General features: G+C 42.6%; 11 protein-coding genes and 1 long non-coding RNA gene across 24 annotated transcripts in view; 4 read left to right on the forward strand and 8 right to left on the reverse strand.

Moving 5' to 3' along the window:
* The first annotated feature begins 311 nt into the window (after positions 1–311).
* rictora (RPTOR independent companion of MTOR, complex 2 a) lies at positions 312–22,826 on the forward strand. 4 transcript variants are annotated; one of them, XM_020052489.3, is made up of 39 exons: positions 312–540; positions 666–713; positions 2,981–3,078; positions 5,058–5,122; positions 5,349–5,480; positions 6,480–6,543; positions 7,183–7,309; positions 7,400–7,569; positions 8,943–9,010; positions 9,103–9,170; positions 9,387–9,469; positions 9,574–9,661; positions 9,776–9,866; positions 10,132–10,198; positions 10,319–10,399; positions 10,552–10,652; positions 10,745–10,910; positions 11,044–11,145; positions 11,261–11,307; positions 11,399–11,534; positions 11,685–11,884; positions 12,133–12,259; positions 12,351–12,515; positions 12,620–12,696; positions 12,788–12,866; positions 13,089–13,198; positions 13,614–13,701; positions 13,808–13,900; positions 14,169–14,275; positions 14,677–14,906; positions 15,329–16,400; positions 16,638–16,805; positions 17,104–17,172; positions 17,721–17,980; positions 18,691–18,909; positions 19,444–19,590; positions 19,795–19,918; positions 19,995–20,133; positions 21,005–22,826. In XM_020052489.3, the coding sequence occupies exons 1-39, from the start codon at positions 492–494 to the stop codon at positions 21,083–21,085; spliced, it is 5,406 nt and encodes a 1,801-aa protein (XP_019908048.2). In that variant the 5' UTR covers positions 312–491; the 3' UTR covers positions 21,086–22,826. The 4 variants fall into 4 exon arrangements, with proteins under 4 accessions (XP_019908048.2, XP_010875023.2, XP_010875024.2 ...); XM_010876721.5 differs by lacking the exons at positions 16,638–16,805; positions 17,104–17,172 and having other exon boundaries at positions 317–540; positions 17,718–17,980; XM_010876722.5 differs by lacking the exons at positions 16,638–16,805; positions 17,104–17,172 and having other exon boundaries at positions 317–540.
* A 74-nt stretch (positions 22,827–22,900) lies between these two features.
* card9 (caspase recruitment domain family, member 9) lies at positions 22,901–30,171 on the reverse strand. Its single transcript, XM_010876724.4, has 11 exons — positions 29,942–30,171; positions 29,685–29,822; positions 29,186–29,511; positions 26,852–27,031; positions 26,174–26,326; positions 25,541–25,666; positions 24,722–24,910; positions 24,408–24,453; positions 24,150–24,256; positions 23,962–24,035; positions 22,901–23,279 (listed from the first exon to the last, which is right to left on the reverse strand). Exons 1-11 carry the CDS (start codon positions 30,138–30,140, stop codon positions 23,177–23,179), a joined length of 1,641 nt encoding a protein of 546 aa, XP_010875026.1. The 5' UTR covers positions 30,141–30,171; the 3' UTR covers positions 22,901–23,176.
* Positions 30,172–31,021: 850 nt separating this feature from the next.
* Positions 31,022–45,462, reverse strand: snapc4 (small nuclear RNA activating complex, polypeptide 4). 3 transcript variants are annotated; one of them, XM_029124654.1, is made up of 25 exons: positions 45,374–45,462; positions 44,657–44,791; positions 44,368–44,408; positions 44,211–44,289; positions 44,032–44,063; positions 43,577–43,717; positions 43,338–43,463; positions 43,170–43,248; positions 42,959–43,040; positions 42,658–42,759; positions 40,511–40,583; positions 40,257–40,421; positions 39,940–40,090; positions 39,296–39,402; positions 39,101–39,195; positions 38,887–38,978; positions 38,078–38,163; positions 37,559–38,002; positions 37,053–37,142; positions 36,561–36,738; positions 36,354–36,424; positions 36,023–36,079; positions 35,880–35,913; positions 31,663–33,215; positions 31,022–31,554 (listed from the first exon to the last, which is right to left on the reverse strand). In XM_029124654.1, the coding sequence occupies exons 2-25, from the start codon at positions 44,775–44,777 to the stop codon at positions 31,432–31,434; spliced, it is 4,122 nt and encodes a 1,373-aa protein (XP_028980487.1). In that variant the 5' UTR covers positions 44,778–44,791; positions 45,374–45,462; the 3' UTR covers positions 31,022–31,431. The 3 variants fall into 3 exon arrangements, with proteins under 3 accessions (XP_028980487.1, XP_034152352.1, XP_028980486.1); XM_034296461.1 differs by lacking the exon at positions 45,374–45,462 and adding an exon at positions 45,165–45,271; XM_029124653.2 differs by lacking the exon at positions 45,374–45,462 and adding an exon at positions 45,092–45,271.
* A 2,130-nt stretch (positions 45,463–47,592) lies between these two features.
* On the reverse strand, positions 47,593–51,096 carry entr1 (endosome associated trafficking regulator 1). Its single transcript, XM_010876729.4, has 8 exons — positions 50,739–51,096; positions 49,650–49,771; positions 49,043–49,468; positions 48,866–48,939; positions 48,576–48,687; positions 48,335–48,397; positions 48,107–48,246; positions 47,593–47,890 (listed from the first exon to the last, which is right to left on the reverse strand). The coding sequence occupies exons 1-8, from the start codon at positions 50,782–50,784 to the stop codon at positions 47,800–47,802; spliced, it is 1,074 nt and encodes a 357-aa protein (XP_010875031.1). The 5' UTR covers positions 50,785–51,096; the 3' UTR covers positions 47,593–47,799.
* A 1,652-nt stretch (positions 51,097–52,748) lies between these two features.
* chek2 (checkpoint kinase 2) lies at positions 52,749–66,789 on the forward strand. Its single transcript, XM_010876731.5, has 14 exons — positions 52,749–53,096; positions 54,495–54,760; positions 62,525–62,649; positions 62,745–62,877; positions 63,060–63,150; positions 63,286–63,385; positions 63,466–63,519; positions 63,666–63,730; positions 63,892–63,991; positions 64,189–64,275; positions 64,445–64,608; positions 65,517–65,635; positions 65,792–65,877; positions 66,034–66,789. The coding sequence occupies exons 2-14, from the start codon at positions 54,517–54,519 to the stop codon at positions 66,169–66,171; spliced, it is 1,506 nt and encodes a 501-aa protein (XP_010875033.2). The 5' UTR covers positions 52,749–53,096; positions 54,495–54,516; the 3' UTR covers positions 66,172–66,789.
* LOC109616540 lies at positions 54,774–56,765 on the forward strand. Its single transcript, XR_002197732.2, has 2 exons — positions 54,774–55,608; positions 55,968–56,765. It is a non-coding gene; the product is annotated as an uncharacterized LOC109616540 (long non-coding RNA).
* On the reverse strand, positions 65,631–68,837 carry gstt2 (glutathione S-transferase theta 2). The gene is made up of 5 exons (XM_010876730.4): positions 68,677–68,837; positions 68,132–68,219; positions 67,891–68,041; positions 67,345–67,521; positions 65,631–67,128 (listed from the first exon to the last, which is right to left on the reverse strand). Exons 1-5 carry the CDS (start codon positions 68,798–68,800, stop codon positions 66,982–66,984), a joined length of 687 nt encoding a protein of 228 aa, XP_010875032.1. The 5' UTR covers positions 68,801–68,837; the 3' UTR covers positions 65,631–66,981.
* Positions 68,838–74,787: 5,950 nt separating this feature from the next.
* slc2a11b (solute carrier family 2 member 11b) lies at positions 74,788–81,913 on the reverse strand. 2 transcript variants are annotated; one of them, XM_020052292.2, is made up of 12 exons: positions 81,723–81,913; positions 80,674–80,772; positions 79,785–79,945; positions 79,539–79,663; positions 79,310–79,439; positions 79,048–79,196; positions 78,038–78,225; positions 77,677–77,787; positions 77,241–77,342; positions 76,897–76,972; positions 76,606–76,733; positions 74,788–76,468 (listed from the first exon to the last, which is right to left on the reverse strand). In XM_020052292.2, the coding sequence occupies exons 1-12, from the start codon at positions 81,771–81,773 to the stop codon at positions 76,271–76,273; spliced, it is 1,518 nt and encodes a 505-aa protein (XP_019907851.2). In that variant the 5' UTR covers positions 81,774–81,913; the 3' UTR covers positions 74,788–76,270. The 2 variants fall into 2 exon arrangements, with proteins under 2 accessions (XP_019907851.2, XP_010875034.2); XM_010876732.4 differs by lacking the exon at positions 81,723–81,913 and adding an exon at positions 81,250–81,702.
* A 1,608-nt stretch (positions 81,914–83,521) lies between these two features.
* si:dkey-98f17.5 (uncharacterized protein LOC569123 homolog) lies at positions 83,522–96,804 on the forward strand. Its single transcript, XM_010876733.4, has 12 exons — positions 83,522–83,766; positions 84,586–84,697; positions 85,723–85,816; positions 86,752–86,806; positions 92,223–92,363; positions 92,569–92,729; positions 93,247–93,345; positions 94,156–94,301; positions 94,663–94,834; positions 94,919–95,031; positions 95,328–95,415; positions 95,543–96,804. Exons 1-12 carry the CDS (start codon positions 83,652–83,654, stop codon positions 95,594–95,596), a joined length of 1,350 nt encoding a protein of 449 aa, XP_010875035.1. The 5' UTR covers positions 83,522–83,651; the 3' UTR covers positions 95,597–96,804.
* Positions 96,805–99,898: 3,094 nt separating this feature from the next.
* Positions 99,899–126,545, reverse strand: LOC105014427 (apoptosis inducing factor mitochondria associated 3). Of its 7 annotated transcripts, none has more exons than XM_020052970.3 (22): positions 126,172–126,545; positions 119,229–119,275; positions 118,900–119,116; positions 114,165–114,375; positions 113,874–113,983; positions 113,629–113,738; positions 112,862–112,906; positions 112,678–112,774; positions 110,446–110,558; positions 109,979–110,065; positions 109,642–109,733; positions 109,376–109,506; positions 109,068–109,183; positions 105,416–105,487; positions 104,834–104,897; positions 104,614–104,690; positions 104,216–104,333; positions 104,026–104,124; positions 103,363–103,438; positions 101,962–102,066; positions 101,660–101,680; positions 99,899–101,421 (listed from the first exon to the last, which is right to left on the reverse strand). In XM_020052970.3, exons 3-22 carry the CDS (start codon positions 118,928–118,930, stop codon positions 101,379–101,381), a joined length of 1,818 nt encoding a protein of 605 aa, XP_019908529.1. In that variant the 5' UTR covers positions 118,931–119,116; positions 119,229–119,275; positions 126,172–126,545; the 3' UTR covers positions 99,899–101,378. The 7 variants fall into 7 exon arrangements, with proteins under 7 accessions (XP_019908529.1, XP_019908527.1, XP_019908528.1 ...); XM_020052968.3 differs by having other exon boundaries at positions 119,205–119,275; XM_020052969.3 differs by lacking the exon at positions 126,172–126,545 and adding an exon at positions 124,798–125,070 and having other exon boundaries at positions 119,205–119,275.
* A 3,969-nt stretch (positions 126,546–130,514) lies between these two features.
* Positions 130,515–131,892, reverse strand: si:dkey-98f17.3 (uncharacterized protein LOC793143 homolog). Its single transcript, XM_010876735.3, has one exon. It carries the CDS (start codon positions 131,305–131,307, stop codon positions 130,645–130,647), a length of 663 nt encoding a protein of 220 aa, XP_010875037.1. The 5' UTR covers positions 131,308–131,892; the 3' UTR covers positions 130,515–130,644.
* A 2,213-nt stretch (positions 131,893–134,105) lies between these two features.
* Positions 134,106–140,236, reverse strand: part of lztr1 (leucine-zipper-like transcription regulator 1) — a 9,972-nt gene continuing 3,841 nt past the window's right edge. Inside the window, exons 10-20 of the mRNA XM_010876736.5 lie at positions 140,108–140,152; positions 139,757–139,867; positions 139,467–139,559; positions 139,141–139,236; positions 138,473–138,671; positions 138,215–138,384; positions 137,841–138,124; positions 137,491–137,640; positions 137,008–137,113; positions 136,491–136,571; positions 134,106–135,987 (exon numbers count right to left, since the gene is read on the reverse strand). Coding sequence (XP_010875038.1) covers positions 135,871–135,987; positions 136,491–136,571; positions 137,008–137,113; positions 137,491–137,640; positions 137,841–138,124; positions 138,215–138,384; positions 138,473–138,671; positions 139,141–139,236; positions 139,467–139,559; positions 139,757–139,867; positions 140,108–140,152 — 1,452 coding nt within the window. The 3' untranslated portion in view covers positions 134,106–135,870. The remainder of the gene's footprint in view (positions 135,988–136,490; positions 136,572–137,007; positions 137,114–137,490; positions 137,641–137,840; positions 138,125–138,214; positions 138,385–138,472; positions 138,672–139,140; positions 139,237–139,466; positions 139,560–139,756; positions 139,868–140,107; positions 140,153–140,236) is intronic.

Consider the following 140,236-nt stretch of genomic DNA (forward strand, 5'->3'; position numbering starts at 1 on the left):
ACAAATTATGATGAGGACAGATGTGAAAAGCAGGCCAGCTAAGCGCTTGGCTAACAGCAGCGGATAAGGCAATTAATGTTGTGTTTTTGTCTTAAATAATAAATCAATGTGAACAAAAATATAATTCATTAATTTGTATTTTTCACACATTAAAATGTACAAAAATAATGATATACCCATTGCATATATAATATATTAATCTTCATCTGGAAGTTCCACCAGGGTTTGGGTTCAGCTTTCAGTGTATTTAAGTCCTACAAACGCTCCAGGCATTACCACATTTGTGTGTAAATATCAAGTCTGTGCAGCTGAGCGGCGGTGGTAATGTTGACTGTTGTCGCTAGAGTGCCAGGGCTGAATTTATGTCTTAGCCCCGCCCTGGGTGGTTGTCTCCAGCCGCGTACGGTCTGGCCTGTGCTCGCACCACAAACGGTCCGCGTTGTCTCGCGAGGTTTCACGAAGTTTCCGGTGTTGTGTATGTTCCTGGAAACATGGCGGTCAGCATCCGCGGCCGTCCGATCCGAAGTCTTAGGATGCGAGGTAAGCTTCAAATACTTGCCCCTACATAATATTTATAAACTTTGAATAGTAAATTACTATTTTCTCTACTTTCTGATGACTTCGATGTGCTGCCTTACAATGCCCCCGTGCTCTCTTTTTGACAGGTCGGAATGACAGCGGGGAAGAGAACGTACCGCTCGATCTGACCAGAGGTAAGCAGAACTGGTTCACAAACGGAATGAAAGCGCTTGTTGTAAAAATGAATGTTAGCTTTACTTTAAAGCAATTTGTGTTGATTAATTGACTGCAACATTGCTTATAATACGTTCTCCTGATTATACTAATGGGTTATTTAATTATTTGATAAACAGCTTGCCGAATTTCAAGGAACACCAAAGAGGCGTAACGCGTTAGCTAACGTCAGCAGCTATCCGAGTCAAGATGACGCTTCTGTGTTGTTTTGATTAGTGGGCTAGCTAGCTAGTAGCCTACTAGCTATAGCTATACACCGTAGCTTTGTGTTGTTATAAGTGTGACTAAGATGACTCTTACTTACGTAGTTAGCTACCGATGTAAGCTTATAACTAGTTACTTATAAGATGTGTGTCTCTCAATGGCTTCAAATACAATTCTATAGACTTATGTTTATACTACTAGCTAGAGATGCAAAATCCTCTCATATACGATGCATAAATGAATCGTTTATGCATACAACAGAGTTTAGCACATGCAGCCCTACAAAGCCTAAGGCAAACTACAAATCTTGTCAGAAATCAGTAGTACATTACCTGATTTCATGTAGTGTTGTTCCCTGACACAACAACAAGCCCGCTGATCTGAATCTAACACCGTGACATTCCATTGTAGTGATGGTTTATCACTCGCTTGATCCAGTACATCCAGTACTGTCCCAGATACCGCCTCCCCCAGGCTAATGTCACGAGTGTCTGTGAACAATTGTAAACAGACCAATATGCATTTATCAATCATGTTATGGTAAACAACTGCATTCAAGTTTTCCTGGGCAATTTATGACTGAGCTCCTTCCTCACAGAGGGAGTGCATGTAAAAATCTACCCAGAAATCCCAGTCCTTAACAGCGTTTCCTATCTAAGTGACCCATGAAGTAGCCTAAAGCAGCAGTCAATCTAAAAATGGTCACCAGTGAAATATAAAGATTGAATTATCTACAGAAAAACACAAATGTTTGCTCTGTCATTTGGAGGTGTGTTCTTTTTAAGAAATCAATTTTAATTAAGTAATATGGTATTTGCTTGTGTGTTCAGGGCTCCAGACTAACATTTTCCCCTGGTGCCATATTTGTAGACCAAGATAAATTCAGAAATGTTATTAGATTTAATGTTTAGATTGGTGTTCTTTGCATCTGTTATTAAGATACAATGGCATTGGTATAAAGGTCTCGGTTTTTGTTAAGAACGCAATCTAGGCGAGACCTAATAGAACAATTGTAGAGACAAGATTATTATTGGGTTGTTTTAACTAGTATGATATTACATTTTTGTAAATGTTTTGTGCTTTGGCATTCTAGATTTTAACATCGCCTGCATGAAATAGTGATGGGTCCAACTCTTTTTAGGTACTCATATCTTTGAATCATTCAGTGGAAAGAAAATAATCTTTTGAATAATTATTCAAGTCAGTAAACTTTGGACCTACTGCCAGCGAACGATAAACTGAAAACTCAAGTGATGATTCTACTTTATAATAGGAGGCTATTGACATGTTTTACACTGGTCAACATGAGGTTTAAACAAAGCACACTGCATTTCTAAAACGAATGATTTGTAGACTTACTGCACATTAATAACAAGGTCATTGACAGGTTTTCCCTGTGTTATGATCCGTTCGTGTCACATTGGCTCCAGGAGTGATGTCTGTTAGAATGCAGCCGGGAATCGTTTGCCCACCGACCTAATTCACACGTCAACCGGAGGCTTGTCGGGAGGAGGGCTGAGTGACTCAGACAGCTGCCACACGCACAACTTGTGAAGTAGACATGAGTAAAGAGTTGGACAGGAATGATTCCCCTTGTTGCTGGGCCAAATCATTAAACCAAAAAAAAGAGTGTTTTTGAAGGATGAACTTTTGCGACCAATTAAAATGGAAATGCCATGAAAACTGGTCTCCAATGTTTGTTTTAGCCTAATCAATCGCAGCATGGCTCAACCTGTGTGAAGTCAAATAGCCGTACGTTCTCACTCTGTTAATCGTCGTTTACCGCCCCGGTCTGTCTGTGATTAAATAGAATTTAGAAATGAGATAGTTAAATGTGTCCATGTGCGTACATCATTTAGACATTCTGCGGTGGTTGGGTGAACGGAACACACATGCCTTATATTTACAACAGGGTACATTGGTTTGACTGGCTTAAACAATCCTTATTAAATTCAGTATTCCTCGAATCTCAACAGGCTTTGTGATGTTTTCGATTGTACTGTAACTCCCTTCTCTTTCACAGAACCCTCTGACAACTTGCGTGAAATTCTTCAGAATGTCACCAAACCGCACGGTGTCAGCAACATGCGAAAACTGGGCCACCTGAACAATTTCGTAAAGGTATTACTGGTTTATGTAATCATGGTAACGGCGACTGACCCTATGACCTGTGTGATTTAGCCCTGTGCAGTGCCCTGAACTGACCTGGTTGCCGCGTCTGTCTTCACATCCACACACCTCTGTGTGCAGCCGCTGACCGCTCCTTTGCCCTCTGGCCAGTAGGTGGGAGCTAGTAGGTGGGATGAGCTAGCTGGGTTTGGCTTTGTGGTGCCGACAGTGGGGTCGGGTGGGGTGGACACCCGTTCCACATGTCACTGTCGTAATCTCAAGAGCATCAGCAGAACCTGAGATTTCCTGCTTCCACTTGGTGGTGTTGGTGTTGGTGGTGTTTTGAAATTAGCGGGTGTGGTCTCTGTTTTTCAATGTTAACTTTCTCCAATGACATGCCTAATATTCAGATGGCCACATCACTGTAATGCCCACTTTCACCAGGCTGATGGAAAACGTGGTTAAATTGTATGATGACTTTATGAAAGGTGTCGAAGAGAAAGGTTATATTCTGCCCTGATGGTTTGGTAACATTATTGTACAATCTTAGACTAGGTCTGTCCTTTCCAAATGCTCTTCTGGAGCACAGATGGTTTCACAATAAAAAATGTTGTCCCTGAATTGGACAAACTTTATCAGTTAGTCAAGACCTTGTGATGGTTGAGTTACTGAGTCAGGGATAAGAGTGTTAAATTACTTGTGTGCCAGTTCAGCACTGTAATGTGCTGCTTTCCCAGAGACGGACGTTGAGAAACCCTGGATTAAAGAGATGTGTAGCAAAAGCTACAGTTGGTCTGACCTGTTGTAAATAGCAAAAACTGAGACATAACTCTGTGTGTGTACACCTGAATCTGTTTACCACTGGATCTCTGCATGTACACCTGACTCTGTTTACCACTGGATCTCTGCATGTACACCTGACTCTGTTTACCACTGGATCTCTGCATGTACACCTGACTCTGTTTACCACTGGATCTCTGCATGTACACCTGACTCTGTTTACCACTGGATCTCTGCATGTACACCTGACTCTGTTTACCACTGGATCTCTGCATGTACACCTGACTCTGTTTACCACTGGATCTCTGCATGTACACCTGACTCTGTTTACCACTGGATCTCTGCATGTACACCTGACTCTGTTTACCACTGGATCTCTGCATGTACACCTGACTCTGTTTACCACTGGATCTCTGCATGTACACCTGACTCTGTTTACCACTGGATCTCTGCATGTACACCTGACTCTGTTTACCACTGGATCTCTGCATGTACACCTGACTCTGTTTACCACTGGATCTCTGCATGTACACCTGACTCTGTTTACCACTGGATCTCTGCATGTACACCTGACTCTGTTTGTTTACCACTGGATCTCTGCATGTACACCTGACTCTGTTTGTTTACCACTGCAGTGAAGATGAGAGTGAGTGGTGTCAATGCTTGTGTCTCCTTTTAAGGATTCCAGGGCTTTGACCTAATTCCCCCGATCAAGTGTCACTTGCCTTGCTAACCCTTCACACCCCCTCCTGCTTGTTGGTTTCTTCTGCTGCCCAGAACAGGCGCTTAAGATGTGAGAAAGGTGGTTTTGTCTCTTTGGCCATCTTGTGTACCACGTGTCTCCAGTGGTGAGAGCGTGGTGCTTAATACCAGGGCTCGGTGATGTATCGTTGAATACCTAATTTCTTTGCTAGGAGAGACTTCTTCCCTTCCCACCTCCTTTGTAGGCCATGTTTGTGCAGCCACTTTTTGACCGTTGACACATGGACTTGAGCAGGGATTGTGTCTGTAGACCTCTTGATGTTACCCTGGGGTCCTTAAAGACTTGTATGAGCGTCTTTCGTCAGGTTGAATTTGGAAGGACTACCTGTCCTATGTCGATTGCCAGTGGTCTGGACTTTTTCTCGTAGTTGATTGGTTGGATATTGCATTGTTTGGAATTTGGTCTGGTGCTATAGGTGCTATTAAGTCTGGTCCTCTGTCTCTTTCAGCTACTAATCAGCATTGGCCACTGCGAGGAGAAGTTTGGGTTTACATATGAAGAAATTATCATCTGGTAAGTTGGCCCTTGCTGGTGTGACCTTGAACACTTTAAATGGCCTTTAGCTACATTTTTATCCAAAAGCTTCCATAATTCTTTTTTTTTTTTAAAGCACTAACTAGAAGTGAATGGTAATTGTAGTCATTATCTTTGGGTGAATCTGCGCGTGTACAGTCTTTGTTAGAATATTGCCATTGCCATGTAGTGTCAGTCTCAGCTGTGGTTCTGTGTCCCTCCCCAGCCTGCGGTTAGCCCTGCTGAACGAGGCCAAGGAGGTACGCGCTGCGGGCCTAAGGGCTCTGAGGTACCTCATCAGAGATAGCAGTGTGCTGCAGAAGGTCCTCAGGCTGCAGGTGGACTACTTGATATCCAGGTGAGAGCTCTGTCACCTCACCAACCTGCCATAGGCCAACACTGGGGCCGTACCTTTAGTTGTAATGGTTGATGTAGAAATGGTTCTCACAGCCCGCTTGTTAAGGGCCTCTGACCGGAGGACCACTGGGGAGGCTCCTGAAAAATGATCTAGCCCCAAATGATGGTCATACCCGTAGCAGGCACTCATACCCGTAGCAGGCGCTCATACCCGTAGCAGGCGCTCATACCCGTAGCAGGCGCTCATACCCGTAGCAGGCGCTCATACCCGTAGCAGGCGCTCATACCCGTAGCAGGCGCTCATACCCGTAGCAGCTGTGTACAGTCATGATGAAATGGATCCGTGAAAAAACCTGCGCGTCAGTGGATCCTCAGACCACCGCAGACAACAGTGGGTGCTGACTGCTATTGGACGATATCACCTGAGTCATGGCCTTGTACGAGGCCCTATGTCTACGTAAGGTCTAAATTATAATCCTCTTTTGCCCGTCAACTGAATGTTTCTGAGTTACCAAGTTCCAGTATTGACTTGAATCTGTTTTAAAATCTATGACAAGACTTGAAAGTTAATTGCTGTTTAACCGTGATCCCCAACAACTCCAGAGAGCCTGAATGGAAAGAATATAACACAATCCACGTGTGCAAATCTTTTAGAGACTTACCTAAGGAGACTCACAAATGTAAACTCTGCCAAATGTGTTTCTAACATATACTGACTCAGAGAGGTGAATATGTGTCTAATCAGTGTATATATATATATATAATTTCATTTTTTTGTTTATACTGTATTTAACCAAGGTTAGGACTTTACTTCCATTTTGACATTATGAAGGTAATTGGCTAAATAAAATAAAGACATTTTTAAAGTGGGTGAAAACTTCTGTAATCTGCTGTTTATAACATGCCGTGATCTCAGACCCCTGTGAGTTGTGATCTGGTCCTTAATCTCATACCCTTGTGTTTTGTGTTGTGATCTGATACCCCCATGTGTTGTGATCAGGTGCATTGACATTCAGCAGAGCAATGAGGGAGAGAGGACTCAGGCCCTTCGACTGGTCAGAAAGGTAAGAGAGCCTGCTGTCTTCATATGACATTTCTTCTTTAATTATGGTAACTATATTGTCATTATTACATAGTAAATACCTATTACCTTTCCACTGCATCTTTACTTCTTGGGTGTTCGGCTGCCTGGTAGTTGTATGTTAATTGCCAACCCATTCTAGTAGTGTAGGTCAAGAATAGGCTATTATTTCATCATCTGGGGTGACATGAGCACGTGTAAAGTTTGCAGATCTCTGCTGTTCGCTGCCAAAGTTAACACACACACACACTTCAATTAACAATGAAAACGTATACAAGGAATACTGTGGCTGCCCAAATACCCCAAACATTTTTCAACCAGGATTTCTTTTTAACCCTATTTGAATGCACCGCTGAGGTCATTCTACACTGGCTTAGATGTCTAATCTGACAGAAGGCCAAAGCTGGTTGAAACGTAGCGACATGGCAGTAGCCCACAGCCCAGGTTGTTTTGCCTCTTCCAGCTCGTGGCCTGTGTCCTGTCCGGTGAGTGGGGCTTAGCCGGAACGCTGTACTCAGTGGATAATATCCCACCACCTGGAAAAGGCACACAAACTGCAAACCAAGTGCTATAACCTGTGTTGTGTGTGTGTGTGTGTGTGTGTGTGTCTCCATCCCTGAAGATGATCACGGTGAATGCCCTGCTGTTTCCCAGCTCTGTCACCAACTCTCTGATCGCCGTGGGAACAGACGGGCTGCAGGAGCGGGACCGCATGGTGCGCGCCGCCATCGCCATCGTCTGTGAACTTGGTGGGTGGAGCCCCCGCTTGCCTCACTGAGGGGTTTGGGAGTTCCGACACGCGGTGTTGAGTCACTCTGTCTCTGTGTCTCCGCGTGCAGCGCTGAAGAACCCGGAGGTCGTGGCCCGGAGAGGCGGCCTCAGCACCATCCTAAAGAGCGTCATCGACTGCCAGCTGAGCCGCATCAACGAGGCCCTGATCACCACCGTCCTCCACCTGCTCAACCATCCGCACACCCGGCAGTACGTGCGCAACGACGTGGAGCTGGAGGTAGGCACGGTCACCGCCAAGACGCACGGCCTGGTCTGCCCCAATCACCGGGGTTTGGTCAGACTTCTGGTTCAAGTTTCAGTATCAGGTTTAAAACGTTTATTCGTCAAAATGCACCGAACGACACAGCGTCATTTTGCACAATGGAATTCATGTGACGTGGCACCCGACGAATATGTGGTGAGATAATCTATACCGCAAAAATACAGCAATAATTTACATAAACTAGCAGCAGTTTAAAGAGAGTTCCATAAACTAGCAGCAGTTTAAAGAGAGTTCCATAAACTAGCAGCAGTTTAAAGAGAGTTCCATAAACTAGCAGCAGTTTAAAGAGAGTGCCATAAACTAGCAGCAATCTGGGAAGTAATATTGAACATTATAGATATGGCAGGTTTGGCAGTAATATGCATAGCAATGTAAACCAGCCGCAATTTGGTAGAATTATTGAATATTATAGATGCATATGAGTGTAATACGCTTATGAATGGTGACTTAGCATGCTACAACTACATAATGAGAATTAATTAAAAATAAAGCTACAGTATGTGTAGTAGTATTGAATATTATAGGAATGGCAATAATATATCTGGTTCTGAGACACACACAGTCACAATACATGGGCATTCTTTCCTCATTTCCAGGATATGTGAAAATAATTGGTCATTTAGATATCGTATTATGTTTCTATGGGGCACTGCCTTTTTACTTGTAGTTCCCCCGTTCAGTCCCAGTGGGCAGGCAGAGGTCAGGGTGGTGTGGACTGAAGAGCTCAAGGCTGAGAGCTATACCAACCCCGGGCGGTCTCTCTCCCAGGGAGATCAGAGTCATACGTATCATCAGCCCTGGGTGGTCTCTCTCTCCAACACATCCTGTCTGTGTCACCTCCTTCATTCCTGCTGTACCGCAACAATTGGCTGAATACAGATCAGAAATGTGATTCATTAGCATCACACTTTCGGAAATGCTTTGTTGTTTGTAACATTTCAGAATGGCATTATTTTACAGTGTTCCCATGTATGATATGATTACATGATTTGCCCTTAAATGATGTAAATGACAACATGGCAAGGTTTATGTTTTTTAAATAGTGCTTTTAAAAGTCCTTTTTTATATTTGTCATTTAGCAGATGTTCTTATCCAGAGCCACTAACAGTTTATTGATCTGAAGGTATCTAATAGAGACACCATTCACTCAGTTTATTGATCTGAAGGTATCTAATAGAGACACCATTCTGTCTTGGTAGTTAACATGTTTTCCACTGACTGGCTTTCCACAAAGTCAGTGTTCTTAACAGTCAGTGTTTGTAGAAAGTCCAGGTTGTTTCTAGTTGTCAGTGTGTTTATGAACTTGTGTGTTCTGTTCTGTCTTTCAGCAAATCCTGGCACCTTTCACAGACTTCCACTACCGACACAATGCAGACACAGCAGAGAGTCAACTCAAGTAAGTGTGGGTGTGTGTGTGTGTGGGTGGGTGTGTGTGTGGGTGTGTTGAGTGACATGTGTTTATGTCAGTTATATTGTTTGTGTGTCCAGGGAGGACCGCGAGGCCCGTTTCCTGTCCAGTCGGATGGCTATAGTAGCTGCCTTCCGTTCCTGGTCTGGTGAGCCTCTTCCAGCTGTTTGTTTAGTTTGGCCCGGCTGGTGCATCACGGCTCATTGTGATTTCAAACATATTGCTAGTATTTGTTTAATGCCACAGGATTTAAATGGGTGCGTAAACATCCCTGAGTATATTCACTTTTGCAGCTAGTGTCACGTCATTTGTTCTGTGTGTCTGTCATGTCATTTAATGGTCCACTGTCTCCATGGCAATCCAGGGATTATTAACCTCTGTCGGACCGGGAACTCTGGCATCCAGTCCCTGATTGGTCTGCTGTGTATACCAAATATGGAAGTTAGGGTGAGTACTGGCATATGAGAAGCCACTCACGCTCCACGTCAATCAAGTCACATTTAAGCGTCTGTTTCTTTGCGTTTCTGACCTCTTCTCCATGCCCCCTGCAGAAAGGCTTGATGGAGGTGTTTTATGAGATCTTCAGGTTACCTCTCCCCATTGTTACCCAGGACTTTGCCGAAGCGCTGCTAAGTGTGGGTGAGTGGTATTGACAGGCCTCCTTTCTTCATCTAATGCCATTTCCGTGTACGTTTCTCAGCCGTTCACGTACCGAGAACAGCGGGGTTGAATTGTGTCGTTTGTCCCCCGTAGACCCCAGCAGATGCCAGGACAGCTGGCGACTGTCTGACGGCTTTGTGGCAGCGGAGGCCAAAGTCATCCTTCCTCATAGAGCCAGGTCCAGGTAACACATGATTAACCCACATCCATACTCCCAGTTTGAACCCGGCGCTGCCTCTGGTACCCATGTACTGCTGCAGCATGGGCTCCAATCCGCCGTGCTGATCTTTCAGCAGAAACGTTCTTCTCTGCCTTTCCACACTTGTCCTGTCCAATAAAATACGACGCACCCTGTTAAACTGTGAATGGGGACCTGTAAGAACCAACACCCGGGTCCTTGCTGTGTGTTCTGGGGCTGACCTGGATGTCCGTCCTCCTGTGCATTTCAGACCTGACCTGATGGAGAACTACCTGGCCTTGGTGCTGTCGGCCTTCATCTCCAGTGGCCTGCTAGAGGTATGACACACACCCGGCCCAGAAATGTGGACGCAATTTCAGTCAGCATAAATGTCCTTTCTGTCTCTCCTTTCGTCCTCCTCTTCCTTATCCTCCTCGTCTTCCTCGTCTCTCCTCTAGGGTCTAGTGGAGGTGGTGACCAGCAGCGAGGACCAGGTATCGGTCCGAGCCATCATCCTTCTGGGAGAACTGCTGCACATGGTAATCCACAGGGTTTCTAGTGTTTCTCCGTCCTGTCTGGTTTTGCTGTGGATCAGTCGGAAGACACCAATCTAATAAGAGTTACATTTCCAGGGCTGTGAATAAACTGATTGTTTGGATGTTTGCTTCTCTGTTCACTTGTTTTTCTGTAGGCCAACACCATCCTCCCTCACTCCCACAGTCATCATCTACACTGTCTGCCCTCCCTCATCAACATGGCTGCCTCTTTTGACATCCCCCAGGAGAAACGGCTGTGAGTACAAACACACACACACACACACCAACATAATCACTGCACTCTATAAAAATGTCAAAGGGAGTGAATAAATCTTTGTGTATTTGTAGACGGGCGAGTGCAGCAGTCAACCACTTAAAGCGTTTCCATGACAAGAAGAAGCAAGGACCCAAACCCCATAGCCTATATCTGGACCACATCGTCCGCCAGTCTGCGTCCAGCCACCACCGGAGGGAGACACACACACGCTTACACAGAGACATCTACGCTATCAAGGTATGATGCGCGCGCGCACACACACACACACACACACACACACCCTTTGTCATCAAGGTTTTGGTTTGTTTTTCGCCTTTAGCCCCCAAATCCCTCCGAAGCAACGTTGATTTAATGTGTGTGTGTGTTGTAGGACACAGAGGAAGCCCTGATGTTAAACCTGCGAGACAGTCAGATCCTCAACCACAAACAGAACCTGGACTGGAACTGGCTCCTCATCGCCACCATACTGAAGGTCAGCCACAGGTCCCCTGGAACACTGTCAAAGACTGTTTGGATGTGGACATTGAGGTCAGTTGGTTGGTCCGATCGGCACATCATTCAGGTGTTTGGTGTTTTCTCTTTCCCAGTGGCCCAACGTGAACCTCAGGAACAACAAAGACGAACAGATGCACAAGTAAGACCCGCCCCCGTCACTACAACTGACATGCTGAGCTGGACTGGTCTAAGGTGTCCCCCTTCTAACTGTCTGTCTGTGTGTGGACTAGGTTTGTGCGGAGGCTGCTGTACTTCTATAAACCCAGCAGTAAGCTGTACGCAGCATTGGAGTTGGACCATCCTAAAGCCAGACAGCTCACTGTGGTGGGATGCCAGTTCATCCAGTTCCTCATTGAGTCTGATGAGGTAAGGAAAGGAACGTGTGACAGTGAACGTATGTGTGGGACCTGGTTTTTGTTGTTGTTGTTGGTTTCACCGCAAAGGCAGGTTAAATCTTCCTGAGGTTTTTGTCACTGTTAATGTGGTGGGTGTTCTGTCCCCTCCCCCGCACACCAGGATGGCCAGGCGTACCTGGAGGAGCTGGTGAAAGACATGGTCGCCTGGCTGTCCTCAACCTCTGGTCTGAAGCCTGACCACTGTCTCCAGAGCAACGGACTGCTGACCACACTAAGCCAGCACTACTTCCTGTTCCTGGGGACCCTCTCAGCTAATCCGAATGCAGTTAAGCTGCTGGAGAAGTGCAGCCTCTTTCAGTGGTCAGTTCCACCTGCAGATTTCTTATTTAAACGTCAGCCTGGACTTAAACAGGATGAAAACGATCATTTGTTGGAATAACAGCAGTTTAGTTGTCTAGAAGAGTCAAATGAACAGGCTGAGTGCCTCTGTTAGCACTAATGTGACGCAGGTTCCTCCTGAATGTCTAGGTTCTGTGGAATAGTGTCAGGTTAAAAATAGCCCTGAATAATAATAATAATAAAGTTCTCCATTTGTGTTCCCTCTTCAGTTTGCTGAACCTGAGCTCTGTGAAGAACCAGGACGCAGTGTTGAAGCTGGCCGTGTCTACTCTGGACTACAGCAGAGATGGACTGGCCAGAGTCATCCTGTCAAAGATCCTCACTGCTTCCACTGATGTAAGGCAGTGGTTAAATGGATGGATAAGGTTCAACGTTGTGACGGATGATTGCTGAAACAGTCTTTTCCTCCCTGTGTGTCCATCCACAGGTATGCAGGTTGTATGCCACCAAGCATCTGCGTGTGTTGCTGAGGGCAGGGGTGGAGTTCTTCAGTAACTGGGGGATGGAGCTGCTGGTCACCCAGCTGCACGACCACAGCAAAGCTGTCTCCATGGAAGCCCTGGACATTCTGGACGAGGCCTGTGAGGACAAGGTGAGCCCAGGGCTGACGGAGGGAGGGGCCAGGGGCTGGCGGAGGGGAGAGCTGCTCTGGGACTCTCTTACTAACCACTTCCTGATGTCTGTTATGATCCCCAGGCTAATCTCCATGCTCTGATCCAGCTCAAACCAGCTCTGTCCCACCTGGGAGACAAGGGTCTTCTGCTGCTCCTCAGGTCAGTACACACTCAAACCAAACCGAATGCACTGAAATGCCAGTGTGCTGTGAGCTTGTGTTGTCCTCTAAACCCGTTGTCCTTTGTGCAGATTCCTGTCTATTCCAAAGGGCTTCTCTTACCTCAATGAAAGAGGCTACGTCAGCAAACAGTTGGAGAGATGGCAGAAGGTCTGAAGTCTCTTCCATTTATTTACCTTTAGCTGCTTATTTTGCATCAGCTAGTATTGGTTCATACAAAACACAGTGCAAAGGAATCACTCGCAGATAGGAAAAATGCAGCAACATAAAGTAATCAAAATCACATGGATATTTTACTTAAGTGTTTAAAACTCCCAATATACATATTACAGTGTAAATGTAATCCACTAAGGCAGTTTTCTCTGGTGACAGGAGTACAACCTGAAGTATGTAGACCTGATAGAGGAGCTGCTAAATGAGGCGTTAACTACCTACCGCAAACCTGTGGACGGAGACAACTACGTCAGACGCAGCAACCAAAGGTGAGACTGGATTCTTCAATAAGATGGACTGTGAGTGGACCCCAGCACTGGTCCCGTGAGTGGACCCCAGCACTGGTCCCGTGAGTGGACCCCAGCACTGGTCCCGTGAGTGGACCCCAGCACTGGTCCCGTGAGTGGACCCCAGCACTGGTCCCGTGAGTGGACCCCAGCACTGGTCCCGTGAGTGGACCCCAGCACTGGTCCCGTGAGTGGACCCCAGCTCAAACTCATGGATTTAGGGATGGATTTTAGGGATCATTGCCTTGACTTAAGTGGATGCTGGTGCTGTGAAGTCTACCTTCTCGCTCTCCGCAGCAAATAATCCATCTGATGGCATCATGAAAATGAAAAAGTTTTTTCCCCTCACAGTAGCTGAAAATAAGTACATTATCTTCATGTGTTATCTCGTTTGTAGGTTACAAAGACCAAATGTTTATCTTCCTGTGCACTTGTATGGCCAGCTGGTCCACGATAAGACAGGCTGCCACCTACTGGAGGCTCAGGTGAATGACTAAAGATATTTTCCTTCAGCCGTCCAGGTGTCTGTCTTTATTGTGAAAGATGTGTTTTTCAGTTTCTTACTGACTGTCTCATGCTCTCTCCCCACAGAGTGTGGTTCCTGACCTCAGCTACACGGTTCGCTCCCCGATGCTGGACAGCTGGGAGGGCATCAAACAGCTGAAGGCTGCTCTCTGGGCACTGGTCAGTCGCTCTCTGAACTCCTCAGATAACGCAGTGTTGTGGAAGTCACAGTACACGCACATGGCTGTTTCATAATGTGTTGGTATCGGCGATGTGCTCACTGATACCAAGCTGCGGTACCAAAGGAACTGTTCTGAGTAGCGGATACAGTCGGGGTCAGCTGACGTCATTCCCCCTGGTGGTGGTCTTAGTTTTGACTCTGGTCACTAGGGTCTGCTGTTGTTTAACTGTGTCAGTTTGTGTACGGTGAATGTGTGTCCGTCTCCAGGGTAACATTGGCTCATCAAACTGGGGTCTGAACCTGCTTCAAGAGGAGAACGTCATCCCGGACATCCTGGCCTTGGCTCAACACTGTGAGGTCCTGTCCATACGGGGGTAAGGGGACACCCCCATATTCACCCACACTACACACGTACTGAGAGGACGTCATACCTCTGTGTCTGGCGATACCACCTCCATACTGACCACTGACACAGAGCGGTACCTCGCTAACTGCTTCGCCGTGATGTCACTGTGACAGGCCTGCCACTTCCAAAGGCCACTGTGGCGGTCAAAACAACACCAGGTGTGTCCCAGGCAACATCCCCTTTCTAGTGGATGAGTTTCTAGTGGATGAGTTTCTAGTCAGAGTAATTGTCTCCCCCTCAGTGGCTGTCAGGTCGACAAGTTGGTCATATCAACAGATGTACAGGTCCTGGTAAGAACAGCCAACACACACACACTGGTTACTTGCTAGCGTTATCCTGACCATCTTATTTGGGTTCTCTGTCCTCCAGAACGTGTGTGTATGTGATCGGCGTGATGGCCAAGACACGGCAGGGCTGTGAGGTGTTGAAGCAGTACGGCTGGGACGCCGTCAGACACAGTCGCCGGACGCTCTGGCCCGTCACACCAGAGGAGGTGGAAACCCAGATGACGTCTGAACTTTCCTCCGTACCGAGCACACTCAGTCTCAACTCCGAGTCCACCAGCTCCCGGCACAATAGCGAGAGCGAGTCCCAGCCTAGTGAGTTAACCTTGACACCTCACTACTACCGCAAAGTTTCCCAAAATACCCCGGTTTTCCTTAATTTACCGGTTGGAAGAATTAAGGGAAGTAGAGAATAAGGAAAAAACCAGTGGATTTGAGGAAACCATTTTTGCTTCTCAAGTGCTCAGCAGTTTACCAGGGAGGGCAGGAATTATCTCTAGTGCTCAGCAGTCTACCAGGGAAGGCATGGATTATCTCTAGTGCTCAGCAGTCTACCAAGGAAGGCAGGGATTATATGATACGCGTCCTCAGGAGCACTTTGTTACTTTATCCTTGTAATACTCCTGCTGGATGTAGCATCTGTAGATGTTCTGAGGCAGGGAATTATTAGTGTGTTTGTGTGTGCCTGTCATGTATGTTATGTGATATGATAACCTCATGTTTTTCTGCGTCCTCAGACATGTACATCATGGATGATGACAGGTGTGAGATTTCAGACCAGTCGGACGACGCCTCCGTCCACCTGCGTTCTAAACCCGCCAAGGACCGCAGCCCGTTCACCATTCTGGCCTCCACTCGCTTCGTACGCAACCGCTTCCTCAACTCCCTGACCCTTCCCAACAAGAAACAGCGCTCCACCAGTGACCCCAAAGCCCTGGGCAGCAGCCGCACGCCCACCGAGCCCAAACCGGGGGGTCAGAGCCGGACCCGGACGTTGACCGAGCCCACCATGCACTGCTCGTCGCAGGGCGACGTGTTCATGCCCGTCTTCAACGGGAGAGGCACGGCCAAGAGCCCCACGGTCAGCCTGGAGACCTCCTTTGTGGGGAACAGGGACTCGGTGGGGGGGTCTGAGGAGCTCCTGGGAGAGACCGGGCTAGGCCAGGCTGGTGGAGGAGGGTCTGGTTTGGGCCTGGGTCCCGCAGAGCCCCCCTCCAGAGAGCAGAGTAGCCGGGAACGTCTAGCAGGCGGGGACGGCGGTTCTTCTTCCTCCGGCGGGGGTGGAGGGGGGGGCACCCAGTTTAAAAGCCGCAGCCAGAGCTTCAACACGGACACCACCACCAGCGGCATCAGCTCCATGAGCTCCAGCCCCTCCCGTGAGACCGCGGGGAACCCCGAGCAGCCCGAGCCCGACTCCTCGGACTGCGTCAGCCTCAACACGGTGGTCTCGGCCAAGACGGTCAAAACCACGTGCTCGCTCAGCCCGGCCCAGGACAACCACCTGCCCCTCTCCAAGTCCAGCTCCGTCTTCCTGGTCCCGCCCGGCTCCTCGCACACTCTCCCCCGCAGGGCCCAGAGCCTCAAGTCTCCCTCGGTGCCGACCATTAAGAGCCTGGCGGACTGCAGCTTGGTGTACACCAGCCCGCGCGACGCGCTAGGCTACGCTACGCTGCGGAGGCTGCAGCAGCAGAGGATACACCCCTCTCTGTCTCACAGCGAGGCGTTAGCGTCACCCGCCAAAGACGTGCTCTTCACTGACACCATCACCATGAAGACCGGAAGTCTTGACTCCAGGCTAATGCCGCGCAGGTAACTCAAGACACACCCGCAACCAATCGCTGTCTCTCTCTCTCAATACACAAACGTGTCTGCAAGGTTATCCCCCCACCCCCCCCACCGGCTCCTGGCTGTTATCTGTCGAGCCGTTTCCCATCGTCTGGTCTGTCTGGTCGATTCCATCTCCCACTGCTGTCTAATCATTCTCCAGTGTCCATTTGATTGGCTGTGTGTGCTATGAGGTCATTGACCCGTGTGTGTTGTGCCCAGCTCTGCCTGGGCTCCTGAAGGCTTCTTCCCCACGGCCCAGTCTTGGTCACAGGACCAGGAGAGGAAGACTGAGGTGGACTATCTTCGATTGTCTGCTAAGAGGGTCAGCTGTCCAGGCACCAGCCTTTCTGTCACTCAGCGCAGGCTGTCCAGAGCCTGTGTTTCTCGGTGGGTGGACCGTCCAGTAGTGTCCCCTGCCTACAACCCCTTTAAATACCGGGGTTGAATAGTGCTGTTTGGTCAGGTTGACCTAGAGAGTGTTAGATGTAGACTAGCAGTAGTGTGGTGTGCTGAGGTAATCTCTCTCTTGCTCTCTGCCTCTCTGCCTCTGTCGGTAAAGAGCAGTAACTGTGTGTGTGTGTGTGTGTGTGTGTCTGTGTGTGCGCGCTAGTTCAGAGCAGTGTGTCCATGCACATCTGCTGGTTCAGAGCAGTAACTGTGTGTGTGTCTGCTGGCGGTCTGTCAGGTTGTCTGCTAAGAGGGTCAGCTGTCCAGCTATCCAGCCACTCTGCAGGATGTCCATCTCTTTGCCTTGGTGGGTGGACCGACCTAACCCCTTCCCCCATAGAAACTCATAGTTTCACTTCTAGAGTAGTTTTACTCCTTTTCTAGAGTAGTTTTACTCCTGTTACAAAGTAACTGCTTGCGCTACCCAGTTCTATAGATGCTACTGTAGACTTGGTGCATGTAAGATCCCATACATTTACTGTTCTTTTGTGCAGTTCTTTTTTTTATTTATTTTTATTCATATTTTTCATGACCTTTACTTCGGCCTGTCTGTCTTCCACATGTCTTTCTGCCACTTTCCTCCCCCTCCTGTCTCACCCCTCTAAAGGCGACATGTATCTTAGTGGTTCGTGGATCTGATTGTTAACTGAACAGTTGTTTGATCAAATCCCTAAACCAGCTGATGCCCCTGAGCAACAAAAACAAAAAGTCCAATGTGGCAGCGCCCTTCCCTGCAACTTTCAGATCTCGAGGGGTTGACATGGAAGTTACATTTCAGTTGTACCTTCTGTTCTACTGACAAGGAGAATAATGTAATCCTTGAGTTTGTCTCCTCTCTTTCCCTCCACCCAGCAGGTTTCTCAAGGCCTTGAGCTTTGCGTCTCTGGACAAGGAGGAGCTGCTGAGCCCCATCAACCAGAGCACTCTGCATCGCTGCTCATCAGTGCGCTCCATGGTGTCCAGCGCCACGTACGGATGTAATGATGACTACGTGGGACTGGCACTGCCCATGGACATCAACGACATGTTCCACATCCGAGATGCGCCCTACTTCCAACAGAGCACCAGCCCGCTCGCCGATGACAAGTGCACATTCTACTTTGGGGACTCCGACAGTAAGGAAGGACGGAGAGACAGAGGGCTGGATGGTGGTGAAGGGTAGAGACGGACAGAAGGCTGGATGGTGGTGAAGGGTAGAGACGGACAGAGGGCTGGATGGTGGTGAAGGGTAGAGACGGACAGAGGGCTGGATGGTGGTGAAGGGTAGAGACGGACAGAGGGCTGGATGGTGGTGAAGGGTAGAGATGGACAGAGGTGATAGTTTAATGTGAAGGGTAGAGACAGACAGGGGGCTAGATTGTGGTGAAGGGTAGAGATGGGCAGAGGGCTGGATGGTGGTGAAGGGTAGAGATGGGCAGAGGGCTGGATGGTGGTGAAGGGTAGAGATGGGCAGAGGGCTGGATGGTGGTAAAGGGTAGAGATGGGCAGAGGGCTGGATGGTGGTAAAGGGTAGAGATGGGCAGAGGGCTGGATGGTGGTAAAGGGTAGAGATGGGCAGAGGGCTGGATGGTGGTAAAGGGTAGAGATGGGCAGAGGGCTGGATGGTGGTAAAGGGTAGGGATGGGCAAAGGGCTGGAGGGTGGTGAAGGGTAGAGATGGCCAGAGGTGATAGTTTAATGTGAAGGGTAGAGACGGACAGGGGGCTGGATGGTGGTGAAGGGTAGAGACGGACAGAGGGCTGGATGGTGGTGATAGTTTAATGAGAAGGGTAGAGATGACACGACTCCAGTTCACTAGGTGTATGTGTGTTCTCTGTGTTGTGTAGGTGATGGTGGTTGTCCATACCCTCCTATCCCACTGCTGAAGCAGCAGTTCAGTATCTCTGAGCTGATGGCCAACAGAGAGAACAACCAGAACCACCCGGTGGGTCCCCAGGAGACGGGCCTCCAGGAACACACTGACCACAACTGTCTGTACTGCGTAGGAGCTACTGTACTGGGACACCACACACAGCCTCAGATCAACAACACACACACGCGCACTGGTGAGAACTCCCAAACACATGCAGTATTCTGAGAACATTATATGTAGGGGTGCCACAGCAAGCTTAGCCCATGCTACGTATTGCAGTTTCGGTGCGAGCCTTAGATGTGCCAGCATGTTTCAGGTGTTAGCATCTTCGTAGGCTACTTCCGTTAAGTAGCGGCGACGTATAGTTATAGTTTTATCAACAGCTTCTGTCCATCAGCGTTGTGGTCTACTGAAGAGCCAAAATGCTGCCAGAACGAAGCTGGATGATTCTACAATGTTAGTTTATCAATACCATCGGTCGCCATTGTAGAACTAGCTGTTCCTCCTCGAGTTTGGCTCACAGAACGACTGCTGGAAAAGCGCCAACAATGAATATTATTTTGATTACGATGTGTGCAAATGTTGTCATTTAAACAGCCTAATGTTCTTTTTCCGAGGCATTCAAGACAGCGTTGCTATTTCAATTTATTATTTTTATATATATATGTATTTATTCGGGTTCATGTGCAAACCCTAAAGAGGAATTTTGTCATCCCTCTTCTCACAGACTACATAGACTTTCCCTGGTCCAGTCAGACCAGCCATCGTCTGGAGATAATGCCTCAGTCCAAGTTCTCCGGAGTCTCTGGCTGCAGCGACGCTACTGTATCCCAGGAATCTGTCTGCAGCACCCCCACTCCGGATATTGTGCTGGGTACGTCCAACACACACAGCCTATATGCACTGTAAAAAAGTCCTCGTTAGATATGTGTGCGCGCATGTGAGAGATTCTGATTGGATAAAGTCCCTGCTGAAAAGCTTAGAACGTTTGAATTCAGAACGTTATGATTCTGGTGAAGAGGTTTGACTGCTCCGGCTGTGCTTGCCAGCTCTCTGACCGTCTGTTCTGTGGGTCAAGGTGGCAAGGCGCTGTCTGAAGACGGGCCGGCCTGTCGGGTCCTGCTGAGGAAGGAGGTCCTGAGACTTGTCATCAACCTCAGCTCTTCCGTGGGAACCAAGGGCCACGAGACGGGGCTACTGACGTAAGATGCGTTCGGAACAACCTCTCTCTGCGTGGAATGATGCCTGCCTGGACTAACCCGCTCCCTCTGTCCCTAGGATAAAAGAGAAGTTCCCCTATGCATTCGATGACATCTGTTTGTACTCTGAGGTGTCTCACCTGCTGGCCCACTCAATGTTCCGCCTGCCTTCCCGACGATTCATACAGGAACTCTTCCAGGATGTACACTTCATACCGGTAAGGTCCTCTTTGACCTCCCCACTCCTAGCCCCTCCCTTCAGGGTCGTCCTGTATACCTCTAACGTTGGGTCGCTGTAGGGTCCTAACACCACCGGTACGATTATGCCTCGTTTCCACTGGGTGTCAAACACTGGTGTTTTACCCCAAAGTCCAGATTATGCTCTGTTTCCGTTGAAAAGGACCGGTGCCAGTCGGGCAGTAGGCCGTGGTCGAGTAGCCCGGCTCTCTTTTGGTGCCAAGCCGCGGACTTTAGGACTTAGAGAGTGGAGTTTGTGGGTTGAGACAACGCTGCATTTTGTGCAATTCAAGCAGTGACGTGTTTCATTTGCTTAGTCTTAGGCTTCTCGTGACGGGTTTAATCCGATCTAACAAACAGATCCCTGTCAAAATAAAGGAAATAAAGCTACAGTACAGGGAAGCAAAGACTCATAACGGCAAGAGTTGGAACGACCGAAGGTGATACGATGCCATTGACTCAATAGAAGTACAGAGCAGTGAGACTCCATATAATAAACAAACTGAGCATGCCATTGTTTTTATTTTACTACCAGAACAATGTTGCCTTTTATTTTTCATAAGCCAAATCACGTTGATAGTTTACGCTTCTCTCCCCACCTGAGCGCCCCTTTAAGTCACTACGTCTAGACAACATGAGTATAATCACCGGTGTAGCCCGGGTACCGGAGTAAAGCCCGAGTAGAAATGAGGCATTAGATGGTTCTGTTGTAGGAGTTCCACCGTTCTGTGGTTAAGATGAGGAGGATCAGTACGCGGTACCGTATGTTGATTGTCAGAGGGGACACACACTCCTTTGCCCTTCTACTTCATTATCCATAATTACAACATGTAACCTCTGACCTCTCTTCAGATGTACGAAGAAGCAGAAGCGATCCTGTCGAAGCCTCCGAAGCCTGTCAGGGTGAATATAGACCCTCCTGCAGAGTCCTGATGGGCCTTGTTCTTGTCTCTCCCCGCTGTTTAGACAAACTGCATTGCCCCCCCCCCCCGACCCATCAGCCCTCACATTATGTTTTAGACAGTGACAGAATGAGAAACTGGAGGGATGGAGACAATGACAGAGCTTAGGACAGAGGGAGCATGAATGAGAGGATGTTAAAAATAGAGTAAAGGGGTATTCTCCCTCAAGTCGCTTCAGAAAGATGTCTGTGAACAAATGAAACATGACACGCCTAGTCCTGTTTCGGCCTGTGGCCGACAGGGGGAGCGGTTTTACCAAATATGTTTTTGCCAACGCACAAGCCTGAGTGAGGGACAGCAAAGTGGACTGACTCATCACGGACCTGAACACGAGCTGGATGAATAACGACGGAGACTTCAAACTTTTGCATTTGATGCATGCAGATTATGAAATGACAAGGGCGCGTTCATTCCATCGCAGTTAGTGCTGGACCCCTCTTCTCTGTATGGAAACACTACAGAAGGTTCTGGTAGCTTCCCTCAGTCTCGCCCTCCGTGGACGTTAGGGATGGCTGTGCTGTGATCCGACAACTGTATCACATCCAACCGCTTCTGATCAAAAGACTCATTCTGATTTAAACAAGTTTATTTTATTGTTTTCATTTATTTCTACAGAGCCCGTCTGACAATCAAACATCAGTAGTGTTGTTGTTCTTATTTAACGGTCACTCTCTTCTACAATCTGGACCCAGTGAACGTATTTGCTGTGGCTTGCTGTCCGTCAACCCCGACTGTAGTCTTCTGTCTGTGCATCTCTGGCCCTGGCCGGAAGGACCCTGACAATGGAAACGGCCAGGCTGTCTTTTTGGAGCTTTTCAAATACTGCCATGAAATACACTGGTACATACTGTGCACTGCTGTTGTGTCTGTCGTACCTGTTAAGAGAAGGGGCCACAGCGCCTCTTTCCAAACCCTACCTCTGTGCTTCGCTCTCACTGCATGTGCTGACGGCATGGCAAAGTCGTACTATCACATAATCATCGTCACTTTGTTTCTGGAAATAGATCGTTTAGTTTCATTGTCTTAAATCATAATAGGTTGTGGTCACTTGTTTGCAAACTGGGAAAAAGTAGTTGTCCCTAAATTTCACAATGCAATATCGCTGTCTATGATTGGCTGAGGCCAGGGTGATAATGTATGGATTGGCGTGAGGTTTCCATGGGAACAGGTTACTGTTTCTACTGGTTAAGTTTTGCTATTTTGCTGCTACACAAGTGGAATCATAGTGATGATTTATAAATCGACTGAGTGATGTCAGATCTATTTATTATATATCTGTACCATAGCAGAGTGTGAGTGAGAGAAGAGAAGAAAAATAAGTTATTTATATTTTTTCCTTGAGACTGTATTATAATTTAAATTTTTGTTTTGTTGTTGCCTAAATCGTGGTTTTCCTTGTATAATGTGTACAGTGTGTTTTGGGGTATTGTTGACCTAAAAAAAAAAAAAAATCCTTACAAAGGGATAAATTGTTAATAAAAAAACAAAAATCATTAACTGCCCAAACAGAGTTCTTTCTTTCTTGTTTCTAACAGCCCAGGGGCCTGAACACCTATATAGGAGACACATCAGGTGTAATTATCAGATAACAGATTCTTGCTACAAACCTAGATGGTTCACTCAATTGCTGTTTATGTATGTACATCATTTAGGGGATCATGTTACCATCTACATTTCTATAACCCAAAATATTGTTTTTACAGCTGTTGAAAACTGGTTAAAAGTTAAAAGTCATTGGTGGAACATCTTTCATACAAAATGGTTTTCAATGAAGATATACAACTGATTCATTATGCAATCACTATTGAAAATATTGCCATTTTATTAGAATAATATGAGTGTATTAAACAAGTTATTGGTTATTTCAATAATCATGAATTAAATAATTTATACCGTAAGTAAACTACACTTTGTGCGAAGGTCCGTACCATGACACCCAACCCACGGGCCGTCTCTGGGCCACCTCTTTGGGCCGGTTTGAAATGTTTTCAAATTGGTCAAGTGAAATCTCCACACACCTGGGGCACTGAGCCGGGCAAAACGCACCGACCACATCTCTCAGTCACATTCCATCCGTGTCAGTGTTGTCACTCCCACTGCTGTTGTCCAGGTTACATGGTGTGCTTTCCTTGCATGTGGTCTTTGACCTCTTAAGGGCACATTTCCTGTTGTAGAACAATTTAATCATTATGAACTTAGAAACAAGTCATCCAATCAGTGCCATTTCTAACACATAACAAAGCATAGCAAAATACAGGACAAATGTCCTGACATGGAGTTCCCTAAAAGACACATGCCAACCTTTGATAGTAGAAGTTACACTTCAATCTGGCCTGAGATATTACCCACTGAAACTTTGTCACTGGTCGTCTATAGGTTTTCATGAACTTGTAGTCTCCTCCTGCTCTAGACACAGTAGCTACAATCCCCCCAACCTAAACCATCTTGGACTAGCTAATACAAATGTGGTTTTGTTCCGTAATGGAAGAGGAAACATCAATTATTATTTCAGTATACTCTTGCAAACATCAGAGGCAGCATTCTGCACAGAGCCCCTTTAGATACATTAAATCAGTGTAGTAGTTTGTTCACTAATGATGCCATAATTTAATATCAGGTTTTGGATGTATATCTGAAAACATTCAATGACAAGATTATGCAAAATTTGAGAGAACTGTAGAAGGTGACCTTGTGACTAAATTGGGTAGAACTATCAGTGACTTTATTCTAATATTTCTAACCCATAGCAAGGCATAGGAAGGTTACGCATTTGGAGACAATTATATGGATACTGCATTTAACAAAACTGTCCTGACGTGGAATTCTATAAAAGACAGACTTGCCAACCTTTGGTAGTAGAAGTTACACCTCGATCTGGGCTTGCTGCTGCCTTGAAACTCATCCTCCGATAGAACTCTTTCCTGTCACAAGGAGTAAAGCAAAACAGAAAACATAGTAACCACCAATTTTAAGTGGCCCCTGGATCAGACAGTCGTGAGGACTCCTTGAGAGGTGTAACAACTACAGCTACTTACCGATGAGACATTGTCCTCTCTGGACACCCCTGGACACAACGAGTTTTCTTGCACAGCAACGCACACATCCTCCCCCGACGTCTGACTTTGCAGTTCCGCACTACTCCCTGTGGTAAAGATTTGCTTTTAAATGAGGCTAACAGCAAAATAAATTGTCAGATTAGCTTATGATTATCATTACTGTGAGAAGTATGACTTTTCCCATTGTTGTGTGGTTTCTGGGTAATCATTATTTGCCACTGTTCATAGAATTCTTGCCTTTGATTAATTTATCAATGCAGTCCTCTTCGCTGGTCTGGCTTTTCTGTGGCAGAAAACACACAAAACCGAACACTCAAACCAGCGGGTTACAGAGACAGGAAATTCATTGTAAAAAGGTCAAGGGGTTAAAACCTCCCGGCTGGCCTGGGAACGCCTCGGTGTCCCCCCGGAAGAGCTGGAGGAAGTGTCTGGGGAGAGGGAAGTCTGGGCATCTCTGCTCAGACTGCTGCCCCCGCGACCCGGCCCCGGATAAGCGGAAGATGATGGATGGATGGGTTAAAACAGATAAAAATGGTGGAACTCATTCTCACATAGTTTGGGGAACAGGTGTTTCTGCGAAGCCTGGCCTGTAGAGCCATAACTTCTCCCTCAGTCCGGAACAACTGGACCTGCAGCTCGTCACAGCGCTCACCCAGCTCCCGGATCTGTTTCCGGTATTGGTCCTTCTCCTGGAGGCTCCGGGAGTTCTCCTGATGGTACTCTTCTCGAGAGGCAATGGCCTACCACAACAAGAATGGACAGACAAAACAGAAACGTCGCTTTTCTTTGCTGTAGTCGTTTACAGAAACGGCAGCTGTGCCAATGAGCCCCTGACCACAAGCCACACCAATATTGTGTGGTTTTTGGGGTAAAACAAATATAAGCAGCATGGGTCAAACTGGTACTGTACTACTGGCATAAATACATGAAAAATTATAAAAATAAATCAGCACAAAATGTTTTAAGTTAATGTTCATTAAATTGTTCAGAGTGCTTGAGTTGTTCCCCATTTAAACTTTGCCGGTCCAGCTAGCAGTTTGCATTACTCCTCATACTCCCTTTAGACACTTGCAGTTTTATACCCCACACGCTAACCCTAGCCCTAGCCCTGGACTAGATATTACTAGGCTAGTTTCATTCGGTAAGAGAAGTGGGTCAAGTCGTGTAAATTTTTTGTAAATATTACAAGTACGATTCTACACAGAGCCCCTTTAAATCTAATGTTCGCCCAGGTGTTAATGTCATCAGGGTCACATTTTCACTTTGTCATGAATAAAAGTTATTTGAGGATACACTGACAGGGGAAGTTAGGAACTGGCAACAAGATAGTAAACTCCTGGTCAAACAGTCCCAGTTTCACCTATGCTCACCTTGTCTCTCTCCCTGATAATCTCGTCCATTTGTTTAAGGATTTCCTCCATTCGCTCACGATACATTTTGGCATCTTTCTTCAATGTCGTGCACTTCAACTCAAGAACATCCTTCGCCTCAAAGTACTGAAAGAAGAAATCAATTCTCTATATTAAAATGGGAAGAACCGATTTTGCAACATAATGGAGATACACAGCTTGCGCAATTCACCCTCACACCGATGGCTGTTCCAATAATAAGGAACAAGCTTGGACAGAAAAGCACACAATTTGTGTTGTTGAATGACTTGTTTATTCTACACCTGTGTTGAAAGAGCAGTTGTATTTGTAGCAATGTGACATTTTAATTTTGTTGTGTACTATTTCATTTCCATTCAAGTACCAACACTTTAGCAAAATTTAGGAAACAATCCATTCTAAGTTATTGTCCGTCCTCTCTATTTACTGAACAGGACAGAATTTGGTGGAGAGTTAATTAAACAGAGAGGACGAAGGAGTTAGCTTAATCAAGTGATAAAAAGCAGTTGAGGTCTGACTGCCGAGAGATTTTACACGCAGTACGTTTGCATTTGATAAGTGTTCACAACTACACGTCTTGTCTATAACTGATCCTAGGCAGGTCCTGGTGTCTACCTGGTTACACCGTGCCTCAGCATCGTGCAGATCTCTGCGTAAACTGTAAGTCATGTTGACCAGCTCCTGATACTGAGGGTTTGACAGCGGTTTGTTGCTCTCCCGGGTCATATCACTCGGCTTCGTCTGATCCAGGGGGCCTAGAGAGGAAACCTGCCGGAACATAGAAATCACTGTAATCCTCGTCACATTGCTCTGAATATATTCCTTTTTTTTCACGTAATTGTGCCAAAAAGCCTGGGAGAAAAATGTTTTGTTTATGTTGTCTTTTCAGCACAGTTCTGGAAAGCTGTAATGAATGCTTAAAGTAGACTGGCATCATACAACTCTGCTCAGTCAACATGACTTGATCCATAAGTTACAAAATGGCCCAATGTTTCCTCTAAACAAAGACATGTACATTATTTGAATAAACACATTGTCTGTTATTTCAATGTGACCCATTCATGTCACTGCATAGTCAAACATTTGTTAAGAAAGGCTCACTGAAACTGAACGAGATCAACCCATACAAGAATAAAACATGTTAAAAAATTAATTGATGGGGGGGGACATTATAGGCAACATGTGAAATGTGACACATTTGCCAAACAAACTATTTTTCATGCATTCTGAAACGTGTGACATCATTTTGAAATGTATTCTGAATACATGCATTTTCATTTTCCAAAAACGTACCTGATCGGGGGTCTCCATCTCCTGGATGCGAGCTCTGAGCAGATCGTTTTCTCTCTGTAACTTCCAGATCATGTCCTGACTAGGTCTCTGCTCAATGGCATTCTTCAGGTTCACTGTTCGCTTGCGCTGGATCTTTGAGTCACTCTCTGCATTCATCAGGCTGTGCTTCAGTTTCTCGATCTGATGAGAGATGAGGATTCCATTAAAACTCTTCCTGTTGTTGCGATTCACTGTGCTGTTCTATGAAACATGTCTCACCATCTCCGACTACAAAGGTTTCTCTACATGAACTAATTGTGAATGCATTTGACATATGAATTCTCTGCCGAAGACTAGGACATATAGGAAGTAGGATATCATCTAACAGCGCCTCTCAGTAAGATTAATAGTAGACAATCTACATACCTTCCCTGTACAGCTGGGTTTAGCTCTTAGTTGTCAAGGCTAGTCCATAGTAAACACAGGCACTGGTGCACAGCTATGGCTTCCACAAGCTCCTCTGATAGGCAACTCTTTATCAAATCAAATAATCAGCGCACTTGGATAAAAAAAAAATCTATTTACTGCAAGTGGCTCTGATCCTAATACATTAAAATCCAGGAAAAAAAAAATCAATCATCTCAGATATGAGAACATTCTCTGTAGTGACAAAGCCGAAGTTCTCACGCCAACTCCGGATGTCAGCACCCCTGTCAGCACTGCCCTAATTCCCTGTAGGGTTATCCCTCAGAGAGGCCACCTTTGCTCGCGTAGTGGTGAGTGAGGAATGGAAACCGTTGCTTAGTCTGGACCCTGCTGAGGATTTAGAGGTGACCGTCCATTCATCTCAACATCTCTAGGCCCTAAACAAAATAAAAATCTGCAGTTCTGCAGCTGTTTTAATCGATTTGGCTAAAGCCTTTGACTCTGTTTCCATTACATCCTCATTAAAATGTTCAATTCTTGGGCCAATGCTGTTCTCTTTGTATTTTACTGACATCGCGCTTGTTACCTGTAACTCCCTCATCCACCACTGTGTCGATGACATGTTTCTGTATAGAACTGGCCCCTATGTTCTCCATCCTAAAACACAGCATAACATCCAGCATGCCTTCTTTGATCTTCATCTACTCCTTAATACCACCAAATACTGTATACACACATGAATTTGAAGTTAAATACAGAGTTGGTTTGTAGTTCCACAAGGCATCTTTAACCCAAACTGCCAAGTAAACAGAACTAATTATTGTCTTGCCAATCCTCGACTATGGTGACAGCCTATATGCTTGCTACTGAAATGTACCTAAAAAGAAATTGATGTCACTCACCACAACACCATTTGCTTTGTCGTCAGGACACCATTCATCACTGTGACCTAAAGACTTCAGTTAATTGGCCCTCGCCACATACGTAATGCCAGACTGGTACCGATTTAATTAAAAATGCCTTCTAGGTAAATGCCCCCCCTCTATCTTTGCCTCGCTCACTCCTCGACAACTTCAATTCCAATAGTAACATGCACTCCAGTAGATATCTCAGTCTGGTCTGAAACCTTCATGTCCTTTGGTCAACATCAATTTCAGTTTTCAGCCGCCAGTCACCAGAACGAATTGCAAAATAACCTTAAACGCTTTCATCACGCTTTCATCACGCTTTCATCACACAAACCAAACCAGCTGAACCCCTCTGTATGTGTCTCGCTGTATTTGGTGGCATTTGATGGCCATTGTATATAGTCTTCTTTGTAGTGTTTATTTAAATTAAATCTTTTAAGATTATTCCTATGTTTCTGTGTGTTGTCATCTTGCAGTTAGATGTTAGTCCTGCACCAGGAGAGGAGCGTTGAGTTGCTTCCTGTTGTCCTCTCCTGGCGCGAGGCCTTGGTACTGTCTGGGAGCGACCACGGCACTGGGTACCCCCTCCCTTACCCACTGGAGCCTGGCAGTCAGGCAGCCAAAAACCATCCTTCCATCCCCGTGGCCCCTGGACAATGACGGGCTGACAGGGGCCAGACATCTACTCATCCTGCCCACATTGCAGGTCACATATAAAAGGCTTGTGCAATCAATGGAACGGGAAGCAGCAATTGGCAGTCTGTCCTGCCCACATCCGGACATATTGGTTTGGTTGGTGAGACACGTAGACAGTCCTTCTATTCTAATCACCAACACAGTACCTCATTGTGGTATCAGCTTTCAGTTATCTATTGTACATTCGATGGTTTCAGTTATGTCTCCCTTCAATCTGTCTTCACAAACATCTCCATCTGTGAGTGTGTGTGTGTGTGTGTGTGTCTGCACAATTACAGCTGGCTGAGCTAGTTTGAGTTTTTCCCAGAACGTCGCCCCCCCTCACCTCCAGTTGCAGGTCTCGGTTGGCCATAAGGGCGCTGTTCTTGTCTTCACTCAGCTTGGTCACACTGTGCATCAGGCTGTAGTTCTCGTCCTTCAGGTGTCGCGCCTCCTCACAGAGCCGGTCCCTCTCCTCTCTCATGTGCTGCACGCGCTCCTGCTGCTTCTTCAGCTCCCTCTCCCGGACCTGCTGCTGCCGGACGGCTCCCTCCTGCGCAGCTGCGGCCGCAGCCACCTCCTGCCTGCGCCGGCGTTCCTCCTGCAGGGCCTTCTGGAGGCGTGTGACCTCACTCATCAAGAACTGAGTCAGTCCTGACTCCCCCGCTGTGTCTGGGATTTCAGAGGGAGGACAGAATGTGGCGTTAGGTCCAAATCCATTGTCATAGACATCAGCACGTTAGAAGGACCCAAGCAGAAACATTCGTCACCCGTAACTATCAAAATAACACATGAAAGCTTGGACAATGACAATGCCTACAGAAATACGGTCGATGGCTACTCACCAACCAGAATAGAGAAGACCCTGGCAGGTTCTTTGCCAGTGATTTTGCGATACAACTGAGGATAGTCCAGCTCCAGGCTCTCAAGGAAGGCCACATAGCCTTTCAGTCCAGTTCTCTGAAGAATATCCAATAGTGCACCTGTGAAGAAATGGACAGGGACGGGTATTCCGTTGAATCACAGCCACGCCACTGTCACACTTCGAAGAGATTAGTCGATCGCTTGGCTGCTGGCTTAATTATAGAGGACAGTGCCTTACCTACTTTGCGTCGGCGGACGACCAGACTAGGGTCATTGAATATCAGCTCCTCGTCCTCACTGCTGATCACCTTGCACTGGCGCAGGTACGGCGTGATCTGCGATGGTTCGATGGTCTTTATCAGCAACATCCTGTATTCTTCCAACTGAACCCAGCACTCCTCATCCTCCAAATCGGACACATTCTGACTGTCGGTCATGATTATCAGAGTCCAGTAGCGTCTTCTCTAAGGGCTGATCGGCTGGGAGTGAACTCTAGATTGTGGCTTCAAAAGTGGAACTGGTTTTGAAGCGGAACTGGTGTTTTATGACGAAATATTTAAGTTCCTATTTGTTGGATTCATTTCAGTTTTTCTATTTCCTACATATCACAAGGGCAACGCTATACAAAACATTGTGCTGAAATAAATATAACCAATGACGTTTCTAGTGACGCTGTAATAATGACCTAACTATGAAATGATTTCCAATGTACTAATCCAACACACAGTAACAGTGATTGGTGGTGGTCCTCACAGTTGTTATTCATGCTTTAGTGTAATGACTAAAGCGATGACTCAATTTATATATCTTCTTTGTAAATAATACGTTTTGCATCACAGGAAGAATATTTGCCAACAAGATTTAGGAACATACACAACTCATTTTGATAATATTCTTAACTAGAGTTCTATGTTTTTCCAGAAATCCTGTTTGGAGAACATTTCCTTTTTCTGAAAACCTTCAACCAGAATTACCTGGATTTCTAGAAGTGCTTGTGGATTTTGGGAGAGTTTCAATACTCATGACAGAGCAGAATCCTGTTTTAAGTCTAACAAATCATAGTTTTCAAATATGTTATTGATCACATAGTGGCAGTATATAGTTCAAACGATTGCAGAAGTGTTGAACAAAAGATAAGAACAAAGAAAAACAAAGAACCCTAATCAGATAAGGTCACACTCACTTCTTCCTCAAAATTCCTAAAACCCAACTGATTCATAAATGTCATTAATGTTCTCAGGAGAAATTGCATTATATGGTTGAAGCTATAATATTTTGCATCCCCCCCCCCAAAAAAAAGAACTTGTACAAAAGCACAAACAAGCTTGCTCCTTTAATGAAACTACAAATTACACCATGTAAATGTCACATTAATTTACCTTTAGGTGGCCTGCAAAAAAACCTGACTAACGTGCTGTGCAGATACACCCAAAACAAATGTATTTTTATGAACAAGTAGAATGATTTATAACGTAAATGAGTACAGGTGAACATAAGACTGTACAATGTAAAAACAATTAAATACAATTATGAACAAAACAAAAACATACCAACTACTTGAACTGCTTTATTCCTCTGTGCTCCAGTATAATGTATTATTAGGGAATGCCATAGAATACAGCTGTTTACAGTTCCAACAACACTGTTTTCAAAGACAATGGCATTACAATAAAACTGGCTAGGTATTTTAAAGGTCTCACAGAAATCTGTCGACCTGTAAGCCACACCTCAATCCAAAACAATAACATTTTCCTCTGTGTCCGTGTTGAGGTGGTGGCACTTATTCCTGGTTTTGATTCCGGAGAAGGCAGCGGCCGGAGCTCCCATTCCGTCAGTGATAAGCAGAGGGGCCTGAGAAAAGGACAGAACAACTCAGCATCTCAGTGAAGGAAGACAGCCGGGCAGCGTAACAAGGCAGGTTAACAAGCATATGAAGTAGGGGTTTAAGACTGAACTCACCAGTGCTGTTGGCTGATCATGCACAGTATCCTGCTGCTCTGAATGGTTACTGAGAGGTTCCTCCTCCACATCACTGGAGTCCAGGGACGCAGACTCTTTGACTGTATCAATGGTAGCCAGAAGAGCAGGCATGGTGAAACAAGACAAGAAGCGAGCCTTGAGGAGCAGGTAGCCCGGATTTTGACTGAAGCGCTTCGCCACAATGCTCCGCACCACCGCAATCTGCTCCTCCTCTTCCAGATTCTCCTTCTCCTCTGGGGACAGAACCAGCTTAGCACTAACTGCCAACACTGTCTTACATTTCAGGAGACCCGATAGGGTAGTCAGGTTACTGACAAAGGGGGGTAGGTAGGGCAGAGTGACTTTCAAACCCGGAAGTGAAACTCCATTACTGCCACTCGACCACTTCCTAACTTGGGCCGGGTCCTCCATGAACATAAGATGGGGATCGAACTGAATCGCCTCGGGTTTTCTGCAGGGTTTTGGGGCATGCGTAGCAGCGTTAAGCGGCACGATTCTGAGGGCACGGTGAGGGACGGAAGCTGAGAGGGAACCTGGAGGGACTTTGAGAACTACAGCCTGTGAAGGGCCAGTCTGTGGTTGGAGTGGATCCGACATGGCTGTGTTCATGGGCACAGAGAGAACATTGACCCGGGGACCATTGGCTGCCACAGTCCGCATGCCTGGGTTAGTCATTCTCAAACTGTTCAGTGGGCCGTTCATTCTCGGAGCAGCGCCGTTAATGAAGGAAGTGCCGGTTAAAGACGGTGGAGCGTTCAGTGTTAAAGAACCTTGCTGGTTCATGATAATAGGCTGCGCATAAACGGCTGTTGGTACATTCTGAGGTGCCATCTGGACACTAATGCCACTGATTGACACAAGTCCATTGGGGGTCAGGACCCAGGCGTTCTGTGTAGTGGACAGAACCCTGTTAGAAGGCTGGCTCATCAGGGTCACTTTGGGAGGACTCTGCATACGAGCTCTCTTGCATTTGGGCGACTCTTTCACTGCCTTTTTTGTAGCAGGATCATTGGCCTCCTTCAGAGCCTGGGTGTTGTCCGTAGGTAGGCGATTACGTTTCTTTGTTAGGGTAGAGGGTACAGGCTGGCCGGGCGTGGAGGGTACAGGCTGGCCGGGCGTGGAGGGTACAGGCTGGCCGGGCGTGGAGGGTACAGGCTGGCCGGGCGTGGAGGGTACAGGCTGGCCGGGCGTGGAGGGTACAGGCAGGCCGGGCGTGGAGGGTACAGGCAGGCCGGGCGTGGAGGGTACAGGCAGGCCGGGCGTGGAGGGTACAGGCAGGCCGGGCGTGGAGGGTACAGGCTGGCTGGGTGTAGAAATGTGTTTTTGTTTGGAAGTTGGAGTGGAGGGAACCACAGGATGTGGGGTGGACAGTACTACAGGCTGTGCCACGACCAATGTCTGAGGGATCATCACAAGTTGACTGTTCGGTTGGCGGAAGCCGTGCTGCCGCCTGATCTCCTGCTCCTTTTCCTTCTGGCGCAGTATACCGGCAACCGTTTTGAGGTTATATTGTTGCTTTTGTTTATTCAAAGCTAGAATAAATAAATGTCATATGTTAAAATAACATTGGATTTTAAATGAAATACTGATTAAGAGGTTAATGTGCAGAATGTCAGCTTTAATTGAGGGAAATGTTATCCATAAACATAACCCATGTAATAATGACAGCCATTTCTATACACACCCACCATTTTACGGGACTAAAAGTAATTGAAAAAATTAACAGTCTCAAATTAAGCGGTCATATTTAGCACTTGATTGCACATCCTTTGCATGTGAAGATTGCCTGACGTCTGCAAACCATAGACATCTACCGGGGGTCTTCCCTGGTAATGCTCGGCCCGGGCAATACTGACGCAATCTTTAGTTCCTGTTTGTTTCTGGGGGTTTTGACTCATGCTCAAGAATCAGGTTGGGTCATTGACCAGGTCAGTCAAGAACATTCAACTTTTTTGCCCTGAAATAACATCCAGTGACTTTAAGGAATTTGGCAAGATCTGAGCTGGCAAGATATTTCTCCACACTTCAGAATTAATCCTACAGCTCCTATCATCAGCAGTTACATCAATGACATAACACTTCCCTCCACCATATTTCACAGAGGGGTTATTACTACCAGTTCCTTTTTATCTCTGCAATCTCCTCTTGCCTTCACTCTGGTTAAAGATCATATTTGTCTCATCTGTCCACTCTACAAGACCTTTATGGTAGTTAGGTCCAGAAATAATTGGACACTGACACAGGTTTTGTTATTTTGTCTGTTTACCAAAGTACAGCTCTGGAAGAAAATAAGAGACCACTGCACCTTTTTTTTTCCCTTTCCAAAAAAAGTTGAAAAGGAAGGTTTGAGTGAGGAACAGATGAGTTAAAATTAAGAGACCAATGCACCTTTTCAAGAAAAAGGTGTAGTGGTCTCTTCATTTTTTCTGGAGCTGTATTTTCAATTTACAGTTTAATAATGAATATGGGCTTAAAGTGCAGTCTCTCAGCTTTAATTTGATGATATTCACATCCAAATTGGTGGAAGGGTGTAGGAATTACTGCTCTTTAATATGCAGCCCCCTCTTTTACAAGGGACCAACAGAATTGGACAATTGACTCAAAAGCTGTTTCATGGGCAGGTGTGGGCTATTCCTTCGTTACTTCTTCATCAATTAAGAAGGTAAAAGGCCAGTAGTTGATACCAGGTGTGGCATTCGCATTTGGAAGCTGTTGCTGTGAACACACAACATGCGATCAAAGGAGCTCTCAATGCAAGAGAAACAGGCCATCCTAAGGCTGCAAAAAAAATTCAGAGATAGCAGGAACATTAGGAGTGCCCAAATCAACAGTTTGATACATTCTGAGAAAAAAAGATTGCACTGGTAAGCTCTGCCAAACAAAAAGGCCTGGACGTCCACAGAAAACAACAGTGGTGGATGATCGTAGGACCCTTTCCATGGTAAAGAAAAACTCCTTCACAACGTCCAGCCAAGTGAAGAACAATCTCCAATAGGAAGGCATATCATTATCAAAGTCTACCTCAAAGAGAAGACTTCTCCAGAGCAAATACAGAGGGTTCACCACAAGGTACAAACCATTCATAAGCCTCAAGAATAGGAAGGCCAGATTAGACTTCGCCAAAAAAACACCTAAAAAAAGTCAGCCCAGTTCTGGAGCAGCATTCTGTGGACAGATGAAACTAAGATCATCCTGCACCATAATGATGGGAAGAAAAAAGTAGGTAGAAGGCTTAGAAAAGCTCATGATCCAAAGCATACCACATAATCTGTCAAACATGGTCGAGGCAGTGTAATACCATGGGCATGCATAGCTTCCAATGAAACTGCGTCACTAGTGTTATTTGATGATGTGACAGAAGACAGAAGCAGCCGGATGAATTCTGTAGTGTATAGGGATATATTGTCTGCTCAGATTCAGCCAAATTCTGCGACGTTGATTAGACGGCGCTTCACTTTACAGATGGACAATGACCCAAACATACTGCGAAACCAACCCAGGAGTTTAAGGCAAAGAAGTGGAATATTCTGCACTGGCCGAGTCAATCACTTGATGTCAACACGATCAAGCATGCATTTCACTTGCTGAAGACAAAACCTAAGACAGACCCACAAACAAACAAATGAAGACAGCTACAGTAAAGGCCTGGCAAAGCATCACAAAGGTGGAAAACCAGCATTTGGTGATGTCCATGCATTCCAGACTTCATTGCCTGCAAAGGATTCTTGACAAAGTATTAAAAATGAACATTTTATTTATGATTGTGTTAATTTCTCCAATTACATTTAAGCCCCTGAAATAAGGGGACTGTGTACAAAATGGTTGCAATTCCTAATAGTTTCAAATTATATTTTTGTTCAACTCTTTGAATTAAAGTTCAAAGTCTGCACTTGGTTGTTTCATTTCAAATCCATTGTGATGGCGTACAGAGCCAAAATTACAAAAATTGTGTCAGTGTTAAAATTCTTCCAGACATAACTATAGGTCACATTTCATGATAACCTCTCAATCATGGGCAGTTATTTTAAACAGAATTCCCATATAATAAGAGGGTCATAAATTAATGTCTGCCACTGAACAGAATATGAAGATACTTTGCAGAGAACTGATCTGATCTCATTTTGGTGATAGGGTGATTTTAAGGGATGATAAAAGCAATATTCAAAGTAATTCACAAATGCACTGATATACGTTACCCAGTTTTGGTTCCCCATTTTTGCATTCCATTGCCTGAAAAAGATACATTGACACAATAGGCTCTGTTCAAGTTTGTAATAAGTAGCAATTCTGTAAGGTTGTAAAGTATAAGTTTGTTAATGGCATTGTAAATTATACTTACTTGCTCATTACGCATTTTAATGATCTGCTTACAGCCTTCTGCATCTACACGGAGAACCTGTTGAAGACCATAAGAATATAAAATCGGCAGTGCAGAACAGATATGTCATACATTTGGTTTTCGCTGGTATTTCTGATGTTAGCATGTATTGTGTAACCTAGCCAGTCATATGGTCAGATATGCCAATAAAGAAAATGTTTGTAAAACATTTGTCTATCTGAATACAAATACAGACCTAGATATTTGCTTGGACCTAGAGGGCTACTTGTAAAACCAGACTAACATAATTGTGATTATTCAATTAAAACGTATTTGTGAATACATTTCCTACCTGCAGAAATAACAAGAACACAGGAGTATTGGTAAGTCCAACTCTCTCTGCTCTCTCTCGCACCGTGTCAGCTTCAGAAACAAGATAGGGTAGGGTCAAGTCAACAATTCTGGGTTTAGCTCTTCTAACAAAAACAACGACTTACTATGTTGTACTACAGAAGAGAAAAGGTGTGACATGTTGCCCTATGAAATCCTTATGAAGTACCTTCTCTAATCTTTTTCGAAGGCAGTGGTGGGGGAATCAGCACGTTGCCCACCCAGGGAACCACAGCTAACTGAAGGGCATAGTTGAAAGTGGTGTAGTGTTCACTGTTAGCAGAACTGTTATTCTGCCTCGAGGGACTGTGGGGCTTGGCCTGGTCATCACTCACAGGCCCAGTTTTCTGCAGAGAAACACATGACGAGACAGTCAAGGACTCGTCATAGGCTTTAAAAAAAGAAAACATTCTTTATTGACACAGCTCATTGGTTGATTGAGCTAGACACAACATTCAACAAAAACAATTGAAACAATACATTCACTGATGTATTCTAACAACTCAAACATTAGCAATCTTCACTCCATCTAAACCAATAAATTAATAAAAACGTCTGGCTAATCCTCAAGCAGGATTTGAACCCTGGTGTCCAAACGGCAGTGACTTTACTGTGCCATTCAAGGGCCCCCAATTGTTAGTATCTTTCACTGTCATCTTACCTGCTTTGCCGCATTGGTTTTCTTCCACTGGATGAGATTTCTCACTTCTCCGTAGCACACCTTGAGCATGGCCAGGTCACTGTTGTAATCCTTTGAAAGGAACACATACACAAATGCTGCTTTATTTATGCCTAGGGCCAGGAGTTCTGGGAATTTTGCTTCTATTTGTGCCACAAAGCAGGATACATAGGTTAGCCAGAAATCTACAGTATCTTACACATTTTGGAATAATAATCATGTTTCCATACATATAAACAATGTTTAAAAATAGAAATAGTATTTTATTAGTATATATGTAACAACAAGACTGTAGGAAGAAGAGGCTGTGGTCTGGTGTCAGGACCGTGCACCACTAAACTGCTTGTTTCACTGATGCCGTTTGGTGATCCATACGAAAAACTGGCAGTAGAATTACAATAATTGCATTATATTTAGGTTGACAGAGGCATGTCTAGGGCTGCTGTTGGAGATCTGCATAATGTAGTGCAGTAAAGTCATTCTGGTACCTTCTTTGCCAGTATACGTGGGTTTTCTCCAATGATAGTGGCAACAACCTTGCCAAAGCGGTCCAAGATGGTGGAGCGAACTCCCAAGAACTGGCGTGCCGACAGGCTGTCCGTCGCTGCCTGCTCCTGCTCAGCTGGGGACTGGTCCCTGCTAGGTCGTTGAACCATCATGGTCCTCAACTTCCCGGGCCCTTCAAACATCTTGTCTGGCATGGGAATCCACTGCTCCATGTCAGGTTGGTGGTAGTCTTCAATAATGTCGCTCTCCTTATCAGACCCGTGGAGTTCAGGGAGTATCCGATTCTCCTCATTGTCACTGTCCATGAACTCCATGTTGACGTCCTCCTCATCAGAGCTCGAATCCAGTTCGTCTGAGCTCTTCTGCCGACTCGCAGCCTTTTTTGGCATAGGTCTACTCCTCCTGACCCGCCGGGATCGACAGCGCTGTTGACAGAAACCAACATGTTGGTGCTGTGTCACCGTTTGAGTGCAGGAGAAGGCTACGTTGTCAGCACTCACCTTGTACCCGGTCATCTTCCTCCACTGATTAAGGACCTGGCTGTCAATTCTGTTGGGAATCTCAGCAGCTATCTTAGACCATTTATCTATGGATAATCGAAGAGCATTATCGTCACAGTGACATCAGTAAAGCATTTTGTGTTTTGCTCTATACTCAAAGGTTTGAATTAGAAATCAACATGAGGTTAAGACAGGAGAAGATGGAGAAAGTATCTACTGAAAGGGCATCGGCAAACGTGAACCCAGAACACAGGTATTTTTGGCTCATCATTAAGTCTCATCTTCAGCAAATAAAAAAGGCCTATTCAATTAAATATGGAAATTGATGTTACCAGTTAAGAACATTCCACTAGCTGGCCCCTAAAGAACCCTGGATACTTGCAAATGTATGAAGGTGATTCTGATTGTAGTGGCTATGACAGTGTTTGTGGGGTCATTTTCTTGAATTTTAAGCAACCATCATACCACCCCCGCCACATTCACAGATTAGGTGGCATGAGCTCCTTTTCTTTTACAGAAATATTACCTGGCCATCCTATTTCTGAGGCTACCCAGTGTTGTGCGGTTCTGCTAGGTTCTTCTGCAGAGTTTTTTTTTTGCTATGACAGATTGTGTAAAATACATTTATAATACATAATGTCTTATTTAATGTTCAGTATAGAAGTCCAGAATTAAAACTAGACAGGCAAATTATGTTAAAAATCTATACTTCAACCTCCCATCCAAACTTTGGTAGTATATTAAAAGTTCCAATAATAATAATAATAATAGATAGCACTATCTAAGGCGCTTTCTATAACAGTTCCTACATCCATATTTTTCCACCAGTCTTCTGAGCAGTGCCTTTTCCTCCTCGTCAAAAGGCCCCTTCTTCACGTTCCCAATCAGGACATCCAAATACCTACAGAATTAGATGTCGGTCATTGACAGTTGGTTCCAAAAAAATATCTAAAGTTTGAGCTAACTAAAATCAGGGAGCTGGTCAGTGAATGTCGTGAGAGCCTGGTCAGAGTTAGTCCTCACCTGTCCCTACATTGACCGTCATTTCTACTGGGCACTTCCTGACGGATCTTCCACCAGTTCCCCACCCCGTATTTAGCCACTGCTTTAAGTAGCATCTGCAATGATGACAATAAAAAAGAAACTGAGCACTTCTGTCAAATGACTATACATAAGGAGATCTCCCCACGATAATGTCAGAATTCCTCCTGCCCATACCTCATCTTCTTGTTTAGACCAGTAACCTTTCTTGAGGGTGGGGTCTAGAACTTGAGTCCATCGATACATCAGCTGGCATGAATCTCGGCCCTCCATGAAATAGGAAACTGGAGTACAACAGAAACCATGGATTATGGGAGTGAATTTGGACTGAACACTGAACACTGAACACTGCGGTCTACCTAGCCGAATCTTGAAACCTAGCCGAATCTTCGCACACAAAAACGTAACGTGTGTTTAAAACTAGACTATATTAATTTGGATAATAACACGTACTGAACCAAACGCCCTGCACCAAATGCCATGGTACAGATAATGTACCATTACACCTCTACAATCTACAGATGTCTGGTGTTGAACAAGCACTTTGTTGCAATGCAAATCAGTACAGTTCAGCGGTGGAAAATACTGAAGCCTTGCGAAGATAAGGACCTCAGCAGGGATCAACTATAACCAATGCAATCGGTGTGCACCACAATTACAGATTAGGAGTTTACATTGAAGTAATTTTCCACACAATATTTTTCAGAGCACCTTCAGTGTTTCTCCCTATAGGCTCCAGTGGATATCGAACACATAGTCATGGCACCATGCTCTGCCGACGGGGCCAGACCAGACATTTAGAATGGCTGCCAGGGACTTACTCTGAGTGTACGGGATGTAGTTCCCAATACGCATCTTCTCCACCAGCTCTCTAAGGATCTCGTCCTCCTCGCTGTTCCAAGCACTCCTCCTGAAATCAGAGCAGATGTAGCGCTGGTATGTCTGGAGACACATGAAGGCTGTCCTGTTGGTCTGTGTGACAGGGGAGGGGTAACAGTGAATATAACAAAATGGGATGTGTTAGACATTGTGGGAATCACACTAGCAATGTACTGCACATCTCTCTTAGTAACCAAAGTGCACAAATCAGGACGGGATATTTCAACCCATTTCGGATCCCATTAAGGTCAACACCTACCCCAAGTTCATGAGCGATCTGATCCCAGTTTCGGTGCCCATGTTTCTGAGCAACTTTCTTCAACATCTGAATTTCATTTTCTTTCCAACTGGCTTTGTTAATGGAGGGATGCAGGTAGTTTTGCCAGAAGCTTTTTATGTCATCAGCTTCACGAATACCTTCAAACTGCATAAGAATAAGATTATAGCATTATTAGTTTGCCTTTGTATAGGAAAACAAACATGAAAGAGGGCGGTTGACGTTACTAAACCCACATCAATGTTGGAAATCTTTTGCCAGTCGTGGTCGTCACGGCGATCACCCCACAGCTCATTCTCCTTCAGGGCACTGCAAGGTAAAACCAACAACTGGGTGAAATTGAACCTCCTAATGTAAAGTGAGAACATAAACACAAAGCAGACATGTCTGACAAGATAACCGGTCTCAGAATGTAGTTAATAGTACGGGTGTAGCGGTACACGTATCCGCAACGTTCGGTTCAGGATGCTCGGTTAAGTACGCTCAGTTCAGTACGCGTTGTTATCCAAATGAATATAGTCTAGCTTTAACCACATGGGTTACTTTTATTGTGGTCAAAACTAACATTCTAAACTCAGAGTTCCCCCCCGCAGACTGATCTTGGAGCTGTAACTTAGCAACTGAAGTAGCCTACCACATTTAATGAAGCCTTGTAAATAAATATGGTGTACGGCTAGCCAAACGACTAGTCAGAGCTTGAGGAACCTCCCGTATCCCACTGCAGTCAACCTACAGGTAGCCGACTCTTGAAAATACTCGGTCAAACTAGCCATTTGTAAAAATTGTGTGTGCGGCTATACCATAATATTCATGAAAAGACTTGAGAAATTAGCATTTAAATATATAATTAATCTCTATGAAGATGTTAATGCTCCCGCAATTACAATAAAGGACACATTGCAGACAATAATTATTATTACTTAAAGAATCCACTGGATTTCTTTTATGGAAACTCTCCTTTATACGTACACCACATACAGATAATTTTTACGGTAGCATTTTTGAGAAATTCGCATTTAAATATAGTATAGAGTATAATAGTATAGAGCATCTCAATGGAGATGTGGATGCTGACACACTTAAAGCCACATTACAGCCTCAATTCCCATAACTAGTTAACGTATCCACATTAATTATGTTAAGGAAGGTCTCCTTTATATGTACACCACATATAGAGTAACTTACCTATTGCAATTTGGAGAAATTCACAGTGGAATGTATAATGCATCTCTATGGCAACTTGAAAGCAGTTACACTTAAAGATACATTACAGCCTCAATTTCCACAAATCAGTAGCTTTAAGTGTAGCACCATTCAAGACGCCATAGAGAGGTATTATGTATTTAAACATGAATTTTTTTTACAAATGGATAGTTTGACCCAGTATTTTCAAGAGTCGGCTATGTTGACCGCAGTGTTTAACTGCAGTCAACCTAGCCGACTCTTGAAAATACTGGGTCAAACCCGCCGTTTGTAAAAAATGTATACCATAAAAAGCAGTCTGAGTTGCAAGACATATCGGTTGAATATATAGTATCTCAAGATACATTAATGCATTAAACATTTCTGAAAGTACGATGTAGTAAGAACTTGTTTTAGTGTTTATACATCTGATCCGGACTTCTTTTGAGAAGAAATATGAATTTCCTATTGGGGTTTCTATTGCATTAGCCTACTTTTATTTATTACAAACGGCTAGTTTGACCGAGTATTCTCAAGTCGGCTAGGTTGACCGCATTTGTATTTTTCAGGTCTCCCATTTGGAAATATTGTTTCCAGTTAAAGTTGCACTAGGTAGGATTTGTTCAGGAAAACAAACATGTTGTGTAAGTTGATGGGGCCCTCTAAGAGTTGTTTAGCAACACAGACAGTTCAGTGCCAGTGAAATGTTAATTTATCATTTTTGGAGCCTGCCGTTACTTTCCAGACAATTCTGTTCCTGCAATCCTGTTCCAGCCAATTGCCTTTTGCGAGCCAGTCTTTCCTTGGCTAATTTTGTGAACGTGCATTTTACCTGGATGATATATATAGCATAAGTATGCCACAGGGAGCAAAATTATTTCTGAACATTCTCTATCAGGCATAGTTGTAGAACTGTTTCTGACCAGTGAGTAATTGCAAAATGCTGTAATTGTTTTTTACTGAATAAAATCCTACCTAGTGAATACATTAACTAGAGCGGCAATGGGCAAAGTTTATAACTTTGTAATAAATACAAATAAATGTTATGTTTTGCATGTCTTTGACCACTGTAACAAAATGTTATTTAACCGTGACTTAAAATTGTCGGTACATACCGAACCAAGACTTTTGCGTACCATTACACCCCTAGTTAATAGGCTAGATAGCTTTTTATATTGAAAATAGTTATGATGATTATTACCTGATGTTCTCAATTTCTTTCTCTATTTCAGTGATTTGTTTGCGCAGAATTTGCCTTTCCATGTTTTCAGCTTTGGTCATTTTCTGTGTAAGGTATTCCACTCTGAGACAAAAAAAACATGCAGATTTTCAGTACAGTCTACACCAATCTTCCATGTAAAAAAATCCATAGTTCTGAGACACTTTAACATTAAAATTCAACACATTAAAATGTAAAATCTACTTAATAGGATAATGTACAGTTGAATAAAAATATATTATTGCAAGGCATTCTTCAGGGGAAAACAATCACACTTCCTTACTTTGACATCTTGGGCTGTATCATGCGTTTCATGCTGTCTTTGACTACAGCATTTACCAGCAGAGTCTTCTGCCATCCCTCCCCTGAAAAGCAAGGAAAATCACTATTTATAAAGTCACCAAGATAACACAGCACTCTACCACAAGTGTTCGCTAAATTACTAAAATGTTAACGTGAAATGTGAGTCTAACTTATTAAGTTATTAGACTCACATCTTTTCATTTTAACATCATCAAGGCGTCTGATCCTTTTACTCATGATGTCCTTGGCTTCTGGATTAGCAGGTGGGCCCTGTTTGGATTGGACAATCATGGCAAAATTATTAATCAAATCCAAAATCCATGAATCATATTACACTGAATTTTCAAACTCATCCCTACCAGACATGTGACTTTATCTTTAAAATAGGGCTTCAAAAAGTTTCCCAAGAAAAGCTTCAGTGTGGGTTGTCCAGATGTGGTAGCTTGGGGAGTTCCTGTGCTGGAGAGCCGAGTCATAATCTCATTCTGTAGGGCCAGACGGACATAATTACATAACATGGACATGCACAGCTGAGCAAATTTGGACTAATTTAACAGATTCCAGAGATGCAACTGGGCTTTAGTTGTTGGCCTCTTACTTGTTGCTGTCGATTGTCATTTAACAGTCGCTCCAGCTCCTCCAATTTCTCTTTCAACACTTCCTGATAAACCAGGTTCATTTGAAGACAGGTCTCAGTGTTCTGTGGCAGGTCCAGCTCCCCAACACTGTCCTCATCGCTCTACCGGACATGGACAGCAAGCCATGTTGGAGTAACATTACTTAACACACCGTATTATAAATGTGCCAGATGCTGCCAAAATGAAGGTTCCCAAGGAAACATTATGATATACAATGTTATTATCTTAGTAAGAGTAGAGCAGAAGACGAGAGGGGGGGCTAGGGCGGGGGCTAGGCCAGAGCGAAAAATCCAACACATGCTCAGATGTTTGACTTTTCAGTCTGAAATAGAGTTCAGATCCAGAGTCTCTCTGCATAATCATCATGTGATAAGCTCAAAAGAGGAATGTTGGAATAGTAAAGATCAGTACTCACAGATTCTGTTGCACCTCCTTGGTCATCCTCATCTGTTTCAACATATTTTAAGAGGTTACACACGTTGTAGAAATGTATGCTAGCAGATAAACATAAATACATGAAAATATGCAGAACCAGCTGAAAGAATACTAGACAAGGGCAACGGCCACATAACAGATTTTCTGTACTACATATACCTGGGCCAAGAGTGCGCTCCAACTCTTCAATCTCTTTTTGAATCCGTTGCCGCTCTGCCTCCAAGTTCTCTGAAGGACCCTAAAAGAGCAGGTTAACTTCTCAATTCACTTGAAATAAGTAATGATCCCAACACGTTACCATGTCACTAAGTCTTACCAAATGTTCTGGTTGAGACTCATTGTCATCAGATCCATCCTCTGAGAAGAGTGAAAAACCAAAATATAGATTTAGGGACAATGGAAACACAGCCAAGCAATTGTAGTTACTACACTGAAGTATAGGGATAGACCAGGGGGCAATGTCTCTTCTTCATATAAGCCTGCAGTACCAATAATTTATTAATCACCATCACAATTGTATTCCTTGCTACGTTTGATGCAAAATCTTGAGACAACTGTTTCTCTTCAACCTGACAACCCTACCTGAATATTATTCTGATACCCACCAGAAGCACAGCTGTCAGAAGACAGCTCAATCGAGTTGGTTTCGGAACCAAGGGTGCGTTCGAGAGCCAAAATCTGGCGTTCGATTTTCTCCCTCTTTGCAAGAAGGTCACCGGAGGACATACTGAATGATGCACCTTTTAAAAAAAATATGGTAAAAAGTATAACAAACCAGGCTAATGACTGGCTAATAAAACGTTATGTTAATCAGAGCAAAACAGTGTGTACAGTTAACATTTACAGGAAGCTGACAGCTAAGGTGCTGAGGGGGACGGTGCCCTACGTGTGATCAGATATTATTTACAGAAAACAAACAACACTAACTCTAAAATGCTAAAGTTAAATCGCTCCACTTCAGTCAATTAGAATGGTCTAACTTAGTAAGTCATGCAGTCTTGCCCAGGAGGAGCATCTGAAAAATCCCTGACGTTACTGACCAAGTCTGTCATCCAAGTAGAAACGCTAATTTTTACGATATAACTAAACAATAGTAATAAATGGAAAGTTGACTTGCAAATAACTCAATTTAAGTGTCACGCATGCTAACTTGCCGACTGGCTATATCACTTAATATATTTACGCGCTGCGGACCACACGATTAAGCTAGAATATTAGCATATCCCCCAGCATGCAATTCTTAAATACAAGCAGGATATTTTTATTATTATTCGTATACTGGAATGTATTAACTACTTAGATATAGATTTAACGCACTTTACCTTTCAAATCATGTTTCTCTGCTTAAAAGAATCACATTTAGCTTGGAAATCATCAAATACATGAAAAACCCACAATGCAACACCAGAGCCACACGTTGAACATACGGATATGTTTGGACGTCACAGCCATAGAGATGGATAGAGGTTTCAACGGTGTATGCGTACGTGGTTTGAAATATTTTAGCATGAAGTAGTGTGGTTATTTTCATCAACGAAGCAGCTTCTTAGAACCGAGCCAGAAGACTACGTTTCCATAACGAAGAGTTGTAGGATGGTCATTCTTACAAGGCTAACTTTGTTACAAAAATACCAAAGGATAGCCCCATACCAATTGTACAATATGTCAAACATCTCTGATGTCATGGGAGTGCTTTCCTTCCTCTGGTCTTGGCTCAACCACATTATTAACTTTACCCAATAAACTATATAATTAATCAAGACACCAAGCACACACTAAATTCAAAAATAAGTGAACCACTATTAGATAACCTGACTTAAAGCCCAATGAAAATGTGTGGCTTTTTTTCAACAACAAGTTCAATTTTGACCCCTACCGAGTAAAATCCTTCTGTGAACAATTGTATTAGTATATACATTTTTATCTCAGTACCTATTTCCATTCATATTTGGCACACATTAGCACACATTCTCATCCAACACATGTTTATTAATCACAATCTTTAAGTCATATTTTCTCTATTAAATACAGATTTCATAATTTTTCAAATGGCCTTTTAAATTGGTTAAAAACTAAACATTTTATGTACACTGTGTGCACAATTATTAGGCAAGGGAGTATTCTGATCATATTATTATTATTTCTATGCACATTTTCCAAATCCAAGCCATATAAACTTGCTCATTGGATTGAATCATTTTGAGGTGATATGTATTTGTGTAATGAGGGAGGGTGTGGCAACAGTGAATAACACCTTATATCAAGGTGTGCATAATTATTAAGGAGCCTTTTGACCTCAGATAAAATGGGCCAAATAAGAGATTTAACTGACACTGAAAAGTCCTAAATTGTAAAATGCCTTTCAGACAGATGCAACACTCTAGAAATGGCTAAACTATTGAGGCGTGACCACCGGACACTCAAAGGTTTTGTTGCGAATAGTCAACTGGGGTGCAAAAAATGCATGAAGACGCAAAAGAACAGCAAAAGACTTGAGAAGAATTAAACGTGAAGCTACAAGGAACACATTATCCTCCAGTGCCACCATATTCCAGAACTGCAACCTATCTGGAGTGTCCAGAAGTACAAGGTGTCAAGTGCTCAGAGACATGGCCACGGTAAAGAAGGCTGAAAGAAGACCACCTGAATAAGATTCACACGTTGAAGAGTATAGATTGAGCAAAGAAATACCTGAAGACAGATTTTTCAAAGGTTTTAAGGACAGACGAAATCAGAGTGACTCTTGATGGACCAGATGGATGGGCCCGTGGCTGGATCACTAATGGACACAGGGCACCACTTTGAGTCAGGCGCCAGCCAGGTGGAGGAGGGGTACTGGTATGGGCTGCTATCATTAAGGATGAGGTAGTTGGACGTTTTTGGGTTGAAGATGGACTGAAACTCAACTCCCATAACTACTGCCTGTTTCTGGAATTTTACTTTCTTCAAGCAATGGTACAGGAAGAAGTCCTCAGCATTCAAGAAGGCCATGTTCTTAATGCAGGACAATGCTCTATCACATGCATCCAAGTACTCCACTGCTTGGCTAGCAAGCAAGGGCCTCAAAGATGCCCGTATAATGACCTGGCCCCCTTCCTTACCTGACATAGATCCTATTGAGAACTTGTGGACCCTTCTCAAATGTGAGATTTACAGTCAGGGAAGACAATACACCTCTTTGAACAGCATTTGGGAGGCTGTGGTTGCTGCTTCAGCGAAAGTTGATCGTGAACAGACTGCATGGATGGATGGCTCATGGCAGTTATTGAAAAGAAGGGTGGCTATATCAGTGACTGAATATTTTTGAAAGGCCAGAAATGTTATTTAATTTTCATTTTGTGTTACTTATTTGTTGCACTTAGTCTACAAATTGAGAATAAACAAGTGAGTAGGAGAAATTATTTTTGTAATTTAGTTGTCTAATAATTCTGCACACTTGTATTCCCGAGAAAGATCAAAAAACATTTTTCCTTTGTTAAACATTCAGGTTTGAGGTTCAATTATATTTTGGATTGACTGAGAGCTTTGTGTTTTTTCAACAATAAAATAAATCTTGAGGAATACGATTTGCCTAATAACTGTGCACGCAGTGTAGTACAAGTAAAAAAACATATGCAATCTTTGTTCATTTGTCACAAATTATTGCACCCACCACAACGTTACATTCTCTGATTGCTGTGTGAACCACCAACATTGTCTTCTACATTTTGGTGGATCGTCCTAGATCTTTTAACAAACTTAAACTCCATCAGCCTTCATTGTGAATCTCAGATATGTTGTCAATGGACTGCAGAAGTTGAGATGCTAGACAAAGAGTCTCTGCTCCTGTGAGTAATTGCCTATGGACAAAAACAAATGGATAACTTGGTCAGAGCAAATACCACAATGTTTAATCATGAAATCACCTTTTGAAACAAAAAAGTAGTTACAACATTGTGCTCTCTAAATTAATTGTAAAGACTAAGCATATAACAAATCTTGCATGTGCTTTCTTTTGTAAATTAATGAAAACTATTTATTAGTACTTGTATATCGATGACAGTATGAGAACCTACTTGATTGAGGTTTCGGCATTCTGTGCGGCTTTGTTAAGATACTCCGAGGCCACCTGCGCATTATGTTTCATTGTATTCAGGGCAACGGTCTCTCCTGCTCGAAGTCTCTCATTTTCATACCGGTACCCCTCAACCTGACCCTGGAATATAGAGTGAATAACATTCCTCAATGAAATTCCACTAGAGCTCATCATCCAGCGACACCACATACACCATTAAGAGTCAAACCTGTAATTGATGAAGCTCCTGTTTGAGTTTTGATACAATGTGTTCAGCCTTTACTGCTCGTTTCTGTTCCAGGGAAAAAGTCAAAATAATTACGTAATTAACACTTCACGTCACAACACATTAATCACATTAATTAACACAACACAACATATTAATGAAAAATATTTTCCTATCTTAATTTTTTTTTTAAATGTTATAATATTAAACTTCACATGTGTGGTGAACATAACTAGGTGCATACAGTCATTAACTGCAGGTTTTGCTCGACAGAGTGGACCATGGTCTCCAAAGCTTGAGCCTCCCTCTCCTCCTGTACTCTTCTTTTGTGCAACTCATCCGTGAGCTGTCGAATTCTACGGGCCATTTGGGGCGACACAATGATTTTAGGGGTTACACACTCTTTAAATTGCATTACACATATAGTTGACATTCTGAATGTGAAGACTGATATTGAAGCATTGCCCGCATGCTATAACATAACATAACACTCAAGCAGAAGACCATGATCATCGTGACCTTCTGTCCACCTACCTTTGATCATCATTCTCAGACTTCTGCACAAGATCTTTAATGTGCTTCCTGAGCTGTGCATTTTCTTCCCTCAGCTTCAAAGAAAAAGAAACAAAAATAACCAAAAGGAAGGACTTTGACTAACCACGCATGATATCTAGTGTGAAGAGATGTGAGGAAGGAGGGAGAGAGGGTAACCTTCTGTTGATCCCTATTTCCTGTCTCAGTACTACTCTTCTTGGTCTTGTAGGAGTGCTCAGCTATGGATGTCTCATCATCTCCCTCATAGTTCACTGGGGCCCTCTTGGACTGGCTGGCCTCTGGTGAGAACTCCTTGTCCACCTGCCAAAGAGATGAGGAAGTGTCCTCCTCTTCCTCTGTGCACAGGGAGGACTGACCGGAGTATGTGCTGCTTTCTGCTGCTGCAGTGCCACACAGTCCAAACTCATGCGCCTCCTCAATGGCTGATGGCTGGTAACTCCCAGCCCACTCATCCTCGGTCTCGTTGTCCAGAGACTGAGGAAATGGTGTTGGGTCGATGTAAAAGTGACCCTGGAAGTCTTGATCAAAGCTCTTAGGGGTAGTATATTCCCCCTCACCCAGCAATGTGCTCCCATAGGCCTTCTGCAACCAAAGAAGCAGCAGTAGGAGATCATTTTCACACCAATAAAACGTTTTGAGGCTTTGTATGTGCTGTGATAATTATTAAAATGACCTAACACCTAATCCATACACAGACTTACATTTGAAACAATTCATCTCTGGGACTGAAATGTAAGACTAGTTTATTTAAACTGTTCAACACCTTTCGCGTTGAATAGTTCCTCTCATCTGGATCGCCTTTAAGTTCTGGGTACATTTTTTTGCTGCGGATAAACTCTTTGAAGGAGAAGGGATTCATCTCGTCTCCATCTTCTTGGACCTCATCTATGAAATAAGACATACAGGTACATATGTGGATTCAGGGATTTTTTGAACTGGTAGGTTGTCATTAGAGAAGCCAAACTGTTTCACTCTGATATATATATATAGATCAGAATGAAACATATATACACACACATCATATACAGTCCCTTAAAATGATTGGCACCTTTGATGAAGATGAGGAAAAAAGGCTGTCTAAAATAAACAGCACAGGTAATTGGCTATATTGTTATTTTCCAACATGCGGAATATATTGTACTTCATGATGATTTAACCAAAAGAGAATCAACTAAGAGGACACCCTTGTTTTCTTAATTTTAAGAACCCTCCTCTTGAAAGGAAAACAACACTGAGCCCTTTCCAATATTTTTTTATATGACTGGAGAAAATATTGGAAGGCACCTTAGACCATTCCTCCATACAGAATAATTCCAGATCCTTCAGTCTGCACTAATGGACCACCCTCAATTGAGGCCAACTGTTTTTTATGTAATTTAAGCCTGGAGACTGAGATTGCCATTACAATATTTAGATTTTATTGTAAATAAACCATTCTGTGGAATGTGACGTGTGCTTTGGTTCACTGACTTGTTGTCAACGTTAACAAGGGCCCCTGGACCAGAAGAAGCCAAACAGCCCAATGGTATCCAAGATCCACCACAATATTTTATAGTAGATATTTGGTTATTTTCTGCATATGTATTACCAAAGAACATCCAAAATGTAAATGTGGAGTTTAATAAACAGAAGTGGCAGTTGGATTGCAACCTGTACTTAGGTCAGATGAAATCAAAAGAGCTCTTTAATATCAAGTAGCCCATGCTATGTCCATGGATGGGAACCATTAATGTCACCTGAATATTTTGTTACAGTACAACTGGGTAATTTAGCAATTAGCTTCGCTAGCTATCTTAGACTCCAAATCCATTGGATAGATTACTATAAGGACGGAAGTACTGTAACAACTTACCATCTTCGATTATAAGAGTTTTTGCAGATGTTTTCTGCTTTGCCATATTGATGGTTAAACAGTCAATCAAACGGTATGAATGGATGTTTGTTACCCTTACTGGCTAACGTTGCTAGCTAGCTAACTTCAGAGAAAGCTAGCTAGCTAACGTTGCGGAAAACCGAATCGTTACACTATGCATTGATTATTAACTCGTGAAATAGCCAATGTAGCCATTAAGAATTATTTTATATAAACAAAATTAAATAGTCACGTTTTTAGATGTAAAAAATGACACTCCAGTTGCTATTCTTAAATCAGCTGTGTGTATCGATTCATCACCAAATACTATCTAGTAGCAGCCTCCAGGCTCAAACGCTCCGCCTCCTCTTTCCAACCTGTGGTACTAACATCTCTCTAATGAAACATTAAGTTAAGCAATCATTTCGTGTTTTTTGAAAAATTTATATTTACTCGTGGGTTTGGTGTATTTCAGGTTTGTCTGTTATGAGCACACAATTCAAATAATTTTATAGTGATATATGCACAAAAATATGTTGTCATTTGATCAAAAACGGAAAAAAAACTTAATTTCGTTTGCAATACTTTAGAATGAAATGTTCTTACTGAAACAAACGTATTGTTGTTCGGTAAAATAAAATGTAATGGCAAACAACCTTCGTCACTAACAGCTATTGGTAGCACATGCTATGGCAAAATGTTACTCTTGTAACAATCAGTAAACTTCCTGCACTTTTCTACTGGCAACTTTGGCCAACTCTTCATCTTTTGAAAGGGTGCCTTTGCCCAACTCCTGATTAGCTCTCAACCTAGATTTTCTTTGGGATTACATAAAATCTGGAATTGCTGGCCTCAGCAGACCAGCTATACATTCCTGAGGGCTTCTTATTTTGGGGGGGGGGGGGCTTTGTCCTGCTGGATGACCCACAATCTGGACTCAGTGTCTGGACACTAGTTTTTCCATTTACAGTCTTTTTCTCTCCATATTTGGACACATTGATATGTTATCTTCAATTCAACTACTCTTATTTACAACTGTGTCAAGTTAGAATGATTTCTTGCATGCATGGCCCGCTTAAAGTCCCCTCACAGCATTTTGATAGGTTTGAGATGTGGGCTTTGACGCAACCGTTCAATAACCCTTCATTTCCTTCTGAGCCATTCTTTTGTAACTTTGCTTCTGTGTTATGGATAACATTCCTGTTTCAAGCTCTACATTTTGCTCAGCTTTTGACAAACATCAGTTGTGTCTTGAGGCCAAAGGCTTCTACCTCCCTAACCTCCTATGTAGGCAAAGTTTGTGCAGTCTCTTTCTGACAATTGACTCATTCACCTTGACACTGATTGTTGCAAGAGAAGCCTGCAGATCCCCTGATGTTACCCTTGGGTTCAGTAGAGACTGCTATGAGCATCTTTTGGTCAATTGGCATGAATAATTTCAAAATATTTATTTGCTTATAACTTTTGAAATTGGGTAATCGTTATCAATGAATGTGATTGGAATTTGGCTCAAATATTCACATGCACAAATATGATTTAAAAAAAGAAAAGGCAACTTTCCTAGGGTTGCACAACATGTTTCACATGACTGTAAACGAAGGGTGAACGGTCCCAGAAATTGTGTTTTATGGTTAATTAACGCAAATTATGCAAACAATGCTAACTCGGGTAAATATAGTTGATGAACCTGTAAGCTGTAAGTTGGGATAGCTTAAAAATCGGGATATTCTTGAAGTTGTTTTTTTTTAGAGATGAAAAATGTGATAGCACAGCAACTGAAGCTCTTTGTGTGTTATCCCTATTTTTACCTTATAACCCTATGATAACAAAATACTGTGAAAGACGTAACACATTAATATTTAACAATTTTGTGGGGATGATTAAGTGGCCTTATAGAATAAGGGCAGAATTGGATATGCAACCAGAACATAGGAGTTAACATTGTGTTCTTCACTGATTTTCAGACGCGGGCCACTTTGGTCATGACATCATCAGTATGAGCCACATCCAGAGCCCTACCACTACACTGCCTGGCCAGGCAGTAGAGGAATGGTGTTATGCAGTTTATTTCCATCTCCCTCTAAGAATGCGTGTACCTGAGCGGGACTTCTCACTGGCAACTGTTTTGTGGTTGGGACAGAGGGCTGGGGTGAGCCGAACGGGGTACTCAGACTGGATCAAGTTCAGTGGGCGCGTCTTCGAGTGGGATGTCTCGTTTAATAGGACTATCTTAACTTCTCACTGGCTACGTCTTTAGGTGACGTAGCTTAGAAGGAAAATCAAATGTTTCCCATGAGTCTTTAGAGCTCCGATTGTCCCGGTAGATGCTCCATGTGTCATTACGAATTTGAAATTTTGGTAAGTCAGTGTAAACGTTTATTTAATTAGATGGTCATTCTCCTTAAAGTTTAGATGGTTGCACTATTAAGTTGCACATACTTAATCCAGCGAATAACCACATTTATTCAAGCGATATTGCTAACTTGCTAAGGCAGCTAGCCTACTACATGATAACTGCGGAAATAATATTGTACTTTACCTAGGTCAGGACATTGATTATGTTTAGTCACGGGGATGTTAAGAGATATCTGGGCTTCTTTATTATAAAAAAATAGAACGCAGGATTTTTTTTGTTAACTTGTCCTAAATAGCTAGCTAACTGGATGGAGAATGTTGAATAAACTACACAAATGTTAACGTTACAGTAGTTCACGGTGACTTTGACCGTACATACAGTATTCTCTACAGTAGACTTGCGGTCTGCTGCGGAGCAGCTGCTGTACCAGGATGCTTTCAATGGTTCACCTGTAGAAGTTGGTGAGAGTTTTTACAGACATGCCAAACGTCTTGAGTGTTTTTGGGCAGTTTTCACTGCCGTGTTCGCTTGTCTGGACCAAGTGAGGTCTGGACCCCCCCCCCCCCCCGCCGCCGCCGCCGCCGCTTCCTGAAGTCCACGATCATCTCCTTAGTCTTGCAGATTTTGAGAGGTTGTCCTGGCATCATGTAGCCAGGTTCTTTACCTCCTCTATAATTGGTCTCATCATTGTTGGAGATGAGACCCAGGATGGTTGTGTCATCCGCAAAATCAAGGATGGTGTTGGAGCTGTGCGTGGCCACGCAATCATGCGTGAACAGGGAGTACATGAAGGGACTGGGTATGCAGCCCTTTGGGACTCCGGTGCTCAGGGTCAGTACAGAAGTTGTGAGGTTGCCCATTCTTACCACCTGGGGTCTGCTCGTAAGGAGGTCCAATTGCAAAGGGAGGTGTTAAGTCCCAGGGTCCTGAGCTTAGGAACAAGTTTAGCTGGCACAATTGTGTTGAATGCAGAGCTGTAATCCACGAATAGCATCCTCACGTATGTGTTGCCTTTTTCAAGGAGGGAGAGGGCGGTGTGTGTCGTCAGGGCGATGGCGTCATCCGTAGATCTATTGTGGCGGTATGCAAATTGAATGGTGTTCTGTCAGGAAGGGTGGAGCTGCTGAATATGCTGCTGGATTTTAAATGGCTTCTCAATGCTTGTAATATCCACCTGAAAATAGTAAACTTGATTTAGTAAGGAAAAATGAATCAACCTCTACCATGTAATTTATGATTGATATTGTATGTTTATTGATATTGTAACGTGTCCTATGTAGGGTTCTACCATGCAAGTCATATGTGTGGAATTTGGCTGTGGATATGTTAAACATTATTTAGCAATTTTGAAAGGTGTGATGGTACCTTGTATGATTCTATAACAAACTTATTTGACCCAGATTCAGGATAAAAAAACTGACCATGTCCCAGGAGAAGCCAGTTGATGGCAGCCAGACCCAGACCCAGTCGCAGCCCCAGACCCAGTCGCAGAGTGGCTCCAGTTCTTCCTCTGCTCCAGGCTCCAGCAGCCAGTCATCCTCTGGGTCGGGGACATTCAGCTCAGTGGACACCATCCCAGTGAAGGACCTGGGCTCCATACCAGAGGAGCCTGAGCAACAGCCCTGGGGTCGTCTGCTGCCCATGCAGAGAGGCTTCAGAGCCCATGGTGAGTGCTGATTTCTAAACTAATGAAGCAGGATGCTGAACAAAATTTAGTTCTGAGGCACCATACATTGTCACAAAACAATTTATGTTTATTTAAACTTACAATTAAGTGTCCTGCTCGGAAAGTATTCAGACCCCTTCACTTCCTCCTAATTTGGGTGAGGTATGCAGGGCCGGCCCTATACCAGGCAGCCCCAGACTGCTAGTGAGCCCTGGACCACTTGAAATGCTCCAATCATGTTTTTAATGTATTGCAAAAACGTCTTCCCTGTACACCAGTCTCTCTTGCTTGTCAACTATCTTTTCTTAACATCATCCCCTAATAATAACCTAAGTACTTTGTTTCAATTAACCATTCTCTACAACTGTTCATGAATTGCCTCCCAGACTCCTAATAAAAGCAACTAGCTGCTTACTAATGAGGCAATATGAATATATTGCTAAATATAGTGTGGTTGAATTTATAACACAATCCCTCTCCAAAGCTCATGAGCTTTTTTATTAGATATGTCCTGTACAATAACTTAAGCTCCAACCATTTTATCCTGTGCTCCACCTTATAGTATTCTTTACCTTCTGTAAAATTTTATTTAAATAGTAATTTTGTTTTGGTTAGATTTTTCCCACAAAAATTTACACAATACACACTACATATGCCATGTTCCAGTTACCTCAGAAGTCCGAACTGGGAATGACGTAACACCCAGGTTAATCCTAAATCAGAAAAAATTATGGAGGTCCCCAGGAAAGCCTTTGTTGTGCTTGCCCTTTCTGAATATATAGACAACTACAGGACAAATATAAGGCCCACCTCAAAAACGTAATTGAAGAAGATGGAAAACGCACAAGGTATGTTGGTTTTTCGTTGTATTTCATTGTTTAGAAAATGTTTTGACCGCTTTTTAATTGGCCATTCCATAACCAGCAGCCTAACCTGTAACCTGAATTGGTGATTGCTCTTCAGAATATTGTAATGTTAACATTAATATTATAATTTATAATAATAGTCTGTTAAATGGGATACGTATCATGTCTGCTTTAGTAAATGTGCTTAACCTTTCAAAAATAAGAACTTCACTCATCTCAAACAAACTTTGCCTAACCAGAGCTGCTCATGTTAATTAGAAGAAACAAGTGATAGTAGATAGGACTGTAATAGTTAAATGCCTGATATTCTTTAGTTAAATACTGTTTTTCTCTGAACACAGTCATGGCACACCACCAGTCCCTGTAACAAAGAAGTTGTTGATGTTCCTGTGGTACATGGCCAACCAGAACAGCTTTAGGGAGACAAGTTTGATGTGTCACAGTCATCAGCACACAGGATCATCCTAGAACTGCTTAACATAATTTGCACAGTGGGACCAACCTTCATCTCCTAGCCAGTGGGACCAACCTTCATCTCCTAGCCAGTGGGACCAACCTTCATCTCCTAGCCAGTGGGACCAACCTTCATCTCCTGGCCAAATTATTGTAAGAAAGCAGAGTCTGCTGTGGAGTTCCACCACCCCTGTGGCCTCAGTGATGTGATTGTTGGGTACTACATGACTACATGAACAGAAACTCCGTCCTCCTTCAGGGGATTGTAGATTAATTGACATTTTTGCTGGACCAGCGGGCAGGGTTTACGATGCCAGGATGTCGAGGGCCTTCAACTTCTTCACAACATGGCAGGAGAAGATGGGTGAGTACAGATTGCTGGGAGACAGTGCCTGCATTGGACAGGCCTTCCCATTTGTCAGATCCCCTAAGCGTGACGAGGCGGCTCCTCCTGAAGTAGATCAGCTACATTACTCCAAGATCAGCCGTGGGAGGGTGAAGTGCAAGTGGTGGCGTCTTCGTGATCTGCAGAACGCACGGATTGATGCTGTGGTGATGATCATGATGGCAGCCTGTTTTCTACACATGTGCATTGGTGCTTCAGAGGATTTTATCAATTAAGTGATTGCTACCATTGATGCCTTGTACATTGTGTGTACCAGTAAAGAAGTGTTTTCCTCAGTGAACTGTCTCACCTTTTACTCATTGTCCACAGTAAAGTGATAGCCTTTTTAACTTTTTTATAAATACCTAAGGTAAAATCCAAAACAATTCATTAAGAAACTGAACCGGAAACAGTTATATACAAATTAAACACATCTTATTGTAATATTAGATGCAGAGCAGCATGTGGTGTCAGCTAGAGCAGCCAGAAGAAAGCTAGAAGAAAACACATTGCTAATATCTCACCATGATAGAGCTCTAACTTCAATAAATAATTTACTTATATATATATTCCTTAAACTTTTTCCTGTTTTACAGGGTGGAGGATTGCTCAGTCAGCCATACAATTAGCCAGGTTAGCCGTTTTTAGCAGTTGATAAAAACACATTAAGTAGTATTTCACACATACTAACACCATAGCAACATGTCCACAGACAGTAGTTTGATATTACTGTGTTTACAACAAATTTAATGAGACACAAATATACAGAATAGCTCAAATAAACAGAATAACTACAGCTTTCACTTACTGTTGATACAAAGTTCTGCCACTTGGATTACAAAATCGGGGTAGTGAGGTTGTTCCGACATTCCGAGTTGGAATTCCGACTTGAGGGGAACGCCACATATACACTGCAAACCTTTATTTTGAAGGCAAAATATGAAATCTGGATGTTTTATTGGTCCTGCAGAATCTGTAACATTGAGGAGCTCTCGGCCATTGCCGAAAGTACCGCTGTACGCGTTTCCCCCTCCAGTGTATTCTCCCGGTCATGTCTCGGGTGCGGACTGAAGGCTGTCGCTCATCCTGATGGCCCCTTTTCGCCCGGAGGGCCTTAGGTTTGCGGGGGGTGGGGACGCCACGGGGCATTGACACAGGCGACCGGCTCAATCGGGGCGTTCCCTGTGTTGGACCAGTCGTTGCAGGCCTGGCTCCTGAGAGGGACAGGCTGCTGCGGCGAGGACTGACCGAGGAAGTCGTCACAACCATTCAGGGTGCCAGAGCGGCCTCCACGACGGCTAGCTATGCTAGGCCGTTGGAGGATCTTTGCCCGCTGGTGCGAGGACGCGGGTGTTGACCCCCTCTGTTGTGACGTGGGCAGTGTCCTGTCATTCCTGCAGTGTCTGTTTGATCAGCAAGGATCCCCTGGCACAGTCAAGGTGTACGCGTGTGCGATCTTGGCGTGTCATGAAGGGTTCAGTGGAGTGTCTGTCTTTAGTCTTGGTGAAACGTTTTCTGGCCGGGTCCCGGCGTCTCCGGCCGGTGGCACGGTGGACATTACCGCAGTGGGATTTAGCTTTGGATCTGGAGGCGCTGTGTGACACGCCGTTCGAACCTACTGATCAGATACCATTGAGGATGCTGTCTCTTAAGACGGCACTCTTGTTGGCTCTGACCTCTGCTAAGCAGGTCAGTGACCTTTTGTGCGCTGTGGACGCAGCCTGGCTGTCTCTCCATCAACGGTGATGGTAGCAGGGCTGTGTTGCTCTCTAACCCGGCCTTTCTCCCTAAGGTGGTCAAGTTGTTGTTTTGTTCCATGAAGATGGTATTTTGGGCATTTTCTCCTCCTCCCCGTGGGAGAGGGAGCGAGGAGAGGTTGCATCGTCTGTGCCCAGTGCATGCATTGGCACATTATGTGCAGCGCACGGCCGCGGTGCGGTCCGCGCCCCAGCTCTTTGTGTGTCACGGAGGCCCCAAGGTGGGCCAGCCGTTGTCGAAACAGCGTTTGCCTCACTGGTTGTGTGAGGCGATTGATCTGGCCTACAAGTCACGTGACACTCCTACGCCTAGGGGGTTTGGGGCCCACTCCATGCGTTGGGTGGCGGCCTCGGCTGCCCTGTTCAGGGCCGTGGTGGTTGGAGGACATATGTGCTGCTGCGTCTTGGGGGACAGCTTTGCCTTTTGTCCGGTTTTAGTTGCGTGACATGGCTGCGGGTACGCTGGCTCACTCTGTGCTCAGGGTGGCTGATGCTGGGGTGTGAGTTACGTCCGTTGAATGGCTGGGATGGTGCATTTGACATGGTTTCCGTCCGGTGATCCGGTTTGCCTGTGCGGCTATTTGGTCGGATCACTCGCATTGTGTGTGCTTGAGTATCTGCTTGTGCGCAGAGTCAGGGTCTCGGTGTGTTTTTTGGGCTGACCTCGGATGTTCCAATTCAGTTTTTACTGATGAGGAGGTGCCGGATGGGTTGGTGCCGTGTGGGCATTCGTTTAGGGCTGTTTATCAAACGTATGTACCAAAGGTTGAGCGGGATGGAAGCGGCTCTGTGGCGTGGTTGGTATCCTGTGCCTGAGCTGTCCTGTTGGGCACTTGTCTCGTTGGTGAGGTTCATGAACGGCAGGGAGTACATCTTGGGCTCACTCGCTTTGCCCTAAACCAATAGGAGTGAAGCCCCTATGGGCTAAGTTTCATGAAGTAGAACGATAGTTACTTTCGTAACTCCAGTTCTATGAGTGGAGCGTCACCCATAGCGTTCATGCCCTGACCGGTCTCTGACTGCTTTTCTTGTGAAGAAAGCTATGTCGCGAGACTGAACGTGAGAACCTATTTTATAGCCATGGGGCAAATGGCCATGAGAGGTGTGATTTGCATATTTAAATTATCAGTGACTGCCTATTGGCAGAGGGGTAAACCAATAGGAGCGAAGCCTTTATGGGCGACGCTCCACTCATAGAACTGGAGTTACGAAAGTAACTATCGTTAACTGCCTTAGCTAGTTAGTTTTTTAGCTAACTTTACTGTTGACACTTTTTGTTTACACAGCCTGCTATTTTAATACAATATTGCCATCTTTTGGTGTTAATTGGTCATCTTATTAGCACTTTCACTGTACATTACTGAGTATACTGTGTTTTTTATTCTTCATAGACACCAATGATTGGCCAGACCTGTAGACAGTAAAGTAAGTGAAAAATGTGAAAGAAGTCCCAAAACCTCTGGTTAGGATGCAAGAAACTGGGTACGTTAGGTTAGTCCAAAGACTTGGTTTCCAATGTATATACATGGTGTTTACAGGGATGGGCAGTATATATGATGCATGTATTTCAAAAACAAAATAGAATTTTGTCATTTGTATTTGATGAAAATGGCTTCATATTTTTGTAGCTTAAAAATACTGTAAAATAGTTTGTGAGAAGTCTAAATGATGACATCATAAAAATGCTGCCTCTGGTGCCTACTCAGAAATGTGCCCAGACTTGTTGAGATCAGAACAGAAAAGGCATCCCTATCTGAAGTAGAAGGTCAAGGTGAGAAACGTGTACTTGGCATCTTTGGAGCTGTATCACCTAATCAAGCACCTTTTTGGAGGTTTAACACAATCATCCCATCCACAGTTCCAGTAGAGCGTTTATTTTCTTTTGCTGGACTGATCAACCGGCCCCATCAATTACATCTAAATGCCACACCTTTTGAAAAAAAGAGTTGTGCTTAAAGGCATCAGTAGCTAAAGAGACCTCTGTAATGTAGGCCACAGGGCACACTCTCATTCAATACACTCCCTCTCTCACACACACTCACTCAATCACACTCATGCATGTTTGACTAGTTTTAAACTCTCGATTGGAGTTTAAGTAAATGTTTTTACTACACTATTAATGTGTATGTCCTCTATACCTATATTCTGCATCTCTCAATAGAGTCAGTGGTTGGAGTTTCTGATAACGTTTCTGGCTACATTTAAAATCAAAACATATTGATTATTTAATAATTGGTGATAAATAAATAATTGATTGAGAAATGATTGTACCCTAATTGTGGCTGTTTAATATGATCATTGTTTTGCATACCATTGCATGAATGACTGCCTGACACCTCATTTATTATTATATTTATGAATAACAATCAAATGGTTAATTACTTAGAAACTATTGGATATGAATAAAGGTGCCATCAGTTGTATTCTTATGAATGACTTACCAAACACCAAGTAACTAAATTAGGATACAATTATGAGTCATTAGCAAAATCCCAGGATATTCACTCTTTTCCAAGAGGGTCACATTGACATGTCTGTAATATTGAGGGGGTCATGACCCCCGTCCCCCCTAATTCAACGCCCCTGATTACGGTATACCTTATTTTTATGGGCACCACTATACCACTGGATTACAGTATACCCACTTCTCCAGGTACCACTACACCACTGGATTATAGTATACCCACTTCTCTGGGTACCACTACACCACTGGATTACAGTATACCCACTTCTCCGGGTACCACTACACCACTGGATTACAGTATACCCACTTCTCCGGGTACCACTACACCACTGGATTACAGTATACCCACTTCTCCGGGTACCACTACACCACTGGATTACAGTATACCCACTTCTCTGGGTACCACTACACCACTGGCTATCTAACAAATAGTTGCCTAATCTTCGAAACAATTCCTGTCTGAAAAAGGTAGGCCTGTTGCCCATCATTATTCTGAGGAAAGATGAGTCGATAGTAGATAACTAAATTACATTTTATATGGGTCGGCTAATATAATCATAGATATACTCTGCTTTTACCAGCCATCCAACCAACCAAAACTGGAGAAAATTAAAGTAGAGCTTCATCGGTCACTAATCTGGTTATGCGAGCCCATTTTTGCGCGCATGATGATCACACACAACTAAGGCGCGCAGTTGTTATTTGGTTCAAATAATGATGTTTTTAAAACATTAAATTAAAAAATCTAACATGCAACTTGTCAATTATTTCGCGCACTTATACTTTTTCAGTTGAAGTAATCCAAGAAATAATCATACATTTTTTCAAAAGTATCTTTAATCCGATTATAATATTTTAGTTGGTTATTTAACAGATTACAGTTACTGTTTTTTGTAATCATTACATGTAACTGATTCGTTACTCCATTATTCCCCAACTCTGTCTATATTTATGAGGTCAGATATTTTTCCGCAACTGAGGGCCTAGCTCTAATAGTCACAGTTTGCCATTGATATGAAGTCTACACTTCAAAGTACTTGTCTGAACAAAAACCAAGCCATGAAGTCCAAGGAACTCTCTGTAGACCTCCAAGAGAGAATTGTGTTAGGGCATTGATCTAGGGAAGGTAATAAATAAATAAAGCTAAAGCACAGTGGGCTCCATAATTGTGAAATGGAAGAAGTTTGGAACCACCAAGACTCATCCTAGAGCTGGCCTTTCGGACAAACTAAGTAACTGGGCAAGTAGGGCTTTAGTCAGAAAGGTAACAAAGAACACATGGGCCATTCTGAGAGAACTTCAGAGCTTCAATGCAGAGATGGGAGAACCTGCCATAATGACAACCATCTGGTAGAGTGGTTAGACTGAAGCTACTTCTGAGAAAAAGGAAGGTGACATGCCACCTAAAGCACTCTGGTCAAATGAGAACCTGAATACCAAGTCCTATGACTGTCAAAAACAAGGTACCAACAAGGTATGCATGCTATGAAGATGCTTCTCAGTGTCAGGGACTGGGAGACTTAAATAACCTGATTCTGATTCTCAGATTGGGGTAAACCTGAAACACAGCCAAGATAATGCTGGAGTGGCTTTGAATGTCCCTGAGTGGCCCAGCCAAACTTTTTAAATAAAGGCCTGAATGCTTATGTACATGAATCAATTATAAATGAACAACATAAGATGTGTATAAAAAGAAGGGGTCTTAATGCTTTCCGAAGGCACTGTGTTAGTGTGAAGTTTTCATTCTGTGTGATCTTTTTAATAGTGCTAGGATCTACTATATGTGTATTCTTTTCTTGGTTCTATTAAAATGAGAATGTTTTGTTTCTTTTTTATTAGACTGCATTGAGGATGATGCTTGGTTTGGCCGGGACAGTAAATGTAATCATTGTTTTGATGACCCCATCCTGAAGAAATCACCCAGATTTGCGACATACAGCAAAAAACATTTCCGGATATTTAGAGTATGTCTGTTCACTTGATACAAGTATTTTTTTATTGCCGAAGAGTTTTGTACGTTAGCGGGTTTTGTAATGACGGTCAGATCTTTACATTACAGGAGCAGAATAATGTCTATGTATTTGACAACAGTGGCAATGGCACGTTTGTTGACGGTAAAATTATTGGGAAAGGAAAAACTTTACCACTAGCAAACAATGCAGTGTTGTCCCTTGCTGAGGAACATCACAAAGGTAACCTTGTTACAGATGTTTATTTTTAAGTCATTTATTCTAAGTTCATTGATGCTTAAATCTCAACCAGGAGGCCATATCCAGTATGACACTATGTACCTCAGCAATATATTTACTTATTGGTGGTGGTATTATACTTAACATGAACAATCAATTAGACTAATTGCTTCTCCCTTCATTAGTGTTTGTGTTCATTGATCTCATGGTGGATGAACAGTCCAACCTCCCCAAAGAGTTCAGTGATAAATACCTGATCACCAGAAAGATTGGCGCGTAAGTGAGGCTTTTAATCAAACTGGTATACAAACATTTTTTGGCCTATTATTTGGTTGTTGGGTTTTCGGTCATACAGTTGGACAGTCTAATATGATCAATGTAGATGTGGCTAATTTTGATTTGTTATACCAGTGGTGTGTGTGGGGAAGTGAAGCTGGCCTTTGAGAGGGAAACTTGCAAAAAGGTGGCTGTGAAGACCATTAACAAGAAGGATTTTCCAGCATCTATTGGTGTAAGTCTTTTAACCATTTTCGTATTTTCCAGTTGGACCATACTGCTATAAAATAAACCCTCTTCTTTTTGCACTAATAGACTGCCACGCGTAATGCAGAACGCGAGATCAAGATCCTCCAAAAGATTGACCATGTAAGTAGTTATTTCTAATTGCCAATGTTTTAGACATAAGGTTGCCAATTAAAGCAGGTTTTTTGTTATTGTATACTGGACAAAGCAACAAACGTAGTTCTTTTAATACTAGGACCAGAAAATCAGAAACGTCTTGTCTTTTACAGCCATGTCTGATCAAAACAGAAGATTTCTTCCAAACCGATGACTCCTACTACATTGTTTTAGAGCTGTGAGTTTCATTTCTTTTAATACACTCTTATCAGTAAAAAAACAATTGTCATTTTTATACGTTGCATGTATTCTTTTGTGTTATCGTCTGGATGTATAATTTTTACACCGTATTTCCCATCCTCTGTTGTATTCTGTTTAAACTGGCAGTATGTGTTTCAGCATGGAAGGTGGAGAACTCTTTGACAGAGTCAAAAGCAAGCATCAGATTGAGGAGCCAATTGCCAAGCTCTATTTTTACCAGATGTTAAAAGCAGTAGAGGTGGGTGGATTGAATTTTTATTATTTCAAAAAGCTATATTCATGGTAAAGGGTATTAAATGTGTGTGATGTGGTTATACACAAAAAGTGAAGGCATCCCTGAGTACATTATTTTTATAATTGAGATTTACTGTCACTTGAGTAAGTATAGAGTTGCTTCCTTATGCATGATGGTTTATCTCACATTATATCCCCTAGTACCTTCACGACAATGGCATCATCCACAGGGACCTTAAACCTGAAAATGTGTTGCTTTCATCTCACGATGATGTCTGTGTCATTAAGGTAAGGATTGTCCAGTCCTAATGCATGTGTATGAAGGTAGATTACATTGTCCACCACAAACCTGTAAACCAGACCTATAGGTCTGTAGGAAAAAAATAAAGCTTCGAAGTAAGGAGTTACTGGCCTCTCTCTCTCTGTCTCTCACTCTCTTTCTCTCTCTCTGTGACAGATCACAGATTTCAATCAGTCCAAGATATTGGAGGAGTCTTCCCTAATGAGGACCCTTTGTGGAACACCCACATACCTGGCACCTGAGGTTTTCACTGACGCCATCACCGTGGGCTACAGCAGGGCTGTAGATGCCTGGAGTTTAGGGGTTGTCCTGTTTGTGTGGTAGGGCACATTGCTCTTGATTTCAGCATTACAAAAACCACAGCGCTGTTTCCCCTGACGGTGGCGGTGTGCACACCTTGGGGACAATGCAACCAGCCTGAAAAATAATAACCAGGAACGGATGTTTTTTCAAATATTCCTCGTAATGATTTAGTAATCCACGTAACTAGTAGCCACTTGTTTTAGTGAAATAAGGCTGGCAGACTACACTGAGCCCCATTGTTTAGATGTGTTTTTGAGGGAGAACACTGCATTCTTCTGCTTTCAGCAAGTTTGCTTTTTTTTCTGACCAGCTGTCTCAGCGTGACAGCATGTCCAGTAACTAACCACTAAAGTGTGTTCATGTCAAATGATTGAGACAAGTCATTCTAGTGATGAGGTCAATAAGCTTATCGTCATTAACATGCAAAGACCTAAAAGACGTTCCATTATTTCAGTGGGTCATCCGTACATTAACAGGATGCCTGTACACGTGGGTCTGTTAAGCCGACCCCATTATTTAATGTGAGGTTACAGGAGTAGTAGTCTGCATCCTGCACTGACAATGAAAGAAAATGATCCCAAAACAGTGAAAAACAAAAGTCTATTTCACTGTCTCGCTGCATCTTTAACTATCAGTGACCTTGGTAGTTGGTGTTTATGCAGCCATGATGTAAACACATTGTCCTCTTGAAGCAGTGTTTGTATAGTAGTGGAGTTAATGAAAAACACAAATGTTGCACCCATACATTTTCCAGGCATACTAGTGTGTCCTAAGTGCATTGTAAAGCAATTATTTTAATCCATTTGTGAAGAACTTTGGGCCAAGGTTACATTTCAACGGCACACAAATTTGTTCTGTTTTTGATTCATATATTTATTGTGTTTCTGCTTGTATAAATTAAACTTACTTTCCCTCTCCACCTCAGCTTGTCTGGCTACCCCCCATTCCACCCCAATGCACGAACAGGGTTGTCTGTCAGGGATCAGATCATTCAAGGGATTTATACGTTCATTCCAAGCAAATGGGATAACATCTCCGATGACGGTAAGAATAGATTTTTATTTTTTTATGGTTGCCTGGATGCTACAGAACACATTTGAAACAGATTATTTTTGTCTTGGGTTCAGATACAAATGTGAGTAGATTACTGCCATCCTGTTCATTATTCATATCTGATAATGTAACTCCATTCACGTCCAGCCAAAGATATAGTGAAGAGGCTCCTTCTTGTTGACCCCAAGGCCCGTCTCACTATTGAGGAGGCCTTGCAGCATCCTTGGCTAATGGTAAGAGGTTGTCTTCTCTCACTGTTTTGTGCCGTCAAGGCAGATGTGATACATTCATAAGGAATAGAAGGGGTATGTAGAGTATGGGTTAGCAAATGTTTTTGTAGCGAAGTGGCAGCAGCGAGTCTAATCTTATCTCAATCATCTCTACCTCAGGATGATGCCATGAGGAAGACGGCTAAAAGCATCATGTACCCTAAGGTTTCTGGAGATGCCAAAAGATCACGAGAAGACGATGACGACAATGAGCAGCCGCCAGCGAAGAAGCCAGGCACATCCAAAAAGGCAACATGAGTCACGGTCCTCCCATCAGTTTTCCAATTAGGCCTACAGCACATCTACCACTACAGTATCTTCTATAACATTTCATTGGGTGCATTTACATGCGTGCTGATTAAGATCTTAAAGGGATGTTAGGGTTTCTTTATACAATTCCTGTAAATAAATGTTTTATGCATTTGCATGAATTTTAAACAAGTTGCTATTTTGTTTTTCTGCACGTATGTTAAAAAAATCTTATTTACAGCAATGACCAATTAGTGTTTAGTGTCTTACTCAGGGACAGCTTTTAACATGAGTGTCTAAGAGGTGCACCACCTTCCATCTCAATGGTGCAGGTACATGTAGGTCTCTAGAGCCCAAATCCAGAACTTTTCCTTTAAACAGATTATGGAAGTAAGCATAAGTGAAACGTTCACGCTGATTAAAACACCTGGTTTTCTGAGTAATCTTTTGAACCATCACATTACTGTGTAATGTTACATATAACCATGCCCATATTGTCCCTGCTCAAGATGTTGGAAACTTGATATGTAATTGATTACTGTTGTTTTAACTGATGTGCTTTGTCTACTAGATTTGTAAATTATTTTTGTACAGCTAATGTTGAATAAACAAACGTTTTTCACTGTGTTTGTAGTTTTAAATTATTAGAAAAAAATTATTTTAGTCTATGGAGCATTTCCCAACTTCCAGATCAATGTGCTGGTTAATAATACCAGAGGCATCTGGCTACCAGTTTTGCAGCACCCATCACTCCCCTGCTGAAGTATTTTAATCTCTTAATATTACTCTTGAATTGTACATGAAACCATATTTCCAACTTCACAGCTTGGCTTTGGCCCTGTCCCGAAGTCTGTACAGCACTGTGTGTGCTTTGTCAAAAGAGTCTCCCAGTGCAGACTGGATCCGACTTCTCCATCTCAGCAAGTTGGGACGATCCTTCAGGATGTCTCTACCGCCACCTAGGGGCTGAGAAAAAACAGGCAATTTGTTTAGTAGGCTGAATCAGGTGGTTAAGTAAATAGTGAGTAGTAACTGGTATGTATGTAACAAATTGACTCAAGTAAAACCACACAGCCTGACACTTGGCAGTGCTACTTCACTGCATTGTAGGACCCTCTTCGAAAAATTTGCTGTTTTAGCCAGTGGCTTGAATCCCGGACTAGTTGGTCCACTGTTCCGTACCTGCATGACTTCACACACTGCCAACAGGTCAGCCAGGCTGATGTCATCTCCACAGAGGAAGGCCTGCTTCTTGAGGAACATTTTCTCCAGCTTATCCAGTGTGTCACGGAGGTCTCCCAAAGCCCTCTCCAACTTCAGTGGGTCTGTGGGTTGCCCTGTCATACGTGGCAGTAACACCTAGAAAAAGCAAACATTTTTGATATAGATATAATAGATATGCTCAATAGCAGTAAAAGTACAGTAGTGTGGAAGTCTTATGCACCTGTAAAATCAAACTAAAGCTATTTATTTGGGTATTATGTTTTTATTTGTAAAATATTTTTATATGTTTAACATAACGCAGTGGTGCTAACAAATATACTTTTTTATTTTTTACAAATAAACACTACTGAAATAAATGGCTTTAGTTAGACTTTCAGGTGCCTAAGACTTAAGCACAGTACTGTATATTATATAACTGCAATACCCTGCAAAATATTGGTAGCAGTGAGACTAGGCTACATTTCACCAATCATCTGCCAGCAGTGTTACATAAGCAAGCCTTACCTCCATCCAAAACACCTTGGCTGCATGTGGCCGTATGTTAGTATGGTGCCAAGCTGTGAACTCATCCACTCTCGCCCTTCTTTCTGGATGGCATGGATACCAGTTGCCTGGAACATTGTATTTGTTGGCCAGGTACTTCAATATGGCATCACTGTAACAAGACAAAATAATGGGATTTTCCTGTTATTTTCAATGTTTAAACATTTCAACAAGTCTGGTCTGACCGAAAATCAACTCTCACCTCTCAGTCAAAACAAAGTCATTGTCGACCATCACGGGGACCTTTTGCATTGGGTTGAGTTTTGTAAACTCTGGCGTCCTATTTTCCCCTATACACACACACACACACACACACACACACACACACACACACACACACGCACACACACACATATATATAAATAAACATAGAGTAAGTTATTGAGACATGTTTATTGTTATGCAGTAGTTTAAGAAACATTGAAACAGCTGGAGCCTATCAACTGTCTTAGAATTTTACAAATGTACTTTTTACAATGGGGACAATTGTCAATACCGATCCATAGGACAAAGTTCAAAGTTATAACACGTGTCGTAGTGCAAGGCAAATATTAGAGCATATATGTTTTGCTTTTTAACAATTGTATCACTCAGTCTGTCTAATAAATCAAACATCTACTTACATGTCAAACTGATAATATTGCTGCACATGTAGCAGTAGTAATAACAGTAGCTAGATGGCTACATAGTACTAGTAGTAACGTTAACAAGTTACAGTACATGCAGTCAAGAAAGCTGCAAACTCACCTTTTCGTATCGCAACTGTTTTCACATTGTGCGGAATTCTATTAAAGTTCAGAAATATATGTATTGCCCTGCATGGTTGTGACAATAAATCTAAATACACTTCAATGACATTTCCACCAGCCATGCTACACGTATTTGTTGTTTCCTAGGTACTGTGGTACTGTATGTTACGCAAGAAAGCCTGCCGATTTCCCATGATCCTTTTCGATATTTTCTGATAATTTTTCATATTCTATCTCTGTATTAAAAAGCTTAATATTTTATTTAAAATTACGTATTTGCGAAATCATTAACAAAAGCAGATACTATGACTGTACAAACAACAATTTTGTAATGTCATACCGTTAGTTACAATTGCATGTGTCCTGTCACGTACATAGGACTAACGCAGTCATTAACATCCGGGCATTCGGAAGGCTTGTTAACTAGGCTACTAGCAGAGAACGCTGTTTCTCCATTATCGCCTAGGGGAAAGTCCCCGGACACGCGGCAGAAAGTGCCCTGCTTGATTGCAGTTACGTGGCTTGTGCGTTACTATCTGTAGCTGAGATGTTCTGATGAACTGAGCTTGGTACTCACAGGTCTCCTTTGTCAGTGCGAAAGTCATGCAAGTGCTAACGCATCAACAGAACGGGGCTTATTCTCAGAATGCTCATTTTTTCCGGAGGTAGCACCCTTGTTTACTTAAATGAAATTAACATGGAAGTTGGTATAGGAGAAGGCTCTGATAACTATCGTTCCACCATCTTCGCCATCATGCTGTGAATAGGGCAATCAAATCTATTTAGAAAGTGGCAATTGTGGGATGGGAACGTGGCTAAGCAACCAAATTCCACATAATTATTTGTCTTTGTCATCATGCAGTTATTTATGGGTTAGGATTAGTTGTATCATAATCAATGGTGTAGTGGGGAAAATGGCCGAACTATAAATTCCAGCGAGCGATCGAGATAACTCCAGCAACCTGGTGTTCCTTTTTTGTAATTTTCAAGTTAATTTGATTTTGCGTTCCATACACACCTGAAATAAAATGCTAATGTATTAACAGTTCCGCTCCCAAGTGGCGCAGTGAGCACTAAGGCAGCTGTAATTGCGTCCATGGAGTCAAGAAAAAGTAAAAGGTCCAAACATTTTATTTGATTATAATACTGCAGTTGTATTTTCCTTCCCACTGACTCTGAATGATTCCTTTGTTTGGTTTCTAACAGAACCTCCATCACATGCCCTACCCATTTTTATATGGCTATAGTTATGCTCTTGGTGATCAGACCAGAAGTGCGATTTCAAGCAATACTGTTATTCATGAACAAGCTAACCAACACATGACGCCATTGCAAAATGATACTGAAAGGGTAAGTATAACACCACATTGAATTGGTTTGTTTGGAGATTCTTTGGGTTTTGCTAAATTAAAAAAATTTATCATAAAATAATAGCCTCACATAAACTGGGCTGCAATCTGGTAAGACTGTCACAATGTGTTCATTTAGGGGCAGAGAGGAAAGGTGGCTGATTAACGTGGCTCTGGCTTGGAATGGCCCAGTGACCTTAATAATATCAATGTCATCTTTAAGTGAGGGTTTTCAGGCATATACAGTGGATATAAAAAGTCTACACACCCCTGTTAAAATTCCAGGTTCTTATGATGTAAAACAATGAGACAGAGATAAATCATGTCAGAACTATTTCCACCTTTAATGTGACTTATAATGTGAACAATTCAATTGAAAAATAAAATGAAATCCTTGAGGGGAAAAAATTAAAAACTCACAATAACCTGGTTGCATAAGTGTGCACACCCTTAAACGAATGCTTTGTTGAAGCACCTTTTGATTTTATTACAGCACTCAGTCTTTTTGGGTAGGAGTCTATTAGCATAGCACATCTTGACGTGACAATATTTGCCCACTCTTCTTTGCAAAAGCGCTCCAAATCTGTCAGATTGTGAGGACATCTCCTGTGCACAGCCCTCTTCAGATCACCCCACAGATGTTCAATTGGATTCAGGAACGGGCTCTGGCTGGGCCATTCCAAAACGTTAATCTTCTTCTGGTGAAGCCGTGCTTTTGTGGATTTGGATGTGTGTTTTGGATCATTGTTGTGCTGAAAGGTGAACTTCCTTTTCAGCTTTCTAACGGAAGCCTGAAGGTTCGTTAGACCTTCAAAATTGTCTGGTATTTGGAACTGTTCATAATTCCCTCCACCCGGACTAAGGCCCCGGTTCCAGCTGAAGAAAAACAGCCCCAAAGCATGATGCTGCCACCACCATGCTTCACTGTGGGTATGGTGTTCTTTGGGTGATGTGCAGTGTTGTTTTTGCGCCAAACATACCTTTTGCAACCTTGGTTTCATCAGACCATAACACATTTTCCCATGTGCTTTTGGGAGACTTGATGTTTGTTTTTGCAAACTTCAACCGGGCTTGGATGTTTTTCTTTGTAAGAAAAGGCTTCCGTCTTGCCACCCTACCCCACAGCCCATTCATATGAAGAATACAGGAGATTGTTGTCACATGTAGCACCCAGCCAGTACTTGCCAGGAATTCCTGCAGTTCCTTTAATGTTGCTGTAGGCCTCTTGGAAGCTTCCATGACCAGCTTTCTTCTCGTCCTTTCATTATTCTGAACACAGCCACACCCCCAGTTATTAGAGGGTGTGCACACTTATGCAACCAGGTTATTGTAAGATTTTTATTTTTCATTTTTCCCCTTCGAAGATTTCAGTTTGTTTTTCAATTGAATTGTTCACATTATAGGTCACATTAAAAGTGGAAAAGGTTCTGACATGATTTATCTTTATCTTTAAACCTGGCATTTTAACAAGGGTGTGTATACTTTTTATATACACTGTATCTTTTCAAGGGCCCAGGATTCTTGTGGATGGCCCTCTTTAGGAGACTGACATTTTGTGCTGATTGTAAACACACATAAGAATAGATACAGTTGTGCTCAAAAGTTTGCATACCCTTGGAGAATTGATAATATATATACCATTTGTAAAGAAAACATGAATGAACAGGCAAAACACTTGTCTTTAATTTCTTATGGGATTCACATTCAGCTGTAGGTCATAACAAAATGTTACAATCATAAAACAAATAATGGCAACAAAGAAAAAAATGAACTGACCCCAAAAGTCTCCTTAGCCCTAGTTCTTAACACTGTGTATTGCCCCCTTTAGCATCAATGACAGCATGCATCAACATCATCATTTTTTTTCTTCTTCCGCTTATCCGGGGCCGGGTCACGGGGGCAGCAGTCTAAGCAGAGATGCCCAGACTTCCCTCTCCCTAGACACTTCCTCCAGCTCTTCCGGGGGGACACCGAGGCGTTCCCAGGCCAGCCGGGAGACATAGTCCCTCCAGCATGTCCTAGGTCTTCCCCGGGGTCTCCTCCCGGTGGGACGGGCCCGGAACACCTTCCCGGGAAGGCGTTCCAGAGGCATCCGAAACAGATGCCCAAGCCACCTCAGCTGACCCTTCTCGATGTGGAGGAGCAGCGGCTCTACTCTGAGCTTCTCCCGGGTGACCAAGCTTTTCACCCTATCTCTAAGGGATCGCCCAGCCACCCTGCAGAGAAAGCTCATTTCGGCCACCTGTATCCGGGATCTTGTCCTTTCGGTCATGACCCAAAGCTCATGACCATAGGTGAGAGTAGGAATGTAGATTGACCGGTATATCGAGAGCTTCGCCTTGCGGCTCAGCTCTTTCTTCACCACGACAGACCGATACATCGACCGCATTACTGCAGAAGCTGCACCGATCCGTCTGTCAATCTCCCGTTCCATCCTTCCCTCACTCGTGAACAAGACCCCTAGATACTCAAACTCCTTCACTTGAGGCAGGCACTCTCCACCAACCTGAAGTGGGCAAGCCACCCTTTTCCGACTGAGGACCATAGCCTCGGATTTGGAGGTACTGATTCTCATCCTCACCGCTTCACACTCGGCTGCAAACCGTCCCAGTGCATGCTGAAGTTCCTGGTTTGAAGGGGCCAACATGACAACATCATCCACAAAGAACAGAGACGAAATTGTGTGGTCCCCAAACCTGACAACCTCCGGCCCCTGGTTGCGCCTAAAAATTCTGTCCATAAAAATTACGAACAGAACCGGCGAGCATGCAGTCTTTTATAATAGTAGTTATGAGGTCCCTGAATCCTTGCAGGTGGCTTTGTTGACCCTTCTCCAAACATAGCACTTATGGTTGTGACCATAAAGCTTTATTTTGGTCTCGTTACTCCATATTACAGTGTGCCAGAAGCTGTGAGGCGTGTCAAGGTGTTGTTGGGCATATTGTAACCAGGCTTTTTTGTGGCATTGGCGCAGTAAATGCTTCTTTCTGGCAACTCGACCATGCAGCTTGTTTTTGTTCAAGTATTGTCGTATTGCGCTCCTTGAAACAACCACACCGTCTTTTTCCAGAGCAGCCTGTATTTCTCCTCAGGATACCTGTGGGTTTTTCTTTGTATCCTGAACAATTCTTATGGCCGTTTTGGCTGAAATCTTACTTGGTCTACTTGACCTTGGCTTGGTGAACTCCAAACTGAATGTCAGAATGGGAAAGAAAGGTGATTTAAGCAATTTTGAGCGTGGCATGGTTGTTGGTGCCAGACGGGCCGGTCTGAGTATTTCACAATCTGCTCAGTTACTGGGATTTTCACGCACAACCATTTCTAGGGTTTACAAAGAATGGTGTGAAAAGGGAAAAACATCCAGTATGCGGCAGTCCTGTGGGCGAAAATGCCTTGATGATGCTAGAGGTCAGAGGAGAATGGGCTGACTGATTCAAGCTGATAGAAGAGCAACTTTGACTGAAATAACCACTCGTTACAACCGAGGTATGCAGCAAAGCATTTGTGAAGCCACAACACGCACAACCTTGAGGCGGATGGGCTACAACAGCAGAAGACCCCACCGGGTACCACTCATCTCCACTACAAATAGGAAAAAGAGGCTACAATTTGCACAAGCTCACCAAAATTGGACAGTTGAAGACTGGAAGAATGTTGCCTAGTCTGATGAGTCTCGATTTCTGTTGAGACATTCAGATGGTAGAGTCAGAATTTGGCATAAACAGAATGAGAACACGGATCCATCATGCCTTGTTACCACTGTGCAGGCTGGTGGTGGTGGTGTAATGGTGTGGGGGATGTTTTCTTGGCACACTTTAGGCCCCTTAGTGCCAATTGGGCATCGTTTAAATGCCACGGCCTACCTGAGCATTGTTTCTGACCATGTCCATCCCTTTATGACCCCCATGTACCCATCCTCTGATGGCTACTTCCAGCAGGATAATGCACCATGTCACAAAGCTCGAATCATTTCAAATTGGTTTCTTGAACATGACAATGAGTTCACTGTACTGAAATGGCCCCCACAGTCACCAGATCTCAACCCAATAGAGCATCTTTGGGATGTGGTGGAACGGGAGCTTTGTGCCCTGGATGTGCATCCCACAAATCTCCATCAACTGCAAGATGCTATCCTATCAATATGGGCCAACATTTCTAAAGAATGCTTTCAGCACCTTGTTGAATCAATGCCACGTAGAATTAAGGCAGTTCTGAAGGTGAAAGGGGGTCAAACACAGTATTAGTATGGTGTTCCTAATAATCCTTTAGGTGAGTGTATAAACCAAATCTTTAATTGAGGTTTAACCTATATATGGTAAAAACAAGAGAAAAGTTGCAGGCTTGGACAAAAAAACATCAGTATCTAGGAGTTCATTGTGTTTTTTCCTGTGTTACAAATGCTAAATAGGCCTACCACAATACCTTTTTGATTTTTCAACTGTCAGTTTTGCAAAAAAACTACCTTTTTCCATATTTCCCAGTGCAGAAGTTGCCTACGTATAGTTTGTTTGTGTTTTATGTTGAGATAAACATGTAAGTATGATGATATGTTTGTGTTTCCCAACCGCAATATATGTAAATGCAATCGTCACCAATTCAAATAGTATTACAGCTACAGTGAATTTGAATATCATTTTCTGTATACTAATTATGCTTCTAATTATTATAAACAGGATGTAGCATTTAGCAATCACTTCTTCTAAACCTAAAAATGACAACTTCTAAATGCCATGCAGTAAAAACAGCCAAATATTTTCAAATCTTATTTGACAGAAAATGTTTTATTCTGTATGGGACCACAGAAAGTGCAGAGCAAATGGTACACTAGTCAAGACCAAAATCTCTAAAGATGTCTAACACTTATAAAACAAGATGAAACTGGTTCTGTTTAGTACTTTCTATGCTCTAAATTGTCCATTGTATTGAAAGACCTACTTAGTCAGAGTTTTATGCACTAACTATTTAAATGTTTTACTTTGAGTATTTACCCTTCCATTTTGCCTGAATAAAGCTTTGTAATAAAGCTATCTACTTACATCCATTTCTCCTGGTGTTTTTTCCATGACACAACTCTACCACAAAACTGGAAGGGACAATTACTAAAAAAATTGAATAATTCATTAGTAGTAGGTTTGCCATTAATCAAAGACCAGAGATGGAACAAAATAGTTTTATACACATAGTATCATTTTTAAAATGTATCTGTTTCTATTATGGTCAAAAGGTTTGTCAGCTAGGCATCATAAAATTCAACACAGTTCATTGATACCATGGCATCGGTTCTATGAAGGGATGAATAAGACAGTGGGCACATCCATACACCCTTTTTAATTTAAGCTGTTATATAGAGTACCTGCTTATAAAATAATAATGAATGTATGGGCAATGAACAGTGTGGCCTGGGCAGACTCTACTTTGAGGAGTCATTAGATCATCTCTTCTGGTACTCTCCATTGGTGGCTTGTTTCTGGGACCAGGTCCAGGATTGGTTATTATATCAAAATATCAGAGTGCAGTTTTACATGCAAACTGTACAGTTGAGAGAATTGAGGAACCACTGTAACAGGAAATGTCATAATCCTCTTCGGTGCATTTACGTCAGAAATGTTGCATATGAGGAGGCTTATTTCAGAATGGTGGTGTACTGGGTATCCTGAGATTTGATTTGTAGGACTTAGGAATGTTTCATTTGATATCTGGGTGATGGGAGCGATTGCCCAACATTTATGAAAATCCATCGCTAAAGTGAACTTGAGGGAAATGTTCAACTGCGGACTGCATTCTCAAACAATAGGTGTTTGTAGCAATGTACATATAGTAGCTTTTTGGTTTTCTTCTGTCTTCAGAGTGGACAGTTTGCCTGAATACACTACTCTTTAATTGACATTCCACTCCCTGTACTTCATGTCATGTGCTAAAACTTGAGAATGCCGAGGAGTGGCATGTAATGGAATGTTAGTTAAAGAGGCTGATATTTGGACGGGGAGGGTCGGGGGTTAAAAAGCAAAGTATATCTTTATATACTGCTACTTTTAATTGAAAGTAAATAACAAAGGGAGTTAGACATTATGCAAACGTGATTGTTCATCTGGTATTATATATACGTAATTTCAAAGCTGTTATTATTAGTGCATTGGAACTCTGTATCAATATGATACTGAAATGAAATAACACTAGTTGGTCAATAACAGGCAAGTGTGTACAGACTTGACAAGTCCTCGTAGGAAACACATTAACTGTGTTTCACAGAGGGGTTGTCAACAGCGTTGTCCTTGGACCATCATCTCCTTTGGAAGCTTTCCTCTTCTCTACAGACTGGAACTCTGTATAGATCTCCAGGAAGGTTTTGTTCTTTGTCTCTGGGACTATCATAAATATGTATACAGCCACTAAGACACAAATAACCAAGAACCCCAGGAAACAGTACTGCTGGAGCTTAGTCTGTGGAGGTGAAAGAGAAGACCAAATCATTCTAGAACCAGCATTCAAAACAGCCACCTCTCCTAATTCCATTTCAGTTGACAGTATAGACATCAAACTGCTCTAGAATTGTATAACAGTTAACAGTTTAAACCTACCACAATGAATGGAAACACCATGCCAATCAAGAAGAAGCTGAGCCAGTTCACAGTTCCGCTGATCATGTACGCAGCAGGCCGTGACGTTTGAGTGAATAACTCTGTGGTTAAAATATTTGTCACACCACCTAGAAAATACAATAAAAACAATTAATAATATATATATATATATATATATATATATATATATATATATACAGTATATATATATGTATGTATAGATAATTTGATTATAAATAATATTGATGCCATATCATACAGTACTGGCAGATATAAAAGTATGTTCATAACCTGGTCCCAAGCCAAAGCTGAGAATGAAAGCAAAGATGCATCCCATACTAAGATAAGGTATCCATGGGCCTGCTTCCTGCATGCATAGAAACAACAAAACAATATTGATAATAAACATGAATTAGCGTACTCAAATTGTCTGACCAAGCTTTGTGGGTTGCCAGCGCAAATATTTGAAAAAGGTATATATATATTTTTCATGTAATCACACATACTATTACTGACGTTATAGAAGTCAGTACTGCACTTAAACTTAATCAACCATAATGTATTTAAGTACATTTACTTTTACCCTGATTACAACATTCAAACAAAATGGAATGGTTAGGTGAAAGATGCTTTACTTGGAAGGTGAGAGTCAGAGTGAAAAAAATACACCAGATAGCCATAAGTGTGTAGCCTCCAATTATAAGCACTTTTCGTCCCAGAGATTCAATCAGCATGCCCTGAAAGAAAAAAGCATTTCACATGACATACCAGCAGACAAACCGTATGAGTTGGAAAACCCAACCATATTCTCATCAAAGCTAACATCTCACCACAAGCATGTTAATTAAATATTAAACCAATAAGTCATAACAAAGCACCAGTATTCTCAATGAGAACAGTATTATGGGATGACAATAGTATTCTGAGGAAATTAGCAATCAATCATGCAGAAAAGAGGATTCTAAAGACTCAACAATCTATGGTAAGACGTTGTGTCGCGTGACATTTACAATCTGCATTGTAAATACCTTCAGTATATTCATCATACTATGAGGAACATGTTATACTCACACAGGTGAGGGCAGTGAGGCATTCACAGGCTCCGGTGCCTACAGTTACATAGGGTATGTTAACGGCTGGTATTCCTGCCTCCTCAAACACATAATCTGCATAGAAATAAATCTGACCCAGAGAAAAAGAGAAAGAAAGTCAGAGAGACAAATGAAACACAGGGGCATTACTCAGTACTCCTGAAGCTAACTGCAAACACAACATATGTAACCTCTAATCTCTACCCAAATCGCAACCTTATTAACGGTTTTGCGGGTGGAATGTTGTAGTTTCTCTGGTGATTTATGGTTGCTATAATTAACGCTGGAGCCCGGAGGAGACAGGGGCTCGTGTTTGGTGATTAGTTCTGCCGCTGACTTACAGCATTGATCCCGTTGAGCTGCTGGGCGGCGTTGATCAGGATGATGGTTATGACTTGCCAGCGGAGGCTGCGGTCCATGAACAGCTCCCAGGGCTTCTTGGGTTTGATCCCCAGGGCACTGATCCTTTCCCTCTCCATGTCCTCCCTCTCCGAGTCAAAGTTATTTGTGCCGTGGAGCTGCTTCATCGCTGTCCGCGAGACACAAGACACAGCTTATTACCCCTGTCACCCCGCTCATTCAGCCAGACAGACACAGTTATGTATTACCCCTGTCGCCCCGCTCATTCAGCCAGACAGACACAGTCATGTATTACCCCTGTCGCCCCCCTCATTCAGCCAGACAGACACAGTTAGGTTTTACCCCTGTCACCCCGCTCATTCAGCCAGACAGACACAGTTATGTATTACCCCTGTCGCCCCGCTCATTCAGCCAGACAGACACAGTCATGTATTACCCCTGTCGCCCCCCTCATTCAGCCAGACAGACACAGTTAGGTTTTACCCCTGTCGCCCCCCTCATTCAGCCAGACAGACACAGTTAGGTTTTACCCCTGTCACCCCGCTCATTCAGCCAGACAGACACAGTTGGAAACACAGTAATGGTTCTTCGATAATCAAGGGTTGTGTGTCTAATGGGAGACAGTGCCTGCTGTTATAGGGTTCAAAGCAGTCATGTGCTTGACCCTGTATTTTCTGAAGGGGAAGGATTTTTACAGTTGATTGTTCCAAGCCTTCTGATCTCAGATCAAGGTTGAATGATTGCCCCCCCCCCCCCCCAGACCGGACTCATGTTCTCCATGTCAAATCAATATTCAGGGAAAGATTTTTGAGATCAAGGATAGGTTATAACATGGTTTACACACTTTGATCCTACTTTTTATCAGATGCTGTATTTGCTATGGTTTTCAACAAAACTAAAGTTCTTTTTTAGACACGGTGTCAAGTGACAGTCAGGAGGCTCTCCCCTCATAGAAGAGAAGACCTGGTAGAACTGTGACTTAAATGAATACCCTTTCTACATCCAAGGTCATCTCCTCTGTCAATCAGCAAGTAGCGAGGGCTCTCTGGGAACCAGGGCAGTATGAGGAGCTGCAGAATCGCTGGGATGCAGGTGGTGGACAGCAGAATGGGCCAGTACTCATCTTTACCCAGCAGTTCACTGCAGGATCAAAGGCTCTTGTTATGGTAACACAAAAATCATCACGCAACATTTCTCACATTCACAGTAGTTTGTAAGGCATTAGGTCATGCTCAAGGATAATCTGAACTTACTTAAGCCCCATCACCTGTCCGGTCAAGATTCCTCCCGTTATGAAGATCGAGGTCCCCATTGCCATCGAGCCACGAAGCGCCCGTGGGGCAATTTCTCCCAGGTACTGCGGCTGAACGCAGATGCCAATGCCTGCCAATCAGCCGACTGTTAAAGTGTGGCACATTGACCTGAAACACTTCAAACTGCTGGTGTCAACCCTTCGCTTAGATATCCGGCTGACATATTTACCCGCATTTACTCCAGTGAAAAAACGTCCAATGATGAGCAGTTCAAATATACCAGTGGGGTAGCTAAGGCCCATCAGCAGAGCAGCCAGTAAGGCAAATGCGTTGTTCATCATCAGTGTCCCTTTTCTGTGACAGAGACAATACAATAACATGTATGGCTTTGACTGGTGATAAAACAAGTGGACAAAATACTAAATTGGCATAATAAGACATTTATAGTAATTATTAGCGAAACATTCAGTTATACCTTCCAAATCTAATGGCCAGTGTTCCACCTGTAGTTGCTCCAACCAATCCACCTATTGTGAAAATGGACACAATACTAGACCACAGTAGAGTGAGGTGTTTTTCTGAGATGTCCTCGTTATAGCGTTCCCGCCACGTTTGGTTGATGAAATTCTGTACAGGCTGGACAAGAGAAGTGCCACAAAAACACTATTGAAAAGTATGTGCACGGCCCACAGCTGATTATGTCATCATCATTTGTGTGATTTGAGTGGGAATTTTAAATTTACATTGATATTTTAGCAAATATGTTTAATAAGCACAGCCATATTTTAATGAGAAATGTACCAGTCACATAACAGTTGCACAACAAGGACGCTGACATGGAAGAATAAACGCGTTTTCACACTTAACATGCCAGTTTTGCGTGCTTGTTGATGTTTAGTCATGATTCTCTTGTAGTGTGACCCCTGAGTTATATACAGGGCTACATGTGATTGTGACTTTTAATTTAACTTATCGGTATTGATCAATAAAGACACAATACAAATGATTAACTCAATGTCATTATTATAATATAATTAATTAAATTACACATAAACATTTCCTCTTTATCTATCTACAAACTTCACTGCAAACATCAGTTTTTTTCCTCAAATGTAAGCTTTGGACACAATTATGAGTCAACGTCATTATGTGGGTTTGAGTTTTCGTGAATAATAAATTTAAAAAGTAATTTATTTCACTGGGCAGTTAGTTTAATTTAGCAAATATTCATTTATTAAATGATATCAATATTATATTTTATATATATATATATATATATATATATATATATATATATATATATAAAATGTAATATAATATTAAAATTGTATTACTTTGAACTTGAACTTTGAATAATGTCTTACCTTAGTGGGGGCATTGATGATTGAAATATTATAACCATATTGAAAGGTCCCTCCAATGCAAGCTGCACAAACTGCCAGTAGAATAGATTTGTTTGGAAACTGAAACCGAAGACACACATATTAGTGGTTTAGCACACTATTCCCTTGATTATACACCAGAAAGGTTACGACTCCAACAACAAGATCCTAAGCAGGATCATATTCAGCCATTGCTGTTAAAGCTATAAACGTTCAGAAGACACAAATACAGTATTGATCTACGGTAAGGCTTGTGTTAACTATTCATCACCCACGTGCAGACAATGGTTTCTTTAGAAACATTTACAATATTTTGAGGCCCTTCTTCGCAGATAAAGGAAACTAAAAATAGTTTCAAGCAAGAAATATAGTACAGGCCTATATTTGTATGTATTAATGAATGATTAAATGATAGCACTTAATTCACAATAACAACAACAACAATACACTGATAATAGGCTTCATTGTTATTACTGTGTTATCAGTGTTTTCATTGTTATAATTATAATTTTTCTTCATAAGCTTCTTGTTCTTCTATTAAATTATTCTTATACGTACCTTTTTTTTCTCTTTTGTTTCTGTGATTCCTTGAAGCAAAGGCTGATATTCCATATTTCCTTTAGGCATTTTTAGTCTTGTTTTTTGTTTATATTTATGTAAGCTACAACTTCTGCTCTAGCAAAAAGTGAAATATTTGCTCTCTCCCAGTGTACTCATCCTCACGTTGAGTGTTTTCCCAGGATGTGGTCGAAATGCTCAGTAAATATAATGAAAGAAATACAATTGATCAGTTGTTCTATGGATGACCCATTCACTCGTCTGAGCATGAAATTACTTTACAGACTTTGCTTTTTCTGGGAAGGAAAGTCTGCACTCTTTAGTCACAGTAACTACTGAAAATTACCTGAACGGCATTTCTCCCATTGGTTACAGATAGGCTTAATCCATTCTGTGCGAAAATAGTATTCAGAAATTAGGCTATTTTCCCCTTTGTCATTGTATTAGTGTAGCAAAAAAATCCTTAGGCCTACCTCTTTCTTTAATTCTGCATGCTCTTCATTGTTATCCATGTTCAATTTCATTCATTGAGACCAAAAAAATTTAAAAGCTAAATATATTCTTGAAGAGAAGAAAGATAGTTGCAAGATACTAAACCTAGACCAGTTAGGGTCGGGTCGCACATGAACGCACACTGGAGTCATAGGTGTATTTCCATGGTACCCTAGGCTGTTTAATTAACTCTTGACAGCACACATCCACCCTTTGCTCTTGCCACCCTTAGGATTATGCACTAATTTGGCATCAATCTGATGTGGAAATTGCACCATCGGTTGAGGTTGACTTATAATAACAATCAGGATTTACTGAAAGTATATGAATCATTAAAAACATTAGGAATTTCAGGCCTATTTGAAAACCATGCAAACAAAAAAAAAACTAAATATAAAAAAGCTAGTTAGTAATGTTTAAATATTAGATTTGAACAATTTGCTTGTAATCAGTTTGCCAATTTTCCTCTTTGATAATACAAAGACCACATTGTGAAGTCAAGTGACCAACAAAGCTCTTAAGCTTGATAAGCTTGGTCAGCAGCACAGAGACTGTTGCCAAAAGGCCTATGCCATTGTAATTTCAGTGATTTCTAGGGTAAGAAAACAATGGAAACATCTTTAGTTAATTGATTATCATACTGTATATATCCTAGAAATTATAAACCTTTTTTACACAGACATTGTATTTACTTGGAAAGTGAAAACATCAAAGCAATTACACAATATGTTTACTACATGATTCCATATAATTTATTTCATAGTTTTGATGTCTTGTGTCAGTATTATTCTACAATGTGGAAAATAGTAAAAACAGTAAAAAAGAAATACCCTTGAATCAGTAGGTGTGGCCAACCTTTTGACCTTTACTGTGTATGCATATATCTACATACAATACACCACAATGAAAAGGCAAAAACATGTTTGTGACAATTTATTGAAAGTAATAAAATGTCCAAGCTCCTGCAGAAACACACTGGTTCAAAGGGCAACCTCACATCAGCTAAACTTCTCATTGGTATTTTACTTCAAATTGGGACTTTTCAGCTGATTTATAATCATGTGACTAGAGTGGGCCTTTAAAGGTGAATTTTATTCTAAAGAGTTTATAAGAAACAGACTGGCATCCAGGCCAGACAAAAGACCCATGTTACTTATTATTGAATAAGTGTAGTCGATTTTATAATCACATAAATAAATAAATAATGTTGGCCTTCTTAATCTTGAAATTTAGGTCTAGATTTCTATCCCATTGTGATCCTATCAAATCACATAAGACACATGAAGAGAGACTGGAACTGTTACTGGTATACAAGTCATTTTGAAGCAGGTACAAGAGACACGAAGCCCCGCAGTAATTACTGATTTTATTTAGGGGGTGCTTACTGTCCCAAGCCCCATAGAGGAGTTGCCCCAAAACGAGACTGAATATTCTCACTTTTCTAGCCTTTTACGTACGTACATGTAAGAAGCTAGCCACAATATTAGTGGGCCACCATTGCGATTTCCTAGCGTCTACTAGTTTTGGTTTCAAAATAATAGTCCCCCGTTTAAAGTAATGGAAATGTATACAAATCATTCAACACATTCACTGTAAATGTCTTGGTATACCTTTTGCTAAAAGGATGTTGAATAAAAACATATTTTTTCCCAATATAAACTCATCTATTTATTAATTTTAATTACTTTAAATTATGGACCTATTATTTTGAAAGCGAAAGCAGGAAAGGCTAGGAATCCACCGCTTGCCTAGCTTCTTCTACGTCTTTTCCGCTCGCCCCAATCGCCCTGCACGGATCAGAAAAAAATATTCTCTGAGGTTGTCTCCCACTGGGGCAAACAAAATAATAGGGCGTGTCCAGTTGTTACTCGTCGTTTTACTAAACGAAATTAACTTGTACGGCTGTCATAATGTCGGGCGGTAGAAAGCCCCGTTCGGTGGCCAACCCTCTGGAATCCGTGATCACCACACCCAGTGAACGAATCTTGAGAGAATGCCACAATATATATATCAACAGCGAAAACGGTAAATAGCAAGCCACTGTTGCACATATAGTACGTTATCATTTGCTAAATAGCTACCCAAACTCGTTTTCGTTTTGCGAGTTAGGCTATTTACTTACTAAAATATCAATAATAATCATATCTGTTGTGTTCCAAAATATATAGTCATTTAGAGTTTTTTGCTTCCGATTTTTTTTACATTCTCGCGTATAATCATACGACCAACAAGCGTTTTCTGTCATTGATGTGTGCTCTTCACAAGCACTATATGTGTCCCAATGGCTCAGGTGTTTTTACAGTCGTAAAGTATGCTTTATTATGTTTCAGTGTGTATTTACTCTGAAGAAAATAAACAATATTGGTCGTACTTCTAATCTTTGTTGACCGGATCATGCACTCATTACCGAATGTAGGTTATTGTATGCTTATGTACTAATCTTATCTTAATTAGATAACATCACAGGCTACAATTAGATAAAACCAACGCTTAAAACAGACCCTCACATCACAGCTTGTAACATTTCCATCTTTCAGTTGGTTTTCAGACTCCACAAGTCAGGGTGCAAGTTAAAACAGGTGTCTTATGAAAGACTGGATTATAACACATGGCCTTGATCATTATGGTTCGTTGAATGACCTTGAGTGGAAACCTATTTTGCTTAAATCCCTCGAATCCCACTGTCCTGTAGTGGAGCCGTTTTGTTGTCTTGTGCAATGTCAAATATTTGACTACATCAAGTATCTCACACTTAGTGGGACTACCATGTTGTGTTGACCCATAACTGTCACAGTTGTTAGTGTGTAAAAGACATCTGGTCTGTATTCTCTTGTATATTTTCAGGCCTTGTCAAGATAGCGAGCAGCCTGGATCTCACGCTCCTTCCTCCACGAAAGAAAATCACTGTGATGATAATGGGGAACCACTCTGCTGGAAAGAGCTCCTTCATTAATTGGTAATAATTATATCATTTATTATTATAGAGTTCATTTATATTTGATGACTTTTTATGCCCTCTAATTTATTGGGGGTGTGAAATGACATTTCTAATGGACATAGATGTTCAGACCCCTCTGACCCTATTCTGTACTTTGCAGAAGTGACTTTGCCAGCAATCACTGCTTCAGGTCTTCTTTAGTATGTCCCTAGCAGCTTTGCACACCTGGATTTGGGCAGTTTCTCCCATTATTCCTTTCAGATCCTCTCAAGCTTCTTCAGGTTGGATGGGGAGCGTCAGTGAACTGTGATCTTCAGGTCTTCCCGTTGATGTTCAATGGGGTTCAAATCATTGGTTGGGCCACTCAAGTACATTCACTGACTTGTCCCCGAAGCCACTCCAGGCACTATTGGCTTGTTGTGCTGAAAGATGAATCTTCGCCTCCCAATCTGAAGTCCTATGTGTTAGGGACCATGTTTTCTTGAACGACCACTCTGTATTTTGTTCCATTTGTCATTTCCTCAAATCGGACCAATCTTCCAGTCAGTCTCTGAGTCGCCCCAAAATAATTTTTAATTCAGGTGGCGTGTTGTATGCCCTTTTACTCCGAAGTGCCTTTCTTGCCCAGTTACTTAGTTTGCCCGTATGGCCAACTCTAGTGAATGAGAACTTTCAACTTCAATCGACATGTGAAGGTGAATGGTATTAAAGGAAAATTAAATCCAATTTTAAATTGTGATTATGTTCAGCCAAGCCTTTTTTGCCAATCCATGTTTTGACCTATGAATGTCGGGATTTTGCTAATATGGTCAGTCTCCCCAAAAGGCTTGTCCATTTCTCCACATTCAAAGCCAGTATATAGAGTCTACTTTGGGTTATAATCTCCACCGAATGTCAACAGACATTGTTTTATTCATAATGTTTAACCATTCATCAAATGTTTTGATATAGTCCAATATTGTTGTAGTTGCTCTAATGTTGATATGCAGTATATTTCTCCCTAATGTAGACCACATTTATATTTGAAATTGCTGCCATTTCAGGTATGTGGAAGAACATATTCAGAAAACAGGTGTCGCCATTGAAACACAAGGATTTACATTTATTACAAGTGGTCGGAAAAGAGAATCTCTGACGGTAAGTTTACTTTGCCACCATTTGGTGCCATCTGTTCTGATTTCCATTTTTCACACGTTTGGTAGTATAGATTTTACCGATGAGTAATTGCACACGTCAAAAAAAATTGTCAAACCTTTTTCAAGAAGCACTGAAAAAGCTTCCATAATCAGGTCGAGAGCAACACCTCAACCAGTGTTTCTCAAATGCCGTGTTAATCTACAGATAACAGCAGCTATAACATGTAGGCTGGTCAATCTTTGCTATGTGCTCCGCAGCCTGTTCTGTCATCACTGGTGCATATTCAGGACATCACATTTGAGATCTCCAAACATTTCACAAACCATTATAAAAGGGCGAAATCTCTGTTATATAATATGACTAGTCAGTGCAGTTTTCCACAAAACACACACAAACCACGTTGTATGAAGGAAACATGCTTATGCTTTATTTGAGCTCCATGTGGTTGCACTGTAGGTGCGATGACAGTACACTTTTCTCTGTGGTCTGAAGCGATGCTTGCCTTTTTTTAAAAACACTGGCAGTGGTGATGGCTTGCTCTGCATGCTGGTCCAGCCTCAGAGGGACGGGGCCAGAGATGGGGGGGGGGGGGGGGGGGGGGGTTGAGGTGTATCTGCTGTATCATCAGGCAAGGTAACATCTCGCTCTCCCTTTCAACCTCTTTCCCCTGTCCTGGTGAAGGAGATGAAGATAAATAATAGAATTGTAATGAAGGACTGCAGTGGAAGGATTGTCTGCTATCTGCAGGAAGGGCTTAAAGCCAGGCACAGAAACTGCAGCAAAGGCCCTGGCACTGAGAGCATGTCCCCTCGCCTGGTTGTGCAAGGTGGAAGGAAGAAAACATTTTCCTAACTGGCTGGGTTCCCAGTAAGTCTACAAGTACCTGGACATTTTCTCTCTGCTTCCTCAACAGCTCACCTTTTCTTCTTCTGCAGGGAAACGCCACGCTCCATCTCTACCCACATTTCCGACCACTCCTGGAGTTTAAAGGTGATGTCTGTTTGTGGCACAGTTTGTAGTTTTCTCTGTTGCTTGCATAGTAAGATTGTTTGCCGTCTTATCTCCATAATTTATATTGAATTGTTTTATGCTTTATTCCTATTTATGGAAAAACTGTCTACCTGTAACTTAATGACAGCTTTGTGTGCTCTTGTCTATTATCCTAATGGGAATCGAATTGGTGCGCTTCAGAACCATGAATGTGTTTACCTTAGTGCAGATTTTGCATCTTTTAAGTTTGCACCCACATTTATATTTAAAATTCCCACTTAAGTGTCAATTGTGTAAATACCTTGTAATTGGGGCAAACATTAAACCAGTGCAAATATTTACTGTAGTGTGTTGATTTCTGTTTTATGACAGACAGTCTGTCTGGTTGGAGTTGAACTCTTGAGTCCCACTTTCATCTTAGATGTGCCTGTGCAATAGCTGCGTGTGACTCCAGTTGACTCAAACTCCAATATGGTGGTAATGTAGTTAAGGTAGACTATAGTATGATGCTACTTGTTAGGTGGTAACGATAATGTAGTTAATGTAGACTATACTGTGGCGGCAGTGATAATGTAGTTGATGTCAGCTGTCGTTTTGGGATACTAGGGAGGTAGTAATGAGAATGTGGTTAATGTAGTCTCCTGTATGCTTGTACTAGGTAGATGGTTACAGTAAAGTAGATGCGGTCTATGTGGGTGTGGCCAAGGTGTTTCAGGCCAGGGGAGGGCAGTGCGGCTCAGTGTAGCTCCACACTGACAGTTAGACATGTAGTAGAGAGGGAGGGAGAGAGAGAGAGTTGGCCGGGTACAGGCTGCACAGCGTACTGTATGGATCTGTGAATCACACGCCCCATCGACAGCAGTGCGGTGAAGTCAGGAGAAGAAAAGGCTGAGGAATGTCACAGCTGTTAGGGATGGAGCAGCCACTGCCCGACGGAGGAGCCACAGGCCCCTGCCTCTGCCTGTTGCGGTAGAGTCATCATGGATCGGTCCTGGATACAGCTAGCTGTTTACCTTCACATCGCCATGACACCAGCAACTCTCTCCAATCAGATGTTTCTGATGCCGGAGGATGACTCATCGAAATGCTGTTTGATATCGTTCTTCTTTGTGTTTATTGGGGTTTGTTTGTTTCCTGGCATTTAATGTCTTTTCAAGCCTATTTACTTTGGTGGTTGGTGGTACATGAGCGTACTTCTGAAGAACAGGTGTCTAATGTAATCCTCTGACTGGTAACACACTAGAGAATATTGGGCCTTCGTCTTTAATCAAACCAGTCAAACGGAGTTGTGTTCGGATGTCAAATATGATGTACGGCAACAAAATGCCACCTTAAATTCAATTATTCTGACAGTGATTGGTTTGGTCCAACTGGTTGAGTACATAAGCTTACTGTATATCAGTTTGACTAGACTGGGCTTGACCAAGACATCTTGGGGGCAATACATGAAAAACATGGATCAGTTCCCCCTGTTTATGTAATCTTATTTATTTTGATTTGAAAATGATCCTGAATCAGCAACACTCTTCCTCTGACATGCTTAATTCATACCGCCCACACCCTGTCCTGCTTTTCAGGGCTGCATTATCTTGCGGTCCTGGGTGATGCAGCGTTTTCTCTGCCTTTGGCATTTTCCCAGGGCATTGGGTGTGCTATGTGTGTGTCCTTCAGTCCGGGGCATTGGGTGTGCTATGTATGTGTCCCTCAGTCTGGGGCATTGGGTGTGCTATGTGTGTGTCCTTCAGTCCGGGGCATTGGGTGAGCTATGTATGTGTCCTTCAGTCCGGGGCATTGGGTGAGCTATGTATGTGTCCCTCAGTCCGGGGCATTGGGTATGCTATGTAAGTGTGCCTCAGTCTGGGGCATTGGGTGTGCTATGTAAGTGTGCCTCAGTCTGAGGCAGCCTGGCCACTTCTAGCTGGGCCAGAATAAAATTAGACTTTTTAACTTTTCACCCGTGCATATCAAGCAGTAGATGGGAATGACATTCTGCTATGTAAGGGTGCTATGTTGTAGATCTATGGTTTCACCTTTCAGGAGGCTTATTGGGGCAGCGTGTCTGCATATATCTGGTTATTTTGGGATGTTCTTCTTGCGTAAATGGTAGGAGCACGCGTTGTCTCCTGTCTCTCTCCTGTAGGTTGACGTCTGACTGGACCCAGCTGGAGCATAGTAATGGGGGCTGAATCTTAGTTACAGGAACTGACATGTCCCTCTGCAGTGCTAGGGGGTGGACAGGGCATGTGGGTGGAAATCCACTGAGATGTGATATCTGGCCTCTGGCAGCTGAGGAGACTGATGTGTTAGGGGACAGAACCTCCATGTGAGGAGACTGATGTGTTTAGGGGACAGAACCTCCATGTGAGGAGACTGATGTGTTTAGGGGACAGAACCTCCATGTGAGGAGACTGATGTGTTTAGGGGACAGAACCTCCATGTGAGGAGACTGATGTGTTTAGGGGACAGAACCTCCATGTGAGGAGACTGATGTGTTTAGGGGACAGAACCTCCATGTGAGGAGACTGATGTGTTAGGGGACAGAACCTCCATGTGAGGAGACTGATGTGTTAGGGGACAGAACCTCCATGTGAGGAGACTGATGTGTTAGGGGACAGAACCTCCATGTGAGGAGACTGATGTGTTTAGGGGACAGAACCTCCATGTGAGGAGACTGATGTGTTTAGGGGACAGAACCTCCATGTGAGGAGACTGATGTGTTTAGGGGACAGAACCTCCATGTGAGGAGACTGATTTGTTTAGGGGACAGAACCTCCATTTGAAGAGACTGATGTGTTAGGGGACAGAACCTCCATTTGAAGAGACTGATGTGTTAGAGGACGGAACCTCAATTTGAAGAGACTGATGTGTTAGGGGACAGGACCTCCATTTGAAGAGACTGATGTGTTAGGGGACAGAACCTCCATGTGAGGAGACTGATGTGTTAGGGGACAGAACCTCCATGTGAGGAGACTGATGTGTTAGGGGACAGAACCACCATGTGAGGAGACTGATGTGTTTAGGGGACAGAACCTCCATGTGAGGAGACTGATGTGTTAGGGGACAGAACCTTCATGTGAGGAGACTGATGTGTTAGGGGACAGAACCTCCATGTGAGGAGACTGATGTGTTAGGGGACAGAACCTCCATGTGAGGAGACTGATGTGTTAGGGGACAGAACCTCCATGTGAGGAGACTGATGTGTTAGGGGACAGAACCTCCATGTGAGGAGACTGATGTGTTTAGGGGACAGAACCTCCATGTGAGGAGACTGATGTGTTTAGGGGACAGAACCTTCATGTGAGGAGACTGATGTGTTTAGGGGACAGAACCTCCATGTGAGGAGACTGATGTGTTTAGGGGACAGAACCTCCATGTGAGGAGACTGATGTGTTTAGGGGACAGAACCTCCATGTGAGGAGACTGATGTGTTTAGGGGACAGAACCTCCATTTGAAGAGACTGATGTGTTAGGGGACAGAACCTCCATGTGAGGAGATTGATGTGTTAGGGGACAGAACCTCCATGTGAGGAGACTGATGTGTTAGGGGACAGAACCTCCATGTGAGGAGACTGATGTGTTTAGGGGACAGAACCTCCATGTGAGGAGACTGATGTGTTTAGGGGACAGAACCTCCATTTGAAGAGACTGATGTGTTAGGGGACAGAACCTCCATGTGAGGAGACTGATGTGTTAGGGGACAGAACCTCCATGTGAGGAGACTGATGTGTTAGGGGACAGAACCTCCATGTGAGGAGACTAATGTGTTAGGGGACAGAACCTCCATGTGAGGAGACTGATGTGTTTAGGGGACAGAACCTCCATGTGAGGAGACTGATGTGTTTAGGGGACAGAACCTCCATGTGAGGAGACTGATGTGTTTAGGGGACAGAACCTCCATGTGAGGAGACTGATGTGTTAGGGGACAGAACCTCCATGTGAGGAGACTGATGTGTTAGGGGACAGAACCTCCATGTGAGGAGACTGATGTGTTTAGGGGACAGAACCTCCATGTGAGGAGACTGATGTGTTAGGGGACAGAACCTCCATGTGAGGAGACTGATGTGTTTAGGGGACAGAACCTCCATGTCCATGTAGGAGAATGCAGGGAGTTATGTATTTTTCTTTGTGTGGTGTGTCATGTAACCCTCTCTATGCGTTGCTTCACAGTCGTTCTTCACTGGCTAGCTTTATGTCCTGCTTCCCACCGTAAAGCTGCCAGTTGAAGAGCTGTTGTGGGTAACTATGACAACAGACATCTCTGCTGATGGAGACAGTAAGGCATGAATCAGACCTTACGAGTCGCTCCTAGAGACATTGATGGGGTAAACTGATCTGAGTGTTTTATTCATATGATCTCTGAGTTCTCTGTTATGTTCAGGGTTTTTAGTGACATAGTGCAATAGGCTATCAACCCATGTGTACTAAAGGCTCTGGTTTAGACCAATGGGTTATTTAAATAATTTATTAACAATTATTCATAATTTCTGCAAATGTGGGGACAAGCATTTAGTTGGGTTGTAGATAGGTCTACTAGGCTGTGGGGGTGTCCTCAGTCATTCACACTGCAGATCCATGGCTAACAAATAAAACTGTCATTGGAGCTGACAGCCTTCAGCCGGTCTCTTCTTATTTATAACCACCCCAACGTCCTCCGCAGAGGATCACTGTGTGTGTGAGTGTGTGAGTGTGTGAGTGTGTGAGTGTGTGAGTGTGTGAGTGTGTGAGTGTGTGAGTGTGTGAGTGTGTGAGTGTGTGAGTGAGTGTGTGAGTGTGTGAGTGTGTGAGTGTGTGAGTGTGAGTGTGTGAGTGTGAGTGTGTGAGTGTGTGAGTGTGTGAGTGTGTGAGTGTGTGAGTGTGTGAGTGTGTGAGTGTGTGAGTGTGTGAGTGTGTGAGTGTGTGAGTGTGTGAGTGTGTGAGTGTGTGAGTGTGTGAGTGTGTGAGTGTGTGAGTGTGTGAGTGTGTGAGTGAGTGTGAGTGAGTGTGAGTGTGTGAGTGAGTGTGAGTGAGTGTGAGTGTGTGAGTGTGTGAGTGTGTGAGTGTGTGAGTGTGTGAGTGAGTGTGTGAGTGAGTGAGTGTGCAGGGTTGGGTAGGTAACTTTTTAAATGTAATCCATTACCGTTACAAGTTTCCGGTCAACATTTGTAATCAGTAACGTAACTTTTTGATTACTTTTAGATTACCCATCCCTCTAGACCCTAAACCCTTTCATGTTTCAAGAGATGTATGGTTGAGTTAATGTGGCAGAAGCATCAGTCCAGCACTGCACTGCCTATACAGATCAAGTCATATAGAGTATATTTTTATATGTAGCTCTGGTCAAGACACCTCCCGATCTAATAACTGTAAAGAGTGAGAGCCAAGAGGGAGGGATGGGTAGTGAATTGCTGGCGGCTGACACAGTTGGTGTTTGTTTCAGGTGTTACAGACTACCTGTCGGCTGAGATCTCCACCTCCAAGCAGAAGAAATTCAGCCTGGTGACGTTCGTTGACACCCCGGGCCTGGTGGATGGGGACATGGTCTATCCCTTTGATGTCAACCAAGCTATCACCTCCTTTGGTATGAGGTCATGACTCATTCCTTTCACTGGTGTTGACATCCGCGCACACCAAAAACCCTGCTCCGGTTGCATGGTCACCACTGCATCATCAGCTTGTCTGATGGTTGGGAGATGTTGGCGGGTGGAAGGTGGCAAATCAGGATTCATTTAGACCTCATTTAAAACCGTGTCGGTCATCAGTAAACTGGATTTGTGTCTATGCAGGCGAGCAGGCAGACCTGGTGTTTGTGTTCTTCGACCCCATGGGCCAGGCGCTGTGCAAACGCACGCTCAACATCGTGGAGAAGCTCAGCGAGAAGGTCGCGGACAAGTTGCGCTTCTACCTCAGCAAGGCGGACGAAGCCGGGAGAGAGACTGACAGACAGGTCAGTTAATGGACGGATGATGTTCTGTGCATTTAACCTGCGTCTCGAGCCCTCGGCAGTGACTGGAAACCTGTGTCGGATCAGAACAAATGAGGTTTTCAACTGTTATAATCACAGTATAGTATGGAATAATCCCAGTGTAGTATGGAATAATCTCAGTGTAGTATGGAATAATCTCAGTGTAGTATGGAATAATCACAGTGTAGTATGGAATAATCACAGTGTAGTATGGAATAATCTCAGTGTAGTATGGAATAATCTCAGTGTAGTATGGAATAATCTCAGTGTAGTATGGCATAATCTCAGTGTAGTATGGCATAATCTCAGTGTAGTATGGAATAATCTCAGTGTAGTATGGAATAATCTCAGTGTAGTATGGAATAATCTCAGTGTAGTATGGCATAATCTCAGTGTAGTATGGAATAATCTCAGTGTAGTATGGAATAATCTCAGTGTAGTATGGAATTTCACTGTTGGAAACTCAATACTAAATGATCTGTTGTTTTCCTACCATCAGCGTGTCATGATGCAAATAGTTCAGGAACTGTGTCGCCGACCAGGGCTGAACACATGTGGCTTTGACATGCCCACGATATACATCCCCAACCCACAAAAGGTAAGACATGGTGGACCCGGTTATACTGACCCGGTCCAATATAAAACACTAGTTCAAATAATCAGGAAGTGTTCAGTAAGCGTGGTCACCATGAACAAAGGCACAGGTTCAAATAGTAACGCTGGAGATTATATTTTCAGCTTCTACTTGACAATACATTTTGATTGTCTTGTTAGTTGATCAGTGACTAAGAGTTTTTCAAACTGTAAGTAAGTACTAAACCATATGGATGGAAAGAAATGCACATTGAAGTTGCTACTATGAAATGTCCTTTTAAGTTAGAATTTCTATGACTTATGTAGAAGATTTTGTTGAGTGTTGCTTACTGGGTTTAGTCTGGATTTATGGCTAGACTCAATCTCACAAGTTCACATGGCATTGATTGCTGTGAAACGTACATCTTCCAGATCAGGAGAGCTAATAGCTATGGATCGCTGAGAACCAAAAGAATGGCTTGCAGTGGGACAACTGGGAAAGTTATGTGCCTGCTCAGGGGGACAATAGGTTGTCAAGTGTGAGGCCTGATCAGCCTCCTCTGACATTAGCGGCGTCTTAGGATCAGTGTCTGCTGTTCGTGGATTTATGCGTCCCTCCTGCACCAACGCCTTTAGTGGAGGGAGTAAGGCTGTTAATCAGTAACACATCTGAATATTTTAGCACCACAATTTCCGGTCTTTCTCAGAGCTCCACAACTCAAATGCTTATATATATATTTTTTAGATATACCTATTACAACAAAATTCTAATTAAACTCAACTCTCTTATCAGTATCACAATGCAAAGCCTAAACCACAAAAATGTCTTCCTCAGCCGAGCCGCTGTGTGAACCAGATCGATGGAGTGTGTCAGACCATAGAGAAGACCATTGACCAGGCCGTCCAGAAGACCCTGGACCAGCTGGAGAAGGACTGTGACCTCATCTCCTCTACAATTGACAGCAAACTGTCCCAGGACAGGTGAGAGCAGTAGACGGCAGACAGGTCGTCCAGTAACTAAAATGGTGATGAGAAAGTGAGACGGTAAGACGCCGAGGAAGTGGGGACTACTGTCCAAAAGGTCCCTGAATTCCAATCCCCTCGCTGCCGAGGTGAATGCAGCCTGGGTTTTTAAGCTGTTAATAAGAATTGGTCTAATATCTATAATAACTTTATTGGTTAAATAACGGCAAAATAAAAAAGAAGAGTGAACCTGCTACTGGAGTGTTACTGCGAGTCCATAAGCAAGGCACTCATCACCATGTTATAGGACCAGGCTACTGCTCTCGTATCGCCATGAAACCCCATTGATTTGCCTGTCCATGTGTCTGTGTTCCTGCAGGGTGGACTTGAGTTTTAACAGAAGTGTTCGTCTTCACTCTTTCATCTGTTGGGCACTAGGAGTCCTCCTGCCATGTTTGTTTGTCCTGAGCTTCATCGTGAACACATTCTCACCAGAGGAGCTGGAGAGTGTCCTAGGAGAAAGGCTAGCCAATGTCCTCAGGTTTTCTACGGTTTGTCATGACCAGCCCTGACCAAGACTCATGTCCCTCTGCCTCAGTTGGGTTTTAATCATTCTGTCCTTGTCATGTCAACAGGGTGTAGTTGTCTTTCTGTGGGAGTGGATTCCTGAGGATGGACAGATACTCTTTGTGATAGTATTTATTGCACTCTGTTACATTTTATTTTTTCTTGGCAAATATTTTGCACGGTAAGCAGATTATTTTTTCCCCCACTTACAAACACATTTAAGGCTTTACTCTACTTTTTTTTTACTCTACTTTTGGGGACAAAACTATATTTTCACTAACTTGACTCTAAGTCAAACCCCTAATTCTAACCCCTAAGCCAAAAATGACCCTACAATATCATATTTCCCTTGTTTTGAATTTGTGGTTCTTACTAATATTATAAAACAAGGACACATACAGTAATTACTCTGCTTTGTCACCCTTATCAAACACATTTCAAGTTGTAATTGACAGATTTATGTGATTGTGTCTTCAGCCAAGGGAACAGGACTCTGACGAAGAAGGAGAAGAGGATCCTCACAGACTACAGTGCTTACGTCCAAAATGTTGTCAAAGCCAAGAAGGTTAGAATACACTGCGATTATTCTCATTCGGTTATTCTGTTAAAGAAGCTAAGTATTTCAGGTGTGTTGGTTACTTATATTTTTTGGGAATAAAATGTATGTTATCATTCTGAACCTGTCTCAACAGGGGAAACTATACGAAGAATATCTTGCGCAGTGTGCAACTGAATATGACTTCTGATAGTGGGAGGACCCATCGGAAATCTACACCTTCACTTTCTTATGAATTGGTTGTTTTGCAGAAGATTTCTGTGAGTAATGTAATAATCAGCCACATGGCTCACAGAATGTCCAGCGTTGCCTTTTCAACGTTTGTGTTAAGCTTTCTGGTCAGTTTAAACATTTACTGGACAGTTTTCCCTCCCTCCCAATCCCTACACACGCCACTGTTTTTAATCAGTATATGAATGATTCCAGAACCTGGAGATTGTAAACTGATTTGGTTTTCATGGTTGGTAGACCAGCCGGGACTTTTCATTTTCTGTGAAGGAATACATTACATTACGTCATTTTTATGCATTTACATTACGTCAATTCATAAAAAAGGAATTGAAAGAAATAGTGCCTTTTTTGTGCCATTTATAAAACTGTGATTGTAAGAAATAATGTCTCAAAAGCATATTTCTTATGTAATTTATTTTTAGGTTAAGTGTGTATGTATTTACACCTTAAAGCATGTATTGATCTGTTAACATGTTTAAAGCCTAAATCTTTTAAATTATTTCATAAGCTCAAAAACAAACTGCCTATTTGCCACTATTGTATGTCATTATGACACAAAGTTTTTCCTTATTGTGTTTTTGGGGGTTTCTTACCTAGTGATTTTGTAACTGGTGACAAACTGTATACAAAGTATATCTGTATACTTTGTGTATATTCTGGATAAGTAATCTGAAATCTGCGTGATGCTAATTTAATACTAATGGGTGTTGTCGACAGTGAAATTGTCAAGAGAATGCAAACAGAGATTATCATAATCATGGTGATGATGAAGTGAACCAATGCAGCAATATTTGTAGCAATTTACACCAATTTGTAGCAATATACAGACACACAACTGAATTGATAAGCCAGTATTTTTTTATTACCAATATGAAATAACAGCTAGTGCATTCTCCTGCCTCCAAAGTGTCTCTTCAGGAGAGCTGTGCCCAATATATAGAACTGTTAACACAGCACAGTCTTCCAGTATACAAAACAGTCATCCAATAGTGCCACTGGGTGTGAGAAATCAGCTTTTTATCAACTGTGAAGTAACAAGCACTGTTGCATTTTTATCTCCTTAATGTCTGATGTTGTTCTAGATGGTGTTATCTGTTTTAGGATACCATTTGTTATACACCTCATTTTTAGATCAGTGAAACTGGGAATAAAACAGATAAAATGTAAGGCTTTTAATGGGTACAGTGAGTAGAATTCTGTGTATATTTATTGTCTTCAGTTCCTGCTTTAAACTCCCATACAGTTCAGAAAACCTTCATCTTATTCTGTGTACCGGTGCTATTTTAACATTGAATTATAATTATTTTGGTCCAAAATACTTCCATTAATTTAGTTAATATCTATTATGTTTTTCTTTTCCTAGTAGTTCCTTTAGAAAATATTCAGACCCCTTAGTTTTCTCCAAATCTTTTGTAGAATTGATCATTTATTATATGTTTGCCATTAATCTATACACATTACCCAATAAAGACAAAGCAAAAACACGTTTTCTAGAAAGTTTTACCAATTTCCTGAAAATAGAATTCTGAAATATCTCATGTAGTTAGGTATTTGGAAGGTCTTTGCATTGTCAGATGGGTGATCATCTGGTCTCCCCACAATGTTAAATTATGTTCAAGACCGTGCTTTGGCTGGGATACTCAACAGCATTCACAGACATGTCCTTAAGTCCTTAAGTGTACTGTGGGTTGTTGTCATGCTAAAAGATACATCTTCACTCCAGTTTGTGGTCCTGTGCACTCTCGATCTGGTTTTCTTCAAGTACCGCCCTATATTTTGTTGTGTTCATCCTTGCCTCAATCCAGTTTCTCGCTCCTTGCAGTTGGGAAGCATCTCCATAGCATGATGCTTCCACCACCACGCTAGCCCTTGCTATTTAGGCTTAATCTTTTGATTTTGGTCTTATCAGACCAGAGAATCCTTTTCCTCATTTCCCTCAGACAGCTTGTCTTAGGCGTTCCATCCAGCCACTCTTCCATAAAGGCCTTATTGATGGAGTGCTGCATAGATGGTTGTCTTTCTGGTAGATTCTCACATTTTTGTGGAGAAACTCTGAAGCTCTGTTAGAGTGGCAATTTGGTTCTTGGTCACCTCCTTGACCAATACCCTTTTTGCCTGGTTACTTAGTTAGGCTGGATGGTCAGCTCTAGGAAGATTCATGTTGGACCTTACATAGACAGGTGAGTGCCTTTCTAAAACATGCCCAATCAAGTGAATTTGCTACAGATGGACTCCAGTGTGGGTTGATGGCAAAACATATTTTAAATCAATCATAAATTAAGTTTACACAACAAAAATGTGGAGAAAGTGAAGAGGTCTGAATACTTTCCAGTACTTCATGCTTTTAACATTTCTGCAATGTCTTACTTTGACCCTTTCATAAACAGGAGCCTAGTTGTCTTGTTGCAGTTGATTATTGTAAAAATGGTACATAAGCTTTGTAATAGAATTAATTGCATGTGTACACAATGTGTCCCTTTTTAACAACCCTACCTCAAAGAAGGCCTTATACAAACTTTTAAGTTATGCTCTAACAGCACTGTTTTTAGAACTGATTATTGAATGATCTGATTCAATCTAAGTGGTTTCCTCTGTGTATTGTTCTGTACATTCAGTATATTATCTATAACACAAATATAAAAATAATGAAAAACCACAAGGGTTATAGAAGGGCCACAATGTTAGCCTTTCTCTGGAGGGTCCGACTTCTTGCTGGCCTGCCCCGGCGGAAACCCGACTCCAAGTCCTTCTGACTTATGTCACAGCTCTCCCTGCACTTTGAGGAACGTATGTTGGGTCAGCCAGGCTAGGAAAAAGTTGGATCCTCCAGAGAAAATGTGAACGTCAGATGGCTTTTCTTAGATTAATGTTAAGAGGTTGGGACAAAAATAGCATCACAACCAGGTTGTGACCAGCTGGGACTTTTTTCATATGAATGTATTTTACAGGGATACCTTTTCATATGAATGTATTTTGTTACAAGCATGACGACAATCTTAAAACCAAGTAAATCGTTTTAAGATTGTTTTATACTCCAGTGGGGTTCTCTCTAATTAAGCCACAACATTAGGTCCTAATCCTTGAAAGGGAAACTCTGAACTGATTGTGATTATTATTCTCTACCCATTTTTCCTTGTTTTTCAATAAACACCCTCTAGGACCCTAACCAGTAAACCTGTGTTTGTTCCCTGTGTCTCGCCCAGTTATTATTTATCCACATATGTTCAGACAGGCGACAAAGTAAAGAAAAAAATTAATTTGTAATGAGGGGTTTATGCACTGCAACATCTATGATTAACATTCATAATGTTTTTGCAATGTATCTTGCAAATCATTTTGTTGTTACAGAGCTAATATCATGCCTCATTTATACAAATGTAAAGCAAGCAGGAGTTGAGCAATGCTAGAATTTCTTAAGGCTGCATCCAGCGTAGTCAGAGAGAAGTCCATTTAAGCAGCAGCTGCTAGTGAAGGAAATTAACCGAATCAACCGAAAGAGGTTAATTGGGGGGAACACTGAAATTGAAGAGTATCTGTGTTAAAAAGAGGAAATTAGAGTGAGTAGCAGAGGAACACGAGGTCTTACCTAAAGATATAAAAACTCAGGCAAACCAGTGGCCTTAAATGTGGCCGAACCGCCTAAGAATTATCACATAGAAATAACATTGATGTCCTGGACAACTGGTCAAGAAAGGTAATTGATATTGAACATAGAAATCTATATCTGAATGTAGGTATACACAGAAGACTTAAAATATACAACACCACATTCCATGAATGGATCTTTGACCTCCTGGGCACCATCGGCCCGTCACAGGACACCGTTACTCACACACCAAAGGTGGCTCAGCTTCATCTGTGCCTGAGGTGAACTAAGTCACAACTCTTTTCAAAACATATGTTCAATTAATAATTTCCAGGCATACAGATTTTCTGAGATTTCCCAGAGACACACAACATCCTGAAGACCTGAAATATGTATATTTTATAAAGCATATTCAATTTTCCCTAAAGATTGTCATGCTGAATGTCAAAAATGCCTCGACGTATCCCACTCTTTCCTATTGTATTAGGATATATATATTAAGCATTTTACACTTTAGTCTGAAAGTAAGAGTGACAAAAGATCAGAGAACTGTTGCTGAAAGAGCAGAATGGATTCTAATCCATGCCGCAGCAGAACATGTACCAGAGGCAAAGGACCACCCTAGACCACACTCAGCCCTAGTTTGGATTCCAAGATATACTGAGAGAAAAGAAAATTGTTCCAGACTTTTATTTCAAAGTTTCCATTACAAAAATACCATTCTAAGCTTCTCTGTATGAAGAACATGTCTTTTAAATGCTGTCCCGTCTTTCACCTTAGGGCTCAAGTATTTCGTAATCTTCAACATGCCAAAACAGAGATGGGAAAACATCCTCCGCTACACGTGTAAGGGGATTATCAGCAAGTTCTGAAAAACAGACATCTTCAAATACAGAGAACATGGTAAGAAAATAAAAGCAACAAATTGATATATTTTTGCAACAGGACCATTGATATACGTTTTAACAATGTGACCAGGCCTCAAACCTCAGTTCCCTGAGTTAGTAACATAGAGCATTCATAGGTGACGACTTTCAAAAGCATCCTTCAGCAACTATGACACAACCACATCTAAACAACAGAAAATGTATGTTTTGTTAGAAAGCACAGACATGTACTGTTCTATTGCGCAAGCATTTACATGAAGAACAATTCAATTTCTCATTTGTGCAGTATATGGACCAAGTAACCAAAAAGAAGAGGTACATTGTAATCCTTGAAGGAGTTATTTGTAGCATCTTGTGAAGAATTCATGCTTTCTGTGTCTGTGTGTCTGTGTGTGTGTAAGTGCATGGGCGTGGTGTGTGTGTGTGTCTGTGTGTGTCTGTGTGTGTGTCTGTGTGTGTGTCTGTGTGTCTGTGTGTGTGTAAGTGCATGGGCGTGGTGTGTGTGTGTGTGTGCGCACATGCGTTGGTGTGCTGTAGGCTTTAGGTTGGGAAAGGGCCATTCCATTTCTGCAGATTATGTGGCCTATTGCATGACACTTTGCATGGCTTTAAAAGAGTATTGTGCAGTTGCAGATGCCAATGCAAAGCTGACAAACTAAAGAATTGGTTTTATGCAGTTTCTTGTAGGTAACAATGTACCTGCTTCTACAAGAAGGGGGTCAATCTATTAGAAAGCCTATCATTGTACATTCCAGATATATTATAGTTTTTAGCCCTGTGGCCCAGACTCAACCATAGAAAACCTAAAACTATACAGCCCTCTTTTGGTACCGTGTACTGAGAATTATAGCTATATACAAAGTTGCATGTACAAAAAATGTCAATCCCCCTCTCTGGCCCCTTATAAACAAAGTGTACAGGTAGTTTTATCATGCAGGAGCACAGAGACAGCATCCAGGATTGCTTCCCTATGAAGTCGCAGAATGTCGCTGTGAGCACACAGACCTGCCTGACGGTATTGGACCGTGTTATGACCATATATGGCTCAGGTTATTGGTAAGAATGGTATGTCCATTCCAGTCCATCACTGTGGAGGTTCTCTGTCTCAGTCTTGGTTCCGGAGTAGTGACCTCAGAAGTACCAGACAGAGGTCTGCTGCTGTATGTCCACAGTATGGCTGCTCTGCATCACATCAGCAACAGAAGTGTCCACAGTTCAGTGTCCAACAAACCCCAGAACCGAAGAGTGCCTGAAACATAGAGGCTCGCTCACTGCGATCCCTTGTCGATCAACCAAGACATGTCCCCTGTCCTGCAACATGAAGAAAACCAAAAAATAACTCACTCAGACATCACAGAGCATGTTAGTCAGTTGGTGCAACAGTGATGTGAATATAGCCAGGGTCATAAAACAAAACTGGGGACTTGAACAGCATTTTCGATTAAGGATGATCTTTGTATTATAGAATGTTTCACACAAGGCCTCATGAAATAATTGTTAGTGGAGAGATTGAGAAAGACATCTTAGAAAGGCATCTTAGTTTTCGTACTTGCGTTGTCGGGTTAACATCCTTCATTTTATGAGTGCACAATTGAAATAAAAGGATCAACATTAGAGACAATAAGACACTGTTTACAGTAAAGCATTACCGTACACATTTTAAACTTACAGACACCTAGTAGCAAATGTATTCTAACCCTCATCACCTTATTCAAATAGGAAAAGTTTATCCCATATAGTGTAGTAACGTTTTAGTACATAAGACAAACTGCTAATAGTACACAATTGCTCATCTAAAGACAATCACAACCTCAGTGTAACCTTAATTAAGACAATAGAAATGATACTTACTCCACATCTCGCTTTCTTATTGTCTTTCCGGACCCTAAGACCTCTGCTACACGGGATACAATGGGGTCATAGTTCATGCTGGCCACAGCAATCACCTCCTCACTCCTGTAGGTGGGGGTAATTAACCAAAGTTATTTTTAAGGGAAGAATCGGTCAAGGCTCCCACTGGGCACACGACCTGAACTCATTATTCATTTGCACCTTTTAAATTGCCAATTAAAGCTCAATGTGGATTGCTCACAGGATTCAACTGGTGTGTTTTGGCTTGGGTCATGCTTCTAGTGCCTCGGTTTCTGCAATCACTGTTGCTAACTGTGCCCAGTTACACTCAAGAGACAGATAACGTATACGGTAAAGTTTAAAAATAAATACAAAATCTTCCTTCCCCCAACTTCAGCTTTGAACAAGTCAGTGGTTTCAGGCGAGGCAGGAAAGAAATGGGCCGATATCATGGAGCTGTCTTAGCCTGTGAGCGGTGAATCCGACAACTTTAGTCGGGGGAACCTCCTCACTAATCTGTCCCAGTTTGATGGCTTAGAACCGCAGATCTCTCCTAATCAGCAAAAGGAGTCTAGTTTCAGCTGAAGCTTGTCATTGCTGTGGTGTCCCAGAACTATCTTCCTGGGAAAAGCTAGTGCCATGGACAACTTTATCCTAGGTTTGGCTGTAACAGTGGTGGCACAGTGACACCTTCGTTCAGCCTGTTGCAGGTGTTGGACCAAACAGACAGAGCATATTGGACAAGTCGATATCCCTATGCAGCATAAAACAGTACCCGTCTTCAATCCGGCCACTAACAGCGGTTTCCACTGTGCAAGACAGCTAACATATAGCTTTGGGGGGCAGTCTCCCTTCTCTCACCAAATGGATGTTCCCGGGTTAAAAATGTATAAAAATAAGAACAATAATCTAAAAAGAAAGTGTTAAAAGTGTGGTGCAGGTCCCAGTGTTTTCCAGTGATCTGGGCATCCATGTTGCATCTATGTTTTCTTGATTTCCCTATCTCTTATCAAGCCCTCATGTGGTCCGAAAGGTGTGATCGAATAATTACTTTAGGTCAGTGTTTCCCAATCCTAGTCCTGAGGTCCCAAAAAGTTTTTGTTTTTGCGCTAGCACTCACACACCTGATTCAAACGTTGGCCCACCAGTTACACACGTGATTGCCAGGGCAAAAACGATAACCTGCAGCCCTTTGGGTCCCGAGGACCAGGATTGGGAAACCAACCTGTGGTGACCTGAAGTAATTGTTTCCTTCTTCAGGGATCAATATAGACATTAACTAAATATTATTAGTGTCCAGTCTTTGGAAACATTGAACCCCCCCTGGATGGAATAAACACACAACAACAACACATAGAATAAATGCATTTCAGTAGATATAGCTAGGGTTTGGACACATACCTGGTGTAAAATGCCACAAACTTCAGCTCATCCAAGTCCCCTTGGATAACGACATCATCAAAGCCCTCTCCGTAACCTTGGTAATAGAACAGGCAATTACAGTAAAAATAGTGCACTAGACACATCCACCACACATACCATGATGGCATACTTCATTCCTATCATGACTGCAAAGCCTAAGTGTCACAGCTAGGTGGCAGTACAAAAGATCTCAACAGAGATCGGGAGCAAAGGCATTTAGGAAGGATTACTATTTGCACATAACTTTTTGCCACATATTCAGTCCCAACTTGCCAAATAATCAATAGAGAAAATAAACAAAACATTTAGAACTTAAATGTTATAAGGTTCAATTCTAAATGGTGCTGGCAGCACGATTTAGTGGCCAAGAACAGAGGCTGCGGATCTGACTTATCTCGGATCTTTCCTTCTACTGACTATGAATCCTAAAAGTTAACTGCATGTGCAGGATTCTCTACATATATTATTTTTGGTAGCTGGTTGCCACAATTGCTTCATCCTAGAACTCAGAACTTAAACATCCTAGGACTATACAGATTGTTTGGGGTAAAAAGCCAAATTGACATGTGTCACTGCCAATGCTGACAGTTCAGCAGGGGCTTTGTAGAAAATGCGCTAATTAAAGGGTGAGTCTCTGTTCACCTGCATAGCGTATGCTTTTCCCAAACATGGCCGACCAGAAATAGGGCACCGTTTTGATCTCAGTGGGTCTTCCCATCATGCCAAGTGCTGCCACTCGCCCTGTCAATAACAAAACACAGAAATGGGCCTATGAAAAACAATACACTGGTGAACGAATGATCCCTTGAAAAACTCCCACTTTAACACTCACCATGCACATGGGCCATTTGCCAGTGTGGGATGTTCACCTTCTTATTGCTGCGCCCCAGAAAGGGAAATGTCACAATGTCTCCTCCAGCAAAGACACCTTCGACGTTGGTCTGCATTGTCTGAGGGTTAGAGGGTTATCCAGAAGAATACAGGAGCCAATGTGGAGATCAGGAGGATCTCTTACTTGTAGACAAGCCACCTAACAAATTAGATGTTAACTGCAATTTTCCTGTCAGCAAATCCCAGCTCACTGGCTCTGCAGAAGTCACAACATTGTACCATTGCAACAGTGGCAAGGAAATTGGTTGAATGGATTTTTAATTAAATGAATGCATTCAAAAATGCTGTTATATTGTTATTATTGTAGCTCCAGCGACTCATCACTGTTGTAGTTTCTACCTTGTTGACAGGCACGAAACCCTTGGAATCCATGTGAACTCCGCTCCCTTTCAGGAAGCCAGTGGCTGGGCGTGATCCTGCAGAGGGAAGACACACCATTCATTCTTTACCAGGGAATCAGAGTGGCATTAGTGGTTTGGACTTAAATGTACATGACAGTCCTTCACGTCCACAGAAAATGGTGGCCATTCCTTTCTCTGAGCCACTGTAGTCGCCTCACCTGTGCCAATGACACACACGTCCGCCCTGAGTACCTTCCCACTCTTCAGGAGAACTTCTTTCAACTGGAACATAAAAATGACATTGACAGTAGTGAGGCAACACACATCACCACTCTGTTGCCCTCAGCTCTGCTACTTCTGTTCCTGAGTACAAAGTTCATTGTACTCATTGTTCATTCAGTTTCTTTTTTCTTTTTTTTTTCTTTTTAAGCCAATGTTTTTTTTTTTTTCTTCCTCTGCCAAACTCCAAATGGAGGTTGTAGTGGGTTGTAATCTCGCCTGCTTATTCAGTTGGCTGGCACTGTTGTTCACCTGAGTCAGTCATGCCCATTCATCAGCATTCAATGGCTGCATCCCCATTCCCCACCCCTCTCCTCAAGTGTATCCTTGCACACTTCCTGTCATGGATTTGTGTAATAATTCGCATACGAAGTTTCCACTGTTGTGAAAATTCATGACTGAAGTGTGCATGGTAGAGAATCTGGGCAAAGCCTAAAAATGGGCTTGACTGGCCAGCAGGGAGAAGGAAGGAGAGAGCCAATGTGCATAATGTCATGCTGTTTCTCTCACTTTCGGAATACCTGTCCATGATGGCCAAGCATCTCCGATACCTCGTTCAACATGTAAAACTTCACCCTGTTCGTCTCAAACAGCTGAAAAGACAGAGACAGACAGAGTGACAGAGAGAGAGATAGAGAGAAATTGTGATGTGTTAAGGTTCAAAGATCGAAACACATAGCCCTGTTACTGTTGCTAATGGCTCGCTGGTGGATAGGCTTACTATGAATACCCTCTTCATAAGGGATTGTCACCACAGTAGTATGCATTACAATGTACACCAATCAGCCATAACATCATGACCACCTGCCTAATATTGTGTAGGTCCCCCTTTTGCCGCCAAAACAGCCCTGACCCGTTGAGGCATGGACTCCACTAGACCTCTGAAGTTGTGCTGTGGTATCTGGCACCAAGACATTAGCAGCAAATCCTTTAAGTCCTGTAAGTTGTGAGGTGGGGCCTCCATGGATCGGACTTGTTTGTCCAGCACATCCCACAGATGCTTGATTGGATTTAGTTCTGGGGAATTTGGAGGCCAAGTCAACACCTTGAGCTTGTTGCTGTTCCTCAAACCATTCCTGAATCATTTTTGCTTTGTGGCAGGGCGCATTATCCTGCTGAAAGAGGCCAATGCCATCAGGGAAAACCATTGCCATGAATGGGGTACGTGACAAAGTAATGGCATCCACATGAATGGCAGGACCCAAGGTTTTCCAGCAGAACATTGCCCAAAGCATCACACTGCTTCTGCCGGCTTGCCTTCTTCCCATTGTGCATCCTGGTGCCATGTGTTCTCCAGGTATGTGATGCACAGGCACCCGGCCATCCCCATGATGTAAAAGAAAACGTGACTCATCAGACCAGGCCACCTTCTTCCATGGCTCCGTGGTCCAGTTCTGATTCTCACTTTCGGCAGACAGGGGCACCCGGACTGGTCTTCAGCTACGCAGACCCATACGCAACAAACTGTGATGCACTGTGTTCTGACACCTTTCTATCTGTACAAGCATGAACTTTTTCAGCAATTTGAGCTACAGTAGCTCGTCTGCTGGATCAGACCACAGGGTCCAGCCTTCGCTCCCCACATGCAATAATGAGAGATGCTCAGACCCAATTGTCTAGCCTTCACAATTTGGCCCTTGCCAAAGTTGCTCAGATCCTTACGCTTGCCCATTTTTCCTGCTTGTAACACATCAACTTTGAGGACAGAATGTTCACTTTCTGCATAATAAATCCCACCCACTGATAGGTGCCATGATAGCGAGATTATCAGTGTTATTCACTTCACCTGTCAGTGGTCATAATGTTATGGCTGATCGGTGTATGTCTGTTCTCACAGTCTCCCTGAAAATGCAGACACACACAACACACATGCACATACACAATCAACCCACACCGGAACAACAGCGCTATCAGAAGATATTCAGGTCCCTTTACTTTATGATCACAATTTAGGATTACATTTGTTTTTTGGGCATCAATCTACACACAATAATGACAAAGAGAAAACATTTTTAGAAATGTATTGAAAATGAATCTGAAATAAGTATTCAGAGCCATGACACGCCAAATTGATGCATCCTGTGTCCTTTGATCATTCTTGACATGTCTCTAGAACTTGATTGGCGTCTACCCGTGGCAAATTCAATTGACTGGACATTCTTTAGAAAGGCAAACACCTGTCCATATAAATTATTAAATCATTCAGTACAAGGAACTCACAATAGAACTCCAAGATATAACTATGTTTAAGCACTGAAACTGAGGAAAGTTATCAAACATTTTCCTAAAGCATTGAACATTCCCAGGAGCACAGTGGGCTTCATCACTGTGAATTGGAAGAAGTTTTGAACAACCAAGAACTAGAGCTGGCCAGACTAATCTAAACAACCAGGCAAGAAGGGCCTTGGTTAGAGAGGTGACCAAGAACCCTGTGGCCACTCTAGCAGTTTCTTAGTTTCCATGCAGAGATGGGAGGACCTGCCAAAAAACAATCATCTCTGCAGCACTCAAACAATCATGCCTTTATGGTAGAGTGGCTGGACAGAAGACACTTCCAAGCAAAAGGCATATGACATGGAGTCAGACAAATGGTACTTAATCAGCATGAGGAAAAATAACATGATTTTAGGCCTGGTTGCCAAATCTGTCAAAAACATGGTACCACTCATCATGAAGCATGGGGGTGGGAGCATCATGCTATGGGATTGCTTCTCCGTAGCAGAGACTATGAGAATGTTTAGGATTGAGCAAAGTATGAATGAAGCAAAAACAGAGGTCCTAAGTAACCTGATCCATACGACACAGTACCTCAAACTGGGGCAAAGATCCATCTGTCAGAACGACAACAACAATAGCTGGTGTTGTCCCCTTTGGCTGAAATAAGGTCATGTAGCCGTGTCTTGTAACTGTTTCAGAATCTCATATTGACTGGGGGGAATTTTTGCCCACTTGTCTTTGCAGTACTGCTTCAACTATGTCAGGTTTTAGGGATTTCTTGCATGCATGAAATGACTGAGATTCTGACTCAACCATTCCATAACCCTTTATTTCTTCTTTTCTGTTGTAGCGTTGGTCGTGTGTTTTATATCATTGTCCTGTTACAAGACCCATGTTTGGTTCAGCTTCTGCTTTGTGACATATGGCCCTTTAATTCTCCTCAAGAATTCTCTGGTACAATATGGAATTCATGGTTGACTCAATTATAGTAAATTTGGTCCTGAGGTAACAAAGCAGCCCCAAACCACAATGTAGCTGTCTCTTTGCCTTACGGTTGGTATGAGGTTCTTCTGTTGCAGTGTTATGTTTTAGCTAAACATGGTGTCTGACATTGTGGCCAAACAACAACTCCTGTAACTATGCCTTTTTGTAGAGAACTCTACAAAAAGGCTATGTTGTAACTGAATACAAAACAATACCTCACAAAGAAAATAGTGCTAGAAATTGAACTAAACAGAGATCAACTAATGAAAACCAGGTGGGTGAACAGGTGTTTAGAATTTGGGTGATTGGGAACCGAGGAGAGAGTTGTGTTGATGGTGAACGGGAGGTAAACTATGAGTTGGTCTCATAGGTTTGGTGCCCATTTCAAATTTTAGCCATTTTATTTGATGTACATTAGAGGTACATTTTCTGCATATGGAAATTGAATGTCTGTTTATTTAAATTGCAAGGTTTCCTTTTATTTTTAATGTGATTTGTTGTATTGGATTATAGTTATCAATGAATGTGGTTGGAATTCATCTCAAATATCCATGGGTCTAAATATGTAAAAAAGACAACTTTCCTGTGGACGCATGGCTGTACACAACATATTTAGGTTTATTTTTTTTATAAATTGGCATTAAGTTTCTAAAAATGGGTTTTCACGTTTTCATGTTATTATGGGGTATTATAAGTTAAGTCCATAACACAACAAAACGTGAACAATGTGAAGGAGTCTGAATACTTTCTGAAGGCACTGTACAGTACATCCAGTTAAATTTGGTAGGAAAAATAACTATTAGGCAATATTAACTGGTCGTCAAATAAACGTATGAACACCGATGTGCACCGATTGAGCCCAATGATCATGAAAAACATTTAAGGTGTATGTTTTCTGTGTTGCCATGGTGATTAAGTTGTTCTGAAGGGAGTAGGGAGGAGGCAGAGCCTGATTTCCCAGGGGAGTCCTACCTTCATTATGGCCCTGCCTACTTTCTCCCCCAGAGCTTTCTGGAATGGGATTGCTTCTATCCCAATGATGGAGACGGAGTGGGCTTTGTCGGTGAGGGCAGCAGCCACTTCCATTCCTAACGCAGGAAACAGAGGATTACATATGCAGTACAGGACACATTCACAGATTGAAGTGTTCCAATTAAAGTTGCACTATGAATACAAAGAATCCTAACAAAGGTTCCACAAACTGCAACTTTGAATGCATAAAAAAGCACAACCCCTTAATAAGGCTTATATATACCGCTTGGGTTTGTCATCTTTCTTACCAACAAATGATGTTCCCACAATCACAGCATTCCTGTTGTTGGCCAACCTGGCTACACAGTTGGCATCTTCAGGGGTCCGGAGGTGAAACACGTTCTTAACATCCTGGCCTTTGTAGTTCATAGGCTTGGGTCTTACAAGATACATAATTGGTACATCATTCTCAGTAGAAGAATAAGCTATGTAAACACTGGTCATGTCAATTACAAAATAATTAAATAAAATGTTATTGCTTTCAACTGCAGAAAGTTTCCAGGTTAGTCCTCACTTGCTTCCTGTGGCAATGAAAAGCTTCCTGTATTCCATCCGAGAGCCATCTTGAAAGGTCACAGCCCGCGTCTTGACATCCACTGCCACAGCCTATCAGATCCCAGAATTCCCATTTAGAAAGAGAACATGGGACCAGGAAGTTACCACGCAGATCTGCTTATATCACTTACTAGTCGAGCATACTGTAGTAAATGTTCAAAATGGAAAACCCAAATCATCCTACTGGAACAAGTTGAGACGGATTGAAACTCCCTGTTTGATTCTGTTTAGAAATGTCCTAATTCCCCAATGGGGAATCCAATGACAGCCTATACAACCAATGTTTTAAGTCTCACCTCCTTCTCTGTGAGCAGCTCGATGTCGTGGTCTTGGAGGAAGTCTATGGATCGCAGCCGGAGCTGCTCTGCTGTGCTCTCTAAGGACTGGGGTGGGGGGGACAATAGTTACGCCTCACCTCAGCAACACAACAGTCTGGAGTTAATGGGATGACGTTAAGTTGAAATGTTATGCGCTCAGTTTACAAGTGTCCATTTTCTGAAACTAATACAACACAGTTTTGTTGAGGTCATTATCAACTCTATCCCACACCAGGTCAGAAAACAGTTTTTTCATACATATCACTTCCAAACGTCAACATTGACTGGGAACCGTATTACCTCAAGATTACAGATCATAGGTGGGTGGGTAAAACATTCAATATGACAGCATCCTCAACTCGATAAAGTTTTCTGATGGTAACTAAATCCTCATGAGGACAGTCTTTATATAGTCCGTGCGGTGGGATCTGGATCTCTGTACAAACCTTACTCAGTTTAGGCCTGTCATAAGGCGGGTGCTTGTCCATGGTGCACATGACTATCCGATCGGTGAATCCCTCCTGTCTCAACGTTTCAGCGCACACCAGCCCAGCTGGACCTGGAGACACCACATGCAGGTTGAGCATTTACATTTGAGTTTTTATCAGACGTATGTTTGTATACACAGGAAACGCCATAGGTTGGTATTGTATTTTGGGGTGGTCTTGGTCAATGGATCACAGGATTTTCAACCTTTTCCAGGGGGGTCACATTGAGCTGTCTGTAATATTGGGGGGGGGGGGGGGTCATGACCACTGTCCCCACTATTTCTATACCCCTATACCCCTCCAGAATTATTGGCACCCTATGCAAATACAAACATAAAAGGCGGCTAAAAATGTAATTGTTGTTAATCAGCTTGATTACAGGTGCAGGTCATATAATTAGAATATCATCAAAAAGTTGATTTCTTTCAGTAATTCCATTCAAAAAGTGAAACTTGGATATTATATTCATTCATTACACACAGACTGATATATTTTAAATGTTTATTTCTTTTAATCGTGATGATTATAACTGACAACTAATGAAAATCCCAAATTCAGTATCTCTGAAAATTTGAATATTACTTAAGACCAATACAAAAAAAGGATTTTTAAAATGTTGGCCAACTGAAAAGTATGAACATGAAAAGTATGAGCATGTACAGCACTCAATACTTAGTTGGGGCTCCATTTGCCTGAATTACTGCAGCAATGCGGCGTGGCATGGAGTCGATCAGTCTGTGGCACTGCTCAGGTGTTATGAGAGTCCAGGTTGTTCTGATAGTGGCCTACAGCTCTTCTGCATTGTTGGGTCTGGCGTATCGCATCTTCCTCTTCACAAAACCCCATCGATTTTCTATAGGGTTAAGTTCAGGCGAGTTTGCTGGCCAATTAAGAACAGGGATACCATGGTCCTTAAACCAGGTGCTGGTAGCTTTGGCACTGTGTGCAGGTGCCAAGTCCTGTTGGAAAATGAAATCTGCATCTCCATAAAGGTGGTCAGCAGCAGGAAGCATGAAGTGCTCTAAAACTTCCTGGTAGACGGCTGCGTTGACCTTGGACCTCCGAAAACACAGTGGACCAACACCAGCAGATGACATGGCACCCCAAACCATCCCTGACTGTGGAAACTTTACACTGGACTTCAAGCAACATGGATTCTGTGCCTCTCCTCTCTTCCTCCAGACTCTGGGACCTTGATTTCCAAAGGAAATGCAAAATTTACTTTCATCAGAGAACATAACTCAGCAGCAGTCCAGTCCTTTTTGTCTTTAGCCCAGGCGAGACGCTTCTGACGCTGTGTCTTGTTCAAGAGTGGCTTGACACAAGGAATGCGACAGCTGAAAACCATGTCTTGCATACGTCTGTGCATGGTGGTTCTTGAAGCACTGACTCCAGCTGCAGTCCACTCTTTGTGAATCTCCCCCACATTTTTGAATGGGTTTTGTTTCACAATCCTCTCCAGGGTGCGGTTATCTCTATTGTTTGTACACTTTTTTCTACCACATCTTTTCCTTCCCTTCGCCTCTCTATTAATGTGCTTGGACACAGAGCTCTGTGAACAGCCAGCCTCTTTAGCTATGACCTTTTGTGTCTTGCCCTCCTTGTGCAAGGTGTCAATGGTCGTCTTTTGGACAGCTGTCAAGTCAGCAGTCTTACCCATGATTGTGTTGCCTACAGAACTAGACTGAGAGACCATTTAAAGGCCTTTGCAGGTGTTTTGAGAAAATTAGCTGATTAGAGTGTGGAACCAGGTGTCTTCAATATTGAGTGCTGTACATGCTCATACTTTTCATGTTCATACTTTTCAGTTGGCCAACATTTTAAAAATCCTTTTTTTGTATTGGTCTTAAGTAATATTCAAATTTTCTGAGATACTGAATTTGGGCTTTTCATTAGTTGTCAGTTATAATCATCAAAATTAAAAGAAATTAACACTTGAAATATATCAGTCTGTGTGGAATGAATGTATACATTATACAAGTTTCACTTTTTGAATGGAATTACTGAAATAAATAAACATTTTGATGATATTCTAATTATATGACCAGCAAAAAAATTTGAGTTACCTTTTTGGAATACCTATAATAAACCAGACACACATTGTACCAGTCCTAGTTTGAACATGAACAAACATACCTCCACTTACCAGTGGTTAGTGAATGCAGTACAAAGCAATGATAAACACCTTACCTGAGCCTACAATAAGGATGTGACTGAAGCCAGTGCTGGAGTTAATGACTGCTGAACATCTGGCCATGGCCTTTGACCTTTTCTGTGACTGAAGATCCTGAAACAAAAATGTTAGTCAGGTCACAGGTCAACAAATTGGGATAAGTGTAAGTTTGAAATCATCAGTTTTAAAAGGTGTTTTTACCTGTTTGTTAGCACGAATGATCACCTTGTCCTTTTCAACTCGGACCTGAAGCAAACAAACATGAGCAATGTGTACATGGTTTTGACAAAGCTTAAAGACATAATGTGAAGGCAAGGAATGTGAAGGCAGTGAATGTGAATGCAAGGAATGTGAAGGCAGTGAATGTGAATGCAAGGAATGTGAAGGCAGGGAATGTGAATGGCCGGGAATGTGAATGGCAGGGAATGCGAATGGTAGGGAACGTGAATGGCCGGGAATGTGTATGGCAGGGAATGTGAATGGTAGGGAATGTGAATGGCAGGGAATGTGATGGCAGGGAATGTGAATGGCAGGGAATGTGTATGGCAGGGAATGTGAATGGCAGGGAATGTGAACAGCAGGGAATGTGATGGCAGGGAATGTGAATGGCAGGGAATGTGTATGGCAGGGAATGTGAATGGCAGGGAATGTGTATGGCAGGGAATGTGAATGGCAGGGAATGTGTATGGCAGGGAATGTGAATGGCAGGGAATGTGAACGGCAGGGAATATGAAGGCAGGGAATGTGAACGGCAGGGAATGTGAATGGCAGGGAATGTGAACGGCAGGGAATATGAAAGCATGGAATGTGAATGGCAGGGAATGTGAATGGCAGGGAATATGAAAGCATGGAATGTGAATGGCAGGGAATGTGAATGGCAGGGAATGTGAATGGCAGGGAATATGAAAGCATGGAATGTGAATGGCAGGGAATGTGAATGGCATGGTCAACCAAACAACAAAGGTCACCTGGAAGGTGGGCAGGCTGTCCAGCCCAGGAAAGTCCTCAATGTCTCCTGTAGCGATGTTGAAACAAGCTCCGTGCCAGGGGCAACGCACATGCCCTTTGGACAAGACACCTGTAACACACAAAGATATATAACCCTGTGTATCATTCACCAATCCATCCCTTGATAATAACACTGTAAAAATAAATATGAATTTCCCCACCAATATTCCACCAAAAAAGCACACCCATGCAGAACGGGACTGACCTTTAACCAGTGGTGCCCCATAATGTGGACACTTGTGAGCGATGGCAGAAAACTCTCCATGTTCTTTAATAAGCAGCGCTCTGCCACTTCCCAAATCAACCTCTCGCATTCTATACAAGGATTAGAGCACGCACACAAAAATACAGACACACAAACACACACACACACACACACACGCACACACGTAGAAAGGGAAAAAAATATGTGAGACAAGGGGAAAAGAAAAAGGTTCAATAAATACCATTTCCAGGTGAATGACCTGGTTTGTGTTTATCTTTTGTTTGGCCTTACTGTCCATTTTCCAGATCCTTGACATGACAAACGGAGGCCTCCACGTAGTCACGGGGTTGGTAGAGCCGTGGGGGGGCAGAGTCCTCGTCAGAGCAGTGTCCCAGAGCGCCGTTGGGTCTGCAGTCAGAGAAGGGGCTTGCCTTTCCATTGGGCGACATCACGTCTGTGTCCTTTTCTTTGTCCAGGAGGGTTAGCTCCACTTTCACCTCAACTACAAATGACAGGCCACAGACCAACAGAAAATGGTCAGCCTGATATGAGCCCAGCGACAATATCAATAATAAATGTAATAACTAAAATATATAATAATAAAGTACAGGTCATCATTTTCACCCATTGCCCTCACCAGCATCCACTGACATTCATCTGAATTTTTCCTTTGATTGCAGCGTTCAGCGTCAGACTCCCCTACGTGAAGTGTTCTGAATGAAACTGATGTGACCGTGAAAATACTTCATCAGGAAAGAAAAATGGGTGCAGATTTACTGTGTGACACCTGGTGTGTGAGCTTTACCGCAGGCTACACATAATATTTAGCTGTACAATCTATTTAGGCTCACTGGAACTTCCATTAAATATTTGCCTGAACACACGTTAACAGGGATGTGTGGGTTTATTAGTCGCGAGGTGCCCACAGGCATTGGATGACACCTGATAATTTGCCTCTGGGGTTGGTATTCCTGCATTTGAAGAAGTGGTTGTGTAACCCGTGTTCACTGCAGCCAGCTTTATCTCTTCGGCTGGAAAAATGTGCTGACCATCTGGTTCCTACACAGTAATCTGGCTGGAATGTTCACCTGCTGAGCAAGTCTTAATTAAAATCAATGGAAAATCATAAGAGTGACTGCAATTGCGAGAGAGGAAAGGGGAGAGGCATCAATCCCAAAACGTCTGGGATCTTTTATTCTGAAGGAGAGATCTTCATGTGGGATATTACGTAAGAGAATTCACAATTCGTGTTCGATTTGCCATAGCAATATTGTTTATACAAATGTATATATACATACAGTGAGGGAAATATATTTTTTATCCCCTGCTGATTTTGTATGTTTGCCCACTGACAAAGAAATGATCAGTCTATAATTTTAATGGTAGGTTTATCTGAAATAAATCATGTCAAAAATGTTATGAATTGATTTGCATTTTAATGAGTGAAATAAGTATTCGACACCTCTGCAAAACATGACTTAGTACTTGGTGGCAAAACCCTTGTTGGCAATCACAGATGTCAGACATTTCTTGTAGTTGGCCACCAGGTTTGCACACATCTCAGGAGGAATTTTGTCCTACTTCTCTTTGCAGATCTTCTCAAAGTCATTAAGGTTTCGAGGCTGACATTTGGCAACGTGAACCTTCAGCTCCCTCCATAGATTTTCTATGGGATTAAGGTCTGGAGACGGGCTAGGCCACTGTGCTTCTTCTTGAGCCACTCCTTTGTTGCCTTGGCCATGTGTCTTGGGTCATTGTCATGCTGGAATACCCATCCACGATCCATTTGTAATGCCCTGGCTGAGGGAAGGATGTTCTCACCCAAGATTTGACAGTACCTGGCCCTTCCATCGTTGTCCTGTCCCCTTAGCTGAAAAACACCCCCAAAGCGCAATGTTTCCACCTCCATGTTTGACGGTGGGGATGGTGTTCTTGGGGTCATAGGCAGCATTCCTCCACATCCAAACACAGCGAGTTGAGTTGATGCCAAAGAGCTTGATTTTGGCCACAACACTTTGACCCAGTTCTCCTCTGAATCATTCAGATGTTCATTGGCAAACTTCAGACGTGCCTGTACATGTGCTTTTTTGACCTTGCGGGCGCTGCAGGATTTCAGTCCTTCACGGCGTATTGTGTTACCAATTGTTTTCTTGGTGGCTATGGTCCCAGCTGCATTAAGATCATTGACAAGATCCTTCTGTGTAGTTCTGGGCTGATTCCTCACCGTTCTCATGATCATTGCAACTCCACAAGGTGAGATCTTACATGGAACCCCAGGCCGAGAGAGATTGACAGTTATTTTGTGTTTCTTCCATTTGCGAATATTCGCACCAACTGTTGTTACCTTCTCACCAAGCTGTTTGGCGATGGTCTTGTAGCCCATTCCAGCCTTGTATAGGTCTACAATCTTGTCCCTGACATCCTTGGACAGAGTGTGCTCCTAATCTCAGCTCATTACCTGTATAAAAGACACCTGGGAGCCAGAAATCTTTCTGATTGAGAGGGGATCAAATACATATTTCACTCATTATAATGCGAATCTTTTTTTACATGCGTTTTCTGGATTTTTTTGTTGTTATTCTGTCTCTCACTGTTCAAATAAACCTACCATTAAAATTATAGACTGAACATTTTATTTGTCAATGGGCAAACATACAAAATATGCAGGGGATCAAATACTTTTTTCCCTCACTGTATCCTTCTCTTTATTCTCATATTATAAAATCCCATCCTGTGTTCTTTTAGTGTTTCTAGATTTCAGTGAAATGTTGCCTCGAAATATTACTTATTATTATGTTAAAAACCAGTTTTCTGTGTTGGGATGATGTGGGCTGCCTCAGCAACACAATGTTGTGGGTGTATACCGGTCTATTCATATGAAAAGAACCTCTCCAAAGGAAATAGCATGCATTTCTTAAACAGTTTGTTTCAGATGTTTCAGAACAGTTTTCTTTTTACATTTTCTCCAATGCATGCTTTAGCAAAAAATTAAGGTCCAACATTCATGATAAACATCATTTGGGTATGAGTTAACAGAACATAGCTTTTAGAACTAAGATTGTTACTGGAGAGTTAAATAATTGAAAACATCAAAAGTAAGCAGCAAAACCCATTCATATGCATTTGCAATTATGTTTTTTTAATCAATATTACCATATAAGGTGTATATCTGGCTTCACCGCCTGGATTGGGGCTCAAATATGTAAAATACTGTCCTAAATCCTTTTATCTTTAACTTTTTGTAGCTGCTCATGATTAGAATTTCTTCCAGTAGTGCAAGCTGCATTGTTTTTAAATGATGCCAGCCTAATTCAGGGACCTTTCTCTCCACTGAAATTCTGCAATGCACCAAAGAGCCATGAAACCTCTTGACAGCAAAACTGAGTGAATTGTATACCTTTGAAGAAATATCCCCTCCTTCACCCAGACACCCCGCCTTCACCCAGACACCCCTCCTTCACCCAGACACTCCTCTTCCACCCAGACACCCCTCCTTCACCCAGACACCCTTCCTTCACCCAGACACTCCTCTTCCACCCAGACACCCCTCCTTCACCCAGACACTCCTCTTCCACCCAGACACTCCTCTTCCACCCAGACACCCCTCCTTCACCCAGACACCCCTCATTCACCCAGACACTCCTCTTCCACCCAGACACCCCTCCTTCACCCAGACACTCCTCTTCCACCCAGACACTCCTCTTCCACCCAGACACTCCTCTTCCACCCAGACACTCCTCATTCACCCAGACACCCCTCCTTCACCCAGACACCCTTCAGTCACCCAGACACTCCTCTTCCACCCAGACACCCCTCTTCCATACAGTCACCCCACTTTCTCTTTGTCCTAATGGTTTTCACTGATGCGTTATGCACTGTTTCTTTTAAATGGTTGCTTGCCTTAGAAACTAGTATGTATGTACTTTACAGTTTGCTAAAACAGTTCATTGTTTGGTTTCTGATGTGTTTGGTTTCACATCAGATTATACTAATCATAATCATCATGAAGTAACAATAAGTAACTCAATAATAATCAAGTAACTCAATAAGTTATTTCTATAGCCCTGACTCCGACCGCAATGAAAAGTGCATTGTAGGAACATTTTATGAGTTAATTACAATATTTTGTTATACAGGAAAAATGACAATGGAATACAACTGTAATAAAAAGTGTTTTCCTGACGGTGTGATGCTGCATTCTAAATAAAGATTTAAAAAATATGAATTAATTCAGCAATGTGTAAAATCCAGGATGGTTATTTTCTTAACTAGACTATTACTCATCAGCGCTCTGTCCAAGGTTCTGTTCAGGGCCCCATTTGTTTCCTACAGAATCTGACTAATTAGACCTTTCACAGTGAGAGACCTCAGTTCCAACACACCACCCCCTGATATATCTGCTATAGCAGCAGACTATCCCTCCTAAGTTTCCTACCCCCTCCACTAAATCAATTTTAGCTGTTGGAGTGGTATTGAAGTGGTTGTTATTGGGAGAACTTTGTTTCATTTACTTTTGTTTTGTAAATCTGCTGAAGTAGATCAAAATGTATCAACATTTAAAAAATGTAAGAGTATGCAGTGATTTTGCTGGAAGAAACAATCACTTACTGTCCTTTCAATAAGTTGACTGCATTGAAACATTTATATATATTTTTGAAATAGCCATAAATTGTGCCATGCATTTGACTATGTAATCCCCTTGAAGGCTATGAAATTGAGAGCATTAAAATTCCTCCTCCAGAAAACACTATGCTACAAAGGCAGTCAGGAGAAGAGCTTGCATGACCTATATGTAGCCAGTGAACAAGTGCCAATTATTCCAGGATTTGGAAGCAGGGCAGGACTAGGGGTACAAAATTCCATGAACTTTCAATATATTCCCTGGCTGGAGGATTCCCATAATCAGGAGAGAATCAGCAGGAAATACAGAAAGCTCCAGCCAGGATTAATGGAAAACATGAGTTCATCAAAAGATCAAGAGATCCAACCCTAAGGTTTAAGAGGGGGTTAGCAGAGGTCTGGCCACCTGGTTTGCTTTTGGAGAGGCATCCTCCCATGATGGGCCCAGGGTAGAGCCAGGAGGCCGGTCTGGAGGAAGCCCAGCGGAGGTGAGGGGAGACGGGGTCAGATCCGAGGGTTGGGCTGCTGGGTCGGGAGGTAACGACGACACCGCTGAAACGGGGGAATCAGTACGTGCAGGTCCAGGCCAGCCATTGTTGACATCAACTCCTCCACATCACCACCTGGAAGTGGAGAGAGGGAACAGGAGTCCGGTGGAAGGAGGAACAAAGAGATTCCATATTACATAGAGCCTCCGAATAGCTCCCTCACCGGCCTCCGCTGGAAAAGCCCTACCATCAGTCAGCACCAACATGACTTGTTGTGGTTCTTTGTGAGTGCCTCTGCAGAGAGAGAGAGAGAGAATGTGCGTCTGTGTGTGTATGCATTTATGTGAACCACCAGGCATTTTGTTCATATTAGTTTGCCTAAGGATTGTGAACAGTTGACATTAACCTTATAACAATGCTCTGAATTAACCGAGATGATGAAGGATGAAGGGCAGTGATAAGAGGTGTCAGGGTCACTGCATCTAACCAAGGTCACAGCATCTAACCAAGGTCACAGCATCTAACCAGGGTCACAGCATCTAACCAGGTCACAGCATCTAACCAGGGTCACTGCATCTAACCAAGGTCACAGCATCTAACCAGGGTCACTGCATCTAACCAGGGTCACAGCATCTAACAACGGTCACAGCATCTAACCAGGTCACAGCATCTAACCAGGGTCACTGCATCTAACCAGGGTCACAGCATCTAACAACGGTCACAGCATCTAACCAGGTCACAGCATCTTACCAGGGTCACCGCATCTAACCAGGGTCACAGCATCTAACAACGGTCACCGCATCTAACCAGGGTCACAGCATCTAACCAGGGTCACAGCATCTAACCAGAGTCACAGCATCTAACCAGGGTCACCGCATCTAACCAGGGTCACTGCATCTAACCAGGGTCACCGCATCTAACCAGGGTCACCGCATCTAACCAGGGTCACTGCATCTAACCAGGGTCACCGCATCTAACCAGGGTCACAGCATCTAACCAGGTCACCGCATCTAACCAGGGTCACCGCATCTAACCAGGGTCACCGCATCTAACCAGGATCACCGCATCTAACCAGAAACAAAAGGTGAAACAAAAGTCAACCTTAGTTGTTACCCAGCTAGATGCAGTAAATAAGAATATTTTCTTGGTCAAGTTACTTGGTAAAATAAGGGTAAAATAATAATAATATTATAATAATAGACTCAGGGAAGAACAGCTAACGTTATTAGCTGGTTAGCTTCTGTTTTGCGATACAAACTGGTTGACTCAGAATAGACTGGATGTAAAAGATAAGTGTTTTGTTTATATTATCAAAGGCAAAAATACCAATCCATTAAGAGCCTCGCAGTATTTTGTATAAATACTTAATATGTCATTCCCATAGAATGATAGGCCAAATTTTGCAGTATGTGCCATAGCCTGGAGACAACATTAACTACTAACACCAACCATATACTTTTCTAGCCATTCATGATTTTGAGAACCATGGGCAACAGCATCTAACCAGGACTAACAACCCTTGACATTCATATCACCATCCATAATGCTCTCACAGGCATTGTGAACATCTTTCTTTCACACCGCTCCCAAAAAAAACCCTTTATCATCAAATTGTTTGAAAGGGACTGGGTGTCTGGTGGACTCTCAACCTATCAGAATCCAAGCATATCAAAGAGATCCGTCTTCTTTTTTCTTTTCTTTGATGTGTCTGTTATAGAGTCCCAAACTCGGTTCCCTAAGGTTGTATAGGGGAGCTTCCATTAATATTCCTGTGCGATCTGCCCTCCAGCAACACTTGGCAACAACATAAAGCTGAGAAAAGGTTCCCACCGGTTTCTACACTGGTCTTTCCTCTATCTAGCTAATGTGTGGGTGTGTGTCTATGTGTGTGTGTGTGTGTGTGTGTGCGTGCCTGCTCATGTGTCCTAATGCCCTTAAAGTAGAAGTAACAGTGTTAATTGGTAACATTGTCCATGTACATTATCACTTAATGTTGCATACATAAGTGTTGCTAACAGCTCCTGCTCCTATTCACTTTCGTGTCGCGGTGCTTGAAGGGAAGCAGAGGCTCCATGCATTTCAAAACCACCTTTGTTTTGCTGCCACCCATTGCCCACACAACCCTGCCATAACTTGCGGAATTTTGACCCACTTGAAGTTGCTAAACAATTCAGTTGTTGATCGGAATATGAGAGCAGTACTTGAGTACAGTAACAAGCATTCACATGCTAGTAGTATTGCCCAAAGCAGTGGGACTCATTTTCGAGAGCTAACCAATCTTTGGTGGGGCTACTACATGGAGTACTTGATATTCGGAGCACAGCTCAATGTCCTTGAATAAAAAAAAAAAAAGAAGCTTCCACTGTTGAATAGAGCAAAGTTCCAGAGACAAAATGAGACCGTGAAACACCTTTTGCTCAGTAAGACGTATATGTGATGTCATTGCTGTCATGCTGTTACATAAACAGTGTTTATATACTGTATTTCATCATACATTTCAAATGATCCTAAAATATTAAAGCAGTGAAGAAGCAACATGGTCTCTTCAATAATCAGTCCCATTTTAAAGGAAAGTATAATATGAGCATAGTAAACCACTGGTGTCCTGGTTCTTTTGGGCAGAATGTGGGAGTCTGTATATCCCACACGATTTCTGAAAATCTCCATGGCAACCATGAATTCTTTCCCACACTAATTTTACAATATACCACCCAAGACACAGTATACCACAAAATAAACAGTATACCAGAAAATAAACCATATATAATACTAAAGAAACAGTTTATCACTAAAGAAAGAGTATTTCATTCCTGAAATAGTGTACCATCTATCAAACGGGAAAGAGGCTTTTTGCACACCTTCCATCAGACACACATTTACTTTGATTTGTTGATGAGCTGAACTGAAAGCTCAGCTAACTAACCACAAGCTTAGCAACTACACAAAAAAGCTTGCATCTGACGGGAACAAAGCTTAGACTTTTTCTCAGGTTTGCTATTTTGTCTCCAGCAAACCAACTCTTTCTCAAAATTGCTTGTGGTTGTGTGACAGATTCATTCTATTATCTACAGTGTGACCACCCACTGATAACGCATCTAAAAATGACATTTTCTCAAGGTGTCGCCGACTTGGTCAGGGTTTTGGGTTTGATTCCCATGGGCGCCAATCCGAATATATACAGTCAGTACGGAAGTTGCTAAATAAAATGACATAGATGTAACACTTCCCTATGAAGAAATCGTTTAGGGTCAAGAGCTTAACGAAGACTGAAGAGTCCGTCTTGCCATAACAATAATACCACACAAATTCAAATGTAACGAAGCTGTCGTTCCGGCAGGGCCGAGATATTTTGTGCTAACCCAAAGTAGGTTAAGCAGATTTGATTCTCACAACATATGACGCAGATTCCAGTTGCTCACCGTTGCGCCCGTCCCCAAGCAGTGCTAATAATCCTTGCTGCAAACAAGCTGTCAGTTTCACTCACTTCTCTCCACAAATGTAACACTTTTTCAATGGAATGCTGCAGGGAGTTTGCCATTGTGGCTTAACCCTCCACTTCCCGGCCACTCCAAGACACAGAGGACCAGAACTAGTCTGATGGGCACATCCATCACTCAGGAAAGGGTATGTGAATAGGGACTCTGGATTTTGTGATCATTTTGCGCCACCACAGCCCCAATAAGTTATCTTATCTCTGCCCTGGTGCATTGGAGTGGTTGGTGTCACTCAGTAGGCATATTTGGTTAAACATCCAGGAGAATATTGTCCCATCCGTGTCATTATGAAGCCCATCCACAAATCAAAAACATCAGGCAGCATTGTGCCCCCTGGGGACAATAACACAACATTAGCCATGCCCAAACCTCCTCACAGAATCAGTGAAATCCAGAGCCGGTCGTCTCAGATAAACATCAATCAAATTATTTTGGGGTCTCAAGCATGTGGCGCAATCATTCCTAAAGGTGTAATTTCCACCATCATTTGGTAAAAGTCATCACTTAGTTGTGGTCAAGATCTCGCCAGTAATTCTATGCAAAAGTGTGTTTTTTCTCTGTTAGCATGTCGGCCCTCAATGCCGTATATTGGGTCTATTCAACTCCCGTCCTGGAAGGGAAAAAACATTCTCCTGTCATTTTATCAGAGACTGAATCAGACCCAAGTCAACCCAAATTCAGTTATCTACCAGGTAGAAGCAATCTGTTTAGACAATTCAGGACTAGAGGTGAAGAGCCCTTACAATTCACCAACAAGACAACCTGTCCCTCAAGCACGTGCGACTGGTCAGTTGTATTTGCAACATCTCAACCAGGTAAATCTGTCCCCTGTCTTAGATCCACAGCTTATAAGGACCAGAATTTGCGACAAACTAACAGATCCCTCAGGCCTGGTGTGTGACCACATCTCTACACCTCTTCGCAAAAATACAAGATAAGCTTGAGGAATTGTTTTAAGATAGTGTTAACCATTGCTTGAGCAGCTTTTTTGGTATAAGACATTTAACAGCTAATTAGCATGTTTGATTCTCATGAGCTTGATTAAGGTGTGTGCAGTGAACCTCACTTTGAAAGTTCCTAAAATGCCAGAAAACCTGCAGCGCTGATCAAATCCTTGGCTTGTTTAGCCTTAAGCCTAGTTTATACCTAGCACTAACTTGTACCCATCGTCCTGATCTTGTCAACGTGCTGATAGATGATTAAAAGACACGGTAGATGATTAAAAGACACTGTGATCTGATTGGGATCAAATCTTCCAGAGCACCTCCAGAGGTCAGGCAGGAATTGTGTCAATGTGATATCAATCAAATACAAACAGATCTGGATGGACAGAATATTGAAATGCTTATTATACCTGCCACTAAAATCGTTGACCCAGACTGCCACTGAATTTAGTAATTATTTTTAAACATTGTTCAAATAATTTGCATTCAGCAAGGCAACATCTAATCTAGTCACAATGTAGACACAGCAGTCAGTTAAGAGACATGTTAATTTACAAAACGTAGACAGAACAAACCTCTATCTGTCTTTGAATCATATTGATGTGATCCAACTAATATTTGCACAAGCTTCTATTGATCAGAAAGCAGGCCCGGGAAATGTTGTTTTTTTGCAGTGGTGGGGTTAAATGATGTAAAGAAGCTTATAAATGACTTTTTTTGTTTCTTCTCAGAGGCTACCCATTTACATTGTATTAGAGCCAACCACACTCCCCAATAAGAGGCTCTAGAAGCATGACAAACAATCCTACATTGTAAGAAAGTTAATTCTCCTTTGTCTTGTACATGCTTCCAAAGTATATTTTATATTTAAGGTGAGCCCCAATTGAGATGTTATGTTGTTTCTCCACTGTAAAATGTGTCCTTAATCAATCAATCAAATGTATTTATAAAGCCCTTTTTACATCAGCAGTCACAAAGTGCTTTTACAAAACCCCCAGCCGGAAACCCCAAGGAGCAAACAACAACAGTGTTGATGCACAGTGGCTTGGAAAAACTCCCTAAAAGGGGCCAAAACCTAGGAAAGGTTTAGGCGCCTTCTGTCATGGGAGGTAATTAGGTTAATTATTTTAGCATAACCATTGCTCCAACATCTAATGCATCTATTATGTCCAATATGAAAGACAGTTTCAAGTATTTACTATAGCTTATAGACAATAATGTTTCCATGCAATACAGGTGAAAGTTTTGACATACGGAATGTAACGTATATGAGCAAAAGTTGTTAGGTCTTGAATGTAACGTATGATGTTTCCATGCAATACGAGCAAAAGCTGTTAGGTCTGGAATGTAACATATGACGTCTGAAATGTGTTTTTACCGTGATCAGGTGGCAGAGGTCAGCTTCTTGAGCTGGTTGTGGAATTCAGAGGCTAACCATTTAGTAGACTTGGTGGGATGAGGCAGGCATACTTCCAGACAAGCTCTATCTATCGAAAATTATTTAACCATGTAAAACCACTCCAAACATGAAACTGAAATTTTAAAGATAAAGTTAAAAAAAAAAAATTATGATACTGAAATTAATTTACTGAAATTAAATGAAATTGAAAACACCACTATCTGTAATAGAACAGGCCCTGGAACATGGTGGCTGAATAGGACCTTTTAAGGTGACAGATACGAAACATATAATGGAGAATGAAACCAATGTGAGGCTGGGAGGGTCACTATAGAGAAACCTCAGACCATTTTGGTGCTACTTTCAGCATTTGCCTCCCAATTAGGCCAAAGGAATTGTGATGTCATGGAAAACCAGAATAGCATTTTATCAAGGGGTGTCCACTCCTGCAGGGGACCAATGTTTCCATGGTCAGAAACAACGACTGAAACAACCAAAATATCAGAGGTGTTTCACACATTCAACACCTACGTGTACATTAATTGCACACAGACACAGGCACATTTAAACACAGGCACCAGTGCTCGCATACAAACACACACACACACACAAACATAAAACTAAACATTAATTATATAAACTCATCCACAAGTACATGGGAATTTTCAGGGGATCCATTTTGAGGATGGATTTTTTTTAATGATGTTTCAATTCATTTATTTACCCTATACACATACACCATTAACCATTTATCTTATTGGGCATACCAAAGCTGATTGCCCTAAAAATCCTACATTTACTAATCCTAACCTTAAATCCAAACCCTTATCTTAACCTCCATAACCTAATGTTTATACCCTAAACTGAACCTAGTCAAATACCTGACCCTAAACCTAACTTCTACCCTAAATCTAGACTTTTAGGTTAATTATTTTCAAAATGGGGACAAGGAAAATGTACATATTAGTCAAGTCTTTCTGATTTAACCAGTTTGGAAATGTTTCTCTCTATTATACAGTTAAGTCCGAAACACACACACTTTCCACTGTGTAAGAGTGTGTTTGTTTGTGAAGTTCCTGGTGTGTGTTGATGAGACTACTTAGTACACTGTGTCACTGCATCACATCGCTCCACTTCTTTAAGCAGGACTGCAGAAATCTGTGGAACTGGCCCAGAGCCAAGTTACTTCCTTGGCTCTATAATGCTGAATGGCCATAGTGTTGAACCACAGGCAGACCACAGAAAGTAGTAAAGTCTAATGATATACCGAACAGGACACTGAGATACCATATCAGCAGTAACAGAATCATAAAATCTTCTCTGGCTGACTGTAAAAAAGGGAATTGATCTTACCCAACAAGCCAACGTGCAGCAGGTGCACCACTGAGTGCTTGACTGTCAAACGTCCCAGTGATCAGCCTTTACGGTGGAGCACCGCAGCATGCTGTAGCACCGGCCCACCAAGAAATCTGTCCGCCCTCCGGGACTGGTGTCTTTTTAACTGAGTATTTCCTACTCCGTATCAGTTCCAGGTCAGCCCGTCTCTCCTCCTGTCCCTGCGATGCAGCAGTAGTGGCCAGGGAAGTGTGCCGTCCCTGTGAAAAAGGTCTTGAGCGGGAGAGTGATCAGGGGGAATTGTGGAAGCTGCTCTGTCGTACTGAGACAGAGCTGGTGAATGCAGCACTAGGGACCTCTGCCAGTTTGTCAGCTGTATGCAGTATTGACGGAGCTGCTGGGTGGATGCTAACACAGCAGGAATTCTCACAATGCTCTCCTCCCTCCCTCCCTCCTTCACTCCAACACCCACCCCCCACCTCCTTTAACACACACGCACATAAACACATACTGTCCCCCTCCTGGTCAGATCATTTCAGATGCCAAAAGCCCCGTAATGATTCATATCCATTATAAGGGTTTTGACGTTTGTATTGTCATGCACATTTATAAATGATTTATCCAGCTGCTAAAATTAATAATTATTGATATAACAAACTAGTGAAGGAGTTATTTCATGAGGTTATTAACAAATATATTAGCGGTCAACGTATTTATAAATATATTTTTATAGTAACTACATTGATGATTTTATGGATCGGATAGTAGCAATAAAGAATTGTGTTAATGAATACTACTTACACTGAAATGTATGAGTAAAGTAGATACAAATCATTAACTAATTATTACTAAAGTCTTTCGTGCAGCCTCATCTAAACCCAAGACTATGTCTGTGGGAAATTTATAAAGGTCAATTTACTGCCCAAAGGCTGCCCATTCTGTAAGTAGCCAATGCAGTAGGCAATGCCATTACCTAATGCTCGAGAAAAGCCAATACACGTAGCTCATCAACAGTAAAATAATAACGAAAAAACACAGAATGGTAAAAGGACCAAATAAAAATGTATTATTGAAAATGTTCTGACACAGCATTCATATGTCTGTAATAATCCTTTTTTCAACAATCAACACAGTCCATTAAATGTTGTCCCAGTTTTCTTCTGAAGGCCCATAAGACCTTATTTATTTACTGAATTGATTGGAAATGGCACAATTTTTGTTTGCTATGCTTAAGTGCTTCGGCCAGCTCCGATTGAGGTCACTGGTGCCTCACCTACCACAAGGAGTCGCCAGAGCATGATGAGAGAAGGTAACCCTGTCTGTAGATGCAGCAATGACAGCTGCAGAACGAGAGTGACTAGTGTAACCGATTGGAAATAGCTATCCAGCTAGCGGTGCACGATCATCGCATTTCAGACCCTCAAATCAAGGGGTGATGGAATGGTTTTTCACTGGTGATATGTTCAGCGGACCATTGTTTCGCTCGTTTGTGTCTTCCCTAATTTGAAAAAGTCCCCTTCAAGTTTTCTCCTGTCTCTATATATATATCCTTTTAAGTATGTGTGTGTTTGTACACCCAAAAACACTACTTATATTATAGACCATTTTGCTGTCATAATAAATGTACCTCTTTTCTTTAAAGTTAGTTCCCAAAAATAATTTCATTTAGTTGATTTTTGCATTGCAAATATGTGAGATAAATAAAGAATAAAACAATTTACAGACTATTAATTGGCAGTAATGGATGTCCATATAAACTTTTATAAATTTGAACAGCAGCGGCTTATATTTTGAGTAATAGCAAAGCTTGTACGCAAAACCCGGGACCTCCTCCTGTTTCTCTACTCTCAACATTTTTGTGCCAGACAGGTCAGAAGATTTAACTTGTTTGTAGCTCAAAACCTAAAGCGTAATAGGTTTTAATGGCCTGTGTTTTGTGTGGTTAGCGACCAAATAATGTTAACATTATTTGAAATGTATAAAGGTCATGTTCAGTTGGAGAAGATAATATTAACATTATATGATCGCTAATAATAATGATACTTTAGTTACAGTAAATGGACATTAATAGCTACCTGAATTTGCCCAAGCAAGAGAGGATGACTGGATTTAGCAACTGTAACTCCCTGTCGGGTTCACTAACTAGCTACGCATCTCACGTGAAGCCTGACTCTGGCCAATGAGGTTTGAGTCTGACAAAAAAATGAACAACCACCGGTGTTGGGCGCGTGACTGCAGTTAATGATATCAACCCTGCAAGCGACCCAGGTTGTGCACTTGTCCACGCAAATTAAATCAAGGGTCCGTGGGAGCTGCTTTTGTAAATTGGATCGGCGTTTAGATGGCAATTTTTCGGCTTTTGATGGGGATTTCCCTGAGGGAAAGTGGATTAGGGGATGTCTACTTGTAAAAATGGGGTCCAGACCATGTTTATTTTAACTCCTCGACAGGAAGTCAGGAAACACAAACAGACTTCACATCGCCATCGTCTGGGGAGAGAGCAATATATTTACAGCTGAACCAAGACGTTTTGCCTTGTGCGGATGGGGACAATTACTCCACATTGAGATGCCCTGCCGCTCTGCATCACAAGTCAATAAATGGAGCAATAAACAGTGTTATGGTTGCCTTGAAGTCGTCTTCTCCAACTGAACATGTAATAAGCTCCAAACCCTGTTAAGGACCCCACATTGTCATCCAAACACAGGCCTCATACGGCTGAGAGGATATCTCCATGCTGTCTGACCACTGCATCACACCATCTCTGTGTCCCCTGATGCTGGCCCAACCAGGAGTGTAAGGCAAGAGAGCCAGGTGAAAGAGAAAAATTAGGGGGGGGGCAGTCACTTTGGGGAGAGACAAGACAGCTTCTCCCCAAGGGCATTGATGTCACAATACGACATCAATGTAATTGTAATTACAGTAATTATTTTGTAATTACAGTAATTTTCCAATCTTCTGAGATGCCCTGTGACAGCCTGTCATGTACCATGCTCCTAAAACCCAGATTTAAGGACTGCGCCACATGGGTGACCCATTTATGTGCTATGATCTCTAAATGTTAATGTTGGATGCTTTATACGAAGGCTTAAACAATCTCTGGCCAATACTAGACTGTAAATGCCAAACATCTGATTTCACTAATATTGACAGAGTGACTCACTTATTGTATTCTTACTGGTGATAATTGGGATAGTTAGGCTGTTCCTTTCTTATATTTACAGCATGTTACGGTCTTTTCTTAAAACAACGGTACTTCTTGTACAATATACAGCAGTATTGTTCAGCCAAAATTTACATTAAGGACTTAGCCCACCTCATGTGGCCAAGTCCCTCCCTGAAAAAGAAACACAACTCAGAAGAGCTGTGGCTTTGGAATCCATCTTTTTATTCCATCTCTAAATAGCAATGCAGTGAAAGACCCTGAAGGAAAGCGTCTGCATCTGTTTAAATGAATCTATTAAGGGACAGTTCTACATTGTACAATCTAATATTAGACTGTCCCTCATCCTCAAAATATTTTATAACCGCAAAGTATCGTTATCGGCAGAGAATGTGGAGTTCTCTTTTTTATTGGACAATTAGATCATTTAATACTTGGTCATGTAAAAACGAAGCGGGTTGACAAGTCAAGCTGTTATTTCAAACATTTCTTAAACTAAAGAGCAAATACAGTACAAACAATCTAGAAGAAAATTTCATATTTGACTGCACTAGGGTCTTTAAACAAAAATTAACAGGTAGCTAGCAGTGGCTGAGGTAGTTGGAATTGGAGTATAATGGCTGTTAAAAGAAAACTCATCCATGGATTATAGGATCTCCTAGCCCAGAGACTTTCAAAGTTAACATATAAAATTACATTCTAAAAAACGAGATGTAAAAACCTGTATATTTTCAAATTACCCTGAGCTCCAGTACTAAAACCACGATATGGTATTCAATACAAAACAAATGGTTCCCCTTTATCATTAAATATTGATCAAGTGGCCAACAATCCCTTTTAAAGATCGGCAGTGATTGGAGAAATGCACTACTCAAATAATACCTTCCTTTTTGTTGTTGATACATTATATCCTTCTACATGCAATACATAATTGAAAGGAACTGTATTATCTTCAACCGTAGAAAAACCTTCACAAGGAGACAATCCAGCTTGAGATATGCTAGGAGACCAGACTGTCAGGAACCAGGTAGGCTCTCCAATTACAAAAGCTCTTTCAGTTAATAAATGAGAGTCTTCAAACAGGTTATCCTTAAAAAAGGTTTTCATTGCACTTTTTCACCAGAAATACAGCACTTTGTCCATGTTCAACAATATCAAAATATACAAATATGGCTTTGAAACATATCATAAATGATTTTGCATATCTGAAAATAGACCCAAGCGGTTGCAATCTGAATTAAACTTAAAACAATTATAGATTCTCTCACAATTATCATTCAAATAGGGCATTTAAAGATACTACCATGCATCAAGTGGGGGGAAAAAAACTATAAAACCTCTGTCTTTAAATAGTGCTGTCTTGGCTTCTCCTGGGGGATGTTTGGGAGGCTTGCCACTGCCTGCTGCCTATCATGGTCCGCCATGCACACAGCCACAAAGAAAAGAGACCCTCCAATGACCAGGAAGAGACCTGAGAACCAGCCGGAGAACATAGCTTCACCAAACTCCCAGCGTGGAACCACATCCGGAAGGTTCTCGTCCCAGAACTCCACCACTGTCGTGTAGGCCACCAGGGAAACGGGGGCCAGGGTGGTGAGCCCCGACACCCACGACAGCACCCCACTGACAATTAGGAGGCCCCTCTTCATCCTCTGCCACATCCCAGGGCCCAGTTCCACCCCCTCCAGGCCGGGGAAGGCCACCACCACGGCTAGGGCCCCAGTTCCCACGGACACCAGCATGAGGACCCGGGAAACCAGCAGGTCCACTGGCAGGGCCATGAGGGACTCAAAAGCTTTACACTGTATCCCCACCTCCTCCGTGAAGATGCAGGTGTGCCACAGTCCTGAGTACCAGTTCTCCACCTCGTTAAGGTCAGAGTTCAAGGTCTTCCACAGGGGGATGAAGGTGGTGACCAGAGTAGTGACCAGTCCCCCGACCGTCACGAAGACGGCTGTCCTCTCCATAATTTTTGAGGTCAAGAGCACCATGATCTCACAGTAGTCGTTTCTTCGTCCACTCTCTCTGCCCTTCTTTCTCTCCTGTCTCCCTGTCCAGGCCCAAGAACAGCCAGAGAGCAACTGGGAAACCCGCCCCCCTCTCTTGTGATTGCACTGGGACCGACCCAACTAGCCCGCCTCATCCTGAGTCTTAATAAAATGCACCTGATAGACACTAGATAATCCCAGGGCCTGCAGCATTACAACAGACATACTGTTTTGTCCGAGTGATGAATATCGTTGTAGGGAACAATGAGTACTGTTTTTAGATGAAACCAGATATGTCCAGTGGGATCCTGGGACTGAGCATGTGTGCATAAGAAGCCCCAAATGAAAGAAACATGAGCAAGTTGGGCACAGAAGAACAAACAAAAGGAGGTATGGCCAAAAACTCCCCCAAGGGTGTCCAGAGTGGCTAAATACTATGGAGTCTTTCAGTGACCACTGCTGTCCTGTGCAAGTACTAAACAAATGCAACCATACGCTGATTTACTGACAAGAACTTACGAGACTTGTTTTCTCTCCCTCTACAAATTATTTTGATTTGCCTCAAGCGTCAAGACTATGATAGAATAGCACCTGGTATTCAAAACAAAACGGATAACAAAAAGAGCTGCCCGCTTAGTGAGGGCCTAACTGAAGTTTTAGAGGTTTGGGTTTTTAACTGGCAGCAAGCGGACTGAGTGATTTGAAACATAAAACATTCAAAAGTTTAATCCAGTAAGCCTGTCTAAAATGTTTATGTTTTTGTGTACAACATCATTGTAAAATAATCCTCTGGCAAATAACAAGGCGTCTCAGGAGAAATAGATTATTCTATGTGTCTCACTGGGCCGATGTGTTAGAAATGTGCCAGTCTCTGTTCCCTGTCTGCACTTGGCATGGAACATGAAATCCTATATGACCACTCAGTCCACAACACTTTCATTCATCAACTTGAATAAACCAAGTCAAAATAAACGTGGTTCGGTCACTCCCTCCAGGATTGCACAATGCTGGCCAAATAAAATTCCAGAATTTAATTGGAATTAAAGAGCAATTACCAACTTAATTCAGAATTGACCACTATCATAAGCACCAGTATACAGACAAATTTAAATATATTCAATCATAAATCATTCGTGTCATAGAGCTGAAAAAAGAAAAACCTATAAAGAAATGACCTAAGAAATAGAGGGATTTTTGACCTCCCTATTGAAAGGTGCATTGTGCAAGCTTATCGTCCACATATCAGTGGAACCAGAAACTGCTGAAAGATACTGCTAATTTGTTGAGACATAGTTCAAGGATTAACCTACATCGACTTGGAGCTCTCCTTCAGATTTAAAATCCATGGTCATCTGCTGGTGCAGCAGCGGACATGAAAACCATTTCGGTGAAGTGATACCGATTAAAAATTATGTGTTGAGTTTCACAAAGTGAAATACTTTCAGGTTTCTGATGCTAACTTGCTACAGCTCAGTGGCAGAAGGCAGTGTCAGTTGCACTCCGTCCCTTATCCCTTACACGGTGTGTCTGAGAGAATGAGATCCATTGTGCGAGAATGAAGTTAGTCAGTCTTTTTCTATGATTAAGTTTCAAGTCAGGCAAGGGTGTCCTTTCAGGTAAACCTATGATATGGTAAAGTGACATCTATCCCATAACAAAAAAGTTGGAAGATCATTTACTGCATTTCTACAAAACGTTTATTAAACGTTATTTGAAGAAAAGCAAATAATTAGCAAAATTTAATTCCATTATTATTTGTAATGCTCTGTCCCTATAAAAACAAAAAATGTGGTAAAACCATAGTTAAGAACCAAACCAGGCTTCGTAGTATCTAACTTGTGACCTTAACTTGTCAAGTTCACCTACAAAATCCAAGTAAATCCCAGGACGACAACAGAAAAAAAATAATTTGACCAGGAAATTCCATGGTCACAGTGGCACTATGACCGGATTCATATGAATGACAAACAAAGGCTGAAACGAACAATTCTGCTCTTATTCTGTTTGTAAAATTTGCATCTGCATTGCTTTTTATGTAAAAGGTTTAGAAGTAGTACTTGTATGTTAAGTTTTATGGTTTGTTTCCATTTTCAGTCATTATATGTGTTTGAACATTTAGAGTTTTGTTGAATTCAGACATTAGAGTGACCTCTCACAGGTCCTCCACATGAGAATCCAAGGACAAGACTGTACTTCCATGGGTGTGGTAACGAAGCAATCTTTATTTGAATGTAATCAATATATACTAGATGAAGAGAGAGTACAGGAAGTGAGACAGTCCACTTGAAGACACAACACTATTCTTTTCATGCTCTACTCGAGTCTGCATATTGCCTCTGCCACAATCAATAAAAAGATGCGAAGGGGCAATACGATCAGAGTGCACAAAACAACAGATTGGGCTTTCTTGGTTCCTGTACTTTCTCCGACATGTGCGTCACCATATTCCCCACAGCATGGGGGCACTCGTCCTGTCTAAGGTCACAGTCAGACTGGGACACGAAAAACCAGACGGGCGTTTTCTGGATAAAGAGGCGTCTCTGCTGTCAGCCCACATACGGCACCCATTTAGAAAGCATGGATATGGATCAAATCAGAACCATGTATTAAGATGACTACATCAAATCAATGTCCCAGTTTGTCTGTGGCCTAATGGTTTCACTCAAATGGCATTCTAGCCACACTCTTAGATGGAGAAAGTGTCATATTCTTTAGTTGGTTAAGGTAATACAGTGGTATTTGAAGCAGGGCATCGTTTATATTGGTGATAAGGTGCAATGTAAGTGTACATGGATGAGTGATGAACTTCACATTGGTCATTTATTAAGTACACAGAGCCAAAATGAGCCAACATTTGCTTCAGTTTCATGTCATCATCACTAAACACAAAACAGAGGATTTGAGCAGGCTCATATTTCTACAGACTGTATAGAAGCTGATTTATCAGTGAAACAAAGCTTGCGTGTTTGCGAATGTCAAATATTCACTCAACTCAAAAATACTGGTTATACAAAATATGGTTCTCCGAAGCTCAGATTAACACCACTGAAGTGCTCATCATGTGGTGTAAAAAAAAATGTGTTTTTCTTAATAGATCAGTAAAGAGATAAATACTTTGGTGATACATTTTACATGACATTTGCTTTAGCTGCTATGAAAAGCAATCCTCTCAGAATGACCACATTCTATGACAGTGCATTCAATTCTTCAAATGTATACATGAACATCCTGTCAGACATATGTAGGTTGTATATGCAGTGGTTTTGTCAAGTTCTCAGACCCTTTCACTTTCTCCCCATTTCTGTGGTGTTACAGACTGAATGAATAAATGGTGATCCATCTGCACACAATAACCCAGTGACAAAGCAAAAAACAAAAATAGTTTTATTTTTTGTGCAAATTCATTGGAAATACAAACTCAAATATCTCATGTACAAAAGTATTCAAACACTTTATTTAGTAGAGTTCCTCTGTCCTGCAGAGATGACAAACCTGCCAAAAAGACAACTATCTTAGCAGCATTTAATCAATCCAGCCCGTATGGTAAATTGAAGCGTCTCCTGAGTAGAAGGCTCCCTGGAGTTTGCCAAACAGCATTTAAAGGACTCTTAGACCAGATAATCTTTTTCATCGTTTAATTGCATGTGGTGGGTGACAAGTCTGTGAATATCCTTTAGTGGCACAGCAAAGCCCGGACTTGAATCCCATTTAGCATCTGTGGAGAGATCTGTGTCTCAGTTCACCAACACTCCCCATCCAATCTGACAGAGCCTAAGAGGATATGCAAAGAAGAATGGGAAAAACTGCCCAAAGAGATTTGCCAACACTTCTAATGAATAAAGTGGCTGAAAATTTAAGTGCATGAGATATTTCAGTGTTGTTTTTTTTTCTTCAGTAAAGAGGCACAAATTAAAAATACATCGCTTTTGTCATTATGGGATGTTGTGTGTACATGGATGGCAAAATAATTATTTAATCAATTATACTTTCAGTTCATAACTAAAGAAAATGTGGAGAAAGTAAATGGCTCTGAATAATTTTCTAAGCCACTATATGTCAAATAAACACAGAAATGCAATGGAACATTCAACATTGACCAGGTTGTTTTTTCTATTCTTTGAACATGATAAACTGAATACATGAGGAACTAATTTGATAAAAGAATACTTATAAAACATGCTAACTGAAATCAATTGAACAAGGATGAGGGGAGGTTCTTTCATGCTAGCACAATTGTTGATATTCAGTCATCTCAAGCCTGCCTGGCCCAGAAATACATACTCAGATGACCTTCCATTTTTCTTTCATCTACATCCAAACATGAATAAATAAAAGGGCTAAACCGAGGCAACCCCAGCATAGATATAAAGGGACATTTGGAATAAGGTTGAAGAGACGACACGTACGGTCCAGAGTAACTCATAAGGCAGTAGCAGAGAGAGAAACAAAGAGGACAAGATACTTTTGTCCTCTTCCATTTTTCCGTCCACCAGCCTCCATTGGTGCATGGGAATGACTACAGGGACATGGAGCAGACAAAGAGACATTAGGGTGACCAGTCTGGACCTAGATGTCAGAGCCCATCTCTGCACACTGCTTGTCTGATATGTGTGAGGCCAGGGACTCGATGATGTCCAGCAGCAGCAGCTGGCTCAGCGACCTCAAGTTGGGGAGCTTAGACACCTTTGGGGAGGGGGTGGGAGGGGAAAAAAAGAAGCAACAAATGAAAACAAACGTTCAGGATCATCAAACCGAGCCTCTCACAGAGGAAGTAAGCCATAGTTAAGCCAAAAGGTGAGGGGGGAAAAAAACAGCAGCCAATCAAAATTAAGGAGAATAGCAAAACTGGAAAGCCCATGTAAGGGATTCGTGAGACAAAATGGAATAGGCATGTGGACCATTTCACACAGGCAGGCAGTTTGACATCAAAGAGTAGCGTAGTATTTCACTTTGTTTATTAACACAAGAGATGCTCCCACACGGCCCTGTAGGAGAGCCACTATCAGTGAAGGAGAAGTTGCACTGCAAGCTTGGCTCTTAACCGTCTCTTCTTTAACCCCTGAGGGGATTATTGGGGTTTCTCCATTAAGGATAAGGGACGGACAGGTTTCCACATGGGGCCAAGCTTAGCTGTTTAGTGGGGCGCAACAACTGCCCAGGACTCCAGACACCAGTAGCCCACCCACCTTGATAAACTGGTGGACGATGATGTGCAGACAATGCTTCTTCATGTCCCAGGCCTGGGTCTTGTCAGCTGCCTCCAGGATCTGAGAGGATTAAACAAGGCAACAGCAAACCTAAGGCATTTGGTGTCTGCGATATCGCATTCAACTAACTCAGAGGTTCCCAAACTTCTTTGGCCGACAACCCCATTTCGATATCTAAAAATTCTCACTACCCCAATCATGGCTATGAGAGTCAATTTTAAAACATTCTCTGCCGACCCCATTTTCATATCAGCTGACCCCACATGGGGCCGCAACCCCTAGTTTGGGAACCTCTGACCTAACCAATTGTACTGGCGTACAATATATCCCTGTGCGGGACAACGATTGGGAGACCGATCCATAGCCCCTAAGCTCTATTTTATTTTTAAGGTACAATGAGGGACACAGAACTGACCAAGGACACGTGCTGTACACGTTCAAATCCACAGTATAAGCAGGAAGATTTGAGCAGGGTTTAAGGGTGGGAGCAGAGTACCTGGAGGACGTTTTCCACCGTCACATTCATCTCCAGGTTCTGCTTGCAGTAGGCCTGCAGTCTGTTGTTGGAGAAACCATAGTAATATGGTGCCGCAAACAGGTAGCTGTTATCAGCAGTCAAGGGCTTCTATTCATTCTTTCATTGATTGCATACAAATATTACAGTATTGACAAGTTATATTCAAGTTTCACCCAGAGAAAACTATAAACAGTGTCCCATTGTATTGGACACCCTAATAAACGGATGATGTAGTAGATGCTAGCTAGCCATTCTATTATGACATGATTATAAATGGATGATGTGGAAGATGCAAGCTATTGCATTGGAAATTATTATTAATGGATGATATGGAAAATGCTAGCCATTGTAATGGACATGATTATAAACGGATGATGTGGACCATTCATGCTTGTATTGGATATGATTATAAACAGATGATGTGGAAAATGCTAGCCACATAGTGGTTCATTGGGAGGATACAGAGAGTCTTCTGGAGGCATGTTGACATCCCCGTAGTAGATGTAGCGGAGCATGGACTCAAAGGCCTGCTTGCTGGGCACCATCTCACCAATGGAGATGTTAACCTGGCCGTCCTCGGGCATAAACGAACGGAACATCGCCTCAAAGTAGCTGTCCAGACAAAAGCACAAGACACATCAAACAAAAGAACAGAAGAGCCCTGTATCCATGTCTGCAAGCATTAAGACACGCAGTGAGAGAAAGTCACTCAACCTAGTGTATCATCAATAACACTTCTGGAGAGTCCAATATGGGATTCAAGTGGACACGGGTCACACTGGACTCTCACAGTCCAACTACGTTATCAGTACCTGGAGCGGGCAGCCAGTATGGCTTTATGGGCAGGCCGCGGATGTCCATCCAACAGCAGTATGATGTCACAGAAGTCCAGGCCCCCTCCTTCCAAGTAGGCTTTCATGTCCTGCACCAGGGAGGTACCGATGTCCACGGGCTGGTCCAAGTACACCCTGGGGGGAGGCTGCTGCTTGCGCCGGACTATCTCCACAATCAGAGGGGTGGAGAGGTGCTCAAACTCCTTGGTCATGATCACCTGGTTAAAGTGCGTCTCCTTCACCACAAAGTTAAGGCAGTGCTCCTGCAGTGGACAGAGGAACAGGTGGTATGAGCGGTGGATCACTGACCCGGGATTAGCAGATCCCTCTTCCTGCCCGTTCAGCCAACGTACCTTGAGCTGGTCCAACTGCAGCTTGTTGGCTTGTTCACACACGCTGAGGACGTTCTGAAGGTCCACCGACGCCTCAATGTACTGCACACACAGCTGCTCCAAACGGGCCAGCTTAAAGCTCAGCGCCAGCTTGTAAACGTCCATGATCAGCAGAACGTCCTGGACGTGACCTGAAGAGGTTAAAGTTTAGATCATTCGCAGATACTCTCATGCAAAGCGATTCTGAAATAATTGCATTGAACTTAGCTCAAGTCTGACCTCTGCGTGGGTACTGGATCTTGTCTGTGTAGAGGAACTGCATCAGCACCTCAAAGGGCTGGGCCTCAGCCTCCCTAATGTGCACCTCTAGCATGGCCTGGTTGCCTGATGCCCTGGTGCCCGCTGGGATATCTCGAGGAACTCCAGTCCCCGCCGCCTCCTCGCCCCCCTCTTCACCATTCTCCTGTTGCTTAATCTTCTGCACACAGAAAAAGTATTTTTCCCCCAGAGGCCTCGGGTGGTGAATATCCAACATTGAACTTGCTGAAACACCTGAAAATAATTATATTTACCAAATATTTCACTGTTCTAACTGAAAGAAAATACATGTATATTAAAATCAAAATCACTTCATAATCATTTGAATTTAACCTTTTGTCCCCAGCAGAAGAGTTATTTCATCCTTTAAGTCTATGGTGTATTTACAGTGGAATTCTGACCACTACATGTTCCTTAAAAATATCTGTATTAAATCCTTTGCTCAAGTTCTTTTCCCATTCAACTTGCCATAGCAAAACTCAGAGTCTGATCAACTTTATTCACATTTCAGTACATTTACACATAGCCAGAATTTGACATGGCAAGTGGCATAACATGTCTGACATATTATTTAATTATACATGGAGGACTGAGGGACAATGAACATGGGCCAACCTGTCTCCACTGACCTGTCTCAGTCTATCCCGAGCCTGCAGGATCTTCTTTCTCAGCCACTGGCATCTTGCAGTTACTATTGCAATGTGGCCCAGAACCTTCTCCTCCCTCTGCACACACAAGGAGGAGGGTGACAGAGTACATGGGAACAAAAAGGTAAGAAGATCACTTAAAATGCACGGAAGCCTTCCTTCGTCCTCTGTGAGGCAGGGTCATGTTCATTAGGGCAGGCAACAGGCAAATGTTTGGCAAAGTAAAACAAATCTTCCTGTTTCAGTGCATTGTATTCCTTTCGGTGCCTAATAAATACTACGAAATGGCAACAACCCTAGGGACCCACCTCCCCCAAGATGAACTCCACGTTGCAGAACTGCTGGTTCTCAAACAGCTTGCCGTAGTCCTCGTGAAGCGTACACTTCGGGTAGCAAGAAAACTGAGAACAAAAAAGAATGGTTATTAGGTGCAGCAAGTGATTAAAGACTCCCACAACTGAAAAGTCCTTCCGCAGCACATTTCATTTTCTATCATCAATAAGGGGACTGTAACGGTCACGCTGCGCAGCACAGTGACATGTAGGAGAGCTAATTGTAGTTAATCTGCAAATGCATTTGAACTCCCACAGACGCCCACCTGGAACCTGTACATCTCCCCACTGCGCACGTTATTGTCCACTGTTCCCCCAAAGATGTACATGGCATCCTGGATCACAGCGGCTGCATGGAACAGTCTTCCACTGGGCATCTAGAGAGAGACATTTAGAGAGAGTATTATGTTGCTCCCTAATCTTGCATAATCAACCTTTAGCTTGAGCTATACAAGCAGGCTATAAAACCATTTATGTTAAGAACACTCATTGGCTGTTGTTGTTTTTCTTTTTTGTTTAAACTCTGAAGGTAGAAGAATGATTATAGAAGGGTCAGAAAGAATGACAAAGGATAGAGGCATTTCACAATTATCTCCATTTGATAAAAGTTTTTTTACCAGGATTGAACCTTGAGATGAGGTCATCTCGTTTCCAAGGGGATCCTAAAAGAGGTAGAGAGCAGTGATATTTCACAATGTAAACATACACAACAACACAAATGTTATGCTTCCTATGCAATAAGTTTA

This window comes from Esox lucius, chromosome 13 (assembly GCF_011004845.1).
Source record: "Esox lucius isolate fEsoLuc1 chromosome 13, fEsoLuc1.pri, whole genome shotgun sequence".
NCBI lineage: Eukaryota > Metazoa > Chordata > Actinopteri > Esociformes > Esocidae > Esox > Esox lucius.

Excerpts from the sequence above, each read along its gene's own strand:
- rictora (XM_020052489.3), top strand. The coding sequence starts at position 492 with ATGGCGGTCAGCATCCGCGGCCGTCCGATCCGAAGTCTTAGGATGCGA. Across the intron at positions 7,310-7,399 it reads CGCCATCGTCTGTGAACTTG|CGCTGAAGAACCCGGAGGTC; the intron begins GTGGGTGGAGCC and ends CTCCGCGTGCAG. Across the intron at positions 19,919-19,994 it reads CACGAGACGGGGCTACTGAC|GATAAAAGAGAAGTTCCCCT; the intron begins GTAAGATGCGTT and ends CTCTGTCCCTAG.
- card9 (XM_010876724.4), bottom strand. The coding sequence starts at position 30,140 with ATGACCGACAGTCAGAATGTGTCCGATTTGGAGGATGAGGAGTGCTGG. Across the intron at positions 26,327-26,851 it reads AGATGGAGACCCCCGATCAG|GTTTCCTCTCTAGGCCCCCT; the intron begins GTACGTTTTTGG and ends ATGTTCCGGCAG. Across the intron at positions 23,280-23,961 it reads TGTAACTTCTACTACCAAAG|GAAATGTGCCCTTAAGAGGT; the intron begins GTTGGCAAGTCT and ends GTTCTACAACAG.
- snapc4 (XM_029124654.1), bottom strand. The coding sequence starts at position 44,777 with ATGTCCTCCGGTGACCTTCTTGCAAAGAGGGAGAAAATCGAACGCCAG. Across the intron at positions 44,409-44,656 it reads TTCTGACAGCTGTGCTTCTG|AGGATGGATCTGATGACAAT; the intron begins GTGGGTATCAGA and ends CACTCTTCTCAG. Across the intron at positions 40,091-40,256 it reads AGATCGCTCATGAACTTGGG|ACCAACAGGACAGCCTTCAT; the intron begins GTAGGTGTTGAC and ends CCTGTCACACAG.
- entr1 (XM_010876729.4), bottom strand. The coding sequence starts at position 50,784 with ATGGCAAAGCAGAAAACATCTGCAAAAACTCTTATAATCGAAGATG. Across the intron at positions 49,469-49,649 it reads GGAACTATTCAACGCGAAAG|AAGGCCTATGGGAGCACATT; the intron begins GTGTTGAACAGT and ends CTTTGGTTGCAG. Across the intron at positions 48,940-49,042 it reads GAAATAGGGATCAACAGAAG|CTGAGGGAAGAAAATGCACA; the intron begins GTTACCCTCTCT and ends TTTTCTTTGAAG.
- chek2 (XM_010876731.5), top strand. The coding sequence starts at position 54,517 with ATGTCCCAGGAGAAGCCAGTTGATGGCAGCCAGACCCAGACCCAGTCG. Across the intron at positions 64,609-65,516 it reads GGGGTTGTCCTGTTTGTGTG|CTTGTCTGGCTACCCCCCAT; the intron begins GTAGGGCACATT and ends TCTCCACCTCAG. Across the intron at positions 65,636-65,791 it reads GGATAACATCTCCGATGACG|CCAAAGATATAGTGAAGAGG; the intron begins GTAAGAATAGAT and ends ATTCACGTCCAG.
- gstt2 (XM_010876730.4), bottom strand. The coding sequence starts at position 68,800 with ATGGCTGGTGGAAATGTCATTGAAGTGTATTTAGATTTATTGTCACAA. Across the intron at positions 68,220-68,676 it reads AACAGTTGCGATACGAAAAG|GGGAAAATAGGACGCCAGAG; the intron begins GTGAGTTTGCAG and ends GTGTGTGTATAG. Across the intron at positions 67,522-67,890 it reads CCAAGGTGTTTTGGATGGAG|GTGTTACTGCCACGTATGAC; the intron begins GTAAGGCTTGCT and ends TGCTTTTTCTAG.
- slc2a11b (XM_010876732.4), bottom strand. The coding sequence starts at position 81,318 with ATGCCTAAAGGAAATATGGAATATCAGCCTTTGCTTCAAGGAATCACA. Across the intron at positions 79,197-79,309 it reads GGACAGGTGATGGGGCTTAA|TGAACTGCTGGGTAAAGATG; the intron begins GTAAGTTCAGAT and ends TTGATCCTGCAG. Across the intron at positions 77,788-78,037 it reads AGCTCAACGGGATCAATGCT|ATTTATTTCTATGCAGATTA; the intron begins GTAAGTCAGCGG and ends TCTCTGGGTCAG.
- si:dkey-98f17.5 (XM_010876733.4), top strand. The coding sequence starts at position 83,652 with ATGTCGGGCGGTAGAAAGCCCCGTTCGGTGGCCAACCCTCTGGAATCC. Across the intron at positions 84,698-85,722 it reads AAGAGCTCCTTCATTAATTG|GTATGTGGAAGAACATATTC; the intron begins GTAATAATTATA and ends CTGCCATTTCAG. Across the intron at positions 94,302-94,662 it reads AGCAAACTGTCCCAGGACAG|GGTGGACTTGAGTTTTAACA; the intron begins GTGAGAGCAGTA and ends GTGTTCCTGCAG.
- LOC105014427 (XM_020052967.3), bottom strand. The coding sequence starts at position 118,930 with ATGGGAGGATGCCTCTCCAAAAGCAAACCAG. Across the intron at positions 114,376-118,899 it reads CCTCTCCAAAAGCAAACCAG|TTGAGGTGAAAGTGGAGCTA; the intron begins GTGGCCAGACCT and ends TGTCATTTGTAG. Across the intron at positions 109,507-109,641 it reads TTCATTGCCACAGGAAGCAA|ACCCAAGCCTATGAACTACA; the intron begins GTGAGGACTAAC and ends GTATCTTGTAAG.
- si:dkey-98f17.3 (XM_010876735.3), bottom strand. The coding sequence starts at position 131,307 with ATGGTGCTCTTGACCTCAAAAATTATGGAGAGGACAGCCGTCTTCGTG.